At 44.3% G+C, this 142,770-nt stretch overlaps 4 protein-coding genes and 1 long non-coding RNA gene across 27 annotated transcripts; 4 read left to right on the plus strand and 1 right to left on the minus strand.

The window, feature by feature from the left end:
* Positions 1–7,067: 7,067 nt before the first annotated feature.
* Positions 7,068–29,139, plus strand: LOC117659654 (cytochrome P450 2J6-like). Of its 7 annotated transcripts, XM_087872054.1 has the most exons (11): positions 7,068–7,207; positions 12,520–12,633; positions 12,960–13,089; positions 13,882–14,044; positions 15,720–15,869; positions 16,177–16,337; positions 18,102–18,278; positions 19,034–19,175; positions 20,449–20,639; positions 22,034–22,175; positions 23,796–26,197. In XM_087872054.1, the coding sequence occupies exons 4-11, from the start codon at positions 13,993–13,995 to the stop codon at positions 23,975–23,977; spliced, it is 1,197 nt and encodes a 398-aa protein (XP_087728180.1). In that variant the 5' UTR covers positions 7,068–7,207; positions 12,520–12,633; positions 12,960–13,089; positions 13,882–13,992; the 3' UTR covers positions 23,978–26,197. The 7 variants fall into 7 exon arrangements, 6 of the variants coding, with proteins under 6 accessions (XP_087728180.1, XP_087728176.1, XP_087728177.1 ...); XM_087872050.1 differs by lacking the exon at positions 12,960–13,089; XM_087872051.1 differs by lacking the exons at positions 7,068–7,207; positions 12,960–13,089 and adding an exon at positions 12,291–12,391.
* Positions 29,109–82,935, plus strand: LOC148112987 (cytochrome P450 2J2-like). 13 transcript variants are annotated; one of them, XR_015728416.1, is made up of 12 exons: positions 29,144–29,314; positions 31,428–31,590; positions 35,045–35,194; positions 38,139–38,299; positions 42,844–43,020; positions 49,647–49,788; positions 50,790–50,974; positions 55,773–55,914; positions 57,543–57,667; positions 73,500–73,690; positions 75,140–75,281; positions 82,797–82,935. XR_015728416.1 is itself a non-coding variant. In XM_087872048.1 (10 exons), the coding sequence occupies exons 2-10, from the start codon at positions 31,575–31,577 to the stop codon at positions 63,502–63,504; spliced, it is 1,212 nt and encodes a 403-aa protein (XP_087728174.1). In that variant the 5' UTR covers positions 29,109–29,309; positions 31,428–31,574; the 3' UTR covers positions 63,505–65,257. The 13 variants fall into 13 exon arrangements, 7 of the variants coding, with proteins under 7 accessions (XP_087728174.1, XP_087728168.1, XP_087728169.1 ...); XR_015728415.1 differs by lacking the exon at positions 82,797–82,935 and adding an exon at positions 78,481–80,715; XM_087872048.1 differs by lacking the exons at positions 73,500–73,690; positions 75,140–75,281; positions 82,797–82,935 and adding an exon at positions 63,391–65,257 and having other exon boundaries at positions 29,109–29,309.
* On the minus strand, positions 63,674–69,081 carry LOC148112988 (uncharacterized). The gene is made up of 2 exons (XR_015728422.1): positions 68,798–69,081; positions 63,674–65,527 (listed from the first exon to the last, which is right to left on the minus strand). It is a non-coding gene; the product is annotated as an uncharacterized LOC148112988 (long non-coding RNA).
* Positions 82,936–82,939: 4 nt separating the features above from the next.
* Positions 82,940–112,995, plus strand: LOC148112989 (cytochrome P450 2C29-like). 3 transcript variants are annotated; one of them, XM_087872039.1, is made up of 10 exons: positions 82,940–83,110; positions 84,067–84,229; positions 87,896–88,045; positions 90,118–90,278; positions 102,515–102,691; positions 106,259–106,400; positions 107,399–107,583; positions 109,363–109,504; positions 110,377–110,501; positions 112,167–112,995. In XM_087872039.1, exons 1-10 carry the CDS (start codon positions 82,940–82,942, stop codon positions 112,326–112,328), a joined length of 1,578 nt encoding a protein of 525 aa, XP_087728165.1. In that variant the 3' UTR covers positions 112,329–112,995. The 3 variants fall into 3 exon arrangements, with proteins under 3 accessions (XP_087728165.1, XP_087728166.1, XP_087728167.1); XM_087872040.1 differs by having other exon boundaries at positions 112,197–112,995; XM_087872041.1 differs by lacking the exon at positions 112,167–112,995 and having other exon boundaries at positions 110,377–110,705.
* A 7,649-nt stretch (positions 112,996–120,644) lies between these two features.
* Positions 120,645–141,168, plus strand: LOC148112990 (cytochrome P450 2J2-like). 3 transcript variants are annotated; one of them, XM_087872036.1, is made up of 10 exons: positions 120,736–121,010; positions 122,323–122,485; positions 122,646–122,792; positions 126,376–126,525; positions 127,989–128,149; positions 130,759–130,935; positions 133,753–133,894; positions 134,582–134,760; positions 137,504–137,645; positions 139,366–141,168. In XM_087872036.1, exons 1-10 carry the CDS (start codon positions 120,840–120,842, stop codon positions 139,554–139,556), a joined length of 1,623 nt encoding a protein of 540 aa, XP_087728162.1. In that variant the 5' UTR covers positions 120,736–120,839; the 3' UTR covers positions 139,557–141,168. The 3 variants fall into 3 exon arrangements, with proteins under 3 accessions (XP_087728163.1, XP_087728162.1, XP_087728164.1); XM_087872037.1 differs by lacking the exon at positions 122,646–122,792 and having other exon boundaries at positions 120,645–121,010; XM_087872038.1 differs by lacking the exons at positions 134,582–134,760; positions 137,504–137,645.
* The last annotated feature ends 1,602 nt before the right edge of the window (positions 141,169–142,770 follow it).

The following is a 142,770-nucleotide window of genomic DNA, read 5'->3' on the forward strand; positions in this document are numbered from 1 at the left end:
AAACACCCAATTTAAAATTATGTTGATAGCCCGGCCTGGCGGAACAACAGGGTCTTGAGTGCACAGCGAAATGCCCGGAGGTCGGAGATCTTACGCACTTCCGGGGGCAGTTCGTTCCACAGGACTGGGGCTCCCACAGAGAAGGCCCTCCCCCTGGGTGTCGCCAGCCGGAATAACTTGGCCGATGGCACCCTGAGGAGACCCTCTCTGTGGGAGCGAACTGGCCGGTGGGAGGCTATTGGTGGCAGAAGTCGGTCTCGAAGGTACCCGGGTCCTATGCCATGGAGCACTTTAAAGGTGATGACCAACACCTTGAATCGCACCCGGAAGACCACTGGGAGCCAGTGCTGCTCACGCAGGAGGGGTGTCACGTGGGCACAATGAGTTGCGCCCATAACCACCCGCGCGGCCGCATTCTGGACCAGTTGGAGCCTCCGAGTGCTTTTCAAGGGGAGCCCCATGTAGAGAGCATTACAATAGTCCAGCCGGGAGGTGACAAGGGCGTGAGTGACTGTGCGCAAGTCATCCCGGTCCAGAAAGGGCTGCAACTGGCGAATCAGGCGAACCTGATAAAAGGCCCCCCTGGCCACGGCCGTCATATGCTCTTCAAAAGACAGCCATGCGTCCAGGACACCCAGATTGCGAGCCCTCTCTGTGGGGGGCAAAGATTCACCCCTAATAGTCAGCGATGGCACCTGCTGACTATATCATTCATGTGGGGATTGCCGTTCTTCTGCTGCACACTTTCGCTGACGACCCTTCCTGTGTGCCTGCTCTGCTGGGTCGTCAGCCCCGAGGCATGCCTCTCCCTTTGACTTCCCAGCCCATGCTAGATGACATCAGGGTCATGCACTGAAGCAGTTTATCACCATCTGTCACTTTAAGGAAAGATGGAGCAGCGTGGAACAACTGAAGCGGCTTGTGATGGATTGGGGAGGGAGAGGGGGGATACGGGGTAATTGGATAATTGAGTGATTGCACTGGGGTGGAGCTGTATGCTGCTGAAAAGGTGATGGGGAGCACGGAGTGTCAGCTCCAACGAAGATTCCTTCCTGTAACACTTTCAGGTGGTCAGTTAGTACCAATATCAGGATAAACAAACTTGGTTACTGCTTTTGTGTGCTGAGTTTTTTCCTAGACTTTTGGAACCTGACAATGGGCTTTTGAATACAGCCAGGCTGGCAACATTAGTATTGGGTCGTTCTCTATGTTCTTGTCATTTATCTAGTTCCACTTGCTCCCATCTAACTGAGCCTCTAATCCAGGGGTGTCAAATTCAATTTCATTGAGGGCCGTATCAGGGTTGTGTTTGACCTCAGAGGGCCGGAGTGTGTGTGGCCATGATGGGCATGTCAGGGGCGCCTGTAGTGGCCAACTGCTAAGGCAGGACTCCCCTCAGACCTGCCCTCACTCTCATTATAATCTCCTTCCTTCCTTCCTTTTCCTCTTTTTCCTTCCCTCTTCAATTCTCCTTTCTTCTTCCTTCCCCTCTTTCCTTATTTTTCCTTCCTTGCACTCTTCCCATCTTCCCTTCTTTTTCTTTGTCTTTCCTCTTTCCCTTTCTCCTTTCCTGTCCCTTCTTGTATCCTCAAATGCCAAAGGGGAAACATTTCTCCTTTTGTTTTGTTTTTAGTTTGTTTTACTGGCCCTCTGCCAGCAAAAATGGAGCGGGGGGGCGTGCAGAACCCTCCTGTGCCCTCTTTTCATCCGCGACGGCCTCCTGCAGCCTTCTGTCATGGAAAATGGAGCCTGGTGGGGGCACAAGCGATCCCTCCGAGCTCCGTTTTCACTGGCAGAGGCACCGTGGGCTGGTCCTTTTCTGTTTCCAGTACGGCCCTGCAGGCCAGAGCTAAGCACCCTACAGGCCGGATTTGGCCCTGGGCATTGAGTTTGACACCCTCACTTTAATCTGATCACATTTAAAGTCAACTTTTAATGATTTGCAAAAAGGAAGAGAAGCAAGGGGAAAAAACACAAAACACCTGTGCCTGCATGCCAAAAACCGGAAGAGAAGCCAGTTTCTGGCACTGGCCACTTGGTCTTCAAGTTTCTGGCACGCATTTGCGCACAAAGGCCAGCGGGCCAGAGTGCATGCACATGCCAGAAACCGGAAGAGTGTCAATGAAGCGCCCACCCCAGGCTGCCATCAAAAACAAGCCAGCGCAGTCCCCCCTCCTACCCCTTCTGCCAAGGGAGTGCACCCACTTCCTGGACAGCGTGCCTCTTATCCTAGTACCGGACAGACATTCCTCCAACGTGAACTTAGCTCCTGTGCAGCCCCACCGCCCCAGGAGAGTAGCAGTGGCAGTGGAGAGCAAGGGGCAGAAGCTACCAGCCGGCCACAGGTGTGAGCAGTTCTCACGCTGCCACTTGCGGCCAGGATGCTGGAGAGCGGCCGCCGCCCTCTCGCCTGCCAAGGGAGCACGACTGCTTCCCACCCAGCGCGTGCCTTACCCTGGTGCCAGACAGAGGTTTCTCTGGTGCGGACTCAGCTCCTATTCAGTCCCACTGCCCCAGGAGAGCAGCAGTAGGAGGGCGAGGGGCAGGAGCTACCGGCCAGCTGTGGGCGAGGGCAATTCTCACGCTGCCGCTTGCAGCCAGGATACTGGAGAACCACCGCTGCCCCCTTGCCCCTGGATGGCCGGTCGCTTTAAGTTTCTTAATTTACTCAAACTTCCTCCCTTTGCACTCCCTCCAAAAAGAGCTTTGAGTTTCCTGTGGCAAAGGGGTGGAAGAAAAGAAAATCAATCCCCACTCTCGCTGGGCCCAGAAAGAGCAAGAAAAGGCAGGGAAATTCATCAGTTCCAGGCTGGCTTTTGTGCTTTCGCTTTGGCCTCAATACACAAAACAAATCCCCGCCTCTGTCCTTGCAAGGGAGTTCCTGCGGTCGAAGAACCAACCCGACTGCGACTCCTACTCCACGCGAGGCAGAAGGAACCCGACGAGCCTCTTTCTCTCCCAACCCCACTGAAAAACCCCTCTCCATGTTCTGCTTGGGACTTGCACCCAGCACTTAAACTAAACAGGTGCCTCCGTTGGAGTGACCCAAAGCGAAAGTAGGCCGGCTGCTTCGCTTCCCCATGGGCACAAAGGTGGCGGAATGAAGCCCGCCTGAACTCCTGGAGTGGCCAGAGCCCTTGCAAGCTGGAGAGGAAGTGCCTTTATCCACTTAATCCTCCAGGAAGGGAACCCGCCTTTCTCTTCAGCTTCTTGGGCTCGAGGCATCCAAGGAGCAAATGGTCTGCAGGTAGGTCGTGGAGAAGAGGAGCGAGAGCAGGTAGGCCTGCAAGGGGCGGTGGGGTGAACTTGCCCAGCGCAGCATTCCTGAATGGGAAGGGCCAGCTGGCCATCTCGAATGGAGAGATTGCTTCCCTCAACCCTAACTCACCAGCAGGCCTTTCCTCCATTTAAAAAGAAGCAAAACCCGGAGAACATGTCCTGATCACCATTGAGGATCACAATGCACAATGTTATCAATGCATGGAAGGGAGGGTGGATGTGGGAGGCAGGAGACGAAGCCTTTCCTTGTCACGATTTCTGGAAGAAAAGTAAAGGCGACGAAAGGAACCCCCGGAAACCTTAAGAGAGGAAGAGCGGCAAGGCAAGAGAGAGATCCTTCCTGGGCTCCTCAATATTTTCCCGGAGCCTTGCTTTAAAGGCACCCAGGCGGTTAAGGCTTTCAGGAAGTATTGGGCAGATGTGTGGGACAGAAAGCAGAACAACAAGGGAGAGAGGGAAGGCGGCCTTCGGATCATCAGACCAACACAGAGCCGCAGCAGCGGCAGGGCGAGGGGCAGGAGCTACCGGCCAGTCGGTGACGAGGACGGTTCTCACACTGCCGCTTCCGGCTGGAATGCCGGAAGAGAACCACTGCCATCACCTTGCCCCCGGCTGGCCGGCTGCTCCTGCCCCTTTCCCTCCTGCTGCTGCTGCTCTTCTGGGGTGCCCGAGCTGGCCAGGCGCTACGGATCATGGACGTGCATTAGTGCCGCAGGCTGGAGCCACGCAAGAAGCCCGCTTGGGTGGGGAGGGAAGCCATTTGTTTTTGGTAATCCATTGCTCTGGGGAATTTGTTTCTTCCTGTTAGAATCCCTTCCGCGTTTGTAAAGACAGTGTGTGTAAGAGGTCTCAGAAAGCTGCTCCTTAAAGAAACATTGCTTGATTCTTAGCAGATGGTCTTCTGAGTATGAAATCCGTAGTGAATTGCAGAGAATAATAAAAAATAAAGAAACCATTACAGAGCATTTCACCGAGGCAGCCATCGGCAGCGGAAATCTTGGAAATTCTGGCATATCTTGGAAAGGTATGCCTACCCATAATAGTGCCTACCCATAATAGTGCCAGGTTTTAAAAACTACACAGAACTTGAGAAGTAGAAGACATGGAAATGTTCTAAAGAGAAATTAGGAACCAATATTAAATATCATTTTTTTTAAAAAAAAAAGTCATTTAAGATTTGGAATATGTGGTGTTTTATTACTATTGTTCCAACTTTTTACAAAATGCTGATATTCTGTGTGTTGGGGATTTGGTATCAACTACAGTTCTGGAACATTCCATTCTTCTCACATTTGGGGGGGTGTCTCGAGATTTTCTTTTCCTATACCAATTTCCTAAACTGTGAATCAACTTCAATTTCTGTGGGAAGAAATATCCATCTGGTTCAGTTCCAAGCCGAGAGAAAGACCCTGGAAATATGGAGTCTGATTGGAAAGATGGTTTAATGGTGAAGCAGAACCACATGTGATTCTGTGCAGCTGACCACATGGAGTTGGGGGGGGGTTATACCTTCTCTTGAGCTTTGCACTTGAGCTTCCTGTTCCTGTGGTAGAACATGTATTCTATTGGCTGTTGTAGGGGTTATGTAGGGGTCATAGTGGGCTCCATAGGTTGCCTGAGCTCCCAGATTTGGTTGAAGCTTGATGGGGGTGATGCAATGAAGGGGCCTGTGTTCTGAAGGAGTGTTAGACAATTCCTATTGTGACTTAATGGCTTTGCCCCTATGTTGGATCTCTAGTGAAGGCTAATCCTACCTGCCTTTGTTTCAAAATATCCTGTCTTGAATGGATTACCAAATCTGCATTTCTAAAAGGTGGCCTCCTCAGTTTGGCCCAATCTTTCTTAATGGGCACCTAAATGTCTGCTGGGGTTATTAAGAAAGACTTGGGGGCTGCTCTCTGTCTCCAAGAGCAGTGGTGAAATCTGTCTGGCTTGCATGAGCTGGTAGCGGCGGCAGCGTGAGGCTCCGCCCACCCGCCCGGACGCCGGTACTTCCTGATTTTTAATCCTCTGTGCATGCACAAAGCCTTCTGCACATGCGCAGAGGGTAAAAAATCAGACATGACGATGGTGTACGCAATTCTGAACCGGTAGGGAAGGTAAGTAGATTTCACCCCTGTCCAAGAGCATGTTTCCCCATTCCTCCTTTAGGGAAATATAATATTCTGCCTCTTTAATATTTTCTAAAACATTTCATTCTTCTAGGAGAGGGGTGGGTGCTAACTTTCTACATTTCCTTTTTGTAAATTTCTTGTCTGGGCAAGTGACCCCACCATGCAGGCTAATGACAGCTGAGTTCAGATATAGATGAAAAGGTGGAATTACAGAATATGTTAGTTTCTTGATTGTAGAGTATTAAATCATTATAGGTAGTCCTTGATTTACAACAGTTCATTTAGTGATCCGTTCAAAGTCACAATGGCACTGGAAAAAAATGACCTAGGACCGTTTTTCACACATATGACGGTTGCAGCATCCCCATGGTCACATGATAAAATTCAGACACTTGGCAACTGGTTCATGTTTATGACGATTGCAGTGTCCCAGGGTCATGTGATCCCCCTTTTGCGACCTTCTCACAAGCAAAGTCAACGGGGAAGCCAGATTCACTTAACAACTGTGTGACTAACTTAACAACTGCAGTCATTCGCTTAACAGTTGTGGATCTTGGACGAGGAGCTGCTTTCTAATCCTACCATTCTGCCAAGGAGTTTCGAAATATCCTGTCTTGCATGGATTTCTGCCTGCAGTATTTGCTTTGCTTATCTTCTTTCAATAAGCTCTTTATCTCCTTAACTGATAGCATCTGCTGTGGGCTATTAAGAAAAACTGGGGGCTGCTTTCTGTCTTTAAGAGCATGTTCCTCCATTTCTCCCGTTAGTGGAATATAATATTCTGCCTTTTTAATATTTCTCAAAATATTTCATTCTTCTGGGGTGAATGGCTTCCCACACAAGGAACTACCAAACTCAAGCAAACATGCCAGCAGTAAGCAACAGCCTAATTAAGGAATTGCCAAAAAGAAAACAACACTCTCACCAACCCTGACAGAACAGGCCACTGTATGTAAAGGGAGAACATATTCCCTTCCAGCACTGAAGATGTTACCTAGTTGGGTAATGAAATGTCTGCATGAAAACAAGGGGGAGCCCATCTTCTCTTCCCGGCAAGGCTGCTGGTAGTAGAAACCCACCTCCAAAGAAGACTTCTGCCTCTCTGGAAAGACCCTCCGAGACCCACGCCGGGCCCCGTTCAGCTGAAGAGACAGGATGGACCCACCTTTTGAAGTCGAAGGGGCTGTTCAGTCCCTGGGAATCTCCCCGGGAGACCGACAGGGCCTCTTTAGCCTTACCCACGGCCGTTCCGGGGATCTCATAGGTCAGAGTTTGGGGTGCCTCTAGGCGAGTACGTGTGTTTGCGTGTGTGTGTGTGTTAACCGATAAATCTGGCGGGAAGAAAGAGAATCCTGTCAGATTCACCTGTTTATCCACCACAGGCTCCGACTTTTCCCGCCCAAACCTGACAGACCCTCTTTTTTTCTTCTATTGGCTGTTAGGGAGTCAGGTGGCTCTCTCTGGCCACGCCCCCAAGCAGCCTCCTTCAGACGAAAGGAGGGGCTGTTCTCGGCGAAGCTGGCGGAGGGAGAAGAGCCCCACCTCTCGTCTGAAGAAGGCTGCTGGGGGCGTGGCCAGAGAGCGAGAGAGAGACACCTGACCCCCTGGCAGCCAATAGAAGAAAAGAAGCGAGTCTGTCAGGTTTGGGCGGGAAAAGTCGGAGCCTCCGTCTGTCGTCTTCTGCCTGAGGGAATCGCCTCAGAGCAGGGAGGAAGCAATGGGGGGGCGGTGGGGGGGGGAGTTAGGATGCCATCAAATGCAGAATAGAGCTGGAAGGGACTTTGGAGGTCTTCTAGTCCACCCCTCTGATCGAGGTGATCAGGTTTTCTTGGCGGTGGAACGGAATCTTTTTTGGGTACCTTTTATTGGAAGGGAAGGGAATGGAAGAATGGAATGGAATGACAGAATTGGAAGGGACCTTGGAGGTCTCTAGTCCAACCCCCATGTAGTAAAAATACAGAATGTAGCTACACAAACATGCCAAGCTTGGTTAACATTCATCCTGTTTTTTATTAGCGGAGGAGTTAGCATGATTCACTTTTTATTGCAGTAGGAGATAAATGTAATAACCATATTGTGCAAACCCAGATTAATTTAGTAACTAGGTTAAGTACATTGTAGGAATGCAGAAAATGTGCATTTCAAGACCTCAAACAGCCCATTAAATTGGTATACGTATAAAATCCATAACCTTGAAGCAAAAAAGTTTTTCTTTAAAAGGTATATCTTCTAGAAGCATCTTAACACATACTCCTGTTTAATTTGTGAAATGGGGTGTTCCAATTGCTATATAGAAAATAGAATAGAATAGAATTTTATTGTTTTAATGTACACTAATCATACTAATTTTAGTATTTTAGCAGATTAAAATGAAATTTTGTTACATAGAGCTCTCAAAAGATAACCATTATGCATATATACCCCCCCCCACACACACACATGCATATGCCCTTGAAAATTTTGAAGTTCCAATTGGTTCAAAATGCAGCAGCCCACATGGTTTCATGCAGACTCAGATGTGCACAGGTGTAATCTCTCCTGTGGGAGCAGTGGATTTTCTTCCAGGTCCAATTCAAGGTGCTGGTTATCTTTAAAGCACTACAAGGCTTGCAACCAGGTTATTTGAAGTAGGGGTGTCCAACTCCGGGGCCTCAAACCGGTACTGGTTTGCCACTTGTTAGTAACCAGCCCACGCAAGCAAATGAAGTTTCATCTGCATATGCACAGGATCTAGGTAGCATGCAAAACCATTCCCCCACTGCCCCGGTCTGTGGAAAAATTGTTTTCCACGAAACTGGTTTCAAAAAGGTGGGCGGACTGCTGATTTGAAGGACTGTCTCTTCCTGGAAATATTTACCTAACCCAGCAGAGTGGGGAGGCAGGGAACATTATGGCTCCCTCTCCTAATGAGGTACATCTGGTGGGACCCAGAAGAAGGGCCCTCTCCATGGTGGTTCCCTCCCTTTGGACATTAACCCCCCCCCCCCCGTGGAGATTAGATTGGCCCCTACTTTGACACTCTTTCATAAGGTCCTGAAATCCTGGTTTTGCCAATGAGCCTGGAGAACCCAGAGTGGGATGGAGCCTATCAAATGGCTTTATCTGATTTATTGTTGTCACCAGCAGTGTGTGTGTGTGTGGGGGGGTTATTGTTTATATATTGGGTTTTAATTTTTGTAAACCACCCGAAGTCACTGAGAGTGAGTGGGCAGCCATATATTTTTAAAGAGAGAGAGAGAGAGAGAGAGAGACAGACAGACAGACAGACAGACAGACAGATAGATATGCAGCTATTTGTTCTTCACCTGTTGAGGTGTGTTGGAGTAACACTGATGCTGTGAAGAGGAATCAATGAATCCTAATTCCTGGCAGGAGCCCTCCCCCTCTCTTTTCCCTTCCCGGTTGCATGCCTTCCTGTAACCCATTCAATATTTCCAATTCTATCAATATTCTGTTCCAAAGCTCAGCACCTCCTCTAATGATTAACATTCATATGGACTTGGAGTTATAAGTTTTTGGAAAAATTCTTGAGAGAAAGTGGCATTGTTTATTCTCCTTCGCTAGTCAAAACAAAATAATGGGACTGTTGGATGTTAGAGTTGGACACTAGAGGGAACTAGAAGATAACAAAAGAATGGAAGGAAATATTTTAACAATGAACTGTTTGATGAAATACCATGAAAAAATTATGAAAATTTTTGACAAATGGTCATTGAAACTGTAGGAAGTTAGCACCCACCCCTTTCCTAGAAGAATGAAATATTTTGGGAAATATTAAAAAGGCAGAATATTATGTTTCCCTGGATGAGAAATGGAGAAGCATGTTATAAAGACAAAGCAGCTCCCACCTTCCTGCCCCCACCCTTTTGTTAATGGGCCAGAGGCAGAAACTCAATCTTTGTCAAAAGACCATCATCTGCAACACAATAGGACCCATCTAGGACAGAAACTCACCACATGGCACCTGGGAAGATTACATCAGCCAGCAAGGCTAGCTAAGACCCCCACCCCCTGGGAGTCTGACAACCAATCAGGATACTCTTGGGGCCCCAGGAAGTTCAAAGCCAGAGAGAGCATAAAACCTGGGGACTCACTGTATCTTGACCCCTTTTCTGTTCAGGAACTCAAACCATGTGATCCTGTCCACCATTAAGCCATCTTTCCAAGCAGTCTCCATGTTTCCACTGTCTTTTTCCCCATTTGGAGCTGAACCCAGAAGGATATTTCTTCCTACAAAACTCTCAGGAATGATTGAGAAATGGACAGTTATGATGGAAGAAGAACAAGATATTCTGGATAATGTTGAAATTAACCCAAACTTGTTTATAAATGTAGAAAGAGAAGGATGTATTGAATTATTAAAACAGGATGGTATTTCATTTATTTATTTATTTAATAAATTTCTACATCGCCAATCTCACCAAAGTGACTCAATACCTAAAAGAGATATACAACTACTAAACCAAAAATGTGGAAGTTTTTTTTCCCTACAGTATGTGTGAAAGAAATCTATTAAAAGTCTTGAAGGCCTTTCTGAGAAGTGGTAAAAAATAAAGATGAATTTCTCTTAGTGAATTTACAAAAGAGACTTAAAGTTTTGAAATATCTTTGGGAGAATGATGAAAAAGCAAGCTGTGGGATTTTATTTGAAAAAATTAAGAATTAAGATTATTAAAGTATAGGGAAGAAATAGAAAGTTGGCTTATTCAATCAATATTGAGATAGATAATTAGTGTATCTGACATCCTGTGTTTGACTTTTGCTGATAAGGAATGAAAGACAAGAATTTCAGATTATACTTTTAATTAAGTATATTAATTATTCATATTAATTCAGAGGTGGGATTCACTTACCCTCCCTACCGGTTTGCAAATGTGAGCGTGCACGTATGCGTGCTATGCTCATGCGCATCACCTCTACACATGCACACAGCCTGCGCATGTGCAGTAGTCGCACATTACATTCGGGTGAGTGGGCGTAACATCCCGCAGTTGCCACTACTGGTTCGCACAATCCGGACAGAACCAGCTGAATCCCACCACTGTATTAATAGGTTCTCCTGCTTGAAAAGAATGCTGGACTAGAACACTTCCAAGGTCCCTTCCAACTCTATTCCTATTCCTGTCCTGTCCTGTCCTGTCCTGTCCTGTCCTGTCCTGTCCTGTTCTGGTCTAGTCTAGTCTAGTCTAGTCTAGTCTAGTCTAGTCTAGTCTAGTCTATTGAGTTAGGAGGAGAGGAGAGTTTATTTATTTATAGTTCATGCTTCTTGACTGTCTTTCTCTTTCAAGGAGTTTAGATTGCAACTTAAGAGATGGTGATAAATTTACTTAAATTGTGTGTTCAGATGAAGGGGAAGTTTCTTTTTTTTATTTTTTCACGCTTTTATATATTTTACTGGTTTGTATAGTTTTTATTATGTCTACTGTAATCTAATAAAGGAGAATATTTATAGCTCAGGGTTGAAATGAGGGGTCCTTGGTGATCTTTGAGCTTGCTTGTTTTATGAAACATCTGCAAGAAAACAAGCTCAGAGAGCACCAAGGATCTCCCCCATTGTAATCTTTAATAAAATCATTTGGAAAAAAAGAGAAGGGATACCTTACTGATGCAATAAGTGGAAGTGGAAAAAAGGGTCAAGCACAAGACAGTGATGCTGACTGACTGCAATGTTGAACTCCTGAGATTGTAAATGTGGTCATCGGCTGCAGTTACTTTTCACTGTTGTACTGGAATGACCACTGTCAGAGACAGTTGCTGAACAAGGACAGCCTTTTATTAGGGCAGGTGTGTCAAACTCGATTTCATTGAGGGCCGCATCAGGATTGTGTTTGATCTCAGGGGGCGGGGTAGGCGTGGCTGGGGTGGGCATGGCCAGCGTGTCGGGAGCGCTTGTGGTGGCCCGAGCGCTCTGCCAGGAAAAACGGGCTCTGCTTTTGGCTGCAGCGGCCTCCTGCAACCCTCTGCCAGTGAAAACGGAGCATGCAACCCTCCTGAGCTTTTTTTTGCTGGCAGAGGGTTGCAGGAGCCCGTTGCAGCCAAAAACTGAGATCGGGAGCCCGTTTTTGCTGGCAGAGGCACTGTGGGCCAGTCCTTCACTGTTTCCAGGGTGGCACTGCGTGCCAGATATAAGCACACCGTGGGATAACTCTGGCCCCTGGGCCTTGAATTTGACACCCCTGTATTAGGGCAACTAGGCATAATATAGAGTGGCAGTTTGGTTTAGTGGTTAAGGCATCAGGCTAGAAACGGAGACTATGAATTCCAGTTCCTCCCTAGGCATGAAGCAGCTGGGTGACCTTGGTTGAATCCTCCTCTCTCAGCAGGAGGCAATGGCAAACCACTTCCCAAAAATTTGCCAAGCAAAGTGCAGGAATTTGTTCAGGCAATTGCCAGGTGCCATCACCACAGCTCATGCAAATATCAGAGTGTAGCATTGATACACTGGATTTGGGGCTATAACTATAACAGTAACAGAGTTGGAAGGGACCTTGGAGGTCATCTAGTCCAACCCCCTGCTCACGCAGGAGACCTGTACTAGGGATTCAAACCTTTCTGATCGACAAGCTCAGGGTCTTAGCCACTGAGCCACCTAGTTAGGTTAATATATTTAGTCATATATAATATATATATAATACATAATATAATATATAATATGTAATATGTAATATATAATATTATTTATATATATATGTGTGTGTGTGTGTGTGTGTGTGTGTGTGTGTATTCCTAACATATTTGATAAAACACATTCCACTTGAACAGGCAGCATGTCTGTTATCATCATCATCAACTCATAGTTGGTGGAACTGCCAAGACTTGAGGCAACCTTGGTTTCCTAATACAAAGAGAGGGGTAAGGTGTACTCAGAATCTGTGACAAAGTTCCGAAGTTCCAATAGTTTTAGATTTTAATCTGCATGGAGAGGAGGATCTTAAACTGGTTAAGCAGCATAAGCAAAATCACTTGACTCTTGACAAGATTGAGCAGAACAGAAAGAGGTATTCCCTAAGGGTGAAGTTTGGAAAGTTTGGAAAGAGACGTGGAAGGAAAAAGGAGAAAACATACAAAGATGTCAGCCTTGCCTGGTCTGCTAATCGCTCTTGTGCTTGTGCTTGTGATTTCACAGTACCTGAAAATACTATGGATGGCCCGAAGACTTCCTCCTGGACCGATGCCTTTCCCAGTTATTGGAACACTGTGGCAGATGAGATTTGACTTTTCTTATGAGACTCTTATTACGGTATTTATAAACTGTGCTCAACTTGGCTTAGGAAAGCTGAGATACTCCTTAGAATTAAGGTGAAGTTATTAGTAAGGATGATCTGGAGAGTTGAGGGTCTCAGCATCTGAGTTCCACGTTGGGGTGCTTCAGTCAGAAAAAGAGTTAAGTCTTTGCTTGTTCCATGAAGAAGGGAAGGAAGAGATGATGGGTGGGAAGGTGGGTGCAGGACAGGTCCTACCAATCCATCTGAGGGCTGGAAGATGATCAATTTCTGCTGGATGTCTGATGCTTAAAATAGGGCCCTATGCTGTGCTCAGCTGTCTTCATTTTCCTTCTTTCTGAAGTAAGGAAGATATTTAACTGAAGCTGGACAATGCCCCACTTGCTGCTCCATCCATCTCACCAGCAGCCTCTTGCAAGGCACACTTGGCAGCAGTTTTCTTACCTTTCAACATCAAAAAATAGAAATATAAGGTGAGAGGGTCTTTCCACCTTTGCAAGCAATCTATGCCACAAACCCACGCTGGCCACATTTTTTTTCCTGCTCTTGTTCTTATTCATCTCATTCCTAGATATGACTGAGAGAACCTTAAATTGTCCTTCCAAGGAATGGTTCGTGGTTGCTTCCAAGCATTTCCAAGCCACAGTTAGCTACGTACATGAAGGAAGGAAGAATTTCCAAAAGGCTTCTTGGAAGAAATCCTGTTTATCCTAGTTCTGGCATAAGATTTTCATAATATTTCTTGCAACTCTTTTAAAAATAGTTTTGAACTAATCTATATCATAATTAATGAAATAGTTCTTACTATTGGCAAGAATCACAAGGAAAGGCCTCAGAGAAGATTGTGTTAATATTTATAGATTTAAAAAAAGTTGTCTTAATGATTAAATTAGATAAAATCTGTTGCTAAATCATGTTGAAGGCTTGTCTAGTTGAAAATCTTTTTATTTATTTATTTATTTATTTATTTTGTATAAACTAAGAATGACTACAAGTAAATGGGGACAGTAGGACAGGGACGGTAGGCACGATGATCTTTGAAACTTCTAATATTTCTTAGTATTACACTTCTAATCTCATTATAGTTTAAAAATAATTTAGATAATATTATAGTCTTCCTAATGGCATGCTTGCTTTAACAAAAGATTTTGTGTAAAATGCAAATGATTCCAAATGATTTCTGAAGGGTGAATAGTGCTTACATATTAGCAACGGCTTCAACTGAGCTAAGCTAAGATTTATTTTTACTCTCCACGTATCTGCAGCTAGCAAAGAGTCATGGGAATGTCTTCACCTTGTGGTTGGGATCATTACCAATAATTATACTCAACGGATTTGAGGCAGTGAAGGAAGGTCTGACAGCCCATCCAGAAGACATGAGCGGACGACCAACAAGTCCTTTTTTTGAAAAACTTGGCAAGAGAAAAGGTGAGTTTAATGAACTTCCTCTGGAATCAGGTCACCAGAAGAGCATGTGAAGAAGGCTTTGCCAGTAGAACTCTAAGAAAGTAAAATGTTATATTTACAAAGAAGCAAGAGAACAGTGCAGTCAGAAAGATGAAATCCTAAGAATTTGAGCAACACTTTTTCCCTGGGATTTAGTTCTAATCTGTGTTGAGACCTCAGTGGCCAGTCAGGTGCCAATAAGCAACAGGCTTAAACCAGAATGGAATGCCTAATAGGATATTATTGAATAAGTGTTAGGGAGTTGATAGAATGATATACCAGTCCATCTCCCTTCATCATCCCAGGAAGTCCAAGAATGGTGCCAAACAGATGCCTTAAAGCCTACAGTCATGCAAGACTCTTCTGGGGCTTTGAGTCTACATCAAGGTTCAAACTTTCTAGGGGCTTCTCCCTCCTTTTAATATTTGTTTTTAATATAAGTTATGTAATTTATGTAAACAACATCTGGACCTGGTTCAATGGTGCTTCTTATCTTAACTTTAAATAGTGGAATCTTTTTAGGAAAGATTCTAAGCCAGTGTTTCTCAACCTTAGCAATTTGAAGACATGTGGACTTCAACTCCCAGAATTCCCCAGACAGAATGGGGGACAGAATGGCAGGGGTTAGAAAATAGGCAGGCAAGAGCAATTAACAATACAATGATGCAGTCCACAAAGTCTGCTAAATAATGACAAAGTGCATGAGTGGAAGATGTTGCAATGCAACCGCCACTGAATTACATACAAAGTGCCTCAGCTGGCTAAATAACTCTTTCTGTGGAGGTATTTCTTGTAAGTGCAAAAGGGAAAAGGGCTTCACACCACTAACTCTTTGCCAATCTTCTACAATGCAAACTTTTGGTTTTGTTTCAGTCCTGGTTTTTGGTTTGCTTCTTAATTCTGGCCTCAATGGGAAAACTGAGATAAATACCAGATTTATTAATGACTTAAAATCCCTGGCTGGCTGGCTCTGGCTGGCTGATAGACAGACAGACAGACAGACAGACAGACATGACTGCTAACTAAAGGCAAAAAGAAAACCCTATTTTAATATACCCACTGGTGAAGTAGAGGGAAATTACAGATATCCAGTTTCCAAGGTTGTCTAGCCCAACCCCTTTTCTTCCAATAAATCTGACTAATGAGACTTGTGCAACTCCATCTTTCCAGGCTGCCAACAGCTGCTGGTAACTTAACACTCCTTATAAAATCTACCTGAAATACAACAGGATTAATGCCATCTAGGGAGCTCAGATTTCTGCTATTTCTAACTCCCCCCCCAACCCCCAAGTTTTGTCCTTCTCTATCATAGCCACAGTAAGATGGGCAGCATTTAAGTTTAATAATAAATAAATAAAAATAGCCCGCGGACATACTTTTTTCAATCAAATCTCAAAATCAGTACATCTTGAAACTGCAAACTCCAGGCATGCTCTGTTCCAGTATGGAATTGCTAGTTACATCAGTTCATGGTTGCCTTGGGCAGATACTTAATAAACATAACTATTCACAAGAAGATCTCAATACAAGCCAATTTCCTAACCTGCCCGATCAAGATCAGACGTTGGGACTTCAGACTTCAGATCAGACACTGAGGTGTTTTGATTATGAAACATCAAATAACAGAACAGAAAATAATCACCCACTGATTTTTCAGGCATCATTTTTGCCAGTGGAAATGTATGGAAGCAACATCGGCGAATTGGGGCGATGGGTCTCAAGTTTCTGAGCCAAGGAAAGTCAGGCCTGGAGCATCAGATCCAAGAAGAGACTTTGCATTTGATTGAGGTCTTTGACAGCTCTAAAGGTACGGTTGAAAAGCCATTTTGAAAATAGAATAATGGAGGAATTTGGAGAAGGCAGCCCAGAGTCTGTTTCATTTGCCACTAAACCAGGCTATCCTAATTTTAGGAGCAGAGTTGCTGTAATTTGATACTGCATATAAACCAAGCAAAATAATTACTTCTAGTTCTATTGTACATGAACATACTATAATTTGATGGGTTGAAAGCAAAGCAAGATATATGAGTTGGAATTATAAGGAAATATCTTTTTTAAAAAAAAAAATTGCATAATATTTATAGCTGATGAATGAACTTTCAATAAAAATACAGGGCAGCCCATGGAACCTTCTTTCCACATCATTCTTGCTGTTTCCAATGTGATCTGTGCTCTCCTGTTTGGCTATCGATTCTCCAAAGATGATGAAACTTTCCGCCAGCTAATCAAAAGTACCGAATTTATACTTCAAATTGGAGGAAGCATCTGGCAGACTGTAAGTACGGTAATGTGAATGCATGGGGCACTCACATTGCAGCTTTGGTCAAAAGGGCCCAGTAGAGATTATACTACCTGAGACTTCTCAGGAAACAACAACTGAATAAAAAAATGCTGGTGACCTTCTACCGCTGCACCATAGAGAGTATTTTAACATCTGTGTATGGTTTGCCAATTGCACAGTGGCAGGTAGGACAGCGCTCCAGAGGGTTAATGTCATTGCCCAAAGGATCAGTGGTTACCCCCTCCCCTCTTTGGAAGAGCTTTATAGCTTCTGCTGCCTTAAGAAAGTTCAAAATATTCTTAAAGAACCATCTCATCCTGGGCACCCTTTTTTTTTGTTTGAACTATTACCATCTGGAAGATGGTACAGGACAATAAAAACAAGGACAAATAGGCTGAAAAACAGCTTTTATCCCAGAGCAGTAACTATATTGAATTCTACCGTATAGTGCAATATTAATGCAATATCAGGTTTTCAGTTCAATTGTATAGAATGTGAAGGATGTGTGTTTGTGTTTTATTTTTTTAGTTATAATGTACACTGAAGATGGCATTTAATTTTGTTGTATGAAGTGCAATGACAATAAACTAAACTAAACTGAAACTCTATCTAGAAATTTCCCCAATGCCCCAGTTGTCAAATCAGAATGTCCAAGAAATGATACAAGAGTCAAGGATAGTTATAAGGAAGATATGAAGCTTTCTGTTCTGACCCGGCTCCCAAACACGACAAGCCCTTTGTATTTAATAAAACATTCCCTTGATTAGGAGCACCAGCAGCCGCTCTCTCACAGCAGGCTACAAAGTCTCTAAGTCTGTGGAAAGTGACGCTCACTCCCTTTCCCCCTGAACTGGCTCCAACACACCAGGAATCTCTCTCTCTCACTTCCCACACTTGCAAAGGAAGTCCTGGAGGGTGCGCTTGCTTTCTTCCAGCAGCAGAGATAATCACAGACACACTCAGAAGGCACTGCAGATTCCAAGAATTCTGATAATTTCCAGACAGGATTCGCAAGCGCAGGCTATCAGCGGCTGACCGGCAGGGAGATGGATAGTTGTCTGCCACATCTATTCATCTCTGCCCCTTGCCTTTTATCCCCACAGCTAGGGTGGGGCTTCGCTAGCAGCGGTGGCTCTTCCATCCCAAGGACCCACTGGTTTCCTCTCCTCTGCCTTCTGCATATTCATGTGTCAGGCACTGGACCCAGCTGTTCCTCTTCTTCCTCATCAGCCACCTCCAGACCTGGGAGCTGTTGACTCTTCATCTGAGGGCTGATGGATGGCCCAGGCTCTGCCTCTCTCTCTCTGCCAGCTCCATTCCCTCTTTCCCCTCGGAGCTCTCAGGTTGCCTTGACGCTGGGCCTGACTCCCATATTGCCGCCTCATCTGATTTGGCTGCCGGAGGGGCTGGTGGCTGTCAGGTCACAACACTTTATCTCTTTCTAATCTCCTTGGATAACTAAAAGAAAGAAATGGGCACAGAATGCTGAGATGGTAATATAACTCCTTTAATTTGGAATATTAGCAAAATAGTGGTAATATATGTTGAGGGCAGGCGTAGCTAACAGCAGATCAGCCACAGAGGTTAATGCAGAAGTGGGTGCATGAAATAAAAAATGGGAAGTATTTACGATAGGTTGATCAGAGAAACACACATTACATCACATCTTAGATTGGCTATTGTCATCAATGGCCCACAGAAAATATGTTTTCTTACTGCCAAATATTGTGTTTTTAATGGGTTTTCTGTCTTATGCAGGTCTATGATACATTCCCATGGATTATGAATCATCTCCCAGGCCGTCATCAGAGGGCCTTTGCTTGTTATGACTTTTCAATATCTTTTGCAATGAAGGAGATCAGAAGTCATGAGAAGAGTGGGATGCTGGATGATCCACAGAATTTCATTGATTTCTACTTGGCACAGATGACAAAAGTAAGAGATGAATACCATTAGTATAGCACTCTCCAAATTCAAACTTGTCTCAGATCAATAAGTATTTGTAAGTGCTCACAAAAAGTTCAGAATAATAGAGTTGGAAGGGACCTTGGAGGTCTTCTAGTCCAAACCTTTGCTCAAGTAGGAAACCCTATCCCATTTCAGATAAATGTCCTCCAATCTCTTCTTAAAATCCTCCAGTGATGGAGTACCCATAACTTCTGAAGGCAAGCCATTCCACTGATTAATTGTTCTCACTCTCAGGAAATTTCTCCTTATTTTTATTTTGTTTCTCTCCCTGATTAGTTTTCATCCATTGTTTCTTGACCTGCGTTCAGATGCTTTGGAGAATAGGTTCACCCCCTAAAACCACCCTGGGTTGAGAGAGAATAACTGGCCCAAAGTCACCCAGCAATTTTTATGACTAAGAAGGGCCTAGAATTCAGTCTCTTGATTTCTAGGCCAGCACCTTCACCACTAGACCAAATTGATTCTCATCATGCCAAGCTCTTTTGCATTATTCCTGTCCTTTCACCTGAGCTTTATTATTCTGTGTTCACAGAATAAAGATAACAGAGGTCTTTTTAATTAAGAAATCCAGATTTCCTCTAGTCTGTTGACGAATCAATGTTCTATTGAAGGGACTTGATTCTTAAGCATGTTCCTTATTAAGTAGTTTCCTTTTCATGTCTCTCAAGACCTCTTCTACTTTTTCTATCTCCTTACCTAAGTTTCTTGGTATGCATTCACAGAGTAAAGATGACCCCACATCTACTTTGGATGAAAACAACCTGGCCTACAGTATCTTCGATTTTTTCATAGCAGGGTCAGAGACCACATCTACCACATTGCATTGGGCACTACTCTACATGGTGGCCTACCCAGATATCCAAGGTGAGAAAGGGAGGAAGGTAGAAAGGCAGGGGGGAAATCACAGACCTGTAAACAGATGCATGTAACATTTACTTGAAAAATGAACTTGAATACTTGTTACATTTAATATCTTCACTCTGACTTCTTCCAAATTGCTCAAACTTCTCCGCCTCTATTTACAAAAACCTTTGACTTGTAGGAATGAAACTAGTCCTAGCTTACCCACTGAGCTGCGCAGCTGATTTGGGACAAATTGTACTCCCAACTAGAATTTATCTAAGCCACAAGGTGGTTAATTTGAACTGAGATTTTATAATGATCATCCAAGATGGGTGAAAAAGTGAGCCTTTTCTTAGAGTCTATTCCTCTATGTATAAAACTGAATTTGTCTACATATTGTATATTTATTTGTTCATCTGTGCAATCTCTATTTAATTTCTAAGGCATTTCCATTCACAGAGATGCAATTGTTAAACTGTGGAATTAGTATGAGGAAGGTGTATCAGCTTTGGGTTTGAAGCTTCCATCTCAGTTTGCATCATTTCATGGGTATTTTTAATTAGGGTCTCCTAGTTGATACTTGTGTTTGCTACTGTCTACTGTGTATTTTCTAGTTGCTGATTGTTGCCATTTACAGTCTGTACTTTGCCTTATTTTTCTGTCATATATTTTCATCTTTGTACATAGGTTGAAACACTGAGAAACAAATCTAAAAATTAATAAACGATATTCATCTCTTAAAAAAAAGAAAGAAAAAGTGAGGGCAGCTGAGAACAGGGACAACAATTACACAGGAGGCAGGAGGACAAGGAAAGTAAAAAAGGAATTGATAAAATTTATTTTGTGTGAATTGCGATTAGAGATGTGTTCATCTCCTAACGTAACATGCATTAAGATATGTAGACAGTGTGACCACTCTGTTTAGATAAGTGGGATGCAATTTTAGAAATGAATAAATTTTATTCTCTTCACCTTTTAAACAAAGTAATCACCTCTGAGCTTAATATGCAGATTGGAGCCCAAAGTTTTGTCCAGATCATCAATGTCTCTCAAAATGGAGTTCTGAATGCATTTGAAGTGAAACACTAAGACAAGGCAGCACAGTTCTGAATGCCATTGTTCTCAGGTCCTTCTGGAGACCTGAGTTGTCTGTCCTGGAGACCAAAAATCACCCTGTGCTGTTTTAGCAGAGTGCTTCTCATGTTTCTGGGAACACAAAAACAATAGATGTGGAGGAAGAGAGAGATGGTTGGAGATGTTATGTATATTCTCTGAAACTGATCTATTTTTTCAGCCAAAGTCCAAAAAGAACTTGACAGTATCCTGGGTTCTTCCTCCCGGCTGATCTCCTGCAGTGATCAGAGGAACCTGCCCTACACCAATGCTGTTATTCATGAGATCCAGCGCTATGCCAACATTATTTTAATTGGTGGCCCCAGACAATCTGTGAAAGACACAACAGTCCTTGGTTTTCCTATTCAAAAGGTAAACATCCCTCATTGCCTTATATATTTCACTGAGATGGAGGTTCTTCTAGAATTGCAGCAATCCATCAAAAAATGCCAAACACATTTGATAATAATGATAATATATTATGAGTGATCTCAAGTGTTTGTAAGCATTTCTCAAGCCCAGAGATCTGACTCTGAGGTTTTTCTCCCCCAGTTGTTTGAGCATCTGGTAGTACATGACACCTTCTGTTTTGACCCAACATCTGGAGTATTTTCTAAGGAAGCACCTATTAGACTCAATCACAAAATCACACAGGGAATAGAATAGAGAATGGAGTGGAGTGGAGGGGTAGAGTAAAGTAGAGCAGAGCAGAGCAGAGCAGAGTAGAATTCTTTATTTGCTGAGTGTGATTGGACACACACAAGGAATTAGTCTCCAGTATACAAGCTCTCAGTGCACATACAAGCAACAAAGTGATAGGTCATAGATCAGGGGTGTTAAACTCCTGTTAAACTCGTGGGCCGAATGAGGCCCGTGAGGTGCTGAGATCTGGCCCGTGGGGCCACCCTGGAAACAGTGAAGGACTGGCCCGTGGTGCCTCTGCCAGCAAAAATGCAGCCCTCCCGAGCTCCGTTTTCGCTGGCAGAGGGTTGCAGGAGGCCGTCACAGCTGGAAATGGCACTCGGGAGCCTGTTTTCACTGGCAGAGCCATAGGCACCAGTGGTAGGTTGCCCACAGTTTGTACCGGTTCTATAGAACCAGTAGTAAAACCAGCGGGAGGTTCCGCCCACTGACCCTGATGTCATCAGAAGTGATCCGCGCATATGCAGAAGCAAGGCAAGCGAGCAAAGTGAGCGAGCGCGATCCCGTTGCGAACCAGTAGTAAAGGTAAGTAGAACCCACCCCGATAGGCGCCCCTGACATGAGTAACATCAAGCAGGCCACGCCCACTCTGGCCACCACCACCCCCGAGGTCAAACACAACCCTGATGCGGCCCTCAATGAAATTGAATTTGACACCCCTGTCATAGATCAGAAATCATAGTTGCAATCATTAATCATAAGATACAAACAGCAAATGATAAATCATAAGATACAAATAGGAGAAGACAGTAGGAAAGATGAGAAATTGAGAAGGATAATAGCAATACAGGCTACTACATCTTTATGCTGTTTATGTAGGCTTCCTGGAGTGCCATTACATTTTTAAAAAAGTTGTCTGATTATTAATGTTTGACTTGAGAGCATGCTGATTTAATTTAATTACATTACTGTAGAATTATCCTGCTTGTATAGTTTATTATGGTGTATGGATAGGCAGAAATTTCATATGGAACAAGCATTTTTTGACACGGAAATCTGATGTTTTCTAAAACTGATCTTTAGGTTGATGCAACTGAACAATTTAAACTTTTATGGCTTTCTAGGGGATTATAGTTATACCAAATATATCCTCAGCCCTCATGGATCCTAAGGAGTGGGAGACCCCTGAATGTTTCAATCCTGGTCATTTTTTGGATCAGAAAGGAAACTTTATCAACAGAGAAGCCTTCATACCATTTTCCATGGGTAGGTTCTAGGGGGAATCTTCCCCCCAACAATTAAAAAAATATATACTTAGCAGTTATGTAGAGTTCTCCAGTGTTCAGTTTTCTCATGCACATGGACATGAGTCCAGTATGTTTTTATAATTCAGAAATTCAATCTGATTCACATATTGCAGATAAAGAGACCAAAGCTAACCTTTTCATATCCTATTAATTGCAATATGAAGTTGTTTCTTTTCAGCCCCTAATAGACTATGGAGAGGATTCTGGAAATCTTGGTTGTTTTCTTGAGCTTGGTTGTTGTCGTGTTGATGTTTCATTACCCAATTAGGTAACATAATTAGAGCTAGAAGGGAGTGGGGTTTGTTCTCTTTATATATAATGGCTTGCCCTTTCAGCATTGATGCAAGCAAGTAGTCCCATGATTAAGCTATTGTTTGTTGGTTTGGTATTAATCCTGATGTTACAGGAAGTCCTTGACCTGCGACCACAATTGAGAGACCAAAATTTCTGTTGCTAAGCAATGCAGTTGTTAAGAGAATTTTGCCCTATTTTATTACCTTTTTGCCGCAGTTATTAAGTGACTCACTGCAATTGTTAAATGAATTGTGCAGTCACTAAGCAAATCTGGCTTCCCCTATTCTGTCTTATTGTCGGAAGCCTGTTAGGAAAGTTGCAGGTGATTATGTGACCCTGGGACTGTCATAAATGCATTCTAGTTGCTAAGTGCCCAAATTTTGATCATGTGGCCATGGGTATGCTGCAACAGTCATATGTGTGAAAAATGGTCGTAAGCCATTCTTTTCAGTGCTGTTGTAATTTTAAATAGTCACTAAATGAATGGTTATAAACCGAGAACCACCTGTAATCCCTGCTTATCTAGGGCTTGATTGCTGGGGTAGAGGTGTTTTGGTCCTTTTGTTTCCTTTTTAGTTTTTTGGTTGTCTCTTTTGAATGGTGTGTAAATGTTGTTCATCTCTATGTGCCTGTTGATGGCTGACTTGTCTGAGTGCCAGGCTTCAGGTATTCTCTAGAATATTTGGATTTAGATTGGCAAACATACGCTGTATGTTTTAGATAACTCCTGTGGGTTTTTTTTTCTTTTTGGGCTATTGGGTCTTTTGTTTTATTTAAGATGTTTTGGAGGGTGACTGAAATGGTTTGTGGGTGGTTTCTGATATTTTTTTATAAATGGGGGTGTTCTTTTTTCATAGCTTAGTGATCGATCACTTTTTGATAGTGGAATATACTTTGCACATCTGCTTGGGCAGATCTGGAATATTCCCTTTAACAGCTTTTATTTCAGAGGTCTGAATTCTAAAATCTTGTTTCTCCCATTGTCAGCTTGCACTAAAAATGGCATTTGGAAACTAGACAAATATTAATATCTGTCCATTAAAATACTTTAAGAAACCCCTAAGAGGCCTAACCTTATTATATACTTTCCCAATCAGGTTGCTTTTAGACCCTTTGGGCTTCAACTCCCAGAAATCCCTGGGCATGGGAGTCGAAGTCCTCTCCATCTGTAGGACTCCAGTGTGAAGAATGATTTACGTTGAGAGACAAAGCAAATTGGAGATGAATCCGCCCTTAAATGCTCACGACTCTTCCTGTTGCCTTTCTTCCTGCCGCTCTGGTGTAGGTCAACGAGCCTGTTTGGGAGAAAACCTGGCTAGAATGGAACTTTTTCTCCTCTTTGCCAACCTGCTGAGAAGGTTCCATTTCCAGCTCCCAGAAGGAGTGACTGAAGTGAACACAAAATACATTAAAGGCATGACGTTGCAACCACCTCCACAACTGCTCCGTGCTCTCCCTCGCTACTGAACCTTGCCTTGCGGGTGACTGAAACGCCCACTGCAGTGGTCACTTATTCATCGGTATGTCACGTGGTGGCTTGCACATGTAGAGCTGCATGCACACACCAGCCATTTGCGCGGCCCATTTCCGAACTGGCCACAGCCCAATAGTGGGCCACCGCTCTGGTGTTGGGAACCCCTGATCTAGATGTTTTGGAAGACAGTTCCACTGCTAAGGAATGAATGCTCTGGGTAATAGGAAGATACATGACTTTGAAACCGAAACTAATAAGTATTATCTTTCTTTATTCTAAAATGTTTGCTTCTTTTTAAAGATTTGTGTAGTAAGTAACAAAGCTCTAGTAATACGACTTTGGCATGCTGAAATATGTTCACCTCTCTTGCAGACAAAGTTCATTCTTAAAATAATATCTGTTAATGGGTCTTTAAAAGAGGAAATATCATGCAGACAGAACACCTGCCCATCATCACGGCTAAAGCAGAAGAAGCTGAAATCTACAAATTTCTTAAACTACCTTTGTTTCCAGCAGGCTTATGCCCAGAAGTCCAGCAGCTCAGGCCTGCAGTGCCGAAAAACCCCTAATCTCATCCTGAATAAGCATACACTACATAACCTGTTTTATAATAGGATGATAAATCAACTGTTAAAAAAACTGGACACAGGCCAATTCCAGTTGCAAAATGGGTTGTCATTTCTAGTCAAGTAACTTTCTCAATACTGCAAACAGTCTGTCAAAACCCACCCAGAAAAATTTAGAATCCAACGAGTGTTTGCTTTTCCAAACTGTCTTCTAAAACAAATGTTCGTTATTGTGTAACTTTGCAATATTGCGGACTTTGTTCAGCACCATTTTTCATGGACTCTATTTTGCCAGACAGCCACCGCTTGCTCTACAAGATTTCCATCACTTTTATTTTTTTCTTTTACATATAGCTGAGATTGGAAATACTCAACAATACCCAGTAGGAAAAAAAAATAGGCTAACATTGACAATGGAATCTCTGTGGAGACTTCTCCCAAGAAATTTTATCATCTTTCCTTGGAGGAGGGAGGGAGAAGGGAGGGAGGAAGAGGATGGTAAAAAGACAGGAGAAACTGCCAATCAAGATGTGAAATCTGTGACTTCCGGTTTGACGTCGCGGCGAGACAGTCGGGGAAATAGTGGGCTCTGACGAGCCCCGCGAAAACCCCGACTGCCGAACCACCACTGATGGGTTTTTGGACCAGAACCGTCCTGCAGGGACGGGGATGAAAGAGAAACGCCTTGGACGACCAAGAGGAACAGGCAAGTTCCTCGGAGGTCGGAGGGAACTCTCTCCAAGTCGGCGGTGGGGGGCGGCAGCCATGGCCGCTGCCACGAAGCTGGGACAAACCAGGCAAGTGATGTGCAGGAGAAAAGCGGAAAAGAGCAATGCCTTTTGAAGCTGGGTGAGTGACAACCAACCCAGGCTCGAAACAATGTTTGGAGTATTTTTTTTTATTTGTAAGACCCCTAGCCTATGGGGCATAGAAGATTTTAAGATGAAGCTTTTAACAGAAAAGAAAAAGACCCGACTGAAAATTGATATTTGAATAGACTAAATTGGAAAAATAAACATTGAGACTTGGTTTAAAACTTTAAATTTGAATTGGATTTTTAAAGAAAAGAAGATAAAGAAGAATTATTATCTTTAAAATACAGTAGAAGGAGTGAATTAAGCTGGAATGTTACATAATTGAAACAAAATGGCGATTTGCATGACTAAAGGAAATTGTGGATTGCAGAGGGACAAATTCTGGTTTAAAAAGAAACATTGTAACTTGCTTCTTGTTTTGGAACATTGTGAATGCTACAGATAATAACCATGGGATTTTGGCGGTGGAGCTGTTTTTTCTTTGTCTGCAGGCGATTTGACTTTGGTGAGGAAAAAAAAGGGAAAGTATGATGGAACTTTTATAATTGGACTAATTGGCACAGGAACAAAAGAAGTCAAATGGTGCAGGAACAAAAGAAGAAAATTGATGTGATTTGCTTGAAATAGAAGTAAGAAAAAGAACTAAATCGATATATGGAGAATTGAATTGTGAACATTGAAATTGAAATGAAATATATGCTAACAGACAAGGAAATGAGAAACGACATACACACAGCTGGAAAAAAGAAGATAGAAACAATGTGATTAAAAATAAAGCAATGTATAGATGGACAGTAATAATAAAAAGGAGGTTTCTATAGATGAACAAAAATGAATATGAATATGAGAAGAATTTGATATAATATATAAAAAATTGAAATAAAGAAGAAAGTTAAAATATAAGAGGAATAGAATGTATTAACAAAATTTTATTAATTTACATAAGGATGTGTTTGGAGTAAGAACTAAGCCTCAATGTTAAATTGTTATAAAGATGATAATGACAATGTGATTGAACATTAATAAGCAATGTATAGATGGATGGTAAAATTAAAAAAAATATGCTGGGATAAGCAGCAAATTAAGGTGATTATGTTGGGATAGACAGCAAAACATAGATGATTATACTGGGTATAACAGTAAAAATAAAGACAATTATGCTGGGTTTGACAGCAAAATAAGAGGATTATACTGGGCGTAACAGTAAAACTTAAGAAGATTGTGCTGTGATTAACAGCCAAAAGAGGATGACTAAAATGAAGATTATATACTGGGATAAACTTTTAAAAATAAAGGTGACCATACTGAAATTAATACTAACAATGAAATGATTATGTTGTGACTGCGTAAATACTTTGATGATTTATACTTTCAAGATAATATCCATCCATATTAAAAGGAAAAGAAATTGAAATGATATTGAATTAAGGATTTTAAGATTAGTGTAATGGGCTTTAAGAATTTTTTTCTTTTATCAGATAGAATTTATGGCAACAATGTTAGAGAATATTAAGTTGTGTTATTTGAAAACTAAGATTTGTGGTGAAATAATAAAGGGTAATTGATTTGTGTAAAATGATATAAGTTAGATAATTTCTTTTTTTTGCTTTTTTTTTTAAAAAAAAAGGTAATTAGTGGAGATTTGGGAAAAGCTTTTGTTAAAGAGGAATTAATAATTGTACCTACTTATGACTGGATCAATGGCTCATTCTGAAAAGATTTTTGTATGTTTGTGTTTTTAAAAAATAAAAAAAATTGTTCAAATAAAAAAAAAAGATGTGAAATCTGTGAAGCCATTTTGTGTTGTAGAGTTAATTCTATTGCATTAAATTCTAATCATTACGTGAAGGGACCTCCTCTTGGTAGCACTCCCTTCGGTGTTTTCCACAGAAACAACTGTTTGATGTAGAATGAACTAAGAGGGGCCCAGAGTCAGGGCTTAGTTTCAGTGGCTAAGGATGGTTGTCCAGTCAGAGCTGAAGAAGCTTCTGGATGAGAAGTGGAACATCTTCAAAGAAAAACAAGAAAGTCCAGCTGCTTCCTGAAAAAAAATATGTCTGTGGGACAACCATGACTTGGATGGCTGAGAATCTCTTCAGACATCTTGTCCAGTTATAACCTTGTTTTGGCTTCATATGATTACATAAAGTATGTCAATACAATTTGAAAGAAAAAAGTCGGGGGATCTTAATGTGATGTTGAACTATATTCCTAAAATATGGCATTTGTTATTTCATGAACAGTGTGGGCTTTCTAAAGAGTAATTGTATGTAAAAGGGGGGAAAAACCTTATTCAAAAAATGGATTTAAGGTATCACTCTGTTATATATTTTTGGAAAGCCGTTGTGTTCTAAAATGGAAGAAAATATATACGGTCTAGATTTAATGATCTGTTTAAGAGTTGAATTTATTTTCTGTCAGTCTCAATAGATAAAGAGTCATCATCATAATATATCTAGGTATTTTCCTCTCTTCTCTATTTAACCACTATTTTATATATTGAGAGACATCCTTATTGTAAATTTCTCTCTTCTAAATCACTCTTGGTACATGTCAAAAAGCGAAAAAATATTGGACAAAAATGCATACATGGCTGGTAAAATGATAAAACAACATATAGATTTGAAAACAGAGACTTTTATTGGGCATTTTGCCAGACAAGTATAACAAAGGCAATGTATATTTGATTTTACATGTATTGACTGCAGAGAGCATAGAATTTGCACAACAATGGAAAAGTGAAGAGATCCCAACAGATGATGATGTGATTAGAAAAATATTAGAATGTGCAGAAATGAATAAGCTAACACAATTAAGGAAAAGAAAGAAACTGAATACTTTTCGACTTGGGACTTATTTTATCAATGACTAGCTGACAAAAAAAGGAGCTAGAAACAGAGAAATATGGAAGGATTAATGATATAAGGAAGATATGTTAACTTGGTTACACAAACATTAAGATTATTATTAATATTAATACTAATACAATTGATATTAATTCAAGGAATATTGTTGTGAATACCATGATTATTATTTCCTAGAATTCTACCCAGACAAGACAGTGTTCAATTGAAATGGGAATTTTTGTATGTAATAAAATAAAATAAAAACTTTTTTTTAAAAAAAAACCACACTTGGTGTTTTTGTCCTGCGTTAGATGAAACCATAATAATCAATGATCATAGCACAGAGCAACCCCCATCATTCAGGATCCCTGAGGGAGCACTATTTCAGATCAGAGTCCATTTATTTCTGCACCACAAGATGGTACGAAAGATCTGGACAGTGCAAATCCAGAAGGTCCCCAGAGGTTAGCAAAGGATTAATATTCAATATCTCTTGTTCGTTAGGTGCCTATGGACAAAATATGAGAGATTGCCTCATATTTCACCTTTTTAAAAATTGTATTATGACTTTAATTCCAGGGACCTCAGAAAAACTTGAGATTTCTAGAAAAATCAGTGTTCCAAATCAGCTCCATGACACTACAGAGAATATTCTTGTGCACTATAGACAAAATGTCTAGTTTTCACTATTGTTTTACTTTTCATACTTTTAAGATAAAGGTTTGCTATTGTTTTAGTTGAAATGTTCTCAGTTTATATGCATAACTCGATTTTCTGTCTCTGAAATAGAAAGATTTGGATCAGACCAATTCCAGGATCCAGACCAGGATTTGGAAATGCTCAAAAACACAACTTGGCACCAAATGAACAATTAGCAGCCGAATCAAGGACAGATTCAGATTGCAGCAGAAAACAGATGAAAAGGCTGGGGAATGGCTGAGATCTGGGAAGTTCTCACTACTGTGCTGGTGGGATTTCTGATCCTGGATTTTCTAAAACTGCTCTGGTCCAGCAGACATTACCCTCCTGGTCCTCTTCCTCTTCCTCTCATTGGTGGACTCTGGCGGATTGGGACCAAGCTTTCCAAGGATACTTTCAGTAAGGTATTTGTCTGTCGGTCGGTCTTTCTATCTATCTATCTAAGCCATGGTGGCACAGTGGTTAGAGCAGTGGTGGGTTGCTCCCGGTGGTTGGCGGCGGGGTTGCTTCGGGAGGTTGCTTCGGGCAGGCGGATGTCTGCAGTCAGGCGGGGAGGGAGAATGGCGAGAGGCAGCGGTGGCGGCCCCTTCCATGCGCAGCACATGGAGGTGGCGAAGGCAGGCAAGGCAGCCCCTGCGAGCCTGTTGCTGTGGAGGTGCGGCAATTGCTCGACCAGGGTGGCCTCAGCGGGGGTTGCATATGCCTCTCCGCCTGCACCATGTTCTGCTCCGGCCGGCTGCGTGACTACAAGTGCGGCGACTTGCTCTTCGGGAAGATGAAGGGCTACCTGGCCAGGACGGACCTCGGAAGGCAAGCGGGGGTGGGAGACCGCTGGGAAGGCAGCGTGGAAAGCAGGCAAGCATGGCAGGCTCCCTTCCTCGCAGCTCCCTTCCCCGCAGCCTTGCCATGCTTGCCTGCCTTCTACATGGCTTTCCGCTTGCCTGCTTTTGCAAGCTGGCCACAGGAATGCCGGGAAGGCTGTGTGGAAGGCAGGGAAGCATGGCAGGACTGCGGGCTGCAGACTGGTTCGGGAGCGGGGCCAGCCAGCGATTGCTACCGGTTTGACAAACCAGCCCCAATCTCTGCTACCGGTTCTCCCGAACCGGTCCAAACTGGTAGCATTTCACCCCTGTATTTTATGCACCGTTCTTTGGGCTTCTAAGATTGCCCGCACAGCTCCATTCTGCATCAGATATTTTCAAAACAGTAGCACCATGTAGATTGTGTTGCAATATCCAAATGGGAAATGGCCAGAGCATGGGTGATTGAGTGTTCTTCAAGAATCACTAAGCTACAGAAGCTAAGCATGAGAACTTATTTGCTTAATGAGGACAAGAACTAGTTTTGGCCTGCAGTGCCTGAAAACCTTCTGCTTTGTTGCATACCTTAGAAACGTTTGAATATTTATTATGTTTGAAGTAATGCCAGTGCCATGCTTACCTGGGGCTCATGGGTGTTTCTCTTTTATGCAATCCAGGACCCAAATGATTTCGGAAAATAGAGACGGGAACTGGTCGGAAAGGAAATTCCAATTTCTATGGAACTATTCCTTCCCATTTTTATTTATTTATAATTAAATTTATATACCGCCCTACTCCCAAAGGACTCAGGGCGGTGAACAGCCAGAAAGTAAAATATACATAATACAAACGTTAAAAACCCTTTAAAATACATTAAATACATAGGCCAGATTTAAAACCAATTTAAAAACAATTAAAAAGGGAGGTTAGGCCAGACCAGCTCCAGAAATAGATGGGGTGGGGGGTCAGGGTGGGGATCACATAGGCTTGCCAGGTGTCCACTATTTGAGCGGACAGTCCGCTTTTTTCACATTACGTTCACTATTTTTTTTCACAAAATAGTGGACATTTTTTTTATTCAAAAGCTTTATGATGAAATGGTACGTAATCTAAAGCTGTACAGTCTAAGAGAATAAGGATAGGAGAATCGCGTTTTGTCTTTTTTTCCATAAGTTAGAATGAGACAAAGATCGAATATCCCTTGAACTCGATTCTCCGAAAAAATTAATGATGAGATTAAAATAAAAATATATTATAAAATTATGTACAGTTCACATTTTTAAAATGTATTGTAGCTTGTGTCGACTGACCTAAAATGGCGTCGAGTGATGAGAGTGACAGCGGCGAGATTTCAAATTCTTTAAAATACACACGACAGCAAAGTAAAATGTAATTTAATATTTTACATATTATTATAATATATTTGATGTTTTGAATTTTAAGTAAAGTTTTGAAGTGATTATTTTAATACGTGTTAAAATGTTTGTAAGAAAATATATAATTTAATTGTAATTTTTTTTTCTTTTTTTACTACTTAACCCCCACCCCCACCCCCACCCCCACTTGTCTGCTATTTTTTGGAAGCAGACCTGGCAACCCTAGGATCACATGGGAAATGGGATACTAATTCTAGTTCCTGTCATATAAAGGTGATGAAGGTTCATCTTCCTGCTATAAAGTCCCAGCTATTTTCTCTTTTTTCTGTCCCAAATGTCAGCTGAGCAAGCAATATGGAGACATTTACACTGTGTGGCTGTGGCATCAACCTGTGGTAGTAATTTCTGGATTTCATGCAGTGAAGGAAAGCCTGATCAACCGTTCGCAAGATTTTGTTGATCGGCCCCTTTCATCTTTTCTTTTAAAAATGTGTAAAGGTAAAGGTAAGTTCTTCTGAAGACCAAGGTATTTTATCGTCATTTCACTGAAGAAACGTAAAACAAGAAGAATATTATTTGTTCCCCTTATTAACTTCAAGCATGGTGAGGCTCAAGGAAGTGTTTGCGAGTTCCAGAGTTGGGGAAGGCCATTTTTGCTCTCCCCAGGCTCCTAGAAAGCCTCTGGAGCCTGGGGAGGGAAAAAAACAGGCCTACCGTGCCTACCGTGCCATCGCGTGCCAAAAGCAGGGGGAGCCGGGGGGGATTGCACGTGTGTGCCCACACCCATAATTCTATGTGCCCCGCCACCCCCATGCTCCCCCTGCTTTTGGCATGTGATGGGACAGTAGGCACGGTAGGCCTGTTTTTTTCCCTCCCCAGGCTCCAGAGGCTTTCTAGGAGCCTGGGGAGAGCAAAAACAGCCTTCCCCAACTCTGGAACTCGCAAACAGACCGTTTCCGTCCTCCGGAGGCCCTCCAGAGGCCAGAAACGGCCAGTTTACTGACTTCCGGTGGGAACGGAAGGCCCGTTTTTCACTCTCCCCAGGTTCCAGAGTCTTTCTTGGAGCCTAGGGAGGGCAAAAACGGCCTCCCCCACTCCGGAGGTACTCCGGAGGCCAGAAACAGTCTGTCTGCCGAGTTCCAGAGTTGGGGAAGGCCATTTTCGCCCTCCCCAGGATCCTAGAAAGGCCCAAAAGGCCCGAAAATCAGCTGCACACACCGGAGCTGAGCTCACGTGCCCACCGATGTGACTCCACGTGCCACTTGTGGCACGCATGCCATAGGTTTGCCATCACAGGTATAGGGGTTCCTGTCTGAGCAGGTGGTTGGACTAGAACAGGGATCTCCAACCTTGGCAACTTTAAGACTTCAACTCCCAGAGTTCCTTAGCCAGCAAAGCTTCCAACTCTGTTCTGTTAAATAGACCATAGATATAGGAATTTATAGATTACAGCTATTTCTATTTTTATTTAAACTTGTAGTAATATGAAGATAGTAGAATAAGACAGGAGTTTGTTTTGTGTAGAATAAAGAAATACAATCCTAGTGTTTATTTTCTATACACGTCCTTGGGTTAGACCATAATATAGCCTGTCTGTTATTTTTGTAAATTATAATGTTTATAAAAACACCACCGAGCCAATATTATGATGATTTTTGCAGTGGTCATTATGCAAACATCATGGTCGTAGTTTTGCCAAAAAACAGAAGTAAGTTCTGGTTTTCAGCAAAACCATCATAAAAGGCAGTCACATGACCACAGGACTCTGCAAATGGCTAGAAATGAACCATTGTTGCCACGTGCCCAAAGTAGAGTCATGTGACCACAAGAGGGGGAGGGGGACTAACCTAGGGATAGGTTCTACTTACCTTTACTACTGGTTCACAATGGGATCGTGTGCATGCATTTGCTTCGCTTGTGCATGCACCTTGCTTCTCTGCATGTGCAGAAGCTTCTGTGCATGTGCAGATTGCCAATGATGACATCCGGGGCAGTGGGCGGGGCCTCCTGCCGGTTTTACTACCGGTTCTTGCAAACCGGTCCGAACTGGGGGCAACCCACCACTGGACTGACCATAATAGCTTTGGCTCCAGATCATAAATCCCCATTTTTAGGTAGTTTGTTACTTTGAATGATCACTGAGTGACCAGTCGTAAGTTGGGGACTACCTGTACCATATTTTAAAAAACTCGTAAAACATTGAAACTATAGACATTCATTTGCAGAACGTATAGAAGTTAAGTTGTTGTCATGTATTGTACAATCTACCTGTTGTTTCCTTGTGCTTCTCTTTTGGCCATAACAGAAAGGACCCTTCAGTACGGAATGGGACAACTCGTTACAGCCAACTTGCGGGAGAATTCAACAATTCAATTTAATGGTTTAAAACAGGGGTGTCAAACTTGATTTCATTGAGGGCCACATCAGGGTTGTGTTTGACCTCAGGGGTGTGTGGTAGGCATGGTCAGGGTGGGTGGGGCCAGCTCAAAGTCACCCATGTTGGGGGCATCTGTGGTGGCCCAAGAACTCTGCCAGCGAAGATGGGCTCCCGGGTTCCGTTTTTGGCTGCAACAGCCTCCTGCAACCCACTGCCAGTGAAAAGGGACCTCCCGCAGCCCTCCTGAGCTCTGTTTTTGCTCGCAGAGGCACGGTGGGCTGGTTCTTCGCTGTTTCCAGGGTGGCCCCATAGGCCAGATCTAAGCACCCCATGGGCCAGATCCGGCCCTGAGGCCTTGAGTTTGACACCCCTGATTTAAAATAATTTAAAAAATATTTTAATTTTTTTCATTTGCATTTCACTTTGTCCCTCCTTTGGCATCCTTTCTTTAATGATTCTATTCCACCATTTCTTTGATATTAATGTAACACTTGTCCCGCGATCAGTGGTGGGTTTCAAAATTTTTTACTACTGGTTCTGTGGGCGTGGCTTAGTGGGCATGGCATGGCTTGATGGGCGTGGCTTGGTGGGCGTGATAGGGGAAGGATACTGTAATATCTCCACTCCCACCCCACTCCGGGGGAAGGATACTGCAAAATCCCCATTTCTTCCCGATCAACTGGGACTCGGGAGGCGGAGAATAGATGGGGGCAGGGCCAGTCAGAATTTTTACTACCGGTTCTCTGAACTACTCAAAATTTCAGCTACCAGTTTTCCAGAACTGGTCAGAACCTGCTGAAACCCACCTCTGCCCACAATCAGTTGGCCGTGGCAAGTTGTCCCATAGCGAGTTTGTCATGGCGAGTTGTCCTAGTTCAGTGATAGCTAACCTTTTTGCCATCGCTTGCCAGGAGGGGGGAGCGGGGGAGATTTGCATGGCCACACCCATAATTCTATGCGCCCCACCCCACGCATGTGCACGCGACTCCCTCTCCCCCCCCACTTCTAGCACGCGATGGCCCGGTAGGCCTCTCTAGGGGTCTCTGGAGGCTTGGGACAGCAAAAAACATTACTTCCTGTCCAACCAGAAGTTGGGAAACGGGCCGTTTCAGGTCTCTGGAGGGCCTCCAAGGGGGTGGGGAAGGCTGTTTTTGGCCTCCCCAGCTGCATAGAGAGGATCTGGAGCCAGGTGAGAAAGAAAAACGGGCCTCCTCCTGCCAGACCCTCCGGAGGCAGGAAACAGCCTGTTTCCCTACTTCTGGTGGGCCCAGAAGGCCTGAAAATCAGCTGGCCGGCATGCGTGCCAGAGCTGAGCTGGCATGCCCACTGATATGGCTATGTGTGCCACCTGTGGCACATGTGCCATAGGTTCGCCATCACGGTCCTAGACCCTTTTTGGGAAAGAGCAGACAAGGCGTACAAGTGAATGTGGGAAAGAGTTCAAGGGAAACTTAGAACAAAAAGGTTGCAAGAAGCTTCGGATAGCCATCCAGCTGCCTGGCATGCTGCAATTATTTGTGGAACTTGTAAGTCATGCTTATGGGGCTTTTTTAAAATGTGAATCTCGCATTGATTCCTCAGGCATTTCATTTTCAAATGGACACAATTGGAAAGAGCAGAGGCGTTTTACCATAAATGCTCTACGCATTTTGGGACTGGGGAAGACAGTCATGGAGAGTAAACTAGAAGAGGTGGCACATCGGTTGGTGGAGACTTTTGCACGTGCAAAGGGTAGGAATACTTTGAGGATATGGGAGATTGGGGAGAAATTGCATGACTCCGTTTTTCTGTTTTTTTTTTTTTTTTTTCCAATGCTAAATTCATTCATTAATTCATTCAATGGTAGGCATCACGCGTCCCCATATCAGCTTTGGGTAGCTCACAAAGTGAAATAAAACGGCAAAATTGTAATCACACTAAAAATATGAAACATGAATCCAGCTCACATCAACAAATCATGTCTTGGTCATTCAGTAAAGAATTCCAACCAACTTAGCCCAGAGCTGGATAGATCTTGAAAGCCTTCTGGAACACCAAAAGAACAGGACCTACCCAGATTTTACGGGGAACCTCATTCTAGAAGGCAGGGGCAAAGAAGGAACATTTCCAGGGTCCTAGTAGATGGTGCTGCTTAACACAAAAACCCAATGCCAACCTGCTGGATAGAAGTGGTTTGGCAGACAAACCCAGTGTCAGGTTTCGGTGCTATCTTAAATAAGTTTCATTTTCAAGCGCAGAGTCTCTAATGAATCATTTTTATTTAAAAAGCCGACATTATAAAAAGCCGACATTCCTGATTCTAATTGCAGCCAAACTGGCCCCTCCTTCCAAACACCTCCTCTTCCGCTCTCCAACCCCAATGTCCCATTGGCCATCATGCAGATCCATCTCTACCTCCCGGCATGTTCTTTTCACAGGAATGTAGCCCCCACCCTCGTCTCCCAGGAAACACTATCTGTACATACAAAACTAGGTAAAAGTTCATCTTGTTATGTCAGCGCTGGAAGAGAGCCTAATTTGGAACGCTGACATCCGGCCCCTCTCCCTTCACTTCTGTGACATCACCTATCCCATAGGGAAAACACAACAAGATTAGTCTCATCAGCCCCTCCCCGGCTGTGCACCCCCCCCGGCTTTCCCGGGTGGTCTGCATGGAATTTTGCTATAAGGCAATCAGCTTGGATGTTTGCGCTCTTCACCCAGGAAGCCTCTGACAATGGGTAACCCTTCCATTTAATTAAGTACTGAAGGCGCCCCCTGTGCCATCTTGAATCAAGAATCCGCTGCACCTCGTAGTGCGTTTGGCCCCCAACAACCAGGGGCCCAGGGGGTTCACGTGGAGTTGGCCTTAAAGTAGACCCCACTACAGGTCTACTTTAAAAAGCTGACATTCCTGATTCTAATTGCAGCCAAACTGGCCCCTCCTTCCAACCCCCTCCTCTTCCGCTCTCCAACCCCAATGTCCCATTGGCCATCATGCAGATCCATCTCAAACCTCCCGGCACATTCTTTTCACAGGAATGTAGCCCCCACCCTCGTCTCCCAGGAAACACTATCTGTACATACAAAACTAGGTAAAAGTTCATCTTGTTATGTCAGCGCTGGAAGAGAGCCTAATTTGGAACGCTGACACCCAGGAGGTATGCATTCCCTCACCTAACCAATCCCTATGCCATGTAAGGCTTTATAGCGGGTGAAATCTAAAATTTGTTACTACCGGTTCTGTGGGTGTGGCTTGGGGGGGTAATGTGACTGGGTGGGCATGGCCAACTTTTTTTTTTTAACTTTTCAAAGCATTTTTTCTAATGCTTTGAAAAGCCTCTCTGCCGATCAGGCAACTCAGCTGGGATCGTCAGAGACTTTTCAAAACATTTTTTTTACCACCTCTTCAGCCAAGAAGTTGCAGAAAAATATGCTTTGAAAAGCCTCTGAGGATCCCAGCTGAGTCACGCGATCATCAGAGGCTTTTTTAAAAAAGCATTTTGTCGTCGGAAGAAGTTGTAGAAAAATGCTTTTAAAAGTAAAAAAAAAAAAAGCCTCTGATGATCGTGCGACTCAGCTGAGCAGGCGATCCGGTCCGAACTGGAATCATTTCACCCCTGCTTTATAGGTTATATCCAGCACCCTGAATCATACCTGGAAGCAAATGGATAGTTCAGTTTGCCAACAGAGGTGTTTATGGGCGTACCGAGGTATGTCCATAACTGACAGCTAAATTGTGGACCAACTGAAGCTTCTGGGTGGGGTTCAAGTGCAGCCCCACATAGAATATCTTGCAGTAATCAAGGTGTGAGATGACTAGAGTATAGATGACTATTAGAAGGACCTCCTGTTCTAAGAAAAGTTGCAACCAGAACACCAGTTGAAGCTTTGCAATGACCTTTCAGGAGACAGTTGCTACCTGTTCCTTGGGTGTCCTGGATGTCCAGGAAGAGCCCCCATTTACACCCTATTCTTGCCCAGGGAAGTGCTACTCCACCCAAGGTAAAGACAGTGTATCTCTAGATCTAAGTGGCCCTAACATCCGCAGCCAGTCAGACTTGATGTGATTGAGTTGGAAATAGTTCCTCCCCATCCAAACCTGCAAACCCTCCCCAAATAGGACAAATCTCAACAACCTCATTTGGCCAGTATTGTGATAAAGGTAAAGGTTCCCCTCGCACATATGTGCTAGTCATTCCTGTCTCTAGGGGGCGGTGCTCATCTCTGTTTCAAAGCCGAAGAGCCAGTGCTGTCTGAAGACATTGCTGTAGTCACGTGGTCGGCATGACTAAATGCCAAAGGCGCATGGAACGCTGTTACCTTCCCACCAAAAGTGGTCCCTATTTTTCTACTTGCATTTTTTACCTGCTTTTGAACTGCTAGATTGGCAGAAGCTGGGACAAGTAAACGGGAGCTCAACCCGTTATGCGGCACTAGGGATTTGAACTATGTCGAAAATGGGACATGGTGGCTCAGTGGCTAAGATGCTGAGCTTGTCGGTCGAAAGGTCGGCAGTTCAGCAGTTCGAATCAGTACTGTGATACCAAGCCCCAAACTCACAAAAAGAACCAGCTTTATTCCCATCCCTTAACAATTAAATCCTATTTCTAACTCTCTCTCTCAGTTCATCATGAAGTCTTGCTCCTCCAAGCTGGCGTGTTGTTAACATGATAATGTATAATTTCATTTACAGGGCAGCCAATTGATCCTTTACCATCCATCAATAATTCAGTCTGTAATATGATTTGCCTTTTGAGTTTTGGATTCCGGTTACCCCCTGAAGACGCAAAGTTCCAGATGATATTAGAATACGTTAGTAATTATAGCAAATTTGGAGGTTCCACTTTCTTATTGGTGAGTAATCAGTTTCTTATTGAGTCCCTTAGAACTTTCTAAGTCTCTTATTAGTATTCCGAAGACCACTGTACGAAAGTGGTCTTACATCTAGGCAAATAGACCAAAGTTTTAATTTACGCAGATACACGAACTAATTCCAGTTTTAAAGCTAATACTATCATCTGCTCTCGGAGGCAAAATGCCCAATGTTAGCTCCACATTGCCTTCCAAAGTTAAATTGTTCCTAAACGATTAAATTGTTTATTTTATGAATTGGTTATTTTTCATCTGTAATGTAAGGAGAGTTCACGGTCGTAGATCACTTAACGTGTCAGCCAGAGATTTGGAACAGCTTTTCAGAGGCCTCTCCTCCTTTCCACTGAACATTTGATATAGTAAAAGAATATTTAGAAACCACATAGGAAATGTTCTGTTTTGTGACTGGGCAAATGTGATGATGATGATGATGATGACGATGATGATGATGATGATGATGATGATGGTGATGATAATAATAATAATAATAATAATAATAATAATAATAATAATAATAATAATAATAATAATTTTATTTCTATACTGCCCTTCTCCCGAAGGACTCAGGGCGGTGTACAGCCTATTTAAAAACACAAGACATACATCAATTTAAAATTTAAAATTATTAAATAAATTTGGCTCCATTTAAAACCCCAGAAATTTAAAATACCCCAATTATCTATCAGAGTCTGTATAATCCAGAGGAAAAAATTGATTTACAAAGAAATATTAGATACGAATGGGAAGTTAAAAACTAAATTGTTACTTCAGGAACAAGGAGTGAACCTAGATTGGTGGATGTACATGCAAATTAGTAGTAAGTATATGAGAGATAGACAGAGATTTGGGATTAGCCGAGAGGTGCAGATTTTGGATAGAATACTATTGGGGGTGGATGAAAAGGTGTTATCTAAATGTTATAAATTCTTTATGGCTATGGAGGTAGGTGAGAAAGGTGCGAAGAATTCGGTTCATGCCTGGGAGAAGAATCTAGGTTATTCAATAGAGCCTGAGAGGTGGAGCAAAATTTGGACTAAGAATATGAAATTAACCCGGTCAATAGGATATAAAGAAAATATATATAAAATGGCATACCGATGGCATTTACCGCTGGCCAGACTAGCAAAAATGTTCCCTGGAACACCCTCAGTCTGTTGGAAATGTGGCGTTAAAGAAGGCACATATTTCCACCAATGGTGGACCTGCCGGGAGGCAATGAAATTTTGGAAGAATAGTCTGAAGTGGCTCAATGAAATGTTGGGGTAGCATCAGGGCCGGATTTAGATTGAAAGAGGCCCTAGGCTATTCCACTTATGAGGTCCTTTCACCAGTGGTGGGATTCAATTTTTTAACAACAGGTTCTGTGGGCGTGGCTTAGTTGGGGGTGTGGCTTGGCAATCGTGACTGGGTGGGCATGGCTAGCTGGTCACGTGACTGTGTAGGCGTGGCTAGCTCGTCATGTGACCGGGTGGGCGTGGCTATGTGCATAGACTTTTTTCAGAGGGCTGAGAAAAGTCATTTCTGACTGGGCCTCGCACTTTTGACCGGTCCTCACACTTATGACCATGCTCACATTTATGCCCGTGCAGCTTTCTTAACAACCATGTCACTCATTTCACAACTGCTTCTCTTCACCATGGTGACAAGATAGGGCAAAAACGTAAAATGTGAGGACAGTCGTAAGTTCGAGGACTGGTCAAAAGTGCGAGGACCAGTCAGAAATAACTTTTTCAGCCCTCTGAGTAGTCCATATGCATAAAAGGATACAGCAATAGAGAGGGATGAAGGAAGGGAAGGGAAATTAGAGTAGGAGAGAGAGGGAGGAAGAGAGGAGGAGAAGGAGAAAGGAAGAGGAAGTAGGGAGGAGAAGAGGGGGAGGAAGAGAAAGTAAGAAGGAAAGAAAAGAGAGGTGGTAGGTTTGAGGAGAAAGATTGCTGTACAATAAAAAAGATGAAAGGGAAGAAAGCCAACCCCAAACAAATATAAAGATATTAAGATAAAGAATGAATTGTTAAACTTTAAAGAATAAAAGAGAACAAATATGAATAAATAACAATAATTAGAAACACACATACAAACATACAATGTATTTTCTTTGAACAGAGTATTTGGCCGGTTCACAAATTTAAACAGTGTTTAGTCATTTCAATTAAATTTACAATTTCTATATTTCCTTTTTGCCATATTTATTCCTCATCTATTTTTGTAAAAAACCAATATTACGCTCATCCTCATCTCTAATCTTAATCAAATTCAATTTTTCCCTTCTATTCTATATTATACCCCTTCCCATTGTCATCTATTTTTATATCCATCCTCACATTGGTTAATTATGTAATATTAGTTGTTTAATATAAATTCAACATTTTAATATAAATCAATTAGTTATATAACTACCTTTTTTGTATATTAATCAATATGAATATGAATATTCCAATTATTTCCATGCAATCCAATTTCTTACAAATCCATTAATTATATTTACCAATAATAATAAACCAAATAATTTCCCCCATATATTCCTCCAAACCACAACTTAACCATTTCTGCTTTCAGAAATATACAATTAATAGTATCTCAATTATTACAATTCCCTAGTTAAATAGAGCTTTTTTTTCTTTTGTGTTTTAAAATCCTGAACTCTTCTCTTTTTCCCTAAATTTCCCATTGTTTGCACCTACCTTTTTTGGTGAGGAAAAAGAAAAGAATTCTGCCTGCCTAATTTTCCAACCTTGCAGCAACAGCAAAGCAGTTTCACTTTCGTTTCTCAGTATAGCTAGGGGAAAAAAAATCAGCACTCTTTGGAAGGAAGCAAAACAGGGGAGACAAATCAGCTGAGAGCCGGGAGGCCAATTAGCCTATGCTCAAGCTCCGGGGGCCAATAAAATTACAAAAAAAACACTGAACCCTTTGTTAAATTGCTGGCTCCCCCGCCCCTCGCCCACCACTATTTATTGGCAATAAATAGTGGTGCGGAGGGGCGGGGCAAGCCAGCAATTTAACAAAGGGTTCGGCTGCACCACTGGCTCTAGGGCGGCCCTTTGAAGCCCCGAGGCAAGAATTTGAAGTTTTTTTTTCCTCTAGCCATCGGAGGCAGCAATAGATTGGGAGTGGGCGGGGTAAGCGAACGGCCGGCGATCCAACAGAGCAGAGAGAGTGAGGGTGAGTGAAGGCATGGAAGCTGCTTTCTCCATCCTGCTTTCTCCATCCGGAGCCGGTGGGGAACCACGTGGCAGCCCACGTGGATCCCAGGCAGCGGAACTCAGGCTAGGGAAGGGGTGGGCAATTGTGGCTCTTTTACAACCTGTGGCCTTCAACTCCCAGAATTCCTGAGACAGCCAAGCTGTCTCAGGAATTCTGGAAGTTGAAGTCCACAGGTTGTAAAAGAGCCACAATTGCCTACCCCTGGCTACGGTAGGCTGGTGCCGCGCGGGTGGGAGGCGAGGGGCGGGCGAGCCAGCAATTTAACAAAGGGTTCGGCCGAGCCACCTAGAACCCCCAGAATCCCACCACTGTGTAGGCCCCTCTTGATCTTGAGGCCCTAGGCTGAAGCCTAGTTAGCCTATAGGAAAATCCGGCCCTGGGTAGCATATACAATTGTGTCCTGAGGTATTTTTATTAGGGATAAGACCCGAAAATGTTAATAGAGCGGCATGGTACTTGCTGCTGCATATAACAACAGCTGCAAGATTGGCATGGGCTCAATACTGGAAGATGGATGTTAGCCCACCCGAACAAGTAGTAATTCAGAAAATAATGAATTGTGCGGAATCAGATCGGCTTACTATGTTACTGAAAGGACGGGGGGACATAGATTACTATATATCTTGGAGTCAATGGTATAATTGGATGTCAAATCGAGCTATAAATAGAGATATTGGATAAGCATGTCAATTGGTATATGTAATAGACTTTTGTACGTTACCCTATATATGTAATGGGACAAGTTTATTTCCTTTTCGCTTTGGGATGTAGACCGCTATAGATTTAATGTTTGTTGGATGTGTAAGATAAAATAATTAAAAAAAAAGAATGTTTTACTGACCTCTAGTAGTTGTCTTTGTTATGCAGCCCAGGTAGCCCTTGACTTACGACCACCATTGAGTCCAAAATTTCTGTTGCTAAGTGAAACAGTTGTTAAGCGAATTTTGCCCCATGTTGCTGCCTTTCTTGCCAAAGTTGTTAAGTGAGTTGCTGCAGTTGTTAAGTTGGTAACACGGTTATTAAGTGAATCTGGCTTCCCCAAGCATTAACTTTGCTTGTCGGAAGGTCGCAAAAGGGGATCACGTGACTCCGGGATACTGCAACCGTCATAAGTATGAGTCAGTTGCCAAGAGTCTGAATTTTGATCACGAGACCATGGGCGATGCTGCAATGGTTGTACGTGTGGAAAATGATCATGCCACTTTTTTCAGTGCCATTCTACCTTTGAATGGTCACTAAATGAATTGTTGTAATTCGAGGACTACCTGCATTACCTAACTCATCAGGGAGCTGATAGGATTTTGTTTTTACTTCTCTTGTAGTTCTATGAATTGTTTCCATGGCTAGTGAAACATCTCCCAGGGCCTCATCAGAAGATACAAGCATCGGTCCAGACAGGGATGTCACTTCTAAAGGAAGAGTCAGAGAAACACAGCCAAGATTTGGCCCTGCGTCAGCCAGAGGATTTCCTGGATCTTTATCTTCTCCAGATAGAAAAGGTAAGGATCTTCTGGGAATTTTAATCATGCCTGCTGGGATCCACAGATATGTCAAGAGGATTTTTTGAGCCTTTGAGAACATGGGCTATTCAGAGCTATTCAAGTTCTTAGCCTGTGTTAAAAACTGCCTGCTTGTATGTATGTTTGTTTGTTTGTTTGTTTATGCACACAGACACACCTTTTAAGTTCAATTAACTTTAATACTATCATTAGAATTTACGTCTCTTGGCTTCTTGTAAATTAATTAAAAGATAAGAAGCTGTTAGAAATTCTGTATATAGCCCTTCAGAACAGATAATGCACACTCCCCATGTGCTTTTCTGCTTAACTGCAACAAGGAAGCAGGAAACTTTATTCAGAGAAAACACATAGACTAGTATACCATAGATGGAGCTACAAATTTATAAGCACTGCCATCTATTGTCTCTAATTAATATTGCTGTAGTTCAGTAACGGTTAACCTTTTTGGCATTGAGTGCCGAAACTGGAGCACACGCACGCCAGAGCGCTGGAACCTGGAAGAGAGTAGTTGGCCGGTGCGCATGCGTGCGGCAGCCAGCTGCACTTCCGGGTTACATCACACAGGTGTGCGCCAACCAGCTGCTCTCTTCCAGGTTCCGTCGTGTGCTGGCTAGCTGGTCTCTTTCGGATTCCGGCACGCGCATGCATGAAGACCAGCTAGGCAGTGCGAATGCATGCAATGGAACCCGGAAGAGCAGCTGGCGACGGCATGCGTGCCCACTGAGAGGGCTTTGTGTGCTACCTCTGCCATGCGTGCCACAGGTTCGCCATCACGGCTGAAGTTCTTGCACAAAATACATGAGCACTGTATATTCCAACACCCCCACTTAACAACTACTCCTTATATTAGTCCCATTTTGGATCTCCGTTCTATAAGGGGTTTAGTATTCAAAACACAGAAAAGTGACTGTTTAATATCATGTCATGAGAATAGCACAATGATCAGACAATCTTCAGTGTGGCATGTATATGTTAAATAGGGATACACATTCTGTTTGAGAATGGAACGTTCCAGAAAACTGCAACACATTCTATTACTTCTCCATTCCATGCCAACCTGGATCAGTGATTTCCTGAAGCTAATCTTTGATTTGGAAGCAATTCATGATATCTCACATGGATTCCACTGCTGAAACAATTCCGTGTTTCATCAACTACTTCTAGTGTATAGGTTTCTGGGAAATTAGCCTTTATTTTGGATCAGAATAGCTGGATTGGCAAGGTCTAGAGAAAAGGTAGAAAGTTTCAGGTTTCTCTACAATGTTCCATTCCCAGAAAAAATAGATTTTGCACATACTTAATTCTAATTAAAAGAGCTAGTTCAGTACAGGGGTTAAAACAAGGTTAGAAACCAGGAGATTGAGTTCTAGTCCCGCTTTAGACACTGTGGGAAGCCCCCTCCCCCTCATAGAAGAATGGAATATTTTGGGAAATATTAAAAAGGCAGAATATTATATTTCCCTAACAGAGAAAGCCAGAATATTATATTTCCCTAAAGGAGAAATGGAGAAACATACTCTTAAGGACGGGAAGCAAACTCAGTCTTTCTTAATAGCATCCAGCAGATATTTTGCACCAATTAAGAAAGATAGACCTTCACCTCCAGCGATGGGATTAAAAATTTACATTCTCCTCCACCCAAATTCTAAGAACAGGATATGACCATTTAGGACATACAGTAGAACCTCTGGTCACAACCGTAACTTGGATCGCAACCTGATTTGGTCGAGATCAGAAGCACATGCGCTTACAAAAAAAAAAAAAAATGGCACAGAAGGGGAATCAGCACAGAAGGGGAAATCGGCTGTGGCCGCATTTGATTGCCACCCGAATATGTGTTTGCGACCAGATTCAAAAATTTTGTGAATTTTTTGGTGGGAACCCAATTTGGTCATGGTCAGAAGCGTTCGTGACCAGAGGTCCTACTGTAATAAGATTAACCCACTACCATTTAGCAGAAGACACAGAGCTCACTACATTGCACAATCTCCCAAGGGCATTTCAGACGTTGCACAACCCCTCCCCCAGCAGCATCTCTGAACCTGATAAAAATCCATGTACTCATCAAACCAATTGGTCAGCTGCCCCAGGACCAGGGATGAAATGCTACCGGTTCACTCCAGTTCGGGCGAACTGGTAGTAAAAAAAGCTACGGGTTTGGTTGAACTGGTAGTTTAATAATAATAATAATAATAATAATAATAATAATAATAATAATAATGATGATGATGATGATGATGATGATGATGATGATGATGATGATGATGATAATAATGATAATAATAATAATTGACTGGACCCAGATGGAGTTAGACAATTTGGACAGAAAAACAAGGAAGCTTATGACAATGAATCATGCCTTGCACCCTAAAAGTGATGTTGACAGATTATATTTACCAAGAGCAGAGGGTGGTCGAGGACTCCTACAAGTAAAGCAGACTGTGGAAGAAGAAAAATGCAGCTTGAATGATTACATCCAGAAAAGTGAAGAACCAATGATTAAGGAAGTAAATAAAGGAGGCCTTTTAAAGACAACTAAAACAAAAGCAGAATATAAGAAAGAAGTAATTGAGCAGCGAGCTGAAAATTGGAAACACAAAGCTCTGCATGGCCAATACTTGAAAAGTACTGAAGGCAAAGCTGACCAGAAACTAACTTGGAACTGGTTAAGATCAGGAGTACTGAAAAAAGAAACAGAAAGCTTTATTTTGGCAGCTCAAGAACAAGCCCTAGCCACAAACTGCATGAAGGCAAAAATTCAACATGTTACCAGCAACAGCAAATGCCGCCTATGCAATGAGAAAGATGAGACAGTTGACCACCTGATCAGTGGGTGTAGCAAAATTTCACAAACTGACTACCTACAATGCCATGACCGTGTTGCTAAGATCATTCACTGGAAATTGTGCCAGAAGTTTGGATTTGAGTACAGCAAAAACCACTGGGAACATTAGGTTGAGAAAGTTTTAGAGAATGAGAAACTCAAGATCTTGTGGGACTTTAGGATTCAGACTGACAGGCACTTGGTCCACAACACACCTGACATAACAATAGTTGAAAAGAAAAAAGTATGGTTCATTGACATTGCAATACCTGGTGATGCACGAATTGAAGATAAGCAGCAAGAAAAAATCACAAAGTACCGAGACTTACAAATTGAAGTTGAGCGACTGTGGAAAAAGAAATCGTGTGTTGTCCCGATTGTAATTGGAGCCCTCGGAGCAATACCCAAAGGGCTACCCCGCTATTTAGAAATTCTAAATTTGCCAGACTTGAACATTTTGACTCTACAAAAAACCACCTTACTCGGAACAGCTTACATCCTCCGACGATACCTTAACAGTTCCTAGGTCCTTGGTTAGGACTCGAGCTGCTGAGCTATTAACCAGCCTCAAAGGCTGTGAATCTCACTAAAGGTTAACTACTACTACTACTACTACTACTACTACTACTACTACTAATAATAATAATAATAATAATAATAATAATAATAATAATAATAATAATAATTTTATTTATATACCGCCCTCCTCCCGAAGGGCTCGGGGCAGTGTACAGCCAAAATTAAAAACATAAATATACAATATCATAGTTAAAATTAATTAAAATCATTAAATAGTTTTGGCTGAATTTTAAAACCCAAAGTTAAAACCCAATTTAAAATCATTCGATTAGATAGCCCCGCCTGTCGGAACAGTAGGGTCTTGAGTTTAAAAATCTACCGATTTGGTTGGACCGGTATTTCCGATGATCAGCTGTGCCGCAGGGTTCAGCTTTGCTAGAAAGCAGGAAATCCTGCTTTCTAGCAAAGCTAAATCGCGCGGCACAGCTGATCCCCCCCTTGCTGTTCTACTTACCTTTCCAAGCCTCCTTTTGGCACGTACTGTGCATGCGCAAGTGCAGCGTGGGTTTCGCTGTTCGCTGGCATGCACGGCCAGCGAACCGGTAGCAAACTGGTTCAGTTTCACCACTGCCCAGAACCCTGCTTCATCAATAAACCTTTCTTTCCAATCAGCCTCCATGTTGTTTCTAGGGTCTTTCTCCCAGCTTGGAACTGAACCAGATGGATTTTCCTTCTAACAACACAAAGCCAGTTGGGTGATTTTGGGGGCAGCCATTCTGTTTCAGATCTAGGAAGCAGGCAATGGCAAATCACTTCTGGCATCTTGCCAAGAAAACTGCAGGGACTTGTCAAGCAATCACCAAAAGCAATGGTGAGTTCCTCCTGGTTCCGCCCGGTTCCGCCAAGCCGGTAGCGGTGACGATATGACATCACCAAACCGGTTCTGGGGCCCCCGCCCCCCCCCCACGTTATTCTTACCTTTTATTTGGCCCCACCCCCAATCTATTGCTGCCTCCTGAGTCCCAGCTGATGGGCTATAAGGAAAAAAACTGTTTAAACACTTGCCGCGGGGCTTCAAAGGGCCGCCCTACAGCTGATCAGTGGTAAAAGGCAGTTTGGTGGTAGACCGGTGCCTCCAAAAACAAATTTTATTTTTTTTTATTTTATTTATTCAATTTATATCTGCTCTTCTCCTAGTGGACTCAGGGCGGTGCACAGCCAGAACTAAAACACATATCAATACAAAATTTAAAATTATTAAAAGAATTATATAACTGTGGCCCAAGAATTTAAAACATTGAAAACTAAAACCCATTTGACAATTTAAAAAGCTAAAAAAGACTTAAAAGGGGGGGGGAGGTTTCACGCCAGCCCTGCTTGATGGAAAAGAAAAGTTTTCAGGGCACGGCAAAAAACCCGGAGATCCGATATCCTTCGTATCTCCGGGGGCAAATCGTTCCAGAGGACAGGAGCTGCCACAGAGAAGGCCCTCCCCCTGGGGGTTGTCAGCCGACATTGCCTGGCTGACGGCACCCTGAGGAGTCCCTCTCTGTGGGAGCATACTGGTCAGTGGGAGGCTATCGGCGGCAGAAGGCGGTCCCGCAAATACCCAGGTCCCATGCCATAGAGCGCTTTAAAGGTGGTGACCAACACCTTGAAGTGCACCTGGAAGACCACTGGAAACCAATGCAACTCATGCAGGAGAGGTGTCACATGGGAGCGCCCCCTCACTCCCATAATCCCCTGCGCAGCCTCATCTGCACCAGTTGGAGCCTCCAGGTGCTCCTCAAGGGGAGCCCCATGTAGAGAGCATTGCAGTAGTCCAGGCGGGAAGTGACGAGCGCCTGAGTGACTGTGCGTAAGGAGTCCCGATCCAGAAAGGGACGCAACTGGCGAATCAGGCGGACCTGATAAAAAGCCCCCCTGGCCACGGCTGTCATATGCTCTTCTAAAGACAGCCGTGCATCCAGGAGGACACCCAAGTTGTGAGCCCTATCTGTGGGGGCCAATAGCCAGTGATGGCACCAGCTGGCTATATCGGGACGCCGGAAGCCACAGCCACTCGGTCTTGGAAGGGTTGAGTCGAAGCCTGTTAATCCCCATCCAGGTCCGCATGGCCTCCAGGCACTGGGACATCACTTCAAGGGCATTGTTGGGATGGCCTGGGGTGGAGATGTACAGCTGAGTATCATCAGTGTACTGATGGAACTCCACCCCAAAGCCACAGATGATCTCGCCCAGCGGCTTCACATAAATGTTGAACAGAAGGGGAGAGAGGACCGACCCCTGCAGCACCCACAAACGAGGCACCTTGGGGTCGACCTCTGCCCCCCTGCCAACACCGACTGTGACTGGTCAGAGAGATAGGAGGAGAACCACTGCAAAACGGTGCCCCCCACTCCCAACCCCTCCAACCGGCACAGCAGGATACCATGGTTGATGGTATCAAAAGCCGCTGAGAGATCTAACAGGACCAGGATAGAGGAACAACCCCTATCCCGAGCCCTCCAGAGATCATCCACCAATGCGACCAATGCCGTTTCCGTGCTGTGCCCAGGCCTGAAGCCAGACTGGAGTGGATCCAGATAGATTGCTTCATCCAGGTATCCAGGAAGCTGTTGTGCCACCACACTCTCAACAACCTTCGCCAAGAAGGGAAGGTTGGAGACCGGACGATAGTTAGCCAAAACAGCCGGATCCAGAGCCAGATTCTTGAGGAGGGGCCTCACCACCGCCTCTTTCAAGGCGGGTGGCAAGACAGCCTCACTCAAGGAAGCGTTGATAATCCCCTGGAGCCAGCCTCGCGTAACCTCCTGGGAAGCCAGCACCAACCAGGAGGGACACGGGTCCAATAAACATGTGGTCGCATTCAGCTGCCTCAGTATCCTGTCCAAATGAGTAGACCGGTGTCTGCAAAAATAAATGGGTAGGCCAGTGCCTGCAAAAATACATGAGTAGACCGGTGCCTGCAAAAATAAATGGGTAGGCCAGTGCCTGCAAAAATACATGAGTAGACCAGTGCCTGAAAAAATAAATGGGTAGACCGGTACAGCTCTGCAAGCAGTTAAAAGCCTGGTAGACCAGTACCTCTGCTAAATCCTAAAGAATTGTCACATGACCATCAAGCCACACCCACAAAATAAGCCACGCCCACAGAACCGGTAGTAAAAAAATTTAGAACCCACCCCTGACCAAAAGTCAAGACTGACTCCAAGGCACCAAAGTAATAAATAATTCTAACTAAAATCTCTCCTTTTGTTAGAAACAGAGTGAGCCCAACTCAACCTTTGATCATGAAAACATGGCTCTTTGCATTATGGAATTTTTTGTTGCTGGGACAGAAACCACAGGAAGCTTTCTGCAATGGGCTCTTTTGCTCATGGTGACATATCCAGATATCCAAGGTAAGAAAAACGGTAGTTCTGGCTCATCTGGGAAATGAGACTGAATACAGGTAGTCCTCGACTTACAACAGTTCATTTAGTGATCATTCAAAGTTACAATAGCACTGAAAAAAGTGACTTAAGACGGTTTTTCAGTTGCAACCATTGGTGGGTTTCACGTACCTTTGCTACCGGTTCGCTCGTGCGCATATTTATGACCGTTGCTGTGTCCCAAAGTCATGTGATCACCTTCTGGCAAGCAAAATCAATGGGGATGCCAGATTCACTTAACAACCGGGTTACTAACTTATCGACTACAGCGACTCACTTAACAAGAAAGGTCATAAAATGGGGCAAAACTCCATTAACAAATGTCTCACTTAACAACAGAAATTTTGGGCTCCATTGTGGTTGAAAGTCAAGGACTACATGTAAACCATCATAGAGATAAATTTATTTATTTATTTATTTATTACATGTATTTATATGCCGCCCTTCTCCCGAAGGACTCAGGGCGGTGAACACAAGTTAAGAAACATGTACAATAAAATCCCATTTTAAGCCAAATAACTAATTAATAATAAATAATAAAACCCGAAATCAGAGTCAGCCTATTTGCTTGAACAGCCAAGTCTTCAGGTCCCGACGGAAGGAGCGGAAATCAGTAGGTAACTCGGTAGGTAACTCATTCCAGAAGGTGGGAGCACCCACAGAGAACACCCTACCCCTGGGCACCGCTAGATGACATTGGCTCGCCGTCGGAACCCTGATGTCCCCTGTGCCCAGACTCACCTTGAAGGATGCAACATAATATCTGTCAAGGAAGTTCCCAATTCCAGGACTCCCCTTCCATTTCTCTGAAGATCTTGGTGAGGTGATGGGAGTGAGGATCTTATGCGCCTTGTTTTTTCGGTACTATTTCAGAAGGTCGTGCACAGTGACATTATACAGTCGTAAAGGATCTCCCCTATCACCCTCTACAATACTGTGGTTTATTTACCTTTTTCTAACATTTCACCCAGATAAAGTCTACAAAGAAATGGAAACTGTTTTGGGTTCCTCTGATTCCATTTGTTATGAAGACCGGTGGAAATTGCCTTACACTCAGGCTGTGCTTCATGAAATTCTGCGTTCAAAATACATTTTAATTGGTATTCCCAGGAGAACAATGAAAAATGTAAACGTCTGCGGCCTTTCTATTCCAAAGGTAAGAGAACAGATAACAGAGTTGGAAGGGACCTTGTTGGTCATCTAGTCCAACCCTCCCACCCCACTCAAGCAGGAGACCTACATCATTTTTGACAGAGGGTAGTCCAGTCTCTTCTTGAAAGCCTCCAGTGAAGAAGCTCCCACAACTTCTGAAGGCAACTTCTGATCCATGGGTTGATTGTTCTCACTGTCAGAAAAAAATTCCCCTTATTTCTAGATTGAATCTCTCCTGGATCAGTTTCCATCCATTATTCCATGTCTGGCCTTCAGGATCAAGCGGACTTCTTTCCATCAAATGAAACAAGCATCAAACATTCCCACTTTATGACATAAATCCTGAGAGCAACTTCTTGTATTATGCAGGGTCTTAGAGGCACACTCCCTTTCACACACGCAAAAATATCTAAGAAACGAGGAACTTTATAATTTACGTATATACGTAATCACACATGCATTCTTCTCAATTAACCAGTGGAACTGCTTGCCTTCAAAAATTGTGGGTGCTCCATCACTGGAGGCTTTTCAGAAAAGATTGGACAGCCACTTGTCTGAAATGGTATAGGGTCTCCTGCTTGAGCAAGGGGTTGCTTCAGTCGGCGTTCCTCCTTAAATAAGCTAAGGGAGTGGCCAATTAGCCCCAAGCCTTACTCTCGAGGAGACCTCCTCCTGAGGAGCCACTCCTGCTTTTTGGCAGCTCTGTGCGCCCGTGCATTGAGAAGAGACTCCTCCTCTTCGTCCTCTTCACTTAAGGGAGCTTCTGGAGGTTCTGAAGGCCCTGGCTGAATCCCCGCCTCTGGCACCACATCTTCTCCAGCCTCCTCATTGTCCGACTCGAGTGCCAATGTCAGGCTTGCTTCCTTCAAAGTCCAGGAAAGAATGAGCCAAACTCCATATTTTATAGAGTAATGTACTTTTACTGGAAAATGGGGATGAAATGTACTTGTTTGGAAAACAAATCTGTTACTGCCCAAATGACTGTGCACCCTTCACTTTCTGGTAAGTCCACAATAAAATCCATGGATATTTCCTTCCAAGGGACATCCGGTCTTGCCACACTCTGCAGCAACCCAGGTGGCTTCCCCAGAGGTCTTTTAGCTGAGGCACACACCGGACCACTAGCCACGTATGCTTCTATGTCCTTTTTGAGGGCAGGCCACCAAAACTGTCTTTTAACAAGATGTAGAGTTTTAACAAATCCAAAGTGTCCGGCTGCCTTGGCATCATGAGCGTATTGTAATACTGTTAGTCTTAAACTCTTGGGAACATACAATTTAGCCCCAGTCCAAGCTAGACCATCACGAAGAGTGCATTCATTTGAATGGGTTTTAAACCATTAGTCAGTTTTTAAGGCTTCTTGTAATTTCTGTAGTAGGTCGTCTGAAAAAGCTGGATCGGCCCTCGCCTGAGCTCTGGTAGTCACGGGCGCTGCCAGTTGTGTGGAAGGGATGATGGGTTGAACCACTTCTTTTTTGGTCCTGTTGTATTGAGGCATTCTGGAGAGAGCATCTGCCATGAAATTCTTTCCACCAGGAATGTAACGTAGGGTAAAATTAAAACGGTTGAAATGCTGGGCCCAACGAGCTTGCTTAGGTGACAGTTTACGTGGTGTTTTCAACGCCTCCAGATTTTTGTGATCAGTCCAAATTTCAAACGGGTGCTTTGCTCCTTCTAGAAATTGTCTCCACATTAACAATGCCCATCGCACCACAAAAGCTTCCTTTTCCCATATGGCCCATCTCCTCTCGGTTTCTGATAATTTACGGGACGTGTAAGCACAGGGTTGTAATTCCCCTTCTGTGTTCTTTTGCAAAAGTACTGCTCCCACAGCCATGTCGCTCGTGTCTGCTTGTACTACAAAAGGCTCTTCCATGTCTGGATGTTTGAGGACCGGCTCAGCAGCAAACAGTCGTTTCAATTTTTCGAAAGCTGCTTGACAGTCCATAGTCCATTCAAGAGGTCATGAGGGCCTTGGTTTTGCCTCACCCTTAGTTTTCAGAAGATTTGTTATAGGAAGAGCTATTTTGGCAAATGAGGGAATAAACTGTCTATAAAAATTCGCAAACCCCAGGAAACTTTGTAACTTTGGATTCCCATCATATTTCCCGGTTAGGGGGGGAATTTTTGGTTTTTTACGTCTGCGGGGAGGAGCCTGCAAGGCTGGGGGTCCCTGACCTGTTGCATCCCTCATTCGAGCCTCCGAAGTCTGAGATGTTCTTTCCTCAGCTTCCTCTCTTCTCCCCCACAAGCTGTTCCTTCTGACTTCCCTCTGGGGCCGTCTCCTCCCTTCTCCACAGGGAACCCATAAAACTCACGGTTTTTCCAGCTTTCTTCAAGATCATGGAGGAGTTGCGCTGCCTGTGCCAGCATGAGTTTCTCCTTTTCTTCCTGCGGCCACACTGCCTCCCCCTTACATGGTCTGGAGCTGGTTACACACTGGGGGGTCCCTCCCCAGTCCGGCAGCCTTCCTACTCCTTTCGACCATCTGGTTTCCTCAGTCTCCTCTGGGAGTCGGAGTCTTCTCAACCATTCGGCAGTTTCTTCCTCTGTTTGAAATGGAGGCATCGCTGACCCCGATGCTCCCATTTGCATTTCCTCAGTTCCCTGATCTAACATGGACTGGATCACAATCCCCTCGGTGGTTTTCCGGGATGACTGAAGTGTGTTTCAGCTTAATGTCAGGCTTGCTTCCTTCAAAATCCAGGAAAGAATGAGCCAAACTCCATATTTTATAGAGTAATGTACTTTTACTGGAAAATGAAATGAACACAATCAAGGAAAGCTGAAACTAAAGCAATAGGCGCGAAAGTTGCATATAGAAAGCATCCCCTCCCACTATTCATCATCAATCACCCAATCCAAAGGTCGCCCAGAGATCAGGTGGACACACGTCTGGCATCGTCATCAATCAGGAACATGATGACGGTTGACCCGATAGCCACTTCGGTGCTTAGGTTTCGTTTCTTCAATCCAGCAGCTTGTTTCCCTCCCCCCTCTGCTCTTCCCTCCCCCGTTTCTTATGGCAGCCAAAGCAAAAAGTCAGAGGCTGACAGCCAGCTGCACAGGCTGCTGGCGCAGCACCACACTAGCCTCCTCGCTGTCAGAATCAGCTACAATCTGCACAGGCCGCAAACAGGCCACAACAGGTATAGGGCAGTGTTGGCGAACCTTGTTGGCACCGAGTGCTGAAACGGGAAGGTGCATGCGTGCTGGAAACCGGAAGAGCAGAAGCCTGGTGCACATGTACGCACCGGGAAGATAATATTCTGCTTTCTGGCACGTGCATGCGCACCGAACACCTGGTTTTACGGTTTTTGGTGCACATGCGCATGCAAAGACCAGGTACCCAGTGCACATGCAAACATGGGAAACCGGAAGATCATCTTCCCCACATGTGCATGCAGTTATTCTTCCGGTTTCGGTGCTTCCGTGTGCATGAAGACCAGCTAGCAGGCGCGCTGGAACCCGGAAGTGCAATGGCCGATGGCTCACGTGTCCAGAGAAAAGGCTCTGCATGCCACTTCTGGCACACCTGCCATAGGTTCGCCATCACGGGTATAGGGTCTCCTGCTTGAGCAGGGGACTGGACCAGAAGACCTCCAAGGTCACTATTCTGATTGATTGATTGATTGATTGATTGCAGAAATATCTGTTGGAAGAAATATCCAGGTCCAGTTCCACGCTGGAGAAAGGCACTGGAAATAAAATGGAGGCTGGAGGCTGATTGTGTTCTGAAAGGATGTTGGGCAATTCCTATGAGGTTAATGGCTTTGGTCCTGTGTTGGATCTTGGGTGAGGAGGGGCTGCTTGTTCTAAACCATTCTGCCTTTGTTAGCTGTCAAACTTTGCTGCAAGGAGTTTTGATGTATCCTGTCTAGAATGGATTACCAAATCTGCATTTGTAAAAATTGACCTCCTCAGTTTCTGCTTGGCAGCAGGGCGAGTGTTGCTGGTTTCTGCCTCCCTTACGATTTTTTTCCTATTTTTCCTTTAGGGGAAATATTCTAACCTTCCTTTTTTTAATATTTCCCAAAATATTTCATTCTTCTGGGGTGGGGAAGGGGGCCTTCCTACATACCTAAAATCATATTAACGGTGTAGTTGTTTTGATGACCATTGAGAAGGAACTAGCCCCACCAAATTTAGAGAAGCAATGTTGAGTTGTCGCCTAAGACAGGGGTCTGCAATCTTTAACACTCAAAGAGCCATTTGGACCCATTTCACACAGAAAAGAAAACACTGGGAGCCTCTATCTTCAAAGAGTTTTGTCATGTGGCTTATTAACTCCGGACCGTCTGTGGGAGTGCGTGTGTGGTACGGGGACAGAACGAGCAGCAGCTTTGACTGCAGCTGTGTCGGGCCAGTGTCTCAGGGCAGAGAGCAGGTTGCATGTCTCCCCAAGCAACCGAGGTGCGCCTAGCACTAACTAGGGCCAGAAGAAGTACCTGTGAGACCCAGCAAGAGATGGGGTGCTGGAGAATCAGCCCTGTCCCCTTCTCTCTGCCGTAGTGCTTCCTGCACATGGCTTACAGCTCCGAGCCCGAAGCGGTGAGAGGTGAGGGCTGCCTTGAGTGTAAATGTATCAGAGCGAGTCTCCATCCCCTGCAGTCGCCCTTATCTTCTCAGGCCAGGCAAGGAGTCACTACTACCGGTTCTGTCTGGAGCCACAGCAGAGTGATGAAAGAGCCACATGCCACTCCAGGGCCACGGGTTGCCTATTCCTGGCTTCAGAGGAGTGTAACGGTAGTCAAAGGCTAAAACTGAGTTGGCTCAAACCTTGTGAATTGTCTTCCCTTCAGGAAACTTTAATTTTTGTAGATTTCCGTTCGGTTCTTCTGGATCCTAAGCAATGGGAGAGTCCCGAAGAATTCAATCCAAATCATTTTTTGGACAAAGAGGGAAATTTTATGAAGAGAGAAGAATTTCTGGCATTTGGAGCAGGTAAACTCTGAATCATTTTCCTGGTTGTTAGAAAGAGGATTGAGAAGAAAGCGGTGGGACATCCTTGATTGGGCCTCCCGCAGTCTTTTTTCTTTTTTTTTCTCAAAGTATTTTTTTTATTTTTTCCAACATAACACATAAAATACATCTCTTTCGAGAGCGAAGTCTCGATCCGGTCATGAATAGGTACAATTGCTCACATTTTAAAAAGGCTCCATTCACAATTTCCCATTATATCTTTTAAAATTCAAAATCAAAACATAGAAAAATTTTTAGTCAAAACTCTACAGTAAAAGTTCAAAATCTATAAGAACAAGTTTTAACAGAAATTCTAATATCGTCATCTAAACAAATCTATTGTATCAATACAATTTTAATTTCAAATTAACTCACTCATTTTTATTTCTATATATCAATCTTAATCATATCTTGTTTTTCTTCATCTTATATCTTTTTGCATCAGTATCAAAAAAGATTTTTTAAACAATATTCTAACCTCTTTTTCTAATTATTTACCTTACAATTTTATCACCACAAATCTTAAGTTCAAATTCTATACCACTCCATTATTACACTTTATAAAGCAAAGTTCTATCTAATTCTCTTGACCCTTTCCTCGATTCTTAATATCTTAAACTCTATCAATTTATCTTTGATTTTATCTCCCTTGTCATCTATTACTCTTTTCATGTTACACAGATTTATCACAAAAATATGTTTTATTTAATCTAATTTCGGGAATATTTTCTTCCATACCTCCCTCTGTTATTTGGCTATTATCCAACATATTCTGTTTGGCTAGTTCCCGCAGTCTTGAAAAGGAAAATCTGGGACCGGGTTTGGATCACTTCCTTTGGTGCTCTTTTGAAATCCAGTTTCTGACCTCTCTGTTAGAGCCGATGGGATCTCTGGCAATGCCCGTCTCCTGGAGAAACTGAATCTTCCAGGATAACGGTCTAGAGCAGGCGTGTCTAACTCGTGACCCATGGGCCACCTAAGGCCCTGGACAACTATGGCCCCACAATATTGTAATAAAAAATATAAAAAATAAAGTTTACTCTTCATATATATTAACTACAGGTAGTCCTCAACTTACAAGAGTTCATTTAGTGACTGTTCAAAGTTATGACGGCACTGAAAAAAGGGACTTAGGAGCAACTGTCATATCTGTGAAAAACGGTCCTAGGTCACTTTTTCCAGTGCCGTTGTAACTTCAAACGGGTCACTAAATGAACCGTTGTAAGTCAAGGACTACCTACAATGATTTAATACTCTACAATCAAGAAACGAACATATTCTGTAATTCCATCTTTTCATCTATATCTGAACTCAGCTGTCATTAGCCTGCATGGTGGGATCACTTGCCCAGACAAGAAATTTACAAATTGTTAGCAAAATTAAAATTACACTTTCACTATAGATGAAAGGGCCTTATAAGTGGAATAGCCTAGGGCCTCTTTTCATCTAAATCCGGCCCTGCTTGACTCCCTCCCTCCAGGCCCATCTTGGATTTATTATTTATTTATTTAGTCTTTGGTATGTTTGCCTTTGATCGATGTCAAGACTGTTCTCTCAGGGATGAATTTAATTCTTCCCTTTCTTGTTTTTTTCTAATATTTCCTTTGCAGGAGCTCGTGTCTGTGTGGCGGAAAACTTAGTAAGAATGGAGTCTTTCCTTTTGTTTACCAACCTGCTGAGAAGCTTCAAATGGCAGCTACCCGAAGGAGTGAAAGAACTCAGTCAGGAACCGCTAGTAGGAATCACCTTACATCCTCAACCTTTTAAACTCTGTGCCGTTCCTCGTTGCCGGAAATCCTAAATTAGATTTAAATGAATATAGGGCAGTGATGGCTAACCTTTTTGCCGTCGTGTGCCAAAAGCGGTGTCTGTGTGTGTGGGGGGGTCGCGCGCGTGCATGCCCACATCCATAATTCAATGCCCCACCCATGCCCAACCCCCCGTGCATGCATGAGCGACCTCCCCCGTGCTCCCCCTGCTTTTGGCATGCGACGGCAAAAAGATTACCAGTGTGCCCAGTAGGCCTGTTTTTTGCCCTCCCCAGGCTCCAGAGGCTTTCTTGGAGCCTGGAGAGGGTGAAAACAGCCTTCCCCACCCCCTCGGAGGCCCTCCAGACGCCAGAAACAGCCCGTTTCCCAACTTCCAATGGGCCCTGAAGGCCCATTGTTCACCCTCCCAAGACTCCAGATGCTTTTTTGGAGCCTGGGGAGGGCAAAAACTGCCTCCCCCCGCCCGGAGGCTCCCCGGAGGTCAGAAATGGCCAGTTTCCCGACTTCTGGTGGGCCCAGAAGGCCCAAAAATCTACTGGCCGGCACACATACATGCACTGGAGCTGAGCTAGGGCAATGCTCGCGTGCCCACAGATACGGCTTTGTGTGCCACCTGTGGCACGCGTGCCATAGGTTCGCCATCATGGATATAGGGTGAAGATATCACTGATGTGGCTTTTAGAATGATTTCTTGGTCATTCCCTTTCTTTTCGCGGGACCTTCTGTGTTGCGATCATCTTGGCGGGCTTCCCATGAGAGGTCCAGATTAGAGAAGACACAGGACAAGTGTTTCTCGGGATGAGAGAGCGTAGAACAAAGCCCCGCAATTTCTTTTATTAGTAATCAAAGTACAGCGTCATCAAAAGGCATTATTATGGCTCCACATCTCATATTACATACATGATACAAAGGACTTTCTCCATATCTGGACATTTATTTTTCATTTTATTTTTATTATTGAATTTCTATACCGCCCTACTCCCGAAGGACTCAGGGCGGTGAACAGCCATGGAATAAAACACATACATATACAAAATTTAAAATTGAATAAAATGAATTAAATAAATGTGGCTGAATTAATACCCATAATTTAAAATACCCATATTTTAAAACACATTAAAATTTAAAAATTTGCACTTAAAAGGGAGAAGATTTAGGCGAGGCCAGCTTGATGAAATAAAAGAGTCTTCAACTCGTGGTGGAAGGTGCGCAGATCCAGAATCCTCCGTATCTCTGGGGGGAGCTCGTTCCAGATCGTCGGTGCCCCCACAGAGAAGGCTCTCCCCCTAGGGGCTGACAGTCGACATTGTTTGGCCGACGGCACCTGGAGGAGCCCCTCTCTGTGGGAGCGTACTGGACGGTGGGAGGCTATTGATGGTAGTAGGCTGTCCCGTAAGTAACCAGGTCCTAAGCCATGGAGCGCTTTAAAGGTGGTAACCAGAACCTTGAAGCGCACCCGGAAGACCACCGGGAGCCAGTGCAGCTCGTGCAGGAGAGGTGTTACATGGGAGCTCCACGCCGCTCCCATAACCACCCGCGCGGCCGCACTCTGCGCCAGTTGGAGCCTCCGGATGCACCTCAAGGGGAGCCCCATGTAGAGAGCGTTACAATAGTCCAGACGAGAGGTGACGAGGGCATGAGTGACTGTGCGTAGCGAGTCCCGATCTAGAAAGGGACGCAACTAGCGAATCAGGCGAACCTGATGAAAAATCCTCCCGGTCACGGCCGTCAAGTGCTCTTCTAAAGACAGCCGCGAATCCAGGAGGATGCCCAAGTTACGAACCCTTTCCGTGGGGGCCAATGATTCGCCCCCAATAGCCAGCGATGGCACCAGCTGACTATATCGGGACGTTGGAAACCACAGCCACTCGGTCTTGGATGGGTTGAGCCTGAGTCTGTTCCTCCCCATCCAGATCTGTACGGCCTCCAGGCACTGGGACATCACTTCAAGGGCATCGTTTTGGTGGTCCGGGGTGGAGATGTACAGCTGGGTGTCATCAGCATACAGATGGTACTTCACCCCGAAACCACGGATGATCTCGCCCAGCGGCTTCACATAAATGTTGAACAAAAGGGGCGAGAGAACCGATCCCTGCGGCACCCCACATATAAGGGGCCTCGGGGTCGATCTCTGCCCCCCTGTCAACACAGACTGCGACCGGCCAGAGAGAAAGGAGGAGAACCACCGTAAAACGGTGCCTCCCACCACCAACCCTTCCAGCCGGTGCAGCATGATACCATGGTCGATGGTATCAAAAGCCGCTGAGAGATCTAACAGGACCAGGACAGAGGAACAACCCCTGTCCCGAGCCCTCCAGAGATCATCAACCAACGCGATCAATGCCGTTTCTGTGCTGTACCCAGGCCTGAAGCCCGACTGGAACGGATCCAGATACGATGCTTCATCCAGGTACTGGGGAAGCTGTCGCGCAACCACACTCTCAACAACCTTCGCAACGAAGCAAAGGTTGGAGACTGGACGATAATTAGCCTATACTGCCGGGTCCAGGGAAGGCTTCTTGAGGAGGGGCTTTACCACCGCCTCTTTCAGGGTGGCGGGGAAGACACCCTCACCCAGTGAAGCATTTATAATCCCCTGGAGCCAGCCTCGCGTCACCTCCCGGGAAGCCAGCACTAACCAGGAGGGGCACGGGTCCAACAAACATGTGGTCGCGTTCAATCTACCCAGAATCCTGTCCACGTCATCTGAGGTCACAGGATCAAACTCATCCCAGATAACAGTCTCAAGACCTGCCTCCGTCACCCTCGCTGGATCTATCCAGTCAGAGTCCAGACTTGCCCGAATCTGAGTGATTTTGTCATGCAGATATTGAACAAAGTCCTTGGCTCTTCCCTCCAAGGGGTCCTCCCGCGCTTCCTGCTGGAGCAGGGAGCGGGTCACCCTAAACAGGGCGGCCGGGCGATTATCTGATGACGCAATAAGAGCAGTAAAATGAGTGCATTTTGCTGCTTTTATCGCCACTAGGTAACTCCTAATATGAGATCTTACCAGTGTTCGGTCGGATTCAGAAAGACTAGCCCTCCAACAGCTCTTTAGGCGTCTTTTCTGGCGCTTCATCTCCCTCAGCTCCTCGGTAAACCAAGGAGCCAGGCGAGATCGGCGCCGGGTCAGAGGCCGCAAAGGCATGACTCGGTCCAGGGCTCCAGCAGCCGCCCTATCCCAGGCGGCCACTAGGTCTCCAGACGAGGCGTGAGCCAGAACCTCCGGGATTGGCCCAAGCTCCATCTGGAACCTATCAGGTTCCATCAGGCGCCTGGGGCGGTACCATCTTATCGGGTCCGCCTCCCTGCAGCGGAGTGCTGCGGTTCAAAGGTCAAGGCGAAGGAGCGAGTGATCTGACCATGACAAGGGCTCGATGACTATATCCCCTATCTCGAGATCACTCAACCACTGTCCAGAGACAAAAACCAAGTCCAGTGTGTTTCCCCCAGTGTGCGTAGGGCCATGAATTAGTTGGGTCAGGTCCATGGCCGTCATGGAAGCCATGAACTCCCGAGCCACCTCAGACGCCTCATCCACGGATGGCAGGTTGAAATCCCCCATGACCATAAATCTGGGGGTATCAACCGCCACCGCAGCAATAACGTTGAGTAGCTCGGGCAGGGCTGCCACCACGTGGCAGGGAGCCAGGTACGTGATCAGCAAACCCATCTGAACCCCGTGGCCCCACTTCACAAGGAGGGACTCACAACCGGCCGTCTGAGGCACAGTGGTCTCCCTCGGCCTAAGGCCTTCTCTAATAATAACCGCTACTCCCCCGCCCCTCCCCTGTGACCTTGACTGATGGAATGCGTGGAAACCTGGTGGGCACATTTCTAGCAGAGGGACCCCTCCCTCCGGGCCCAACCAGGTCTCCGTAATACCTGCCAGGTCCGCTCCCCCCTCATAAACAAGATCACAGATGAGGGGGGCTTTATTTACTATGGACCTGGCGTTGCACAGCATCAGATGAAGGCCCGGGCCCTGAAGGTCTGTACTACCTGGAAAACGAGTGGAGCCTTGGGGGCCGGAGCACCCTACCGCTTGAAGACAGCGGGTGCGTGCTCCCTTAACATGATATGGCCCCCTGCTCCCGCCATATCTACCTCTCCCACACACAGTACCGATGGTAAAAACACAGTCTGGACCAGCTCGACCCCCTCCGGATCCCCCACCCCCCCGCCGAACGTCCTGGCCAAGCCCGACCCCCCCCTTAGTGGGTTATCCCCCAAACCCACAGCCCTAATTCCAATCCCACCCCCCTCCCCCCTCCCCAGACCCCTTAAAAGTTTAGACAAGGACAATTTTAAAAACCCCCGCAGCCCCCTCTTTGCGGCATGCCACCTCTCGGGGTTCCAAAGCCCATCATCGAGGTAGGCCCTCGATAGAATGGAGGGCCAAGCCTGCGAGAGGGGGGAGTCTCGCAGACCAAGAAGCTCCTCTGCTGAGTACATTGACCATAGTGGGTAACACGACCATATCCTGAGGGTCTATATAAAAAGGACCAAGGAGAAGACAAAGGAATGGGGGATCTCAGAGACATATTTCGCAGGACCAAGTCCACTGTCCCCTCACAACAGAGGACATAGTCCAGTCCAGAGCCAAGACGACCACATTCCAAGGGGGAAATAGATCCAACCACCCTCTCATGGTGGTTAGGTCATCTGGACAGCCCCCTCTTGTGGTGAGATGGTAGCGATGAACCAATGCATATAGACAGCGTCCGGGGGTCAGGTCCAAAAATTGCCCTCTCACGGCGGTTGGTCCGATGATGAAGTCCCCCCGCTGGCAAAGTGCATATATGTAGAAAACCTCCCGGTTCAGCCCCCAGGGGCTCCGACACCCGGCCACCCTCTCACAGTGGTCGGACAAATGTCTAGCCCCCTCAGCCGACGGGATGCAGCCATGTACCAGCTTCAGGTGAAAATAGCCCTCTCCAGAGTCAGGGGGGTTCAGAATAGTGATAGAACATAGTGCCAATGAGTCCCACAGGCTTGATAGTTGGTCCAAGTGGGCCCAGTCCTAAAAGGGAACGCTGGAGGAGAGAGAAATGGGGCAGTTATCTCAAGCCCCCAGCCCCCGCACAACCACAAGTTGAGGCCTCCCAAGGCCTGGAAAGTCACTCCGGGTCTTTTCCGCCCCAACCGTAGTTGCAGGTCTCCCAGTCCTGATGATTCATTGCCCCCCCAACTCCTATTCCAAGGGGGGGGGTCACCAGCGCCGTCTGACCGCCAGCTAGCCTTCACTGCAACTGTCATCGCTGCTGCCACCACGCCATTGTCGCCAACCCCCGAAAGAGCCTGGCGACGTCCCAGAGATCTTCAGGGGGTGCCCGACACATCTTGCAGCTCTTTGGGCAACCCCCCCGGGCTTGAAAACTCGCCGCTCAGCGGGCGCCCCCGGCTCCAATTAGCCGATGGCCTCCGGCTGTGAAAAAACACTGCCGACGCTGCCGATGCCCAGCTGATCAGCCTGACGCTCCTAGCATCGCGCCTTCCTCTCTGCTGAGTCACGGAGGGAAAGAAGACCCTCTCCGTGCTGGCAAGGAGCTCCCCTGACTGGTCCTGGGGTCATAACTTTCACATCCTACCATATTACAGTAAATCACATGAATTCTAGGAAAGCGATACCTAAGGCAAAAACAAAACTTAACTCTTGCTATGTTATCATATTTGGCTTTGTTCCCAGCATATTCTTCTGCTAGCCGAGAGGTCCATCTCCCCATTATCAGAGGTTACCTCAGTCCTCAGGAATGTTCTACAAGGAGATGTCTATGCCTTGCAAACACAGCCTCCATTCTAAATAGAGCCCCTCCAGTGGTCATCCAGCTGAACCCGCTTTTCATACTCAGATTATTTCGGTGCCAAGCTCCATACACGTGTCCAACCAGCTAGGCCGATCTACACATATACTGTGGCCACCTGATTCCCACATCTCCTCTGTTGGTTTTTTTTGCAACAGGGTTCAGCTGTGTTGTTATTATGATGTTCTCTTTACGTTTGGGAAACATGCCTGTCATCATAGCAAACAAAGCAGGAATACATTGGATACTACAACATACAGAAATAAGCAAAGCAATGATCATGAGTACAGTAGACAATATGTTCTTCAGCCATCCAGTTTCTGCAAATGTTTGTAGCTCACCCATCCTTTTATTACGGTGAACAAAGTTAGTGGAAAAGTGGCCAGGAGATGTCAAGCGAGGTAGGCCATCAAGTTTCTGAGTTGTATTCCAGTTATACATTTCCACAAATCGCTCGCACAAATTGTAAATCCATCCGGATCCAGGCACCCAAGAAAACCACATGTCAGGAGTTTGTAACCTCTGAGTTATTCTGGAAGCCCTATCTTGCAAGTCCCGAGCACCTTCTCTGACCACACCTGATTTGTTCCTCCAGTTCCAGAAGGGCTTTGGTTTCACTTTTCAGGACGTCCTTCCTATTGGAGGGAATAAAACCTTTGCACATTTGCAGAAGGGAGGGGAGACATTGGATACAGCAACAAAGCAAAACAAGCAGTACAATTATAGATACAATAGTTGGCATAATTGATTTCAACCAAGAACCATCCGGGAGCCATGACCAAAGGGCAGCCCAGATGTCAATGGCGCCAGATCCATCGGATGATAAGGGATTGTTTTTGATCAAGTTTTCCATATGTTCTATGGTGTGAGTGATGTTATACTGATAATCAGATACATAAGTACAACAATGTGAGTGTATGAGGGCACAAACGCCTCCTTTAGCTACTAGCATAATATCTAAGGCATATCGATTTTGTAAGACCACCTCCCTGATTTCAGCCAGTTCTTTGTTCATCAGCTTCAGCACCTTGATAGTCTCGTTGAACATATGTACTGTCCAGTTATTTAATAAATGAAGATCCAGATAGTTCATTGCCACCCGAGATTGGGCAAGATGCCTCTGGATATCTGAGTTTTTAATGAGCCACCCAGTGTCAGTGGTGGGTGTGGTTTGGGAAATAGGAGTAGTGGAATTTGTCCGATTAGCAGCTATTTGAATGTCTTTTATTACTGTCCCATCATAATTGAATGTAGAGGCTGCTGACATGAAGGATCATGAGATGTAGGGGCAATAGATGCAAGATCGTGACTTAATTCCAGAATCCGTGATATATAGTCTCCTCTATGCAATTGTTGCAGAGGCCCATGGTCCTTATTCAGAGGCCCATTGTCCTTATTTCCAGCTGAGGGGGCAGCTGGAAATGTCAATATGGGAACCTTAGGTGGTGGAGTAGACTTAGGTAGAAAGTAAGGACCTTGTGCATAGACAATGTGTTTGTAGCGGGAGTGTACTTGACTTAAAGTGTATGTATGTGGGGATTTGATGTTCCTTACATGGTCACTTGAGAGTCCCAAAGCTAACAATGTCCAAGGCCATAAACAAATCATAGTCACTTATACGTGTGAAACAAAATTACTAGCAAAATCAGAAAAACAATTACCTACAAAACCCACTCCCAAACTTCTACTAACATTAGTATGTGTAAGAAAGTGTTATATTAAAGCTAATAAAATGTATATGTACAATGTGAAGGTAGTTTCCTCCTGATGAATCTTCTGCTGTGCGTTGAGAGTTGGTTGCCGGTAGAACTCAGCAGGGTGTTTTCTTCTTAAATCTCAGCACGAGGGGTTTCTCCTTCTTTTTGTTGTAAATGATATGGTCTTACATGTCTTCTGGGGATTCAAATGATGCGATCATTGTCCTGGACAGCAGCATATCCACAACCCCAGGTAATAAGGTCAGCGGGCCCTCTCCATGCAGGATCAGGTAGTTGGTGGAAATAGACCTATGGTTTGGGGTAGCTGATGGAGAAGCAGAAAAATGACGGGTCACAGCCGATGTGGGAGGCTGTCCAGTCAGGTTAAGAAAGTTCAAAGTATATAAGCAAAGATTGAGTTTGTTTTGCATGGCTGGGAGGCCGAGGCATTTTTCCTCTTTCAATTTATAAGCCAAATTTGTGTGTGATGGACCACTTGTTACAAAAGTCTGCAAAGGCAGTACTGGTGTACGCAGGTCCATTGTCAGTTTTAAGTTCAATTGGGCGTCCCATCGATGCAGAAGTCCGAATACAATGATTTATTACATGTTTGGTTGCTTCTCCCCTTTGTGGGGATGCTATAATAAATCCTGAATAAGTATCCACGGAAACATGCAAATATTTCCATGGGGCAAAGGAAAGGTATTGAGTCACATCCATTTGCCAGATTTCACAAGCTTTGAGACCTCTAGGGTTTACACCCATAGGGATAGAATGAGCTTGTTGACTACAGGTAGGGCATTGTTGTATGATGGCAGTCGCTTTGGCTGCCATGAGACCAAATTGTTTCGCTAATGCTTTTTTATTTTGATGGAAATCTTTGTCTCCGCCACCCATAACATCTATAACCTTCCAATAAACAAATCTCCTTATAACACTAAACATTCAAGTCCTTCTCCCATTGCCATTCTGACTTCCAAGCCAGCTCAAGTCTGTGCAAACCAATTTACCTAAATATCTTCTCTTACCTAAATGTCTTCTCTTACGATCTATAAACAATTCAACCCCTTCTCAGCACCAATATCTGATAGTCCTTTTAAATCTCCTTGTAAACTGAGCTTGATTCAAACAAAAACAAGAATACTTCCAAAAGTCAACTTTCTGCTTTCCTTCACTAACTCTCTCTTCCCTCCCCACTTCTGGGTTAAAACCCTCAAAGCCATTCCCTTACATTCCCTGTAACACTGGGTTCTTTGCATACCAGTCTTTATTCAAAATAGCACAATTATCTATTCACAGCCTACAATATCCAGTCAATCCTAGAAATTTCCTCAACTCTTCAGGTGTTATTTTTGTTACTTCTTTCATTAATTAAATGTCCTAAGTATTTTATCTCTCTGTCTACATATTGTAATTTCTAACTCATCTCTGTGACAATTCCTAAAAAGGCAGCAACTTATGCTGCTGACAAACAAACAAACAAATAAACAAACATGCCATCTGTTAAGTATGCAGAATGCATGCAGACATAAAAACATTAAGGAGTAAGAAAAATAGCTTCAAAAATAAAACAAACAATCTAAATGAGATATTTTGAGTCAATACTCTGAAATATAATTGGGTATGAAAGTATTTGAAACGTCAAAAATTTCCAGAAGGCAAAATTGCATTCTGAGCCAAAACAGAGCTGTGCAAAGGCAGGTATCAGATATCACCCTTTACCCCGCCTTTCTCAGGCTGGTTCTCTGAGAGAAAAAAAATGGTGAAGAGAACAAAAAAACCCGTAGCCCCCCTCTTCGTGCCTCTCACCTCCCAGGGGAAAAAAAGGAGGGGGTGAGAGAAAGGAAAAAACTTTTTAAAACGGACAAGCCTCCCTCCTTCTGGGAAGACAAGAAGAGAAAGGAAAAAAAAATGCTTATACACAAAATTACATTTCAGGCAATCCAATAAATGACTACATACACACCCATTCACATCTGTACTGCAATCAGACCTTTTGTATATTGCGTCCTCCATGCAAATCAGTCATTAAATTTATTTCAATGAACTAGCCTATTCCCGAAGCAGTGAAAAAATTCAGGCAGCAGTTTTAATCACAATGGTGATTTTTGGGCCCATAACCATTGCCTGCCTTTCCACAGCTTCAAGCAGAAGCCCATCCATTTTGCTGGTCAGCCAAAAAAAATCATAATTAATTCAACCACATTCAATTCCACACACTATCATTATAGATGCACATCAACAAAATATTTGTAACAGAAATCACTTCAAGTTGATCAGTTAAACAATTTCTTCTTTCAGCCTGACAAACATATTGAGAGTCGGAGATCAGATTAAAAGGTTGTTGAGAAAAAGTGTGGAAAGCTAAGATAGCTACAGACAATTAGTCAGTTAGAGCACACTGAAGAGATCTGAAGATAAAAGTGAAAGTCAGATTTTGAGATAGATTTATTAAATCAGTTCCATTTCTTCAAAACTGAGTACTCAAGATGTTTTTAATTTTCTTCACTGTAGCAAACACTGCAGATGGAACTATAATTAAATCTCCTGGCTTTTTACCTTTAGTCAATAACTCAAATAATGGGCTAAGTAAATGCATAGGTAAAGAAAAATATGAGCGGACCCAATTAATAGTACCCAGTAATTGTTGCAAATTTACTAAGGAAATAACTTTGGGTAACTTTAAACAAGGAATAGCCGAAGCAGAAAGAAATTGCAATAGTTTATGCCCTAAATGCAGATAAGAAGCGTACAGCTGTATTTTTTCTGGGGCAATGTGCAATTCATTTACACATAAATCATTTTGTATTTCAAAAAGCCAATTAGGTTGTATTTTTTGCACTCCAATTAAAATGTCATCTATACGATGATAACCAGGGTTTTGAGGGTGAGATGTTACAGACATGCCCCCACTTTTTGGATTTTTACACTTTTCCTTGAGGTTTGCTGCCTGTGATAAAGCAGTTGCTAACAAATTGGTTTTATACAATGTTCCTATATCCTGACACACTTTAATCATAACTGCCAAATCAAGATCTTTTCCCAGCCCAACAATTGCTTTTAAGTGGTGTTCTCTTTAGCACATTCAGAAGAAGCTTGCAAAATTGCAGCCGGTAGACAGACAGAAAGCATTTCAGGAATTTCTTCTATATTCCACCCCCCTCTTTTTTTTTTTTCTAACTGTTTCTTTAAATTCTGCTTAATGGGGGTGTAACTAGCTCCTTCAGAAGGAGCTGATGATTAATTTCATGCCGTGCGTCTGCGTGGGTGATTTAACGCGAGAGCGCAACTTGCAGTCTCTCAACAAAGTCTGAAAAGGAACCATTATCAGTGTCCTGAAGGCTTTTTTTTTTTCCATGCATCATTAAACACTCTATAATCAATCTCCAGAGTGCCAGAATTTTTCCAGGGGCTTGAGGTTCGTGGAGGCAGGATCCTATCTGCTTCCACATTTTCACTTTTAAAGAGCCCTTTTCCGGATAAGCCGGATAAGATTGCCAAATGTATTTTAGAAGGTAAATCAAATTCTTTTTTATCACGGGCAGGACTTTCCCGTTATCTTTTAAAATAGTAATATTAGTCTTGGATATCTCACCAAGCTCTTCAGATGCTCCATCTGCTGCTTGGAAAGACCTCCCCCCATACTCACGAAAGATTGTCGTCGTGTTTCAGGCGAAATCGGGTGCGCAGCCTCATTCCAGGCAGTGAGAACAGGAGTTCCAAGAGACGTATAGCCTCAGAGGGTTATCACGTCGGGACGTATCCGTTTCACGAGATCACGTCGGGGTCACCAGATGTTGCAATCATCCTGGCGGGCTTCCCATGAGAGGTCCAGATTAGAGATGACACAGGACAAGTGTTTCTCGGGATGAGAGAGCCTCGAGCTGACTCCAGACCTCTCTTTTATTAGTAATCAAAGTACAGCGTCATCAAAAGGCATTATTATGGCTACACATCTCATATTACATGCATGAAAAGAGGAAAGCATCCATATAGGTTTCACATTCTACAATATTACAGTAAATCACGTGAATTCTAGGAAAGCGATACCTAACTCAGAAACAAAACTTAACTCTTCTATGTTATCATATTTGGCTTCGTTCCCAGCATCCCATCACCTGCCAACTGAGAGGCCCCGTTACCAGAGATCTACTTCAGTTGTCAGGAATGTTAGTTCAAAGGGATTGCTACACAGTTTCTGTTCTACAATATTATGAACAAAGAGAGAACGAATAGGGCCCTTCAGTGATCATCCAGCTAAACCCGCTTTTACCAAGCTCCGTATATGTGTCCAACTAGCTAGACTGGTCTACACATATACTATGGCCACCTGATTCCCACAGTGCTGTACCGCTAAGAACTCATCTATTCTAGCCTGCCAGTCCCCTGCATCAAGCCGGGAGAGAGCTTCTTTGGCCGTTCTTACAAATCTCTCTGCAAGGCCATTAGAAGCCGGATGAAAAGGAGCGGATAATGCATGTCTTATGCCTAATTCGGCTAGGTAGCCTTCAAATTGAGTTGCCGTGAATTGAGGCCCATTGTCAGATACCAGGGTGTCCGGCAACCCGTGTGTCGCGAATAGTTTTCTGAGTACTTTGATTACGGCCTCAGAAGTGGTAGATGGCATTAGGGCAATTTCGAGCCACTTAGAATATGCATCTACAATAATAAGAAAGTTCTGGCTGTGGAACGGGCCAGCGAAATCAATGTGAATCCTCCCCCATGGCCCTTTTGGTTTTTCCCATTCACGAACAGAAGCTATGGGCGGATCTGGGCGGGACTCCTGGCAGGGCCTCACCCTGGCACTTCCCCACCCACTCAGTGACATCTTGATCGAGATGTGGCCATAACTACGAGCTAGGCCTTTCATGCGAACAATACCAGGGTGTCCCTCATGCAACATTTCTAGAACTCTGTGCCTTAACTGCGAAGGAATGACCACCCTGTCTCCCCACAACAAGCAACCCCCCAACATTGACAGTTCATTTTTTTTGTTAAAGTACAATTGGAAGTCACCACCGTCCACCTTGGTAGGCCAAACCCTCGTAACCCAGCCCATTACAGTGCGCAAAACAGAGTCTCTGGCAGAAACCCTCGCCACCTCGTTTGAAGAAATGGGGCCCGGGGAAACAATGTCAAGCAGTAAAACTGGGGCTTCCGGGGTCGGATTGTCCAATAATTTGGGCAAAGGGCATCGGCTGAGGGCGTCAGCATGGCCCAAGGTTTTGCCCGGCCGGTGGAGCAGTCTGTATGAGTACGCGGCTAAGAAAATGGACCATCTGGTCATCCGGGGGGAAAGAGCAGCTGGGGTCGGTTTATCTCCAGCCAAAAGTCCCAAAATAGGCTGGTGGTCCGTAATAAGTTCAAAAGTGCGGCCAAACAAATACTCGTGAAACTTCTTGACCCCAGCTACAGCCGCTAGTGCCTCTCTATCTAGTTGGCTATAGTTTCTTTCAGCACTAGACAAAGTGCAAGAGTAATAGGCGATGGGCGCCTCTAACCCGTTCGGCAGTCTATGGCTTAAAACTGCCCCTACACCAAAGGGGGAAGCGTCACAGACCAAGACTAGAGGTAGTTCGGAATTGTATTGGATGAGGAAACTGTCCTCAGACAAAAGTCTTTTTACAGCGCTGAATGCGGCCGCTTCTCGCTTGCCCCAAACCCACGGAACGTTTTTCCCAAGGAGCCTGTGCAGAAGCTCCGCAACGGTGGCTTTGTGTTTCAGAAACATCGTATAGAAATTGAGAAGGCCCAGGAAAGCCTGCAGTTCGGATTTCGACTTGGGGGTGGGCGCGCCTTGGATGGCCCTAACTTTGCTTTCTGTGGGGTGAATGCCCGTGCCGTCGATTCTGTAGCCTAAGAATTCCACTGATGGAACTGCTATCTTGCATTTTGTTCACTTGAGTTTAAGTCCTGCTTCTCTGAACCTCGTTAGGACTTGTCTAACCCTCTGACCTAACTGAATCTCGTCTTGGCCACTAATCAAAACGTCGTCGAAATACGGGATGACACCTGGGAGGCCCTGTAGAAGGCGCTCCATTGTGCTTTGAAAGAGTCCTGGGGCGATGCTGACCCCAAACTGAAGCCTGGTGCATTTAAAGGCACCTCTGTGAGTTACTATTGTCTGTGATTCTGCCGTAGCATCATCTACTGGCAGTTGCTGGTACGCCTGCGCAAGGTCTAGTTTTGCGAATAGCTTGCCAGGCCCCAGGGAATGTAGTAGATGGTGGACTATCGGAACCGGATAGGCACTCTGCTGCAATGCCTTGTTAATCGAACATTTATAGTCGGCGCAAATTCTAATTGAGCCATCAGATTTTATGGGCGTGACTATTGGGGTTTCCCACTTAGCGTGATCTACGGGAACTAGCACCCCTTGCTTAATGAGCTTGTCGAGCTCCGCATCAATTTTTGGCTTTAAAGCAAATGGAACTCGTCTTGCTTTCAGTCTGATTGACGCTACGTTGGGGTCTAAATTAAAGGATATCGGGGTCCCCACGTACTTGCCTAGAGTCTCTTTGAAAACATCCCGAAACTCGTGGAGCAGGGTTTCTTTAAGTGATGATCCGCTGATGCTGTGAATGCCCGTGAAGCCCATGCTGAGGGCCCGGAACCATTTCATGCCCAGTAGACTTGGTAGGGGCTTGCTAACGATGGTCAGGGGCAGCTCTTTCTGGAACTCGCCGTAGGTGACCCGGAATGTGCCCACCCATTCAACGGGAACTCGGTTTCCCTGGTAGTCGAGTAGGCGGATTTTCTGACGGGACAGCTGGTTCTTCTGAAGCTTGGGCAGGAGTGCCTTGAGTGTTGACCAGGACATGATCGATAACGTAGACCCGTGTCGATTTCCATTTCGCACGATTTGCCATCGATTTCTACTTTCATGTAGACTTTTTCCTCGTCGGTTGTGCTGGCTTGGCCGATTCTTGTGCTGTAGGTCTCCCGCTTTTGAGGTTCACGCCGTTTTCTCACGCCGTCATCTTTGATTGGCTGTTTTGAATGAGTCGGTTCTGGTTGGTCGCAGTAGTCACGTGGCTTTCGACTACGCGGAAATTGAGCTCTGCAAACTCGTGCTAGGTGGCCTTTTCTGTCGCAATGCCTGCAAATGGCTTCTCTGTGTTTACACGAATGTCTCTCATGATCCCCACCACAGGTAGGGCAGTTCTCGTGGCGGCGGGTTTGTTCGCTCGATTTCTTTTCTGTATGGAAGACGTCCTCGTCCGACTCTTCCTCTGTGCTGGTTCGCATCTCTTCTCTGTGGACGGGGGCTGTTTTCGGCCGGTCTTTGCTTGAACTGTGTCGCTGCAGCGCTTCCGACGCTTTCGTTGATGCCTCGTGTGCTCGGGCTTCGTCTAGCGGGCCGGCTAGCGTTAGGTCTGGCTTGGCTAGAAGACGCCTTTGTAACCGGGTATCTCGAACCCCGCAAATCAGTTGTTCAAGCAATGCATCGTCTAAGTCTCTGTAGTCACAATGCGTTGCGGCTTTTCGAAGCGCAGCCACATAAGCACTGACCGGTTCTCCTTCTTTTTGAACTCGTTGCCGGAGTTCATAGCGCTGAACGAATTTAGACGGAACTGGAGCATAGTGGGCTCTCAGGTTGGCCTGAAGGACGTCCCAGGGAACCGTCTGGACTGGGGTTGGCTCGCAGAGGGATTCAACCATCTCGAATACGTCTGGCTCGCAGTGGCTTAAGAACAGAGCCCTTTTTCTGTTTGCAGAGAGCCCTTGCATTTTGCTCGCTTCCAGGGAGCACTTGAACCTGGTCAGATACGATCCCCACTTCTCTCGGGTCGGATCGAAGGGGTTTGGCGGAATGTAGGCAGACATGCTGTGTCTCCGTGTTCGCTAATCACCCTGGCTGAAACTCCAAGCTCTTTTTGATTTGCCTCTTATGGCCTCTATCCCACCTTCGTCGCCAAAGTTGTAGCGCGGGAATAATGAGAGGCACAAGCAGGCTAGTAACAACAGCTCTTTAATTCAGGGTGAGACTTCAGCAAAGGAACACAGGCAACAGCCTTCTTTATATACTTTTCAGGGGCAACCAAGAACCAATGAGAAATCACTGTACCTTTGAATTTCCCGCACAAAATGGATACATACACAACAGTTCTGAATGCCATTGTTCTCAGGTCCTTCTGGAGACCTGAGTTGTCTGTCCTGGAGACCAAAAATCACCCTGTGCTGTTTTAGCGGAGTGCTTCTCTTGTTTCTGGGAACACAAAAACAATAGATGTGGAGGAAGAGAGAGATGGTTGGAGATGTTATGTATATTCTCTGAAACTGATTTATTTTTTCAGCCAAAGTCCAAAAAGAACTTGACAGTATCCTGGGTTCTTCCTCCCGGCTGATCTCCTCCAGCGATCAGAGGAACCTGCCCTACACCAATGCTGTTATTCATGAGATCCAGCGCTATGCCAACATTATTTTAATTGGTGGCCCCAGACAATCTGTGAAAGACACAACAGTCCTTGGTTTTCCTATTCAAAAGGTAAACATCCCTCATTGCCTTATATATTTCACTGAGATGGAGGTTCTTCTAGAATTGCAGCAATCCATCAAAAAATGCCAAATACATTTGATAATAATGATAATATATTATGAGTGATCTCAAGTGTTTGTAAGCATTTCTCAAGCCCAGAGATCTGACTCTGAGGTTTTTCTCCCCCAGTTGTTTGAGCATCTGGTAGTACATGACACCTTCTGTTTTGACCCAACATCTGGAGTATTTTCTAAGGAAGCACCTATTAGACTCAATCACAAAATCACACAGGGAATAGAATAGAGAATGGAGTGGAGTGGAGTGGAGTGGAGGGGTAGAGCAGAGCAGAGCAGAGCAGAGCAGAACAGAGTAGAGTAGAGTAGAGTAGAGTAGAGTAGAGTAGAGTAGAGTAGAGTAGAGTAGAGTAGAATTCTTTATTTGCTGAGTGTGATTGGACACACACAAGGAATTAGTCTCCAGTATACAAGCTCTCAGTGCACATACAAGCAACAAAGTGATAGGTCATAGATCAGGGGTGTTAAACTCCTGTTAAACTCGTGGGCCGAATGAGGCCCGTGAGGTGCTGAGATCTGGCCCGTGGGGCCACCCTGGAAACAGTGAAGGACTGGCCCGTGGTGCCTCTGCCAGCAAAAATGCAGCCCTCCCGAGCTCCGTTTTCGCTGGCAGAGGGTTGCAGGAGGCCGTCACAGCTGGAAACGGTGCTCGGGAGCCTGTTTTCGCTGGCAGAGCCATAGGCGCAAGTGGTAGGTTGCCCACAGTTTGTACCGGTTCTATAGAACCAGTAGTAAAACCAGCGGGAGGTTCCGCCCACTGACCCTGATGTCATCAGAAGTGATCCGCGCATATGCAGAAGCAAGGCAAGCGAGCAAAGTGAGCGAGCGCGATCCCGTTGCAAACCAGTAGTAAAGGTAAGTAGAACCCACCCCGATAGGCGCCCCTGACATGAGTAACATCAAGCAGGCCACGCCCACTCTGGCCACCGAGGTCAAACACAACCCTGATGCGGCCCTCAATGAAATTGAATTTGACACCCCTGTCATAGATCAGAAATCATAGTTGCAATCATTAATCATAAGATACAAACAGCAAATGATAATTCATAAGATACAAATAGGAGAAGACAGTAGGAAAGATGAGAAATTGAGAAGGATAATAGCAATACAGGCTACTACATCTTTATGCTGTTGTGTAGGCTTCCTGGAGTGCCATTACATTTTTAAAAAAGTTGTCTGATTATTAATGTTTGACTTGAGAGCATGCTGATTTAATTTAATTACATTACTGTAGAATTATCCTGCTTGTATAGTTTATTATGGTGTATGGATAGGCAGAAATTTCATATGGAACAAGCATTTTTTGACACGGAAATCTGATGTTTTCTAAAACTGGTCTTTAGGTTGATGCAACTGAACAATTTAAACTTTTATGGCTTTCTAGGGGATTATAGTTATACCAAATATATCCTCAGCCCTCTTGGATCCTAAGGAATGAGAGACCCCTAAATGTTTCAATCCTGGTCATTTTTTGGATCAAAAAGGGAACTTTATCAACAGAGAAGCCTTCATACCATTTTCCATGGGTAGGTTCTAGGGGGAATCTTCCCCCCAACAATTAAAAAAAAATATACTTAGCAGTTATGTAGAGTTCTCCAGTGTTTAGTTTTCTCATGCACATGGACATGAGTCCAGTATGTTTTTATAATTCAGAAATTCAATCTGATTCACATATTGCAGATAAAGAGACCAAAGCTAACCTTTTCATATCCTATTAATTGCAATGTGAAGTTGTTTCTTTTCAGCCCCTAATAGACTATGGAAAGGATTCTGGAAATCTTGGTTGTTTTCTTGAGCTTGGTTGTTGTCATGCCGATGTTTATTTTTTTTAATTATTATTATTATTTATTTTTAAGCAGATTTATTAGAATAAGAGAAACTTGGTGGACATTACTTTGTGTTAGACATTTCAAATGGAAACTTCCCCCCCCCCCTCCAAACTCATGACTCCAGATCACAATATATGAAGCTGGGGAATAGTAGTCCTTGGTGTTTGGTGGTTACAATGGGAAAAGATAAACTGACAATTGATGACATAAAGTGGGACTCCCAGGTCTGTATCTGAGGACATTTGGAGAGTGAGAAGTGTTATATTTTCAAGTAAAGAAATTGTAAGGAATTATTTAAAATCAGAGAAATTAGAGATTGTTTCAGAACCACAGATGAAAGGAAATACTTCTCTTTTTTTTTTAATTTTAAAAACAAACTTTATTCGTATTTAAAAAACATTTAAAACAAATATAAGAAAAACAAATAAGTTTCTCTTAATCAGAAACACAAATTACATATACATATATAGTACATATACAGTACTCGACTTCATCTATTGACTACTTTCTATTATTATATATACATATATACATACTCACAGTGGCTTATTTCCTTTTCTATCTATCTGACAGTGCAGTTGTTAATTGTATTGATTTCTTCTAAATTTCATCTTTAACCATTCCCCCTCCTCTGATTTATCCACTGGTACCATCTATTCCATATTATGCAGTATGTTTCATTACCCAATTAGTAACATAATTAGAGCTAGAAGGGAGTGGGGTTTGTTCTCTTTATATATAATGGCTTGCCCTTTCAGCATTGATGCAAGCAAGTAGTCCCATGATTGAGCTATTGTTTACCAATTGATTGTTGGTTTGGTATTAATCCTGATGTTACAGGTTTGGTATTAATCCTGACCTGCGACCAGAATTAAGAGACCAAAATTTCTGTTGCTAAGCAATGCAGTTGTTAAGAGAATTTTGCCCTATTTTATTACCTTTTTTGTCACTGCGTTCTTTTATTTAGTTTATTTGATTTGTATACCGCCCTACTCCCGAAGGACTGAGCTCTCATTTCTGGACTATCAGACTTTCCGTAGCTTGCCAAGAATTGTTATCAGTAAGCTAAACTGCGCATGTCTCTCCACCCACATTCCTCCACACTTTTCTTTCTTCTCTTGCCAGAAAGGTCCGGCTGAGAAATAGCCAGCACAAACTTTTGCAAAAATGTAACTATTAGATTAGTGAGATGTTTTATTTTCTTTATAACAAATAAATGAGTTTTCTTAGAAGATATATTTTCGGGTTTTGTTTTCTTAAAGTATGCTGGCAAGGAAAAGTCTCGATCCACTCCTCTTAATCAAGGTGTGATTATTCCAAAGCAGAATGGGATTAATCAGCGCCCTGACATTTTTGCCACAGTTATTAAGTGAATCACTGCAATTGTTAAATGAATTTTGCAGTCACTAAGCAAATCTGGCTTCCCCTATTCCGGCTTATTGTCAGAAGCCTGTTAGGAAAGTTGCAGGTGATTATGTGACCCTGGGACTGTCATAAATGCGTTCTAGTTGCTAAGTGCCCACATTTTGATCATGTGGCCATGGGTATGCTGCAACAGTCATATGTGTGAAAAATGGTTGTAAGCCATTCTTTTCAGTGCTGTTGTAACTTTAAATAGTCACTAAATGAATGGTTATCAATCGAGAACCACCTGTAATCCATGCTTATCTGGGGCTTGATTGCTGGGGTAGAGGTGTTTTGGTCCTTTTGTTTCCTTTTTAGCTTTTTGGTTGTCTCTTTTGAATGGCGTGTAAATGTTGTTCATCTCTATGTGCCGGTTGATGGCTGACTTGTCTGAGTGCCAGGCTTCAGGTATTCTCTAGAATATTTGGATTTAGATTGGCTAACATACGCTGTATGTTTTAGATAACTCCTGTGGGTTTTTTTTTTCTTTTTGGGCTATTGGGTCTTTTGTTTTATTTAAGATGTTTTGGAGGGCTTTAGTTGTTTGTGTGCTACGGTGATGTCATGTGACTGAAATGGTTTGTGGGTGGTTTCTGATATTTTTTTATAAATGGGGGTGTTCTTTTTTCATAGCTTAGTGATCGATCACTTTTTGATAGTGGAATATACTTTGCACATCTGCTTGGGCAGATCTGGAATATTCCTTTAACAGCTTTTATTTCAGAGGTCTGAATTCTAAAATCTTGTTTCTCCCATTGTCAGCTTGCACTAAAAATGGCATCTGGAAACTAGACAAATATTAATATCTGTCCATTAAAATACTTTAAGAAACCCCTAAGAGGCCTAACCTTATTATATACTTTCCCAATCAGGTTGCTTTTAGACCCTTTGGGCTTCAACTCCCAGAAATCCCTGGGCATGGGAGTCGAAGTCCTCTCCATCTGTAAAACTCCAGTGTGAAGAATGATTTACGTTGAGAGCAGGGGTGGGTTCTAATTTTTTTTTACTACCGGTTCTGTGGGCGTGGCTTATTTTGTGGGTGTGGCTTTATGGTCATGTGACAATTATTTAGGATTTAGCAGAGGTACTGGTCTACTAGGCTTTTAACTGCTTGCAGAGCTGTATCGATCTACCCATTTATTTTTTGCAGGCACTGGTCTACCCATTTATTTTTGCAGGCACTGATCTACTCATGTATTTTTGCAGGCACCGGTCTACTCATTTGTTTTCTTTTAACACTGATCAGCTGTAGGGCGGCCCTTTGAAGCCCCGGGGCAAGAGTTTAAAGTTTTTTTCCCTTTAGCCAACAGCTGGGACTCAGGAGGCAGCAATAGATTAGGGGTGGGGCCAAATAAAAGGTAAGAATAACGCGGGTGGTGGTGGGGGAGTGGGGGGTGGGGGGGCCAAACCAGGAGGTTTAAACTGGGGATGAATCCGCCCTTAAATGCTCACGACTCTTCCTGTTGCCTTTCTTCCTGCCACTCTGGTATAGGTCAGTGAGCCTGTTTGGGAGAAAACCTGGCCAGAATGGAACTTTTTCTCCTCTTCACCAACCTGCTGAGAAGGTTCCACTTTCAGCTCCCACAAGGAGTGACCGAAGTGAACACAAAATACATTAAAGGCATGACGTTGCAACCACCTTCACAACTGCTCCGTGCTCTCCTTCGCTAGCTGAACCTTGCCTTGCGGGTGACTGAAACGCCCACTGCAGTGGTCACTTACTCATCGGTACATTAAGTGGTGGCTTGCACACGTAGAGCTGCACGCACATGTGTGCATGCACGCACCAGCCATTTGTGCGGCCCATTTCCGAACTGGCCACAGCCCAATAGTGGGCCACCACCCTGGTGTTGGGAACCCCTGATCTAGATGCTTTGGAAGAGAGTTCCACTGCTAAGGAATGAATGCTCTGAATGCTCTGGGTAATAGGAAGATACATGACTTTGAAACCGAAACTAATAAATATTATCTTTCTTTATTCTAAAATGTTTGCTTCTTTTTAAAGATTTGTGTAGTAAGTAACAAAGCTCTAGTAATACGACTTTGGCATGCTGAAATATGTTCACCTCTCTTGCAGACAAAGTTCATTCTTAAAATAACATTTGTTAATGGGTCTTTAAAGGAGGAAATATCATGCAGACAGAACACCTGCCCATCATCACGGCTAAAGCAGAAGAAGCTGAAAACTACAAAGAATTTTCTTAAACTATCTTTGTTTCCAGCAGGCTTATGCCCAGAAGTCCAGCAGCTCAGGCCTGCAGTGCCGAAAAACCCCTAATCTCATCCTGAGTAAGCATACACTACATAACCTGTTTTATAATAGGATGATAAATCAACTGTTAAAAAAACTGGACACAGGCCAATTCCAGTTGCAAAATGGGTTGTCATTTCTAGTCAAGTAACTTTCTCAATACTGCAAACAGTCTGTCGAAACCCACCCAGAAAAATTTAGAATCCGACAACTATTTGCTTTTCCAAACTGTCTTCTAAAACAAATGTTTGTTATTGTGTAACTTTGCAACATTGCAGACTTTGTTCAGCACAATTTTTTATGGACTTTATTTTGCCAGACAGCCACTGCTTGCCCTACAAGATTTCCATCACTTTTATTTTTTTTCTTTTACGGATGGCTGAGATTGGAAATACTCAACAATGCCCAGTAGGAAAAAAAAATAGGCTAACATTGACAATGGAATCTCTGTGGAGACTTCTCCCAAGAAATTTTATCATCTTTCCTTGGAGGAGGGAGGGAGAAGGGAGGGAGGAAGAGGATGGTAAAAAGACAGGAGAAACTGCCAATCAAGATGTGAAATCTGTGACTTCCGGTTTGACGTCGCGGCGAGACAGTCAGGGAAATAGCGGGCTCTTTCGAGCCCTGCAAAAACCCCGACTGCCGAACCGCCGCCGATGGGTCTTTGGACTGGAACCGTCCTGCAGGGACGGGATGGAAGAGAGGCACCTCGGACGAGCAAGAGGAACAGGCAAGTTCCTCGGAGGTCGGAGGGAACTCTCTGCAAGTCGGCGGTGGGGGGCGGCAGCCATGGCGGCTGCCACGAAGCTGGGACAAACCAGGCAAGTGATGTGCAGGAGGAAAGCGGAAAAGAGCAATGCCTTTTGAAGCTGGGTGAGTGACAACCAACCCAGGCTCGAAACAACATTTGGAGTATTTTTTTATTTGTAAGACCCCTAGCCTTAAAACAACAGAGCTATGGGGCATAGAAGATTTTAAGATGAAACTTTTAAAAGAAAAGAAAAAGACCCAACTGAAAATTGATATTTGAATAGACTAAATTGGAAAAATAAACATTGAGACTTGGTTTAAAATTGAACAACTTTAAATTTGAATTGGATTTTTAAAGAAAAGAAGATAAAGAAGAATTATTATCTTTAAAATACAGTAGAAGGAGTGAATTAAGCTGGAATGTTACATAAGTGAAACAAAATGGCAATTGGCATGACTAAAGGAAATTGTGGATTGCCGAGGGACACCTGGTTTAAAAAGAAACATTGTAACTTGCTTCTTGTTTTGGAACATTGTGAATGCTACAGATAATAACCGTGGGATTTTGGCAGTGGAGCTGTTTTTTCTTTGTCTGCAGGCGATTTGACTTTGGTGAGGAAAAAAAGGGAAAGTATGATGGAACTTTTATAATTGGACTAATTGGCGCAGGATCAAAAGAAGTCAAATGGCACAGGAATAAAAAAAAAGAAAATTGATGTGATTTGCTTGAAATAGAAATAAGAAAAAGAACTAAATTGATATATGGAGGCTTTTTTTTTTTTTTAAAAAGGTAATTAGTGGAGATTTGGGAAAAGCTTTTGTTAAAGAGGAATTAATAATTGTACCTACTTATGACTGGATCAATGGCTCATTCTGAAAAGATTTTTGTATGTTTGTGTTTTTAAAAAATAAAAAAAAATGTTCAAAGAAAAAAAAAAGATGTGAAATCTGTGAAGCCAGTTTATGCTGTAGAGTTAATTCTGTTGCATTAAATTCTAATCATTAGGTGAAGGGACCTCCTCTTGGTAGCACTCCCTTCGGTGTTTTCCACAGAAACAACCGTTTGATGTAGAATGAACTAAGAGGGGCCCAGAATCAGGGCTTAGTTTCAGTGGCTAAGGATGGTTGTCCAGTCAGAGCTGAAGAAGCTTCTGGATGAGAAGTGGAACATCTTCAAAGAAAAACAAGAAAGTCCAGCTGCTTCCTGAAAAAAAAAAATGTCTGTGGGACAACCATGACTTGGATGGCTGAGAATCTCTTCAGACATCTTGTCCAGTTATAACCTTGTTTTGGCTTCATATGATTACATAAAGTATGTCAGTACAATTTGAAAGAAAAAAGTCGTGGGACCTTAATGTGATGTTGAACTGTATTCCTAAAACATGGCATTTGTTATCTCATGAACAGTGTGGGCTTTCTAAAGAGTAATTGTATGTAAAAGGGGGGGAAACCTTATTAAAAAAATGGATTTAAGGTATCACTCTGTTATATATTTTTGGAAAGCCGTTGTGTTCTAAAATGGAAGAAAATATATACGGTCTAGATTTAATGATCTGTTTAAGAGTTGAATTTATTTTCTGTCAGTCTTAATAGATAAAGAGTCATCATCATAATATATCTAGGTATTTTTCTCTCTTCTCTATTTAACCACTATTTTATATATTGAGAGACATCCTTATTGTAAATTTCTCTCTTCTAAATCACTCTTGGTACATGTCAAAAAGCGAAAAAATATTGGACAAAAATGCATACATGGCTGGAAAAAAATGATAAAACAACATATAGATTTGAAAACAGAGACTTTTGTTGGGCATTTTGCCAGACAAGTATAACAAAGGCAATGTATATTTGATTTTACATGTATTGACTGCAAAGAGCACAACAATGGAAAAGTGAAGAGATCCCAACAGATGATGATGTGATTAGAAAAATATTAGAATGTGCGGAAATGAATAAGCTAACACTTACAATTAAGGAAAAGAAAGAAACTGAATACTTTTCGACTTGGGACTTATTTTATCAATGACTAGCTGACAAAAAAAGGAGCTAGAAACAGAAATATGGAAGGATTAATGATATAAGGAAGATATGTCAACTTGGTTACACAAACATTAAGATTATTATTAATATTAATATTAATACTAATACAATTGATATTAATTCAAGGAATATTTTTGTGAATACCATGATTATTATTTCCTAGAATTCTACCCAGACAAGACAGCGTTCAATTGAAATGGGAATTTTTGTATGTAATAAAATAAAATAAAAACTTTAAAAAAAACAAAAACAAAACAAAACCACACTTGGTGTTTTTGTCCTGCGTTAGATGAAATCATAATAATCAATGATCATAGCACAGAGCAACCCCCATCATTCAGGATCCCTGAGGGAGCACTATTTCAGATCAGAGACCATTTATTTCTGCACCACAAGATGGTACGAAAGATCTGGACAGTGCAAATCCAGAAGGTCCCCAGAGGTTAGCAAAGGATTAATATTCAATATCTCTTGTTCTTTAGGTGCCTATGGACAAAATATGAGAGATCGCCTCATATTTCACCTTTTTAAAAATTGTATTATGACTTTAATTCCAGGGACCTCAGAAAAACTTGAGATTTCTAGAGAAATCAGGGTTCCAAATCAGCTCCATGACACTACAGAGAATATTCTTGTGCACTATGGACAAAATGTCTAGTTTTCACTATTGTTTTACTTTTCATACTTTTAAGATAAAGGTTTGCTATTGCTTTAGTTGAAATGCTATTAGTTTATTTGCATAACTCGATTTTCTGTCTCTGAAATAGAAAGATTTGGATCAGACCAATTCCAGGATCCAGACCAGGATTTGGAAATGCTCAAAAACACAACTTGGCACCAAATGAACAATTAGCAGCTGAATCAAGGATAGATTCAGATTGCAGCAGAAAACGGAAGAAAAAGCTGGGGAATGGCTGAGATCTGGGAAGTTCTCACTACTGTGCTGGTGGGATTTCTGATCCTGGATTTTCTAAAACTGCTCTGGTCCAGCAGACATTACCCTCCTGGTCCTCTTCCTCTTCCTCTCATTGGTGGACTCTGGCGGATTGGGACCAAGCTTTCCAAGGATACTTTCAGTAAGGTATTTGTCTGTCGGTCGGTCTTTCTATCTATTTAAGCCACGGTGGCACAGTGGTTAGAGCAGTGGTGGGTTGCTCCTGGTGGTTGGCGGCGGGGTTGCTTCGGGAGGTTGCTTCGGGCAGGCAGATGTCTGCAGTCAGGCGGGGAGGGAGACTGGCGAGAGGCAGCGGTGGTGGCCCCTTCCACGCGCAGCACATGGAGGTGGCGAAGGCAGGCAAGGCAGCCCCGGCGAGCCTGTTGCTGTGGAGGTGCGTTAATTGCTCGACCAGGGTGGCCTCAGCGGGGGTTGCATATGCCTCTCCGCCTGCACCATGTTCTGCTCCGGCCGGCTGCGTGACTACAAGTGCGGCGACCTGCTCTTCGGGAAGATGAAGGGCTACCTGGCCACGACGGACCTCGGAAGGCAAGCGGGGGTGGGAGACCACCAGGAAGGCAGCATGGAAGGCAGGCAAGCATGGCAGGTTACCTTCCCCGCATGCTTACCTGGGGCTCATGGGTGTTTATCTTTTATGCAATCCAGGACCCAAATGATTTTGGAAAATAGAGACGGGAACTGGTCGGAAAGGAAATTCCAATTTCTATGGAACGATTCCTTGCCATTTTTATTTATTTATTTATTTATAATTAAATTTATATACTGTCCTACTCCCGAAGGACTCAGGGCGGGGAACAGCCAGAAAGTAAAATATACATAATACAAACGTTAAAAACCCTTTAAAATACATTAAATACATTGGCCAGATTTAAAACACCCCAATTATAAAACCAATTTAAAAACAATTAAAAAGGGAGGTTAGGCCAGACCAGCTCCAGAAATAGATGGGGTGGGGGGTCGGGGTGGGGGTCACATGGGAAATGGGATACTAATTCTAGTTCCTGTCATATAAAAGTGATGAAGGTTCATCTTCCTGCTATAAAGTCCCAACTGTTTTCTCTTTTTTCTGTCCCAAATGGCAGCTGAGCAAGCAATATGGAGACATTTTCACTGTGTGGTTGTGGCATCAACCTGTGGTAGTAATTTCTGGATTTCATGCAGTGAAGGAAAGCCTGATCAACCGTTCGCAAGATTTTGTTGATCGGCCCCTTTCATCTTTTCTTTTAAAAATATGTAAAGGTAAAGGTAAGTTCTTCTGAAGACCAAGGTATTTTATCGTCATTTCACTGAAGAAACGTAAGACAAGAAGAATATTATTTGTTCCCCATATTAACTTCAAGCATGGTGAGGCTCAAGGAAGTGTTTGCGAGTTCCAGAGTTGGGGAAGGCTGTTTTTGCTCTCCCCAGGCTCCTAGAAAGCCCCTGGAGCCTGGGGAGAGAAAAAAACAGGCCTACCGTGCCTACCATGCCATCGCGTGCCAAAAGCAGGGGGAGCCGGGGGGGATTGCACGTGTGTGCCCACACCCATAATTCTATGTGCCCCGCCACCCCCATGCTCCCCCTGCTTTTGGCATGTGATGGGACAGTAGGCACAGTAGGCCTGTTTTTTTCCTCCCCAGGCTCCAGAGGCTTTCTAGGAGCCTGGGGAGAGCAAAAACAGCCTTCCCCAACTCTGGAACTCGCAAACAGACCGTTTCCGTCCTCCGGAGGCCCTCCAGAGGCCAGAAACGGCCAGTTTACTGACTTCCGGTGGGAACGGAAGGCCCGTTTTTCCCTCTCCCCAGGTTCCAGAGTCTTTCTTGGAGCCTAGGGAGGGCAAAAACGGCCTCCCCCACTCCGGAGGCACTCCGGAGGCCAGAAACAGTCTGTCTGCCGAGTTCCAGAGTTGGGGAAGGCCATTTTCGCCCTCCCCAAGATCCTAGAAAGGCCCGAAAATCAGCTGCACACACCGGAGCTGAGCTCACGTGCCCACTGATGTGACTCCATGTGCCACTTGTGGCATGCGTGCCATAGGTTTGCCATCACAGGTATAGGGGTTCCTGTCTGAGCAGGTGGTTGGACTAGAATAGGGATCTCCAACCTTGGCAACTTTAAGACTTCAACTCCCAGAGTTCCTCAGCCAGCAAAGCTTCCAACTCTGTTCTGTTAAATAGACCATAGATATAGGAATTTATAGATTACAGCTATTTCTATTTTTATTTAAACTTGTAGTAATATGAAGATAGTAGAATAAGACAGGAGTTTGTTTTGTGTAGAATAAAGAAATGCAATCCTAGTGTCTATTTTCTATACACGTCCTCGGGTTAGACCATAATATAGCCTGTCTGTTATTTTTGTAAATTATAATGTTTATAAAAACACCACCGAGCCAATATTATGATGATTTTTGCAGTGGTCATTATTTATTTATTTAATTTATTTTATTTTGAATTTATATACCGCACCTTCTCCCGAGGGACTTAGAGCGGTGTACAGCCAGATAAAAACATACAATCCAAACATTAAAAAACAATTAAAAGGATATATATTAATTTGGCCCCAATTTAAGATAACAAACCAATTAAAAATTAAAAATGTGTTTAAAAAAAATGTTAAGCCAACCCGGCTTGCTGAAAAAAGAAAGTTTTAAGGGCACGGCGGAAGGCACCATTATGCAAACATCATGGTCGTAGTTTTGCCAAAAAGCAGAAGTAAGTTCTGGTTTTCAGCAAAACCATCATAAAAGGCAGTCACATGACCACAGGACTCTGCAAATGGCTAGAAATGAACCATTGTTGCCAAGTGCCCAAAGTAGAGTCATGTGACCACAAGAGGGGGAGGGGGACTAACCTAGAGATAGGTTCTACTTACCTTTACTACTGGTTCACAATGGGATCGTGTGCATGCATTTGCTTCGCTTGTGCATGCACCTTGCTTCTGAGCAGATTGCCAATGATGACATCCGGGGCAGTGGGCGGGGCCTCCTGCCGGTTTTACTACCGGTTCTTGCGAACCGGTCCGAACTGGGGGCAACCCACCACTGGACATAATAGCTTTGGCTCCAGATCATAAATCCCCATTTTTAGGTAGTTTGTTACTTTGAATGATCACTGAGTGACCAGTCGTAAGTTGGGGACTACCTGTACCATATTTTAAAAAACTCGTAAAACATTGAAACTATAGACATTCATTTGCAGAACGTATAGAAGTTAAGTTATTGTCATGTATTTATACAATCTACCTGTTGTTTCCTTGTGCTTCTCTTTTGGCCATAACAGAAAGGACACTTCAGTACAGAATGGGACAACTCGCTACAGCCAACTTGCTGCGGGAGAATTCAACAATTCAATTTAATGGTTTAAAACAGGGTGTCAAACTTGATTTCATTGAGGGCCACATCAGGGTTGTGTTTGACCTCAGGGGTGTGTGGTAGGCATGGTCAGGGTGGGTGGAGCCAGCTCAAAGTCACCCGTGTCGGGGGCATCTGTGGTGGCCCAAGAACTCTGCCAGCGATGGGCTCCTGAGCTCCGTTTTTGGCTGCAACAGCCTCCCGCAACTTACTGCCAGTGAAAATGGACCTCCCGCAGCCCTCCTGAGCTCTGTTTTTGCTCGCAGAGGCACGGTGGGCTGGTCCTTCGTTGTTTTCAGGGTGACCCCATGGGCCAGATCTAAGCACCCCACGGGCCAGATCCGGCCCAGAGGCCTTGAGTTTGACACCCCTGATTTAAAATAATTTTAAAAATATTTTAATTTTTGTCATTTGCATTTCACTTTGTCCCTCCTTTGGCATCCTTTCTTTAATGATTCTATTCCACCATTTCTTTGATATTAATGTAACACTTGTCCCGCGATCAGTGGTGGGTTTCAAAAATTTTTACTACTGGTTCTGTGGGTGTGGCTTGGTGGATGTGGCATGGCTTGGTGGGCGTGGCTTGGTGGGCGTGGTAGGGGAAGGATACTGTAAAATCTCCATTCCCACCCCACTCCGGGGGAAGGATACTGCAAAATCCCCATTTCTTCCCGAACAACTGGGACTCGAGAGGCGGAGAATAGATGGGGGTGGGGCCAGTCAGAATTTTTACTACCGGTTCTCTGAACTACTCAAAATTTCAGCTACCGGTTTTCCAGAACTGGTCAGAACCTGCTGAAACCCACCTCTGCCCACAATCAGTTGGCCATGGCGAGTTGTCCCATAGTGAGTTGGTCATGGCGAGTTGTCCTAGATCAGTGATAGCTAACCTTTTTGCCATCGCATGCCAGGAGGGGGGAGCGGGGGAGATTTGCATGGCCACACCCATAATTCTATGTGCCCCACCCCACGCATGTGCACGCGACTCCCTCTCCCCCCCCCACTTCTAGCACGCGATGGCCCGGTAGGCTTCTCTAGGGGTCTCTGGAGGCTGGGGACAGCAAAAAACATTACTTCCTGTCCAACCGGAAGTTGGGAAACGGGCCGTTTCAGGTCTCTGGAGGGCCCCCAAGGGGGTGGGGAAGGCTGTTTTCTGCCTCCCCAGGTGCATAGAGAGGATCTGGAGCCAGGTGAGAAAGAAAAAAGGGCCTCCTCCCTCCCAGGCCCTCCAGAGACAGGAAACAGCCTGTTTCCCTACTTCTGGTGGGCCCAGAAGGCCCGAAAATCAGCTGGCCAGCATGCGTGCCAGAACTGAGCTGGTGTGTCCATTGACATGGCTATGTGTGCCACCTGTGGCACGTGTGCCATAGGTTCGCCATCACGGTCCTAGACCCTTTTTGGGAAAGAGCAGACAAGGCGTACAAGTGAATGTGGGAAAGAGTTCAAGGGAAACTTAGAACAAAAAGGTTGCAAGAAGCTTCGGATAGCCATCCAGCTGCCTCGCATGCTGCAATTATTTGTGGAACTTGTAAGTCATGCTTATGGGGCTTTTTTAAAATGTGAATCTTGCATTGATTCCTCAGGCATTTCATTTTCAAATGGACACAACTGGAAAGAGCAGAGGCGTTTTACCATAAATGCTCTACGCATGTTGGGACTGGGGAAGACAGGCACGGAGAGTAAACTAGAACAGGTGGCACATCAGTTGGTGGAGACTTTTGCACGTGCAAAGGGTAGGAATACTTTGAGGATATGGGAGATTGGGGAGAAATTGCATGACTCCGTTTTTCTGTTTTTTTGTGTTTTCCAATGCTAAATTCATTCATTGATTCATTCAATGGTAGGCATCACCCGTCCCCATATCAGCTTTGGGTAGCTCACAAAGTGAAATAAAACGGCAAAATTGTAATCACACTAAAAATATGAAACATGAATCCAGCTCACATCAACAAATCATGTCTTGGTCATTCAGTAAAGAATTCCAACCAACTTAGTCCAGAGCTGGATAGATCTTGAAAGCCTTCTGGAACACCAAAAGAACAGGACCTACCCGGATTTTACGGGGAACCTCATTCTAGAAGGCAGGTGCAAAGAAGGAACATTTCCAGGGTCCTAGTAGATGGTGCTGCTTAACACAAAAACCCAATGCCAACCTGCTGGATAGAAGTGGCTTGGCAGACAAACCCAGGAGGTATGCATTCCCTCACCTAACCAATCCCTATGCCATGTAAGGCTTTATAGCGGGATGAAATCTAAAATTTGTTACTACCGGTTCTGTGGGTGTGGCTTGGGGGGGTAATGTGACTGGGTGGGCATGGCCAACTTTTTTTTTTTTTTAACTTTTCAAAGCATTTTTTCTAATGCTTTGAAAAGCCTCTCTGCCGATCAGGCAACTCAGCTGGGATCGTCAGAGACTTTTCAAAACATTTTTTTTACCACCTCTTCAGCCAAGAAGTTGCAGAAAAATATGCTTTGAAAAGCCTCTGAGGATCCCAGCTGAGTCACGCGATCATCAGAGGCTTTTTTAAAAAAGCATTTTGTCGTCGGAAGAGGTTGTAGAAAAAATGCTTTTAAAAGTAAAAAAAAAAAAAAGCCTCTGATGATCGTGCGACTCAGCTGAGCATGGGGGGGGGGCACAGGGATTTTTGCTACTGGTTCTTCAAACCACCTGCCGCCATCGCTACTGGATCAGGCGATCCGGTCCGAACTGGAATCATTTCACCCCTGCTTTATAGGTTATATCCAGCACCCTGAATCATACCTGGAAGCAAATGGATAGTTCAGTTTGCCAACAGAGGTGTTTATGGGCGTACTGAGGTATGTTCATAACTGACTGTGTAGCTAAATTGTGGACCAACTGAAGCTTCTGGGTGGGGTTCAAGGGCAGCCCCACACAGAATACCTTGCAGTAATCAAGGTGTGAGATGACTAGAGTATAGATGACTATTAGAAGGACCTCCTGTTCTAAGAAAAGTTGCAACCAGAACACCAGTTGAAGCTTTGCAATGACCTTTCAGGAGACAGTTGCTACCTGTTCCTTGGGTGTCCTGGATGTCCAGGAAGAGCCCCCATTTACACCCTATTCTTGCCCAGGGAAGTGCTACTCCACCCAAGGTAAAGACAGTGTATCTCTAGATCTAAGTGGCCCTAACATCCGCAGCCAGTCAGACTTGATGTGATTGAGTTGGAAATAGTTCCTCCCCATCCAAACCTGCAAACCCTCCCCAAAGAGGACAAATCTCAACAACCTCATTTGGCCAGTATTGTGATAAAGGTAAAGGTTCCCCTCGCACATATGTGCTAGTCATTCCTGACTCTAGGGGGCGGTGCTCATCTCCGTTTCAAAGCCGAAGAGCCAGTGCTGTCTGAAGACATTGCTGTAGTCACGTGGTCGGCATGACTAAATGCCAAAGGCGCATGGAACGCTGTTACCTTCCCACCAAAAGTGGTCCCTATTTTTCTACTTGCATTTTTTACCTGCTTTCGAACTGCTAGATTGGCAGAAGCTGGGACAAGTAAACGGGAGCTCAACCCGTTATGCGGCACTAGGGATTTGAACTATGTCGAAAATGGGACATGGTGGCTCAGTGGCTAAGATGCTGAGCTTGTCGGTCAAAAGGTCGACAGTTCAGCAGTTCGAATCAGTACTGTGATGCCAAGCCCCAAACTGACAAAAAGAACCAGCTTTATTCCCATCCCTTAACAATTAAATCCTATTTCTAACTCTCTCTCTCAGTTCATCATGAAGTCTTGCTCCTCCAAGCTGGCGTGTTGTTAACATGATAATGTATAATTTCATTTACAGGGCAGCCAATTGATCCTATACCATCCATCAATAATTCAGTCTGTAATATGATTTGTCTTTTGAGTTTTGGATTCCGGTTACCCCCTGAAGACGCAAAGTTCCAGATGATATTAGAATACGTTAATAATTATAGCAAATTTGGAGGTTCCACTTTCTTATTGGTGAGTAATCAGTTTCTTATTGAGTCCCTTAGAACTTTCTAAGTCTCTTATTAGTATTCCGAAGACCACTGTACAAAAGTGGTCTTACATCTAGGCAAATAGACCAAAGTTTTAATTTACGCAGATACACGAACTAATTCCAGTTTTAAAGCTAACACTATCATCTGCTCTTGGAGGCAAAATGCCCAATGTTAGCTCCACATTGCCTTCCAAAGTTAAATTGTTCCTAAACAATTAAATTGTTTATTTTATGAATTGGTTATTTTTCATCTGTAATATAAGGAGAGTTCACGGTCGTAGATCACTTAACGTGTCAGCCAGAGATTTGGAACAGCTTTTCAGAGGCCTCTCCTCCTTTCCACTGAACATTTGATATAGTAAAAGAATATTTAGAAACCACATAGGAAATGTTCTGTTTTGTGACTGGGCAAATGTGATAGAAGGTTAAGGCATTGTACTAGGGTTGAACCTCAAGGAGAGCAAGTTGAAATTCACCTTCTGATACTCTATGGAAGTAAAACTGGAAGATTTGAGGTCCACCTCTGGTTGGTTGGTTGGTTGGTTGGTTGGTTGGTTGGTTGGTTGGTTGGATGGGTGGCTGGGTGGGTGGGTAGGTGGGTGGTTGGATGGATGGATTGATGGATGGGTGGGTGGGTGGGTGGGTGGGTGGTTAGTTGCTTGGTTTTTTTGGTTCTTTGGATGGATGGTTGGATGGATAGATGGTTGGTTGGTTGGTTGGTTGGTTGGTTGGTTGGTTGGATGGGTGGCTGGGTGGGTGGGTAGGTGGGTGGTTGGATGGATGGATTGATGGATGGGTGGGTGGGTGGGTGGGTGGTTAGTTGCTTGGTTTTTTTGGTTCTTTGGATGGATGGTTGGATGGTTGGGTGGATGGATGGATGGATGGATAGATGGTTGGTTGGTTGGTTGGTTGGTTGGTTGGTTGGTTGGTTGGTTGGTTGATTGGATGGCTGGATGGTGAGAAAAATGAGAGGAGGGACTGCTACGGATGTCCACTTACACTCCTGGAAGAAAAGAGCATAGAAAGAGCAGCGTCAACTCACGAAGCTTTCCTCACCTGCTTCCAGAAATCTAACAAACAAAGAAACAGTTCTAACAAGACATAAAGCAGAGTTTCAGAAGGGAGTGTTGGAAGAAAAATCCAGTCTGGTTCCAAGCCAGGAGAAAGGCGCTGGAAATAAATTGGTTTGATGAGTACATGGATTTTTATAGGGTTCTGAGAGGTGCTAGGGGGTTGTGCAATGTCTGAAATGCTCCTAGGGGGTTGTGCAATGTAGTGAGATTTGTGTCCTTTGCTATTCTAATGGTGGTGGGTTAATCCTGTTATAGCAATAGCATTTAGACTTATATACCGTTTCACAGTGCTTTACAGACCTCCATAAGCGGTTCACAGAGTCAGCCTCTTGCCCCCAACAATCTGGATCCTCATTTTACCCACCTCAGAAAGGATGGAAGGCTGAGTCAACCTTGAGCCTGGTGAGATTTGAACTGCCATATTGCAGGCAGCCAGCAGTCAACAGAAGGAGCCTGCAGTAATAATAATAATAATAATAATAATAATAATAATAATAATAATAATAATAATAATTTTATTTCTATACCGCCCTTCTCCCGAAGGACTCAGGGCGGTGTACAGCCAATTTAAAAACACAAGACACAAAAACACAAATACTGCAGTCTACTTCCAAATCACCGGAGTTAGACTAATAAGACGTAGATGTAACTACAACAGGAGTTAGTGTGACATTACTTTCAAAACGCCTTGCCTTCCCAGAAATGTTCTTTTGTTACTTATACCATTCAATATCCAATGCAGTACTGGATTAAAAAGTTAGGACCACTACAAGAATGTTTTGACGTTTTGCTGACCTGGTCTTTTTTCTGGAAGAGCCATTAACCTCTGGAGGGCGACTTATTGACATAATACAGAAATTTGGTGAGTGGCTGGATTACAAATAAATAGGAAAAAAACAAATATTATAGTTAAAAACATGACGGAAATACAAAAATTAGAATTACAAAACACTTTGGGCCTCCAGGTAGTTTGTAAAGTCAAATATTTAGGGATTTGGCTGTCTGATAGATGCTCCTCAATAAAGGCGGATAACTGTCTAAAATTAACTGAGCAACTAGACCAAGATTTGGAGAAATGGGGCAAGATACAATTGTCATTAACGGGACGGATAGCCTTAATTAAGACCCACGTAGTGCCCAGAATGGTATTTCTCTTTCAAACAGCCCCAGTTAGACTAGATAAAACCTTTTTTAGGAACCTGGACAGGGCTATAAATAGATTTATTTGGCAGGGCAAGAAGCCTTGAATTAAGTTGAAAACGATGCAGAAACCGAAAGAACAAGGCGGGTTGGGGGTCCCAAATTGGAAGTATTACTATAACTCGGCGGTTTTGGTTTGGATCCGTGAGTGGATTACACTACAAAGGAGACGTCTGTTAGCAATCGAAGGTCATGATCTCCAACAGGGGTGGCATGCCCACCTATGGTGGGAGAGGGGCAAACCGCCAGCATATTTTACGAAACATCAAGTGGGCGGAGTATATGGTGTACATTCGTCAGGCTTGTAGGTATGGTATACCAGGGTATTGGAGATTAAGGTGCCCTGGATTGTAGTTTTTATGCAAGGGCTACATTGTTCCCTATCTATGGTCTTTGTTGTACCCCGTGGTTTTACTACCGGTGATGCTATTACTGAAACCCCTGCAGCCGTACTAAGTGAGGCTGGTCGTGTGCGCAATGCGGGTGTTAAGGTGGTGGTTGTCCTCTTACCTCAGTTTTTGAGCACTTCCTCTAATGACATACCTCTCCGTCTTGGGTCATAACAGAGTACCCCTTCTGTCCCATTACAACGGTACACAACCATTGGGCGATCGGAGCCAAAAATACACGTGGTTAGGTCAAACCATTCACAGGAGTTTGGTATCCCTGATGTCATTCGGATAGCTGTGCCATCTTCACTGAGACACGGCACACATGGTCCTCTCCCTAACCGTTCCTCTAGTCCCCTGGTTTTCCTCGTTTTCCCCTTTACCTGCCTTGACCTCGTTGCTCCGAATTCAAAAGGTTCTATTTTCAGTATACATGTTCCTTGCCATCCAGGTTTTAATTGAATAGGGATAGGACACGTTCCCAGCCCCAATATCTAGGGGGTCCACAGTCTAGGGTTAAGGAGGAAGCCCCCCCTTTGAAAGGGGCGGAAGCACAAATTCCTTTCCGCAAGATATAACCCACATACTGACATACTTTTGGATTTGAGTAACCTCGAGCTTGACAAGTAATCATCGCTATCTTATCAAATATCCTAGGAGTCGTACAGGGATGCGGTAGAACACCATTCCAGCAATCAGGGGTGAATGCAATGGGTGGTGTTCCATCGCAAGCCCCGCTGCCAATATCATATGATTTGATTATGCGTGGTTGTTCTTCCGGATTACTCCACAAACCCGAGTTACTAACACATACCGAATTGCTCTGAACTCCTATTAGCAATAGGCTCATCCATACCCATTCAACCCCAAACCTTCCAACCATACTTAGTCCAACTCCATATTTTATAAGCATACTTATCTGCTTCCTGATGTTCTAATTCCACCCTTCTGGCGTCCCTCAATACAGCCTGTATTGTAGGGCTAGATTTAAGAGTGTAATAAGAAGGTTTCCCTACACAAATTACTAAATAGTGCAAGAGCACGTCTTCTATGACCACTATATCACACTTGTCATTACAATGTATACAAATAACACAATCAATACAATGTGCACAGCAACAGCATCCGCACTTACAATGGCAGAACCAACACATATAATCATCAAAAGAAAGTGAATACACAGTAAAGAAAGGAATAAAAATTTCTTCATCCAATCTTCCCCCGTGCGTAGAAAGTCAGCTTCCGGTGTGACTTAGCAAGGGTTTCTTCCTTCCTTGAGAAATTCCTGCCACGTGATCAGCTCTGGCGGAGAAATAGACTGGGCGAAGAGAACAGAGTGAGGCAAACGGACCGGCGGATTAAGGGTTTCTCCACACAAGCGCAGTCTATATTGATAGAATATAAAAGGAACAAATAATAAAACAGCAACGATCCACAATCCCCACATCCAAGTCTCCCACATGAAGTGCTGCCAATCTTCGGCCGTGCGCTGGGAAGCAGCTTCCGGTGTGCTTCGGCAGGGCAAGACGTTCTGTCTTCTTTCAGCCACTCAGATATACCTGGATACAATATTCGAATAACCTATATACATATGCAAAACATCATACATCATTTAGTAGCGTCTAAAAGTAAGCTTGGTTGGATTCTTTGAGTCGATGGACACTCTCCAACTTTTGTCTGCTGCCGCTTTGACTCGTGTCCAATGGATCCATGATTTGGACTCTGCAATCTTAACAGCAAGTGGGGAAGACATGACAACGGTAAAAGGTCCCTTCCATCTCCCTTCTAGCTGTTCTTTCTTCCAATGTTTAACCCACACTCGATCTCCGGGTTTAAAGGGATGACAGTGAGTTACCAGTCTAGGGGGTACCTGTTCCATCACATATTGTTGTAATTTTTCAACCTGTTTGCTTAGTTCTTGCACCATTTCCATATTCCAAACACCCCCCTTATGACCCAAATCCGGCCATCCCGCTAGGTGTCGCCTCAAAAGGTTGGGAGGTCGCCCAAACATCAATTCATAGGGAGACAACTTGTGTTGTCCCCTTGGAGAGCTTCGAATTGCATACAAAGCTAGCGGTAAAGCATCAGGCCATTTCAAATGACTTTCAGTACAAATCTTAGTAATTCTTTCTTTCAGGGTTCTGTTCAATCTCTCTATAGCGCCTCCTGATTGTGGATGAAAAGAACTGTGAAACCGCCACCGAATCCCCACAGCTTGAGTTACTGCCTGATTAACATGATGAACAAACTCAGGACCATTATCAGAGGAAATATTGGTAGGCATCCCGAACCTGGGTATAATCTCTTTAAGTAATAGCCTTGCCACTTCCCTCGCCTGTTTAGTTTTAGTAGGAAATGCCTCCGGCCATCCAGTATACATATCCACAATAACCAACATAGCTTTAAACAGTCCACATCTCGGCATATCAGTGAAATCAATCATGATGTAATCCATAGGAATGTATGCACATGGTATTGCTCCGGGGGGCAATAAGGGTCCTTGTCTAGGATTAACTTTTGCACAAGTGATGCACCTGGCCACCACCCCCGCAGCAATGCCTGCTAGGCCATCAATGTAATAATCTCTTTTTAAAGCTGCTTCCAAAGCTGTTTTTCCCATATGAGCAGTTCCATGGGCTAATTGCGCCAGAGTCCAGGATACAGACGACGGCACATACACTCTCTGGTCTGGCAGCACATACCATCCACTCTCCACTGTAGCCTGTAAATCCGTTACTGCTTTTACACTCTCTTGCTGGGTATAGGTAGGTTTTATTTCAGGTGGTATCACTCCCATGTCCATAGCCACACATATTGATAAGTCGGGGGTTGGCCCATGGCGCTTGGCAGCTTCCCTTGCTTCTAAGTCAGCCGCCCTATTTCCCATAGTTATTCTATCATCTCCTCTTTGGTGTCCTCTACAATGCATCACTGCCACTTTCTTTGGTCTCTGTACAGCATCAAGTAAACGACTTATCAAATGCCCATGCAAAATGTATTTTCCAGCTGAATCTCTAAATCCTCTCTCTTTATACACTGCTCCGTGAGCATGCAAAGTTAGAAAAGCATACTTGCTGTCAGTCCACACATTTAATGTTTCATCCGATGCCCGTTCCAATGCTCTTATTAGTGCCCACAGCTCAGCTACTTGCGCACTATGTCCTTTTCCTAAAGGGCCACTTTCTACTACTCTTTCATCATCCACTATTGCATATCCAGACACCCTATTTCCTTCTACTATGTAGCTAGATCCATCCATATACCAGTTAAGCTGGGCGTCCGGCAAAGGGATATCAGTTAAATCAGCTCGACTAGCGTACACTTTCTCAAGCACCTGCAAGCAATCATGCACTGGTTCTGACTCTGTAGGTAATAGAGTAGCCGGATTCAATCTATTTGAAACAACTAGTTGCACCTGAGGGTTCTCAATCATTATAGCTTGATACTTTGCTAAACGTTGTCCACTTATCCACAGATGTCCTTTTGCATCTAACACTGATTGCACTGCATGAGGAGTGTGCACATTTATGGGACAAGAAAAAGTAAGCTTATTGCAATCTTGTATTAATTCCGCAATAGCAGCTAACACTTTGAGACAATGAGGCCAGCCCTTTGCAACTCCATCTAGTTGTTTAGAAAGATAAGCCACTGGTTGCTGCCAGCTCCCAAGCGGCTGGGTCAATACCCCCAAAGCGATATTCTTGTTAGTATCTACATATAAATTGAAAGGCTTTTGCAAATTTGGCAAAGCTAATGCAGGAGCTTGTGTCAAAGCTTCCTTAATGTCTTGGAATGCTTTCTTTTGTTCCCCTCCCCATTCCAACGGCTCAATGTTCGCCCCCCTTGTTGCAACATACAAAGGGGCGGCCATTAAAGCAAAATTTGGAATCCAAATCCGACAAAAGCTTGCTAATCCCAGGAAGCTTCGCAGCTGTCTCTTTGTTTTTGGCTCTGCTAGAGCCAAAATTGCTTGTTTTCTTTCTGGCCCCAGCGCTCTTTGTCCTCGTTCAATATCGTACCTTAAATACCTCACATGCCGTTGCACCAGCTGGGCCTTTTTCCGGGAAACTCTGTATCCACATTCCAACAGCAGATCTAGTAATGCCTTGGTGTTTTCCCAACAAGTATCTTCATCCTGACCTGTTACAAGCACATCATCTACATACTGCAAGATAGTATCTCCCTGTTGGCATGGCACATAGTATTGCAAATCTTTGGCTAAAGCTGTTCCAAACAAGGTAGGAGAGTTTTTAAATCCTTGAGGAAGCCTAGTCCATGTATATTGAGATTTAGTTCCATTTCTTGGGTGTTCCCACTCAAATGCAAACAGAGGCTGACTAACCGGATGAATAGGTATCGTAAAGAAAGCATCTTTCAAGTCTATGACGGAAAACCAAGCAGCTCGGGGCGGAATTAAACTAAGTAGGGTATAGGGGTTTGACACAGCGGGGTGCAAGGTCACTGTCAGGCGGTTTACAGGGCGCAAATCTTGTACCGGCCTAAAGGAGCCGTCAGCCTTCTTGATTGGAATTATTGGGGTGTTCCATGGGGATTGAATAGGCACCAACACTCCTGCCTCAAGATATCTCTGAATGCTGTCATATACAGCGCAAACTGCCTCCCTAGACACAAGTCGCTGACCTATACGTATGGGAACAGCACCCGATTTCAATTCCACCACTACCGGAAGATGATGAGCTGTAAATCCGGGAGGATTATCTTCAGCCCACAATCCTGGTACATCAAACTCTTGCCATGCATCATCTTTAATCTCTTCCTTGATTTGTCTCACTACCATCAATCTCCACATCTCCTCCGGAGGGTGCCTGACTGTCACTCTCTGTTTCCCTGCATCGAAAGAAATGGTTGCTCCTAATTTACTAAGCAGATCCCTGCCCAGTAACGGGAGCGGACACTCAGGAATATAGAGGAACTCATGCTCTATTTTGGTTCCTTTAAAATCACACGATACAGGTCTCAAAACTGGATGCCCCAAAACAGTTCCCGACACTCCCTGAACCTGAACTGTATAAGGTCCAGGCGCTGCTATTGGTCTATTTACAACTGACCTTCCTGCTCCTGTATCTATCAAAAAGGTTGTCTGTTGGCCCCCAACATCCACTGTAACCAATGGCTCGGATGGGGCCTCCTCCAAGCCTGGTCCCCGTCAGTCCATCCAATCTGTGTCGGCCAACCCCACAGTCTCTGGTATTTCTCAAAGCCTATTGGGATTTCCGAAACCTCTATTCATTCCCCTATTACCCCGCCGTCCACGAAATCCACCTCTTCCCATTAACTGACCATCTCCTTGACTTCCTCGGTTCCTTTCAGGTGACTGTACCCTTCCACCTCCTCTCCAGAAGGTCCTGGCTTCACCCCTACCTCTCATCATATGCCTTGGACATTCTCTCTGCCAGTGTCCCTCACCTTTACAATAGGCACACTGGTTTGGTCCCAAGGACACTCCTCCTTGCAAAGCCACCGCTAACAACTCGGCCTTCTTCTGCATTTTAACTCTAGCCTGCTCCTCCTTTTCCTTTTTCTCCACCTTGTCTCTATTAACATACACTTTCCTTGCTATCTCCAACAACTCACTCGTATTCTTCCCTAAAGCTCCTTCCTGTTTCTGCAATTTCCTTCTAATATCATCATAACTCTGGGCTATAAATCTTTCATTCAAAATCCTTACATTCTCTGGCAACCTAGGGTCCACCTGTGTATACAGCTCATAGGCCTCGACCAACCTCTGCAAGAAGCTCTCAGGACTCTCATCAGCCCCCTGTGTTATTAACGAGGGGGTCTTCCTGCCACTCTCAAAGCCCTTACTACCGCATTCCTGTACTCCGTCAAACGAGTCAAATCATCGGGCACCCGAGGGTTCCACCCTGGATCCACCTCTGGCACTCGTAATGGTAACTCCCTAGCAAAGTCGGCATCATCTCGGAACGCTTCCCTGACTCCCTTCCTCATGGCCAACTTCCACTTTTCCTTTTCCTCAGGGGTTAGTAAGACATTCAATAATTGTTGTATATCATTCCACGTAGGATTATGGGTTTGCATAATGGTTTGAAAAAGATCCGCCATCTCAGTAGGTTTAGCAGAGAGGGGTCCATAATGTTGTTTCCAATTTAACAAATCAGTAGTGGAGAATGGTACATATTGAAACATAGGATGTATCGCCACCTCACCTTGGGCATTCGCAACCGGCTGATCGATCTGCCTCAAGGGAGCCACCAATTCTGCCTCAGCAACTCTAGCCCTTGCCTCTGCCTCCGCTAAAGCAGCAGCCTTTGCTGCGCGGGTCTGTACTCCTTCTACCACACCCCCAACAGCTCCCCGAGCCACTTCTCCTTCCGCCTGATCACTTTCCTCCACCGACGGGCTTGTTTTTACCTTCGGGCGTACAACATCCTGCATGTCTCCCCCTGCACCAGCCCCTCCGGCGGCGGGTGGCTGATAAGCAGCCCCCTGAGCGGGCGGCTGATATGGCGGTAACGGCGGCACAGTGGGAAAACATTCTTCCTCATCCCCAACTAAAATCTTTCGCATCCGACGCGGTGTGTTCATGTATTTACTTTTCCCTTCCTTCATAACACTCTTCCTGCAACATTTCATCTTTGGTCTAGCAACACAGAGTCTCACCATTTCTGCCTGGCATTGTAACAAATCCTCTGCCTGTTCTGTCAACGCATTTACCCACTGGTCAATATATGGAAACTGATCTGGGTATTTTTCTTGATCTTTTGCTATGATACCCCACAGGTCATCTGCTACCTCTTCCTTAAACGAACCCTCTGGGGGCCACCCTGTTCCCATGTTAGGCCACACAGTGGTGCACAAATACTTCAGACGTTCTTTTTTCATTTTGGGATATGAGGGGTTCTTAAAATAGCTGTCAAAACCTTTCAACATGCATGCCAACGGTGTGTTGGGCACGCTCTGGGTATTCCCCCCCATCCTAACACATTGTCACCGACTCTCAGCCCCGGAACTCACGGCCACTGAAGAGAAATGCGATGACTTAACCAACCCACACAATTACCTCACAAGGACTTCCTTAGGACAGCCGTCCTGAGTCCAGGGGAGTGATCAGGTCCCCTCTTCTGTCTTCAAATGAGACAGGTAACAAACTCTTACATATACTCGCCTGAGGTGTCTTCATTTCACACGTCCTGGCCAGGAACCACTCACACCTCCTTTCCTACACCGCAGGGTTCTTGGACTCGCTCACAGCACCGTCAGCCTCACAGGGAAGTCGCTGCCGCCTCCCGGAAGTCTGGAACTCCCGTGGGCCCTGGAGGATTTTCGGGAGCGGCTGCCCCGAGGGCCTGAAGGGTTGAACGGCCCTCAGCAAAATATTGCCTCAGTCTATTGTCCCGGCGGAGTCGCCATCTGTTGTAGGAAAATCACGGGACCAGACCAAGCACTTCAATGCAGGAAAGGTTTATTATGCATAAGGTTCAAACAGCAGTTAACACAGCAAATTGTCTGAACCCCAAAGGGTGTACAGAGGTGTTGCTTATATACTGTTAGACTACGTAGATATTTGTCGAGGGTGCATTAAGACATATTTGGTCTTAGAGGAAACGAAAGATGTCTAGTCCAGACATTTAGCAATAGATAACAGGAAAGAGGAAATAACACAAATATATTGGGGTATAATTATACATAACACATGTTATATATGACATTTGGGGTTAAATGCAGAAGTCAGCAACAGGATGCATCTGTCTGGGTCAGTCTGCTCTTTTCAGATAAAAATACTCTCTGTCATCTCAGCAACTCCTTACTGGCGTAAAGCAAATATTTAACCTTGACCAAAGTTTCAGGCCTATATATTGAGGCTTTGGGATTTGACCAAAGAATTCTCATTTACCTGAACCAAAGAATTCTCATTTACCTGAAGTTTAACCTCTTCACGAGGAGTCCTGATTGAGAGTTGGATGGAAATTAGGAAAACATATTATAATAAGCTACCACTCTGGGTTTCACCTGTGGAAGCTGTGATCTATCAGAGTCTGTATAATCCAGAGAAAAAATTGATTTACAAAGAAATATTAGATACGAATGGGAAGTTAAAAACTAAATTGTTACTTCAGGAACAAGGAGTGAACCTAGATTGGTGGATGTACATGCAAATTAGTAGTAAGTATATGAGAGATAGACAGAGATTTGGGATTAGCCGAGAGGTGCAGATTTTGGATAGAATACTATTGGGGGTGGATGAAAAGGTGTTATCTAAATGTTATAAATTCTTTATGGCTATGGAGGTAGGTGAGAAAGGTGCGAAGAATTCGGTTCATGCCTGGGAGAAGAATCTAGGTTATTCAATAGAGCCTGAGAGGTGGAGCAAAATTTGGACTAAGAATATGAAATTAATCCGGTCAATAGGATATAAAGAATATATATATAAAATGGCATACCGATGGCATTTACCGCTGGCCAGACTCGCAAAAATGTTCCCTGGAACACCCTCAGTCTGTTGGAAATGTGGCGTTAAAGAAGGCACATATTTCCACCAATGGTGGACCTGCCGGGAGGCAATGAAATTTTGGAAGAATAGTCTGAAGTGGCTCAATGAAATGTTGGGGCAGCATATACAATTGCGTCCTGAGGTATTTTTATTAGGGATAAGACCCGAAAATGTTAATAGAACGGCATGGTACCTGCTGCTGCATATAACAACAGCTGCAAGATTGGCATGGGCTCAATACTGGAAGATGGATGTTAGCCCACCCGAACAAGTAGTAATTCAGAAAATAATGAATTGTGCGGAATCAGATCGGCTTACTATGTTACTGAAAGGACGGGGGGACATAGATTACTATATATCTTGGAGTCAATGGTATAATTGGATGTCAAATCGAGCTATGAATAGAGATATTGGATAAGCATGTCAATTGGTATATGTAATAGACTTTTGTACGTTACCCTATATATGTAATGGGACAAGTTTATTTCCTTTTCGCGTTGGGATGTAGACCGCTATAGATTTAATGTTTGTTGGATGTGTAAGATAAAATAATTAAAAAAAAAGAATGTTTTGCTGACCTCTAGTAGTTGTCTTTGTTATGCAGCCCAGGTCTGGAAGCCCTCATACAGGTAGCCCTTGACTTACGACCACCATTGAGTCCAAAATTTCTGTTGCTAAGTGAAACAGTTGTTAAGCGAATTTTGCCCCATGTTGCTGCCTTTCTTGCCAAAGTTGTTAAGTGAGTCGCTGCAGTTGTTAAGTTGGTAACACAGTTATTCAGTGAATCTGGCTTCCCCAAGCATTAACTTTGCTTGTCGGAAGGTCGCAAAAGGGGATCACATGACTCCAGGATACTGCAACAGTCATAAGTATGAGTCAGTTGCCAAGCGTCTGAATTTTGATCACGAGACCATGGGCGATGCTGCAATGGTTGTACGTGTGGAAAATGATCATGCCACTTTTTTCAGTGCCATTCTAGCTTTGAATGGTCACTAAATGAACTGTTGTAATTCGAGGACTACCTGCATTACCTAATTCATCAGGGAGCTGATAGGATTTTGTTTTTACTTCTCTTGTAGTTCTATGAATTGTTTCCATGGCTAGTGAAACATCTCCCAGGGCCTCATCAGAAGATACAAGCATCGGTCCAGACAGGGATGTCACTTATAAAGGAAGAGTCAGAGAAACACAGCCAAGATTTGGCCCTGCGTCAGCCAGAGGATTTCCTGGATCTTTATCTTCTCCAGATAGAAAAGGTAAGGATCTTCTGGGAATTTTAATCATGCCTGCTGGGATCCACAGATATGTCAAGAGGATTTTTTGAGCCTTTGAGAACATAGGCTATTCAGAGCTATTCAAGTTCTTAGCCTGTGTTAAAAACTGCCTGCTTGTATGTATGTATGTTTGTTTGTTTATGCACACAGACACACCTTTTAAGTTCAATTAACTTTAATACTATCATTAGAATTTAGGTCTCTTGGCTTCTTGTAAATTAATTAAAAGATAAGAAGCTGTTAGAAATTCTGTATATAGCCCTTCAGAACAGATAATGCACACTCCCCATGTGCTTTTCTGCTTAACTGCAACAAGGAAGCAGGAAACTTTATTCAGAGAAAACACATAGACTAGTATACCATAGATGGAGCTATAAATTTATAAGCACTGCCATCTATTGTCTCTAATTAATATTGCTGTAGTTCAGTAACGGTTAACCTTTTTGGCATTGAGTGCCGAAACTGGAGCACACGCACGCCAGAACGCCGGAACCTAGAAGAGAGTAGTTGGCCGGTGTGCATGCGTGCGGCAGCCAGCTGCACTTCCGGGTTACATCACACAGGTGTGCGCCAACCAGCTGCTCTCTTCCAGGTTCTGTCGTGTGCTGGCTAGCTGGTCTCTTTCGGATTCTGGCACGCGCATGCATGAAAACCAGCTGGCCAGTGCGAATGCATGCAACGGAACCCGGAAGAGCAGCTGGCGATGGCATGCGTGCCCACTGAGAGGGCTTTGTGTGCCACCTCTGCCATGCGTGCCACAGGTTTGCCATCACGGCTGAAGTTGTTGCACAAAATACATGAGCACTGTATATTCCAACACCCCCACTTAACAACTACTCCTTATATTAGTCCCATTTTGGATCTCAGTTCTATAAGGGGTTTAGTATTCAAAACACAGAAAAGTGACTGTTTAATATCATGTCATGAGAATAGCACAATGATCAGACAATCTTCAGTGCGGCATGTATATGTTAAATAGGGATACACATTCTGTTTGAGAATGGAACGTTCCAGAGAATTGCAACACATTCTATTACTTCTCCATTCCATGCCAACCTGGATCAGTGATTTCCTGAAGCTAATCTTTGATTTGGAAGCAATTCATGATATCTCACATGGATTCCACTGCTGAAACAATCCCGTGTTTCATCAACTACTTCTAGTGTATAGGTTTCTGGGAAATTAGCCTTTATTTTGGATCAGAATAGCTGGATTGGCAAGGTCTAGAGAAAAGGTAGAAAGTTTCAGGTTTTTCTACAATGTTCCATTCCCAGAAAAAATAGATTTTGCACATACTTAATTCTAATTAAAAGAGCTAGTTCAGTACAGGGGTTAAAACAAGGTTAGAAACCAGGAGATTGAGTTCTAGTCCCGCTTTAGACACTGTGGGAAGCCCCCTCCCCCTCATAGAAGAATGGAATATTTTGGGAAATATTAAATATTTTGGGAAATATTAAAAAGGCAGAATATTATATTTTCCTAACAGAGAAAGCCAGAATATTATATTTCCCTAAAGGAGAAATGGAGAAACATACTCTTAAAGACGGGAAGCAAACTCAGTCTTTCTTAATAGCACCCAGCAGATATTTTGCACCAATTAAGAAAGATTGAAACAAAAGACCTTCACCTCCAGCGATGGGATTAAAAATTTACATTCTCCTCCACCCAAATTCTAAGAACAGGATATGACCATTTAGGACATACAGTAGAACCTCTGGTCACAACCGTAACTTCGATTGCAACCTGATTTGGTCGAGACCAGAAGCACATGCGCTTACAAAAAAAAAATGGCATGGAAGGGGAATCGGCACAGAAGGGGAAATCGGCTGTGGCCGTATTTGATTGCCACCCGAATATGTGTTTGCGACCAGATTCAAAAATTTTGTGAATTTTTTGGTGGGAACCCAATTTGGTCATGGTCAGAAGCGTTCGTGACCAGAGGTCCTACTGTAATAAGATTAACCCACTACCATTTAGCAGAAGACACAGAGCTCACTACATTGCACAATCTCCCAAGGGCATTTCAGACGTTGCACAACCCCTCCCCCAGCAGCATCTCTGAACCTGATAAAAATCCATGTACTCATCAAACCAATTGGTCAGCTGCCCCAGAACCAGGGATGAAATGCTACCGGTTCACTCCAGTTCGGGCGAACCGGTAGTAAAAAAAGCTACGGGTTTGGTTGAACTGGTAGTTCAATATTATTATTATTATTATTATTATTATTATTATTATTATTATTATTAGTATTAGTATTATTAGTATTATTATTAGTATTATTAGTATTATTATTTATATACCGCCCTCCTCCCGAAGGGCTCGGGGCAGTGTACAGCCAAAATTAAAAACATAAATATACAATATCATAGTTAAAATTAATTAAAATCATTAAATAGTTTTGGCTGAATTTTAAAACCCAAAGTTAAAACCCAATTTAAAATCATTCGATTAGATAGCCCCGCCTGTCGGAACAGTAGGGTCTTGAGTTTAAAAATCTACCGATTTGGTCGGACTGGTATTTCCGATGATCAGCTGTGCCGCGGGGTTCAGCTTTGCTAGAAAGCAGGAAATCCTGCTTTCTAGCAAAGCTAAATCGCGCGGCACAGCTGATCCCCCCCTTGCTGTTCTACTTACCTTTCCAAGCCTCCTTTTGGCACGTACTGTGCATGCGCAAGTGCAGCGTGGGTTTCGCTGTTCGCTGGCATGCACGGCCAGCCAACCGGTAGCAAACTGGTTCAGATTTCACCACTGCCCAGAACCCTGCTTCATCAATAAACCTTTCTTTCCAATCAGCCTGCATGTTGTTTCTAGGGTCTTTCTCCCAGCTTGGAACTGAACCAGATGGATTTTCCTTCTAACAACACAAAGCCAGTTGGGTGATTTTGGGGGCAGCCATTCTGTTTCAGATCTAGGAAGCAGGCAATGGCAAATCACTTCTGGCATCTTGCCAAGAAAACTGCAGGGACTTGTCAAGCAATCACCAAAAGCAATGGTGAGTTCCTCCTGGTTCCGCCCGGTTCCGCCAAGCCGGTAGCGGTGACGATATGACATCACCAAACCGGTTCTGGGGCCCCCGCCCCCCCCACGTTATTCTTACCTTTTATTTGGCCCCACCCCCAATCTATTGCTGCCTCCTGAGTCCCAGCTGATGGGCTATAAGGAAAAAAACTGTTTAAACTCTTGCCGCGGGGCTTCAAAGGGCCGCCCTACAGCTGATCAGTGGTAAAAGGCAGTTTGGTGGTAGACCGGTGCCTCCAAAAACAAATGAGTAGACCGGTGCCTGCAAAAATAAATGGGTAGGCCAGTGCCTGCAAAAATAAATGGGTAGATGGGTACAGCTCTGCAAGCAGTTAAAAGCCTGGTAGACCAGTACCTCTGCTAAATCCTAAAGAATTGTCACATGACCATCAAGCCACACCCACAAAATAAGCCACGCCCACAGAACCGGTAGTAAAAAAATTTAGAACCCACCCCTGACCAAAAGTCAAGACTGACTCCAAGGCACCAAAGTAATAAATAATTCTAACTAAAATCTCTCCTTTTGTTAGAAACAGAGCGATCCCAACTCAACCTTTGATCATGAAAACATGGCTCATTGCATTATGGAATTTTTTGTTGCTGGGACAGAAACCACAGGAAGCTTTCTGCAATGGGCTCTTTTGCTCATGGTGACATATCCAGATATCCAAGGTAAGAAAAAGGGTAGTTCTGGCTCATCTGGGAAATGAGACTGAATACAGGTAGTCCTCGACTTACAACGGTTCATTTAGTGATCATTCAATGTTACAACAGCACTGAAAAAAGTGACTTAAGACCGTTTTTCAGTTGCAACCATTGGTGGGTTTCACGTACCTTTGCTACCGGTTCGCTCGTGCGCATATTTATGACCGTTGCTGTGTCCCAAAGTCATGTGATCACCTTCTGGCAAGCAAAATCAATGGGGAAGCCAGATTCACTTAACAACCGGTTTACTAACTTATCAACTACAGCGATTCACTTAACAAGAAAGGTCATAAAATGGGGCAAAACTCCATTAACAAATGTCTCACTTAACAACAGAAATTTTGGGCTCCATTGTGGTCGTAAGTCAAGGACTACATGTAAACCATCATAGAGATAAATTTATTTATTTATTTATTTATTACATGTATTTATATGCCGCCCTTTTCCAGAAGGACTCAGGGCGGTGAACACAAGTTAAGAAACATGTACAATAAAATCCCATTTTAAACCAAATAACTAATTAATAATAAATAATAAAACCCGAAATCAGAGTCAGCCTATTTGCTTGAACAGCCAAGTCTTCAGGTCCCGACGGAAGGAGCGGAAATCAGTAGGTAACTCGGTAGGTAACTCATTCCAGAAGGTGGGAGCACCCACAGAGAACACCCTACCCCTGGTCACCGCTAGACATTGGCTCGCCGTCGGAACCCTGATGTCCCCTGTGCCCAGACTCACCTTGAAGGATGCAACATAATATCTGTCAAGGAAGTTCCCAATTCCAGGACTCCCCTTCCATTTTTCTGAAGATCTTGATGAGGTGATGGGAGTGAGGATCTTATGCGCCTTGTTTTTTCGGTACTATTTCAGAAGGTCGTGCACAGTGACATTATGCAGTTGTAAAGGATCTCCCCTATCACCCTCTACAATACTGTGGTTTATTTACCTTTTTCTAACATTTCACCCAGATAAAGTCTACAAAGAAATGGAAACTGTTTTGGGTTCCTCTGACTCCATTTGTTATGAAGACCGGTGGAAATTGCCTTACACTCAGGCTGTGCTTCATGAAATTCTGCGTTCAAAATACGTTTTAATTGGTACTCCCAGGAGAACAGTGAAAAATGTAAACGTCTGCGGACTTTCTATTCCAAAGGTAAGAGAACAGATAACAGAATAACGGAGTTGGAAGGGACTTTGTTGGTCATCTAGTCCAACCCTCCCACCCCGCTCAATACCATTTCTGACAGAGGGTAGTCCAGTCTCTTCTTGAAAGCCTCCAGGTATGAAGCTCCCACAACTTCTGAAGGCAACTTCTGTTCCATGGGTTGATTGTTCTCACCGTCAGAAAAAAATTCTCCTTATTTCTAGGTTGAATCTCTCCTGGATCAGTTTCCATCCATTATTCCATGTCTGGCCTTCAGGATCAAGCGGACTTCGTTCCATCAAATGAAACGAGCATCAAACATTCCCACTTTATGACATAAATCCTGAGAGCAACTTCTTGTATTATGCAGGGTCTTAGAGGCACACTCCCTTTCACACACGCAAAAAAATCTAAGAAACAAGGAACTTTATAATTTACGTATATGCGTATACGTAATCACACATGCATTCTTTCTTCTCAATTAACCAATGGAACAGCTTGCCTTCAGAAATCGTCGGCGCTCCATCACTGGAGGCTTTTAAGAAGAGACTAGACAGTCACTTATCTGAAATGGAATAGAGCAGTGTTGGCGAACCTTGTCGGCACCGAGTGCTGAAACGGGAGCGTGCGTGTGTGCCAGAAACCGGAAGAGCAGAAGCCCGGTGCGCATGCACGTGCCGGGAAGATAATATTCTGCTTTCCGGCATGCGATGCGCACCAACCACCTGGTTTTACGGTTTCTGGTGCACATGCGCACGCAAAGACCAGGTACCCAGTGCACATGCGAACACAGGAAACCGGAAGATCATCTTTCCCACATGCGCATGCAGCTATTCTTCCGGTTTCGGTGCTCCCGTGTGCGTGAAGACCAGCTAGCCGGCGCGCTGGAACCCAGAAGAGCAGTGGCCGATGGCTCACGTGCCCAGAGAAAAGACTCTGCGTGCCACTTCCGTCAAATGTGCCATAGGTTCGCCATCACGGGTATAGGGTCTCCTGCTTGAGCAGGGGACTGGACCAGAAGATCTCCAAGAGAGGTCTGTCTGTCTCTCTCTGTGTCTCTGTGTGTCTGTCTGTCTCTCTTTCTTTCTCTGTGTGTCTCTGTCTCCCTGTATCTCTCTTGTTCTCTCTCTGTCTCTCTCCATCTCCACTGCTGTTGTCAGGGGTGAGTGGGGCAGTGTCGCATTGCGGCTTCATGTCGTAAGGGGCTCCAGGAGGAGGAGGAAACTAAATTTCACTGTGCTGTACAAGGTGCTGCGAGAGCAGCGGGCAGGCCACAGACGCAGCAACAGCAGTGGCTTTGACTGCAGCTGTGTCGGGCCAGTGTCTCGGGGCAGAGAGCAGGTTGCGTGTCTCCCCGAGCAACCGAGGTGCGCCCAGCACTAACTAGGGCCAGAAGAAGTACCTGTGAGACCCAGCAAGAGATGAGAATCAGCCCTGTCCCCTTCTCTCTGCCGTAGTGCTTCCTGCACATGGCTTACAGCTCCGAGCCCGAAGCAGTGAGAAGTGAGGGCTGCCTTGAGTGCAAATGTACCAGAGCGAGTCTCCATCCCTTGCAGTCGCCCTTATCTTCTCAGGCCAAGCAAGGAGTGACTGGGAGGGGAGGGGTAAGGAATGGGGCCAACCATTGTTGGATCAGTCGATTCGGTCTGGAGCCACAGCAGAGGGATGAAAGAGCCGCATGCCACTCCAGGGCCACGGGTTGCCCACCCCTGGCTTCAGATGAGTGTAATGGGTAGTCAAAGGCTAAAACTGAGTTGGCTCAAACCTTGTCAATTGTCTTCCCTTCAGGGAACTTTAATTTTTGTAGATTTCCGTTCGGTTCTTCTGGATCCTAAGCAATGGGAGAATCCCGAAGAATTCAATCCAAATCATTTTTTGGACAAAGAGGGAAATTTTATGAAGAGAGAAGGATTTCTGCCATTTGGAGCAGGTAAACTCTGAATCATTTTCCTGGTGGTTAGAAAGAGGATTGAGAAGAAAGGAGTGGGACATCCTTGATTGGGCCTCCCACAGTCTTGAAAAGGAAAATCTGGGACCGGGTTTGGATCGATTTCTTTGGTGCTCTTTTGAAATCCAGTTTGTGACCTCTCTGTTAGAGCCGATGGGATCTCTGGCAATGCCCGTCTCCTGGAGAAACTGAATCTTCCAGGATAACGGTCTAGAGCAGGCGTGTCCAACCCATGGCCCATGGGCCACCTAAGGCCCTGGACAACTATGGCCCCACAATATTGTAATAAAAAATATAAAAAATAAAGTTTACTCTTCATATATATTAACTACAGGTAGTCCTCGACTTACAAGAGTTCATTTAGTGACCATTCAAAGTTATGACGGCACTGAAAAAAGAGACTTATGAACAACTGTCATATCTGTGAAAAACGGTCCTAGGTCACTTTTTCCAGTGCCGTTGTAACTTCAAACAGGTCACTAAATGAACCATTGTAAGTCAAGGACCACCTACAATGATTTAATACTCTACAATCAAGAAACGAACATATTCTGTAATTCCACCTTTTCATCTATATCTGAACTCAGCTGTCATTAGCCTGCACGGTGGGGTCACTTGCCCAGACAAGAAATTTACAAAAAGGAAATTTAGGAAATTGGCACAGAATCTCCGAGATGCCCAAAATGTGAAATGCACAAAGCAATTCTTGACTCCCTCCCTCCAAGCCCAGCTTGGATTTATTATTTATTTATTTAGTCTTTGGTATGTTTGCCTTTGATCGATGTCAAGACTGTTCTCTCAGGGATGAATTTAATTCTTCCCTTTCTTGTTTTTTTCTAATATTTCCTTTGCAGGAGCCCGTGTCTGTGTGGCGGAAAACTTAGCGAGAATGGAGTCTTTCCTTTTGTTTACCAACCTGCTGAGAAGCTTCAAATTGCAGCTACCCGAAGGAGTGAAAGAACTCAATCAGGAACCATTAGTAGGACTCGCCTTACATCCTAAACCTTTTAAACTCTGTGCCGTTCCTCGTTGCCAGTCATCCTAAATTAGATTTAAATGAATATAGGGCAGTGATGGCTAACCTTTTTGCCATCGTGTGCCAAAAGCGGTGTCTGTGGGGGGGGGGAGGTCGCGCGCATGCATGCCCACACCCATAATTCAATGCCTCACCCATGCCCAACCCCCCGTGCATGCATGAGTGATCTCCCCCGTGCTCCCCCTGCTTTTGGCACGCGACGGCAAAAAGGTTACCACTGTGCCCAGTAGGCCCGTTTTTTGCCCTCCCCAGGCTCCAGAGGCTTTCTTGGAGTCTGGGGAGGGTGAAAACTGCCTTCCCCACCCCCCTCGGAGGCCCTCCAGAGGCCAGAAGCAGCCCGTTTCCCAACTTCCAATGGGCCCTGAAGGCCCGTTGTTCACCCTCCCAAGACTCCAGATGCTTTTTTGGAGCCTGGGGAGGGCAAAAACGGCCTCCCCCCTCCGGAGGCTCCCTGGAGGTCAGAAATGGCCAGTTTCCCGACTTCTGGTGAGCCCAGAAGGCCCAAAAATCAACTGGCCAGCACACATACGCGCACTGGAGCTGAGCTAGGGCAATGCTCGCCTGCCCACAGATACGGCTTTGTGTGCCACCTGTGGCACGCGTGCCATAGGTTCGCCATCATGGATATAGGGTGAAGATATCACTGATGTGGCTTTTAGAATGATTTCTTGGTCATTCCCTTTCTTTTCGCGGGACCTTCTGCCTTAACTTGCTCTCCACTCAAGCTTTCTCTGCCCTAAAGGAGTGTTTCTCAACCTTCGTCGTTTTTAAGATGGGTGGACTTCAGTTCCCAGAATTCCCCATTACTGGCTGGGGTATTCTGGGCATTGAAGTCTATACATTTTAAAATGGTTGAAAAAACACTGTTTTAAATGATTTTCTTGTCTGTCTGGAATCAGATCTATCACACAACTCTTGCTTGCTTTTGGTCCCTGGGGGTGAATTTGGACAGAAGAAGGACGTGGGGAAGTTTTGATAGGAGATATCAAAGATGGAAGGGTTATATCCCATGGGATAGCAAAGGGTCAACACAGTGATTGCTCCATGTGATTGTTGGAAGAAATATCCATCTGGTTCAATTGCAAGCCGGGAGAAAGGCACTGGATACAAAATGGAGGCTGGAGGCTGATTGGAAAGAGGGTTTTAATGGTGAAACAGAATCACCAAACACATGGTTCTGGGTAGCTGACCACATGGAGTTGAGAGAGGCATTTATACCCTCTCTTGGACTTTGCACTTGAACTTCCTGTTCTTGTGCAAGAACATGTATTCTATTGGCTGTTGTAGGGGTCATAACTAACTTTGTATGTTGTCTGAGTCAAGCTTGGTTGAAGCTTGGCCCGCTGATGCAATGAATGGGCTTGTTGGACAATTCCTATTGTGGCTGAATGGCTTTGCCCTGAATGATAATCCCATCATCCTGGAGCTGAAGGTCTTTTGTTTTGTAGATAGGCTGGTCCAGTCTTTCCCAATGGGCACAAAATATCTGCTGGGGCTATTAAGAAAGTGGATGTTGCTTTCAAAAAAACGTTTCTCCATTTCTCCCATTGGGAAATATAATATTCTCCCTTTTTTAAATATTTCCTAAAATATTTCACTCTTTTACAGTATCCAATTTTCTATGCCAATTATTTTCAGAAGATTGATGTCACTTTCTGTGAGCTTCCAATCAGGTTTGAAGCAAGCACAAGTCCCAAAATTCTTCACAGCCATGGTGAGAGGTGGGAGTTGGAACAGAAAATAATCGGGATTTGTAGACCCGAAATGTGATGCAACTAATATATGTAAATATAAATGAGTATATTGGGAGAATAATTGTAGATAATCAATAATGTATGACGGGGTGAAATGTAAAATTTGTTACTACCAGTTCTGTGGGCATGGCTTGGTGGGTGGTGGGGGGTGTTATGTGACTGGGTAGGCATGGCCAACTTAATTTTTTTAACTTTTCAAAGCATTTCTTCTAATGCTTTGAAAAGCCTCTGCTGTATTAAATAATATAATACATGTAATACATTACATGTATTATAAATACTTAACAAATAAATGCTTAAATGGAAAATACGTTTGTATCAGAATAACATATTGCAAAATGGAATAATAAGTTTCTATTCATTTATTACTATTCCCTTAATTACTATTTTATTTTTGAATACCCTTATATCCTACAACTGTGAGGCAGGTTGAGGAAGCAGGTACCTGTACTACTGCAGGGGAGCAGAGGTCCTCCCAGACCCCTTTTGGTCTGAAAACTGGAGCTGGGTGTTCCCTAGGACAGAGGTCTGCAACCTTAAACACTCAAAGAGCCATTTGGACCCATTTCCCACAGAAAAGAAAACACCGGGAGCCACAAAACCCTTCCCATGCCTGACTATTTCTTGAATGGCCACAAAACTAGCATATGTAGTTGAATTAAACATTCTGTTTTCTTCTGAAACTTTTCTTTTCTTGGATTTATCCATGGCTGGCCTACCGGGGGTTGAAAAGCTCAAAAAATTGGTGGTTGTGACACATATTTTGAGTGACAGAGAGCTGCAGCAGAGGGGTGAAAGAGCCACATGCGGCTCCAGAGCCTCAGATTGCTGACTCCTGCCCTAGGAGGAGGGGCCAGTACTCTGAGAAGGGAACCAGAGTCCTCCGAGACCCTTTGCTTATTTTTGGTCTAAAAAGTTCAGGCGGGACAGAAGCTCGTAAAGAGACTTAGTCACCAAGGGACCTGGCAGGGCCGATTGGATCTCTCCATAGGAAATAAAGAGACATGGGAAACTCTAGCTCGAGGATCAAACCAGGCTCCCCACAGAGATTTGCTTGAGGCATGGGATGAGTGGCAGATGGCAGATGCCCATCCTGTGAGCAAGGAAATTATGTAAAGAATGGGCTTTGCTCATGGACAAAGCTGGAAAACCAATTTGGCTAAATAGAGGTACTTAAAAGAAAAAGTAAATATATGAATAGGAATATTGGGGTTTTTTTTCTGTTGTTGTTTATTTCTCTCTCTTCCTCTCTGTCTTCCATGCAACCTTGTGATATGTTTAAGATTTGTGCCTTCCCTAATTTAACTGAGATTTATGGTGGGAATGACCAGTGTGTGTAAACAGGAGGGTTCTGTTTTCCTCTCCTTTTCTCCTTGTTTTGTTGTGTCTGTGTATGTCAGTCTTTGTGTGCCCTTGAGATAATTATAACTGTAGAATGTCTTCAATCCAAAAGGCAAACATTTTAAATTGCTAGAAAAAGTTAAAGAAATGAAAAGAAAGAAAATGCCTTCACCCTGTTTTGTCTGGCCCACAAAACAGGATGAAGAGAAAACTGTGTTCAATTTTTTTTTCCTTCCCTCTCTGTGCCTTTGAGAACAGCCCAAGGTTATGAGGGAATTTTTAAAGTGCATTTATAGGAAAAGTTTCAATCCTGCATTTACTGTCTGTGTTTAAGTGATTTTATCTTCCCTTTTCCTAAAGCATGTGAATCCAGCTTTTTTTTTTTCCCATCTGTGATGTCCCATTTTGTTGAGACTGGCTTATCTGTTTAATAACTGCAGTACTGATGTGTTGTTGTTTTTTCAAAGTCTGCCTGCAAGCTATCTATCCACCTCCCCGTCTCTTATCCTCCAAAAATGCCTTTCCTGGGAGGATTACCCACAAAGCAGGGAGGTGGTCTTGTTCTCATGTCTTTCAGCCCTGCACAGATGACTCTGCAACATGTAGAAACAGAGCACACTGATCCAGACGCTGCCTCCAGAGGATAACTTCCATGCATTAAGCCAAAGAATTCATTTGAATCCTGCCATCCACTAGAAAGTTATCACAGCAACCAGAGCGGTGCAGATCTTCCCAAGCCAAGCCACCCAGCAGACGTGAAAGAAAGGATCCTGAAATGGATTAAAGATTCTTTTCTTGTTTTTAAAAACGAAATTTTATTCATTTCATATTAAAATATTGGACACAGTGCAACCATCCTGGCATTATCTCCGCCATGCACACTAAAATATAAAACAAATATCATATATACTCATCATACATCAGGGGTGAAATGCTCCCGGTTCAGACCGGATCACCCGATCTGGTAGCGATGGTGGCAGGTGGTTCGGAGAACCGGTAGCAAAAATCCCTCCTCCCCCCAATGCCCAGCTGAGCCACACGATCATCAAAGACTTTTTTTTTTTTTACTTTTAAAAGCATTTTTTCTACAACCTCTTTCGATGAAAAAATGCTTTTAAAAGTAAAAAAAAAAAAAAGCCTCTGATGATCGCACAGCCCAGGTGGGATCATCAGAGGCTTTTCAAAGCATTTTTTTCTGCAACCTCTTGGCCGAAGAGGTGGTAAATACAATGCTTTGAAAAGTCTCTGACAATCCCAGCTGAGTTGCTTGATCGGCAGAGAGGTATTTTTTAAAAAATACCACTAATTGGCCAATTAGTGGCCAGTTAGGAAGACAAAAGGAAGGAATCTGTCTGTTGCAGGGGGATGTACATCTAGGTTAGGGTATATTACTGAGTTTTACAATGTAGTTAAATTATACTGGTAAGATCTCACATTAAGAATTACCTAGTGGCGATAAAAGCAATAAAAATGTACTTATTTTGCTGCTCTTATTGCGTCATCAGATAATTGCCTGGCTGCCCTGTTTAGGGTGATCCACTCCCTGCTCCACCAGGGAGCGCAGGAGGACCCCTTGGAGGGAAGAGCCGAGGATTTTGTTCAGTATCTGTATGACAAAATCACCCAGATTCGGGAAGATCTGGACTCCGACTGGTAGATCCAGGGGGGATGACTGAGGCAAGTCTTGAGAATGTTATCTGGGATGAGTTTGATCCTGTGACTCCTGATGACGTGGACAGGATACTGGGCAGACTGAGTGCAGCCACATGTTTGTTGGACCCGTGTCCCTCCTGGTTAGTGCTGACTTCCCGGGAGGTGATGCGAGGCTGGCTCCAGGGGATTATAAATGCTTGATTGGGTGAGGGTGTCTTTCCTGCCACCCTGAAAGAGGCGGTGGTGAGGCCTCTCCTCAAGAAGCCTTCCCTGGATCCGGCTAATTATCGTCCGGTCTCCAACCTTCGCTTCGTGGCGAAGGTTGTTGAGAGTGTGGTTGCGCGACAGCTCCCCCAGCACCTGGATGAAATGACATATCTGGATCCTTTCCAGTCGGGCTTCAGGCCTGGGTACAGCACGGAAACGGCATTGGTCGTGTTGGTTGATGATCTCTGGAGGGCTCGGGACAGGGGGTGCTCCTCTGTCCTGGTCCTATTAGATCTCTCAGCGGCTTTTGATCCCATCGACCATGGTATCATGCTGCACTGGTTGGAAGAGTTGGGGGTGAAAGGCATCATACTACGGTGGTTCTCCTCCTTTCTCTCCGACCGGTCGTAGTCTGTGTTGGCAGGGGGGCAGAAGTCGACCCCGAGGCCCCTCATATGTGGGGTGCCGCAGGGGTCGGTCCTCTCGCCTCTCCTGTTCAACATTTATGTGAAGCCGCTGGGCAAGATCATCCGTGGTTTCGGGGTGAAGTACCACCAGTACGCTGACGACACTCAGCTGTACATCTCCACCCTGGACCATCCCAACAATGCCCTTGAAGTGATGTCCCAGTGCCTGGAGGCTGTGCGGATCTGGATGGGGAGAAACAGGCTCAGGCTCAACCCATCCAAGACCGAGTGGCTGTGGTTTCTGATGTCCCGATATAGTCAGTTGGCGCCATCACTGACTATTGGGGGTGAATCGCTGGCCCCCACAGAGAGGGCTTGCAACTTGGGCATCCTCCTGGATTCATGGCTGTCTTTAGAAGAGCATTTGATGGCTGTGATCGGGAGGATTTTTCATCAGGTCCGCTTGATTCACCAGTTGTGTCCCTTTCTAGATCGGTACTCCTTACACACAGTCACTCATGCCCTCGTCACCTCCCGCCTGGACTATTGCAATGGTCTCTACATGGGGCTCCCTTTGAGGAGCACTCGGAGGCTCCAACTGGCGCAGAGTGTGGCCGCGTGGGTGGTAATGGGAGCAACATGGCGTTCCCATGTAACACCTCTCCTGCGCGAGCTGCACTGGCTCCCGGTGGTCTTCCGGGTGCACTTCAAGGTTTTGGTTATCACCTTTAGAGTGCTCCATGGTTTAGGACCTGGTTATTTACGGGACCACCTGCTGCCACCAGTAGCCTCCCACCAGCCGGTACACTCTCATAGAGAGGGGCTCCTCCGGGTGCCGTCGGCCAAACAATGTCAACTGGCGGCCCCAAGGGGGAGAGCCTTCTCTGTGGGGGCACCTACGATCTGGAATGAGCTCCCCCCGGAGATACAGAGGATTCTGGATCTTCGCACCTTCCGTCACGCTCTCAAGACTTTTTTATTCCATCAAGCCGGTCTGGCCTAAATCTTTCCCCTTTAAAATGTAAATTTTAATTTGTTTTTAAAATTATTGGGTATTTTAAATTTGTCTCGGCCAAATTGTTTAATTCGGTTTTATTCTGTTTTTAAGTTTTGTATTTATGTGTTTTATTCTGTGGCTGTTCACCGCCCTGAGTCCTTCAGGAGTAGGGCAGTATATAAATCCAATAAATGAAATGAAATGAAATGAAATGAAATATGCTTTGTGGAAATGTCTTTCCATGCCTATGGTGCATATGCTTGGAGAAGGACATGTGGGCATGATCTTGTTCTTTGGCATAGGAGAGGGGCCTGCTGAGGGTGCATGGAGACATTCCTTAAAACTGAGAGATGCTATGTAGATGTGTAATGGACAGGTACAGAGAGGTATGGGAGGTGCTGAAGAGAAAGTAATCTGAGAAAACAAAGAGAGAGATAATGTATTCCTTTGAGGCATCTTGGATTAGCTGAACCCTCTCCCCTCTACCGAGGGCCTGTCCAATAAGTCCAAAGGAGGAAGGAATGGGCCATTGGGATAGAACTGTATATAATGAATGTTTTTGAAAATTAAGTGTAGGCTTCCTGGCTCAAACTCCTTGTTGAGGTCTATGCTGGAATACCCACCCTATTTTGCAAAATTGCTTTCTTGCTTATTTTTAAATAAAATCTCTGTGTTTTCACTGACCCAAGTTTGTTTGTTGAAGTCATTTCCAACACAGTTTTCAGTTCCAGGAGAGTCTGGGAGGGCCTCTGCTCTTCTTAGCGGTAGTATGTGTCAGATTCCGGATTTCCACAGTGAAATAAGACTCCAAACCAGAAGTTATCTGTGTTTTAGCAATTTTTATCCTCAGCTCTGGCACGAACCAACAAACACCCATGGAGAATGGTTTATTGTCAGCGCTACACGCAGTGCTTCCCATCACCTTTTAAAGCTACCCGCTAATCCCATGACTCCACCCCATACTCCCTCCCCAATGCTAGTTACATTTCGTCATCATGGGTATGATACACAAAGCTCCGGCCCTCCAGCTTGTCAAAACACTAAGGAATAGGCTTTAATATTAGAAGCCCTGTAGTTACTTCCAGGTTCGACTCTCAGCAGAAATGGCGAGCAGGGTGGAATCAGCAACGGTACGCACTCTGTACATGACAACTGGTAAGCGGGGTTTTCTCTCCCCCCGCTCACCTGAATGACAACCACGACGCGTTGAGGTTGACACGCGGCCCCTCTACCACTACGGGGACATCTGGAAAGTAAAACAAACAGTCAGGTATTTCAGGGGAGTGGTACATTCTTCCCCTTTGGTTCCTTTGGATGTTTACGGTGGAACCTGGTACACAGCTGTCCAGCGTTCATGTCATGGTCCCCAACCCATGATGCTTCAGCTAGTGGGTACCCCTTCCATAGAACCAGGTACTGTAGACGTTCTTGATGCCACCGAGAATCTAGGATCTCTTCCATCACATAACGATTTTCCCTCTAACCTGGATGGGTGGAGGTGGAGAGGGAGGGGTACCCCGTAACGAGGACTTCCTGAGTTGACATAGGAGACTGCTATGACATACCGGGTGGGTTTTCCCTAACAAAGGAGGTAGCCGTAAGCGTACCGTTACAGGATTTATCACCTGTACTATGGGAAATGGTCCAATATACTTGGGTGCTAGTTTTTTGCTAGGGGTTCGAAGATTGAGATGTTTGGTCGCCAAGTACACCTGTTGACCCACATGGAAGGGAGTTTGTGGCCTCCTCTTTTTATTAGCTTGAGTTTTATACCTTTGAGCTGTCACTCGCAAAGCCTCCCTTACTCTTTCCCATACCGGTTGCATCTGGGCTATCCACTCCTGTACTCCCAGTTCCTTAGTCTCATGTTGGGGACACTCAGGTATGGGGATGAATTCCATTCCCATGGTCACCTGGAATGGAGTATATCCGGTGCTACTATGGACGGCATTGTTATAATCAACTTCCACAAAAGGAAGCAAATCCACTCAGTTCGTCTGCTGGTGGGTAACATAGCACCGGATATATTGTTCCATCATTGCATTTGCTCATTTGACGGCTCCGTTGGTAGCCGGGTGAGATGCTAAACTGAGTCCTTGTGTTGATCCGATTGTGGCTAGAAATTCACGCCAAAATTTGGCGGTGAATTGAACCCTGTATCAGACACAATTCTTTTTGGAACACCGTGTAACCGATATATATGTGTAATGAATTGCTTAGCCAGTGTTTTAGCTGAGGGTAGCCCTTTACAGGCAAGGAAATGTGCCTGTTTTGAAAACAGGTCAATGACCGTCCAAATCACTGACTTTCCCCTGCTATTTGATAAATCCACAATGAAATCCATGGCTATCTCCTCCCACGGTTTGAATGGAGATGCCATGGATTGAAGGAGACCAGTAGATTTCCCCGGTTGCTTCTTCATTGTGGTACAGGTAACACAACTACGTACATATTGTTCAATGTCTTTCTTTATCTGTGGCCACCAAAATTTGCAATTTACCAAATGCATTTTCTTTAGGAATCCGAAGTGACTGGCCACCCAGACATCCCCAAACTCTGTTGGTAGAACAGATCTTTCTGCGGTTAGGAAGGCACAGTGGGGAAGATCCAGCTGTGATTGGGAGAAGGATCCTCTCACTCTCACACACAGGGATACACACATTTTCCCCATTTTCTGGGCTTTAAATTTAAAGTTTAAAGGTACTCACCTTTCCAAGCAGCCTTTGAGCTCAATACTTAGAACTCCCTTTACTACCCTGTTCCAAATGGCCAAGGTCTGGGAAAAATCCACCCACAGACTCAATGGGTCTATGCCAGCAAAGGAGGCTTACGCAGGCCAGGTCCGTTGGTCGGGTTAGCTTGGAGTTGCATCTTGGGGTGCCAAATTGTTGGAAGAAATATCCGTCTAGTTCAGTTCCAAGCCAGGAAAAAGACACTGGAAGTAGATTCATCTTTTAACCCAACTGAATCAGTCTAATTTAGAAAAAACACCTGTTGTCTGATGAAAATAAATATGTAACAAAACAAGCTGCAGTTTTTGCAATGGCCACACAAGGGAGAGCCAAATACGCATACTGACAAATAGGGCTTTTTAATATTAGAGGGGAAATATTGTACTGATATGGACTGCTCTCATTTTAGATGAATTTGCTAAAATTTATACTCACAAATAAACGGGTCAAAGATAACTCCTTTATGCTTCTGTAAATTCTTTTTCTTCAAGAGGCACGAAAAGCTAATTAAAAAATATCAGTTCCCCTTCATTTTTTCATTTTTATGTGATTCTGCAAAAATGAGCTGATGTAGATAGCAATAGTACTTAGACTTATATACCGTTTCATAATGCGTCACAGCCCTCTCTAAGCAGTTTACAGAGTCAGCTTCTTGTCCCCAAGATTATACCACAAGATGGTACGAAAGATCTGGACAGTGCAAATCCAGAAGCTCCCCAGAGGTTAGCAAAGGATTAGTATTCAATACCTCTTGTTCTTTAGGTGCCTATGGACAAAATATGAGAGATCGCCTCATATTTCACCTTTTTTAAAATTGTATTATGACTTTAATTCCAGGGATCTCAGAAAAACTTGAGATTTCTAGAGAAATCAGGGTTCCAAATCAGCTCCATGACACTACAGAGAATATTCTTGTGCACTATGGACAAAATGTCTAGTTTTCACTATTGTTTTACTTTTCATACTTTTAAGATTAAGGTTTGCTATTGCTTTAGTTGAAATGTTCTGAGTTTATATGCATAACTCGATTTTCTGTCTCTGAAATAGAAAGATTTGGATCAGACCAATTCCAAGATCCAGACCAGGATTTTGAAATGCTCAAAAACACAACTTGGCACAAAATGAACAATTAGCAGCTGAATCAAGGATAGATTCAGATTGCAGCAGAAAACGGAAGAAAAAGCTGGGGAATGGCTGAGATCTGGGAAGTTCTCACTACTGTGCTGGTGGGATTTCTGATCCTGGATTTTCTAAAACTGCTCTGGTCCAGCAGACATTACCCTCCTGGTCCTCTTCCTCTTCCTCTCATTGGTGGACTCTGGCGGATTGGGACCAAGCTTTCCGAGGATGCTTTCACTAAGGTATTTGTCAGTCTGTCTGTCTTCTTTCTATCCATCTATCTATCTAAGCCACGGTGGCACAGTGGTTAGAGCAGTGGTGGGTTGCTCCCGGTGGTTGGTGGCGGGGTTGCTTTGGGAGGTTGCAGGCGGATGTCTGCAGTCAGGCGGGGAGGAAGGATGGCGAGAGGCGGCAGCCCCTTCCATGTGCAGTGCATGGAGGCGGCAAAGGCATGTAAGGCAGCCCCGGTGAGCCTGTTGCTGTGGAGGTGCGGCGATTGCTCGACCAGGGTGGCCTCGGCAGGAGTTGCATATGCCTCTCCACCCGCACCATGTTCTGCTCCAGCCGGCTGCGTGACTACAAGTGCGGCGACCTGCTCTTCGGGAAGATGAAGGGCTACCTGGCCGGGACGGACCTCGGTAGGCAAGCGGGGGTGGGAGACCACCAGGAAGGCAGTGTGGAAGGCAGGCAAGCATGGCAGGCTCCCTTCCCCGCAGCTCCCTTCCCCGCAGCCTTGCCATGCTTGCCTGCCTTCCACATGGCTTTCCGCTTGCCTGCTTTTGCAAGCTGGCCACAGGAATGCCAGGAAGGCTGTGTGGAAGGCAGGGAATCATGGCAGGACTGCGGGCTGCAGACCGGTTCGGGAGCGGGGCCAGCTAGCGACTGCTACCGGTTCGACAAACCAGCCCCAATCTCCGCTACCGGTTCTCCCAAACCGGTCCAAACTGGTAGCTTTCACCCCTGTATTATATGCACCATTCTTTGGGCTTCTAAGATTGCCCGCACAGCCCCATTCTGCATCAGATATTTTCAAAACAGTAGCACCATGTAGATTGTGTTGCAATAGCCAAACGGGAAATGGCCAGAGCATGGGTGACTGAGTCTTCTTCAAGAATCACTAAGCTACTAAAGCTACAGAAGCTAAGCATGAGAACTTATTTGCTTAATGAGGGCAAGAACTAATTTTGGCCTGCAGTGCCTGAAAACCTTTATTGCATACCTTAGAAAGGTTTGAATATTTATTATGTTTGAAGTAATGCCAGTGCCATGCTTACCTGGAGCTCATGGGTGTTTCTCTTTTATGCACTCCGGGACCTAAATGGCTTAGGAAAATAGAGAAGGGACCCAAACTGATCAGAAAGGAAATCCTAATTTCTACGGAACTGTTCCTTGCCATTTAATCCAAACCGCTCCAGAAATAGATCAGGGGGATTTTTTTGGGTCACATGGGAAATGGGATACTAATTCTAGTTCCTGTCATATAAAGGTGATGAAGGTTCATCTGCCTGCTATAAAGTCCCAGCTGTTTTCTCTTTTTTCTGTCCCAAATGTCAGCTGAGCAAGCAATATGGAGACATTTATACTGTGTGGTTGTGGCATCAACCTGTGGTAGTAATTTCTGGATTTCATGCAGTGAAGGAAAGCCTGATCAACCGTTCGCAAGATTTTGCTGATCGGCCCCTTTCATCTTTTCTTTTAAAAATATGTAAAGGTAAAGGTAAGTTCTTCTGAAGACCAAGGTATTTTATCGTCATTTCACTGAAGAAACGTAAGACAAGAAGAATATTATTTGTTCCCCATATTAACTTCAAGCATGGTGAGGCTCAAGGAAGTATTTGACTGGGAGATGCCTTTGGATGGTTTTTTTTTTTTTTCAGGATGTGAAATTTTGCTTGGTAGCCATCAGTGGTGGGTTGCCCCCGGTTCATACCAGTTCGCAAGAACCGGTAGTAAAACTGGCGGGAGGCCCCGCCCATCGCCCCGGATGTTGTCATCGGTGACCTGTGCAATGCCGTTGCGAACCGGTAAATCAAATAAATAAATAAATAAAATAAAATAAATCAAATAAATTAACTAAACTAGTAATGGTAGGTAGAACTCACCCCTGGTAGCATGTCATTTGGTTGTGAAATGCTTCTGTTCAGATAGCAAGTTTGTGTAAATCAATTGCTGTTCTCTTTGCCTACTTCAAGCCTAAAGGACTGCCCCAAATTTATTAATCTTGTTTTATTTATGAAACTTCAATTGAACTTTACTAAACCTCAAATGAAACTTTCCTTCTTGAAATCTGTCAAAGCGCACCATCAGCATAAAACTCAGTATGGCTGGAAGATTTATTCCAGTCTTACAAGGAAACTCTTGAAACACACAAAGCAATGAATCAGTAAACACCTAGAGGCAAACAAAGTCATAACAAACATGGGTTTGTCAAAAACAGATCATGTTAGACAAATGTCCAGATAGCATCGAAGCCTGACAATTATATTCTTTGACAATGTGAGAAAATTAGTGGACCAGAGAAATGGTGTGGTTATAATTTACATGGACTTCAGTAAGGCATTTGATAAAGTAGACCACAATCTACTACTTGATAAGAGAGAGAAATGTGAGTTGGACAGCATCACCACCAGATGGATTCATAACTGGCTGACCAACCACACTCACCATGTAATCCTAAATGGAACTACATCTTCATGGAGGGAAGCATGGAGTACCCCAAGGCTCTGTATTAGGTCTAGCACTGTTCAATATCTTCAAAAATGATCTAGATGAGGGGATAGAAGGGGAACTCGTCAAACTTGCAGACAACACCAAGATGGCAGGAATAGCCAAGACTCCAGAAGATAGGCTCAAGATACAGAAGGAGTTTGACAGACTTGAACACTGGGCCCTATCTAACAAAATGAAATTGAATGGTGAGAAAAGTAAGGTTCTAGCGTATAGAATAGGTGGTACCTGACTCAATAACAGTAACTGTGAGAGGGATTTTGGCATCCTAGTGGACAATCCCAGAAGGTTACGCGAGGCTGGCTCCAGGGGATTATCAACGCTTCCTTGAATGAGGGTGTCTTGCCATCCGCCTTGAAAGAGGCGGTGGTGAGGCCCCTCCTCAAGAAGCCTGCTCTGGATCCGGCTGTTTTGGCTAACTATCATCTGGTCTCCAACCTTCTCTTCTTGGCGAAGGTTGTTGAGAGTGTGGTGGCGTGACAGCTTCCTGGGTACCTGAATGAAGCTGTCTATCTGGATCCGCTCCAGTCCGGCTTCAGGCCTGGGCACAGCACAGAAACGGCATTGGTCACATTGGTGGATGATCTCTGGAGGGCTCGGGATAGGGGTTGTTCCTCTATCCTGGTCCTGTTAGATCTCTCAGCGGCTTTTGATACCATCGACCATGGTATCCTGCTGTGCCAGTTGGAGAGGTTGGGAGTGGGGGGCACCGTTCTGCGGTGGTTCTCCTCCTATCTCTCCAACCAGTCGCAGTCGGTGTTGGCAGGGGGGCAGAGGTCGACCCCGAGGCGCCTTGTTTGTGGGGTGCCTCAGGGGTCGGTCCTCTAGCCCCTTCTGTTCAACATTTATGTGAAGCCGCTGGGTGAGATCATCCGTGGCTTTGGGGTGGAGTTCCATCAGTACGCTGAAGATACGCAGCTGTACATCTCCACCCCAGGCCATCCCAACGATGCCCTTGAAGTGATGTCCCAGTGCCTGGAGGCCGTGCGGATCTGGATGGGGAGTAACAGGCTTCGACTCAACCCTTCCAAGACCGAGTGGCTGTGGCTTCTGGCATCCCGATATAGCCAGCTGGCTATTGAGGGTGAGTTATTGGCCCCCATGGATGGGGCTCGCAACTTGGGTGTCCTCCTGGATGCACAGCTGTCTTTAGAAGAGCATATGACAGCTGTGGCCAGGGGGGCTTTTTATCAGGTCCGCCTGATTTGCCAGTTGCGTCCCTTTCTGGATTGGGACTCCTTATGCACAGTCACTCAGGCACTCGTCACTTCCCGCCTGGACTACTGCAATGCTCTCTACATGGGGCTCCCCTTGAGGAGTACCTGGAGGCTCCAACTGGTGCAGAATGCGGCCGTGCGGGGGATTATGGGAGCGAGGGGGCGCTCCCATGTGACGCCTCTCCTGCGTGAGCTGCATTGGCTTCCAGTGGTCTTCCAGGTGCACGTCAAGGTGTTGGTCACCACCTTTAAAGCGCTCCATGGCATAGGACCTGGGTATTTGCGGGACCGCCTTCTGCCACCGATAGCCTCCCACCGACCAGTACGCTCCCACGGAGAGGGACTCCTCAGGGTGCCATCAGCCAGGCAATGTTGGCTGGTGACCCCCAGGGGGAGGGCCTTCTCTGTGGCAGCTCCTGCCCTCTGGAACGATTTGCCCCCAGAGATAAGAAGGATATCGGATCTCCGGGTCTTTCGCCGTGCCCTGAGAACTTTTCTTTTCCATCAAGCAGGGCTGGCGTGAAAAAACCCCCCCCCCACTTTTTTAGGTTTTTAGTTTTTTTTAGTTTTTAATCTGTCAATGGGTTTTAACTCGAATTGTTTTAAATTTGGGCCAAAGTATGTAATTCTGGAGGGCCTCCGAGCGGGTGGGGAAGGCTGTTTTCTGCTTCCCCAGGTGCATAGAGAGGATCTGGAGCCAGGTGAGAAAGAAAAAAGGGCCTCCTCCCTCCCAGGCCCTCCAGAGACAGGAAACAGCCTGTTTCCCTACTTCTGATGGGCCCAGAAGGCCCGAAAATCAGCTGGCCAGCATGCGTGCCAGAGCTGAGCTGGTGTGCCCATTGACATGGCTATGTGTGCCACCTGTGGCATGTGTGCCATAGGTACGCCATCACGGTCCTAGACCCTTTTTGGGAAAGAGCAGACAAGGCGTGCGAGTGAATGTGGGAAAGCGTTCATGGGAAACTAAGAACAAAAAGGTTGCAAGAAGCTTCGGATAGCCATCCAGCTGCCTCGCACGCTGCAATTATTTGTGGAACTTGTAAGTCATGCTTATGGGGCTTTTTTAAAATGTGAATCTTGCATTGATTCCTCAGGCATTTCATTTTCTTTTTTCTTTTGAATTTTTTTATTTTTTAACCAAATATTAAAAAAAAAACAAATAAAAAGCCATCTTCAATTACAAATACAAACAGTGTGTCAGTTGGTTACAAGCCTTTGTGTGTCTTCACCTTATTCATATATATCCATACATTTATTATCCTGATTAATCATATATTTAACTATATCTGTTTCTTCCCTCGTTTCATACCAGATATTCTATAATTGAATTAATTTCTATTATACCATTCATATCATCCACTTAAATCGCTCCAATAATAGTGCATCTTTATATTATATTTTTATATAATTCTACATTACTTGAATTAAAAAGATCATATTTCATTTCCATATTTTTTTTTATCTAACTGTTGGTAAAATAAGTCCCATATCTTATAATATTGTTTATCTTCTTGTTCTTTAATTTCAAATGTCAATTTACACATTTCAGCACATTCCATTATTTTCTTAATAACTTCTTCTTGCATTGGGATTTTCTCATTTTTCTAATTTTTAGCAAACACACACACACAAAACTCCAGTGACTCTCACATTGATTCCTCAGGGATTGCATTTTCAAATGGACACAACTGGAAAGAGCAGAGGCGTTTTACCATAAATGCTCTACGCATGTTGGGACTGGGGAAGACAGGCACGGAGAGTAAACTAGAACAGGTGGCACATCGGTTGGTGGAGACTTTTGCACGCGCAAAGGGTAGGAGCACTTTGAGGATATGGGAGATTGGGGAGAAATTGCATGACTCCGTTTTTCTGCATGACTCTGTTTTTTTGTTTTCCAATGCTAAATTCATTCATTGATTCATTCAATGGTAGGCATCACCCGTCCCCATATCAGCTTTGGATAGCTCACAAAGTGAAATAAAATGGCAAAATTGTAATCACACTAACATATCTCCCTTAAGCTTCTGACAGCAGTTAAAACAACTTTTACCCTGGAAAAATATTTACACCTAGAAATGCCATCAGTGGAGAGAGAATTATTTGTCAAGTTTAGATATGAACTTTTAACCAACGTTAAATTCGGCCGGTACCGGAAAATCCCGTATGACAAAAGAACATGTATATGTGGGGCAAACGTCGTAGAGGATACGGCGCATATAATATTTGAATGTAGGCTGTATGAGGAAGTAAGAAAACAATATCTCTCCTCAATTATAAATAAATTTGCCCACTGGAATGTAAGGCATAAATTAACATTTCTATTGAAGGCAGACTCTCCTCCCCTGGTAAGGGCTATCACTCGTTATCTTAACAGGATGACAGCAATACGAGCCAGTTATATTGAAAAGAATTTCATTGATTGTAAGAAAGACGAGCTGAGTTAGAGAGGAGCTATCTTATTTGGGTTATCTAGTTTTGGAAATTTAGTTATTGAACTTCGATATTGTTAAATTTTAATGTCATATACCATATATTTTTACACTGTTATTTCTGTAACTGTTTGTTTTATCTCCCCCCCCCCTTTTTTTTTTTGAAAAGGCCTTCGGGCTATTCAATAAAACACACAAAAAAAATACACTAAAAATATGAAACTTATTTATTTATTTATTTATTTATTTATTTATTTATTTATTTATTTTTCATATTTCTATGCCACCTACTCTCCGAGGACTCTGGGCGGCTTACAACAAAGACAGTATACTAAACAGCATATTGCCCCCCAACAATCTGGGTCCTCATTTTACCCACCTCGGAAGAATGGAAGGCTGAGTCAACCTTGAGCCAGTGAGATTTGATCCGCTGATCTGCTGAACTAGCAGTCAGCTGAAGTAGCTGCAGTACTGCACTCTAACCACTGCGCCACCTCGGCTTTTAAATCTTGAATCCAGCTCACATCAACAAATCATGTCTGGATCATTCAGTAAAGAATTCCAACCAACTTAGCCCAGAGCTGGATAGATCTTTAAAGCCTTCTGGAACACCAAAAGAATGGGACCTACCTGGATTTTATGGGGAGCCTCATTCTAGAAGGCAGGGGCAAAGAAGGAACATTTCCAGGGTCCTGGTAGATGGTGTCTCTTAACTCAAAAACCCGGCTTTATTCCCATCCCTTAACAATTAAATCCTATTTCAAACCCTCTCTCTCAGTTCATCATGAGGTCTTGCTCCTCCAAGCTGGCGCGTTGTTAACATGATAATGTATAATTTCATTTACAGGGCAGCCAATTGATCCTTTACCGTCCATCAATAATTCAGTCTCTAATATGATTCGCCTCTTGAGTTTTGGATGCCAGTTTCCCCTTGAAGACACAAAGTTCCAGATGATATTAGAATATGTTAGTAATTATAACAAATATGGAGGTTCCACTTTCTTATTGGTGAGTAATCAGTTTCTTATTGAGTCCCTTAGAACTTTCTAAGTCTCTTATTAGTATTCCGAAGACCACTGTACGAAAGTGGTCTTACATCTAGGCAAATAGACCAAAGTTTTAATTTACGCAGATACACAAACTAATTCCAGTTTTAAAGCTAATACTATCATCTGCTCTTGGAGGCAAAATGCCCAATGTTAGCTCCACATTGCCTTCCAAAGTTAAATTGTTCCTATTTTATGAATTGGTTATTTTTCATCTATAATGTAAGGAGAGTTCATGGTCGTAGGTCACTTAACGTGTCAGCCAGAGATTTGGAAAGTTTTTCAGAGGCCTCTCCTCCTTTGCCACTGAACATTTGATATAGTAAAAGAATGTTTAGAAACCACATAGGAAATGTTCTGTTTTGTGACTGGGCAAATGTGATAGGAACTTAAGGCATTGAACCTCAAGGAGAGCAAGTTGAAATTCACCTTCTGATACTGTATGGAAGTTCAACTGGAAGATTTGAGGTCCACCTCTGGTTGTTTGGTTGTTTGGATGGATGGATGGATGGATGGATGGATGGATGGATGGATGGATGGATGGTTAGTTGTTTGGTTGTTTGGTTGTTTGGTTGTTTGAATGGATGGTGAGAAAAATGAGAGGAGGGACTGCTACGGATGTCCACTTACACTCCTGGAAGAAAAGAGCATAGAAAGAGCAGCGTCAACTCACAAAGCTTTCCTTACTTGCTTCCAGAAATCTAACAAACAAAGAAACAGTTCTAACAAGACATAAAGCAGAGTTTCAGAAGGGAGTGTTGGAAGAAAAATCCAGTCTTGTTCTAAGCCAGGAGAAAATGGAGTCTGGCTGCAAGGGAAGGAGGTCTCTGTTTATTGATGAGCAAAACCAACAACAGCATGTAGTTCTGGGGCAGTTGATGAATTGATTTGATGAGTATATGGATTCTTATAGGGTTCTGAGAGCTGCTAGGGGATTGTGCAATGTAGTGAGACTTGTGTCCTTTGCTATTCTAATGGTGGTGGGTTAATCCTGTTATAGCAATAGCACTTAGACTTATATACCACTTCACAGTGCTTTTACAGCCCTCTCTAAGTGGTTTACAGAGTCAGCCTCTTGCCCCCAATAATCTGGGTCCTCAGATTATTTTTTTGCTGACCTCTAGTAGTTGTCTTTGTTATGCAGCCCAGATCTGGAAGCCCTGATACAGGTAGTCCTTGACGTACGACCACCATTGAGCCCAAAATTTCTGTTGCTAAGCGAAACAGTTGTTAAGCGAGTTTTGCCTTTCTTTCAAAGTTGTTAAGTGAATCGCTGCAGTTGTTAAGTTGGTAACATGGTTGTTAAGTGAATTTGGCTTCCCCATTAACTTTGCTTGTCGGAAGGTCACAAAAGGGGATCACATGACTCCGGGATACTGCAACCGTCATAAGTATGAGTCAGTTGCCAAGCATCTGAATTTTTTATTTTTTTATTATTATTTCTTTTCCCAACATAAACATAAAAAAGACATTTTTTTCAAGAACGAAGTCTTGGTCCGGTCACAAATGGGTACAGTAATTTAACAAATGAAAGCAAACAATTTTAACATAAAATCCAACATCTTAATAAATCTTTCTATTATCTCATCATACATCTTAATCTCCTACTAAAGCAGAGCTCCTTTTTATATTTAATTATAAATTCAATTATAAGTCAAAATTCAATACCGCTTTATCTAAATTTTTTATCCCTTGCTCTTTTTAGCATCAACATTAAACACAAAGACAATCTATTCTATTAATCTATATATTTACCTTACAATTTTATCACCACAAATCTTAATTTTTTTAAAAAAAATATTATTATTCATATTTCTATGCTGCCCACTCTCCGAGGACTCTGGGCGGCTTACACCAAAGACAGTATACTAAATAGCATCTTGCCCCCAACAATCTGGGTCCTCATTTTACCCATCTTGAAAGGATGGAAGGCTGAGTCAACCTTGAGCCGGTGAGATTTGATCCGCTGATCTGCTGAACTAGCAGTCAGCTGAAGTAGCTGCAGTACTGCACCTTAACCACTGCGCCACCTCGGCTCTTATACCAATTTCCAAATGTATACAACTCAATTTTTATTTCAATTTATTAATCAAAATTTCTTTCTTTTCTTCTTGTTTTCTAAACTCAATCTATCCTATCATGTTCTTAAACTTTTACACAGAGGTCGCTGATTTAGAGGATTGCCTCCAGCCTCCGAGGAACTTGCCCGTTCCTCTCGGCTGCCCAAGGGGTCCCTCTCTTTTCCCCTGTCCCTTCAGTACAGGGTAGGTCCGCAGACCTGTCAGCGGCGGTTAGCCAGTCGGGGTTTTGGCGGGGCTCATCAGAGCCCCACCATTTCCCCGACTGCATCGCCATGAGGCCAAACCGAAAGTCCCCAAGGATCCGGAATTTTGATCACGAGACCATGGGAGATGCTGCAATGGTTGGACGCGTGGGAAATGATCATGTCACTTTTTTCAGTGCCATTCTGGCTTTGAATGGTCACTAAATGAACTGTTGTAAATCAAGGATTACCTGCATTACCTAACTCATCAGGGAACTGATAGAATTTTGTTTTTACTTCTCCTGTAGTTCGGTGAATTATTTCCATGGCTAATGAAACATCTCCCAGGGCCTCATCAGAAGATACAAGCATCTATCCACACAGCAGTATCAATTGTAAAGGAAGAGTCAGAGAAACACAGCCAAGATTTGGCCCTGCGTCAGCCAAAGGATTTCCTGGATCTTTATCTTCTCCAGATAGAAAAGGTAAGGATCTTCTGGGAATTTTAGTCATGCCTGCTGGGATCCACAGATATGTCAAGAGGATTTTTTGATCCTTTGAGAACATGGGCTTTTCAGAGCTATTCAAGTTCTTAGCCTGTGTTAAAAACTGCCTGTTTGTTTGTTTGTTTGTTTGTTTGGCCCTTCAGAACAGATAATGCACACTCCCCATGTGCTTTTCTGCTTAACTGCAACAAGGAAGCAGGAAACTTTATTAAGAGAAAACACATAGATTAGTATACCATAGATGGAGCTCCAAATTTATAAGCACTGCCATCTATTGTCTCTAATGAATATTGCTGTAGTTCAGTGATGGTTAATCTTTTTGGCACTGAGTGCCGAAACTGGAGCACATGCACAGCAGAGCACCAGAACGTGGAAGAGAGCAGCTGGCCGGTTCGCATGTGCGCGGCAGCCAGCTGCACTTCTGGGTTACATCACGCAGATGTGCGCCAGCCAGCTGCTTTCTACCAGGTCCTGTCGCGTGCATGTGTGCTGGCTAGCTGGCCTCTTTCGGATTCCGGCACGCGCATGCATGAAGATCTGGTAGCCGGCACGCATGCATGCGACGGAACCCAGAAGAGCAGCTGGCGACAGCATGTGTGCCCACCGAGAGGGCTTTGTGTGCCACCTCTGGCATGTGTGCCATAGATTTGCCATCACAGCTGTAGTTGTTGCACAAAATACATGAGCACTATATATTCCAACACCCCACTTAACAACTACTCCTTATATTAGTCCCATTTTGGATCTCAGTTCTATAAGGGGTTTAGTATTCAAAACACTGAAAAGTGACTGTTTAATGTTATGTCATGAGAGTAGCACAATAATCAGACAATCTTCAGTGTGGCATGTAGAAGAATGGAATATTTTGGGAAATATTAAAAAGGCAGAATATTATATTTCCCTAAAGGAGAAATGGAGAAACATGCTCTTAAAGATAGGAAGCAAACTCAGACTTTCTTAATAGCCTCCAGCAGATATTTTGTGCCAATTAAGAAAGATTAAGAAAGATTGAAACAAAAGACCTTCACCTCCAGCGACGGGATTAAAAATTTACATTCTCCTCCACCCAAATTCTAAGAAGAGGACATGACCATTTAGGACATACAGTAGAACCTCTGGTCACGACCGTAACTTGGATCGCAACCTGATTTGGTCGAGACCAGAAGCACATGCGCTTACAAAAAAAAAAAAAATGGCGCGGAAGGGGAAATCGGCCGAATTTGATCGCCACCCCAGTATGTGTTTCTGTCCAGATTCAAAAATTTTGTGAATTTTTGGTCGGAACCCAATTTGGTTGTGTTGTTCTGCCCCAGCTACGGACCCCAAAGAACACAGCACACACAAAGTTTGTACAAAACTTAAATTTACTAAAATAACTCAGTCTTTTCCAAACAAAGGTTGTTAATAAACTTCCTTAACAGCCTACAAGAAAACAAAGATAAAGTAATCACAATCTTACTAAGGTTGGCAGAATGCCCAGAAGCAATTTGTAGGAAGCTGATAAGATAAGCAAGACAAGACACAAAGGTATGTGAACGAAGTTGTTCCCTGCAAATTGCTTCAGTTGGCGTTCCTCCTTAAATAGGCTAAGGGAGTGGCCAATTAGCCCCAAGCCTTACTCTCGAGGAGACCTCCTCCTGAGGGGCCACTCCTGCCTTTTGGCAGCTCTGCACGCCCGTGCATCGAGAAGAGGCTCCTCCTCTTCGTCCTCTTCATTTATGGGAGCTTTTGGAGGTTCTGAAGGCCCTGGCTGAATCCCTGCCTTTGGCACCACATCTTCTACAGCCTCCACATTGTCTGACTCAGGTGCCAGCGGCACAGGCCGCTGGCACAACACCACACCAGCCTCCTCGCTGTCAGAATCAGCTACAAATCCGCACAGGGCCATAACATGTGGTCCGAAGCGTTCGTGACCAGAGGTCCTACTGTAATAAGATTAACCCACTACCATTTAGCAAAAGACACAGAGCTCACTACATTGCACAATCTCCCAAGGGCATTTCAGACGTTGCACAACCCCTCCCCCAGCAGCATCTCTGAAAATCCATGTACTCATCAAACCAATTGGTCAGTTGCCCCAGAATCAGGGGTGAAATGCTACTGGTTCACTCCCCTTCGGGCAAACCGGTAGTGATAAAAACTATCGGTTCGGGCAAACCAGTAGTAAAAAAAGCTACCAGTTCGGTTGAACTGGTAGTTTAAAAATCTACTGGTTTGGTCGGTATTTCCGACGATCAGCTGTGCCGCGTGGTTTAGCTTTGCTAGAAAGCAGGAAATCCTGCTTTCTAGCGAAGCTAAATCGCGTGGCACAGCTGATCCCCCACTTGCTATTCTACTTACCTTTTCAAGTCTCCTTTTGGCATGTACTGTGCATGCACACATGCAGTGTGCATTTGGTGTGCACTGCACATGCACACAGAGCGCAGGTTTGGTGTGGACTGCGCATGCACAGAACGTGTATGCACGTCCAGCAAACCGGTAGCAAACCGGTTCAGATTTCACCACTGCCCAGAACCCTGCTTCATCAATAAACTTTTCTTTCCAATCAGCCTCCATGTTGTTTCCAGGATCTTTCTCCCAGCTTGGAACTGAACCAGATGGATTTTCCTTCTAACAACACAAAGCCAGCTGGGTGATTTTGGGGGCAGCCATTCTGTTTCAGATCTAGGAAGCAGGCAATGGCAAATCACTTCTGGCATCTTGCCAAGAAAACTGCAGGGAATCACCAAGAGTCAAGACTGACTCCAAGGCATCAAAGTAATAAATAATTCTAACTAAAATCTCTCCTTTTGTTAGAAACAGAGCGATCCCAACTCAACCTTCGATCATGAAAACATGGCTCATTGCATTATGGAATTTTTTGTTGCTGGGACAGAAATCACGGGAAGCTTTCTGCAATGGGCTCTGTTCCTCATGGTGACATATCCAGATATCCAAGGTAAGAAAAAGGGTAGTTCTGGCTCATCTGGGAAATGAGACTGAATACAGATAGTCCTCGACTTACAACGGTTCATTTAGTGATCATTCAAAGTTACAACAGCACTGAAAAAAGTGACTTAAGACCGTTTTTCAGTTGCAACCAGTGGTGGGTTTCAGGTACCTTTGCTACCGGTTCGCTCGTGCACATATTTATGACCGTTGCTGTGTCCCAAAGTCATGTGATCACCTTCTGGCAAGCAAAGTCAATGGGGAAGCCAGATTCACTTAACAACCGGGTTACTAACTTATCAACTACAGTGATTCACTTAACAAGAAAGGTCGTAAAATGGGGCAAAACTCCATTAACAAATGTCTCACTTAACAACAGAAATTTTGGGCTCAATTGTGGTCGTAAGTCAAGGACTACATGTAAACCATCATAGAGATGAATGTCCCCTGTGCCCAGACTCACCTTGAAGGATGCAACATAATATCTGTCAAGGAAGTTCCCAATTCCAGGACTCCCCTTCCATTTTTCTGAAGATCTTGGTGAGGTGATGGGAGTGAGGATCTTATGCGCCTTGTTTTTTCGGTACTATTTCAGAAGGTCGTGCACAGTGACATTATGCAGTCGTAAAGGATCTCCCCTATCACCCTCTACAATACTGTGGTTTATTTACCTTTTTCTAACATTTCACCCAGATAGTCTACAAAGAAATGGAAACTGTTTTGGGTTCCTCTGACTCCATTTGTTATGAAGACCGGTGGAAATTGCCTTACACTCAGGCTGTGCTTCATGAAATTCTGCGTTCAAAATACGTTTTAATTGGTACTCCCAGAAAAACAATGAAAAATGTAAACGTCTGCGGCCTTTCTATTCCAAAGGTAAGAGAACAGAATAACAGAGTTGGAAGGGACTTTGTTGGTCATCTAGTCCAACCCTCCCACCCCGCTCAATACCATTTCTGACAGAGGGTAGTCCAGTCTCTTCTTGAAAGCCTTCAGTGATGAAGCTCCCACAACTTCTGAAGGCAACTTCTGATCCATGGGTTGTGTTCTGTCCCCGTCTCACACACGCACACAAACAGATAGTCAGGGGTTAAATAAAACTGGCAGACAACAAATTCTTTCGATAAGAGGCTTGGCAGCAACCCAGTAGTTGCTTGCCAAGAACTTTAGTCATAGAGGAAGTGGGTGTTCCTCCGACAGATAAACCCAAACAAGATACACACAGTTCAAGAATTGTCAAGTCCAGTCTGTATTAAAGCCAAGGCAGATAACGTTGTTTCAAAGATACAATGTGACTCGCTAGTAGTTTGTTTTGTCCGTCACAGAGTCTGAATGGCCACCTCACCTCCTTTTATCCCCTGTGGGGTGTGGTCCAGTGACTCAGCTTAATCTCTGGCACGCCTCCTTTTCTGCTGCGTGCGCTTGTCTCTCCGACGCTGGCGTGGATCCAGCCAAGACTTATCTCCGTCACTGTCCGACTGCGAGGAGATACCTGGCTCCTGGCCAATCTCTTCTCCTACGGGAGACACCTGAGGCATTGCCAGAGAGGAGGGTCCTGGAGAGGGAGGCCTGGCCAACTCCTCTCCTTCATGTTCGGAGCCTTCTCCCTCCGATAACACAGGCTCAGGTAACGGAGCCACAACAGGTTGATTGTTCTCACTGTCAGAAAAAAAATTCTCCTGATTTCTAGGTTGAATCTCTCCTGGATCAGTTTCCATCCATTATTCCATGTCTGGCCTTCAGGATCAAGCGGGCTTTGTTCCATCAAATGAAACGAGCATCAAACATTCCCACTTTATGACATAAATCCTTAGAGCAACTTCTTGTATTATGCAGGGTCTTAGAGGCACACTCCCTTTCACACACGCAAAAAAATCTAAGAAACAAGGAACTTTATAATTTACATATATGCGTATACGTAATCACACATGCATTCTTTCTTCTCAATTAACCAATGGAACAGCTTGCCTTCAGAAATCGTGAGCACTCCATCACTGGAGGCTTTTAAGAAGAGACTAGACAGTCACTTGTCTGAAGTGGTATAGGGCAGTGTTGGCGAACCTTGTCGGCACCGAGTGCTGAAATGGGAGCGTGCGTGCATGCTGGAAACCGGAAGAGCAGAAGCCCGGTGCACATGCACATGCTGGGAAGATAATATTCTGCTTTCCAGCATGCGCATGTGCACCGACCACCTGGTTTTACGGTTTCTGGTGTCAGGTTTCGAGTTCGTCTCAAATAAATTGCATTTCAAACAAAATCTTTGAAGAAAAACTCCTATTTATTGAGCACAACATTCTAAATCCGACTCCATCGAAGCCAACACTGACTTCCAGACCCAAAACCTTCCCTTTCCGTTCCCCACTCCCCTGCACTCATTGGCCATCTTCCAAGTCATTCTACCCCTAATCTACTGCTCCAGCTCAAAGGAATTTCTCCCCTCCCATCCCATCTCCTAGGGGATATTATCTCCAGGGAAAATAAGTAGGTGAAAAGTCAAACGTCCCTATCCAGACGCTTCCGCTTCTCCTTCTTATGTCAGCACTAGAGTAAATGCAGCTTGAAGTGCTGACATCTGGTGCACATGTGCATGCAAAGACCAGGTACCCAGTGCCCATGCGAACACTGGAAACCGGAAGATCATCTTCCCCACATACGCATGCAGCTATTCTTCCGGTTTTGGCACTCCTGCATGCATGAAGACCAGATAGCCGGCGCGCTGGAACCCAGAAGAGCAGTGGCCGATGGCTCACGTGCCCAGAGAAAAGGCTCTACGTGCCACTTCCGTCAAATGTGCCATAGGTTCGCCATCACGGGTATAGGGTCTCCTGCTTGAGCAGGGGACTGGACCAGAAGATCTCCAAGAGAGGTCTGTCTGTCTCTCTCTGTGTCTCTGTGTGTCTGTCTGTCTCTCTTTCTCTCTCTGTGTGTCTCTGTCTCCCTGTATCTCTCTTGTTCTCTCTCTGTCTCTCTCCATCTCCACTGCTGTTGTCAGGGGTGAGTGGGGCAGTGTCGCATTGCGGCTTCATGTCGTAAGGGGCTCCAGGAGGAGGAGGAAACTAAATTTCACTGTGCTGTACAAGGTGCTGCGAGAGCAGCGGGCAGGCCACAGACGCAGCAACAGCAGTGGCTTTGACTGCAGCTGTGTCGGGCCAGTGTCTCGGGGCAGAGAGCAGGTTGCGTGTCTCCCCGAGCAACCGAGGTGCGCCCAGCACTAACTAGGGCCAGAAGAAGTACCTGTGAGACCCAGCAAGAGATGAGAATCAGCCCTGTCCCCTTCTCTCTGCCGTAGTGCTTCCTGCACATGGCTTACAGCTCCGAGCCCGAAGCAGTGAGAAGTGAGGGCTGCCTTGAGTGCAAATGTACCAGAGCGAGTCTCCATCCCTTGCAGTCGCCCTTATCTTCTCAGGCCAAGCAAGGAGTGACTGGGAGGGGAGGGGTAAGGAATGGGGCCAACCATTGTTGGATCAGTCGATTCGGTCTGGAACCACAGCAGAGGGATGAAAGAGCCGCATGCCACTCCAGGGCCACGGGTTGCCGACCCCTGGCTTCAGATGAGTGTAATGGTAGTTAAAGGCTAAAACTGAGTTGGCTCAAACCTTGTCAATTGTCTTCCCTTCAGGGAACTTTAATTCTCGCAGATTTCCGTTCGGTTCTTCTGGATCCCAAGCAATGGGAGAGTCCCGAAGAATTCAATCCAAATCATTTTTTGGATAAAGAGGGAAATTTTATGAAGAGAGAAGAATTTCTGCCATATGGAGCAGGTAAACTCTGAATCATTTTCCTGGTGGTTAGAAAGAGGATTGAGAAGAAAGGAGTGGGACATCCTTGATTGGGCCTCCCGCAGTCTTAAAAAGGAAAATCTGGGACCGGGTTTGGGTCGCTTCCTTTGGTGCTCTTTTGAAATCCAGTTTGTGACCTCTCTGTTAGAGCCGGTGGGATCTCTAGCAATGCCCGTCTCCTGGAGAAACTGAATCTTCCAGGATAACGGTCTAGAGCAGGCGTGACCAACCCATGGCCCATGGCCCACATAAGGCCCTGGACAGCTATGGCCCCATAATATTCTAATAAAAAATATAAAAAATACTCCTCATCCAAGAAGCTTGCGACTTTCTGACAAGCAAAGTCAACAGGGGAGCCAGATTCACTTAACAACCGTGTTTAACAAGTGCAGGGATTCACTTTCAGTTGACCCCCAAATGTCTGTTGCTAAGCAAGACAGTTGTTATGTGAATTTTGCCCCATTTTATGACCTTTCTTGCCACAATTGTCAAGCAAATCACCGCAGTTGTTAAGTTAGTCACACGGTTGTTAAGTGTATCTGTCTTCCCCGTTGAATTTGCTTGTGAGAAGGTCGCAAAAGGGGATCCCATGACCCCAGGACACTGCAATCATCATAAACATGAACCAGTTGCCAAGTGTCTGGATTCTGATCATGTGACCATGGGGATGCTGCAACCGTCATATGTGTGAAAAACGGTCCTAGATGTTCTGCCCCAGCTACGGACCCCAAAGAACGCAGCACACACAAACTCTATACAAAGCTTATTTACTCAAAATAACTTAGTCTTTATCATTCAAAGGCTGTTAATGAACTGTCTTAACAGCCTACCAGAATTCTAAGACGAGGTAATCACAGTCTTACTAGAGTTGGCAGAAAGCCCAGAAACAATTTTGCAGGCATGAAAGAGAGTGAATTCAAGTTGTTCTCTACAGCTTGTTGCAAGTGGTGTTCCTTCTTAAATAGGCTAAGGGAGTGGCCAATTAGTCCCAAGCCTTACTCTCGAGGAGACCTCCTCCTAAAGAGCCACTCCTGCTTTTTGGCAGCTCTGCACGCCCGTGCATTGAGAAGAGGCTCCTCCTCTTCGTCCTCTTCACTTAAAGGAGCTTCTGGAGGTTCTGAAGGCCCTGGCTGAATCCCTGCCTCTGGCACACATCTTCTCCAGCCTCCTCACTGTCCGACTCGAGCGCCAGCTGCACAGGCTGCTGGCGCAGCACCACACCAGCCTCCTCGCTGTCGGAGTCGGCTACAATCCGCACAGGCCGCTGATGGGCCACAATACTAGGTCACTTTTTCCAGTGCTGTTGTAACTTCGAACAGGTCACTAGATGAACCATTGTAAGTCAAGGACTACCTACAATGATTTAATACTCTATAATCAAGAAACGAACATATTCTGTAATTCCACCTTTTCATCTATATCTGAACTCAGCTGTCATTAGCCTGCATGGTGGGGTCATTTGCCCAGACAAGATATTTACAAAGAGGAAATTTAGGAAATTGGCACAGAATCTCCGAGATGCCCAAAATGTGAAATGCACAAAGCAATTCTTGACTCCCTCCCTCCAGGTCCATCTTGGATTTATTATTTATTTATTTATTTAGTCTTTGGTATGTTTGCCTTTCATCGATGTCAAGACCGTTCTCTCAGGGATGAATTTAATTCTTCCCTTTCTTGTTTTTTTCTAATATTTCCTTTGCAGGAGCTCGTGTCTGTGTGGGCGAAAACTTAGTGAGAATGGAGTCTTTCCTTTTGTTTACCAACCTGCTGAGAAGCTTCAAATTGCAGCTACCCGAAGGAGTGAAAGAACTCAGTCAGGAACCGCTAGTAGGAGTCACCTTACATACTCAACCTTTTAAACTCTGTGCCGTTCCTCGTTGCCGGTCATCCTAAATTAGATTTAAATGAATATAGGGCGAAGATATCACTGATGTGACTTTTACAATGATTTCTCAGTCATTCCCTTTTCTTTTGCGGGACCTGCCTTAATTTGCTCTCCACTCAAGCTTTCTCTGCCCTAAAGCAATGTTTCTCAGCCTTTGTCGTTTTTAAATTGGGTGGAGTTCAGTTCCCAGAATTCCCCATTGCTGGCTGGGGTATTCTGGGAATTGAAGTCTATACATTTTAAAATGGTTGAAAAAACAGTCTTAAATGATTTTCTTGTCTGTCTGGAATCAGATCTATCACGCAACTCTTGCTTGCTTTTGTTCCCTGGGGGTGAAGAAGAAGGAAGTGGGGCAGTTTTGATAGGAGGTATCAAAGATGGAAGGATTATATCCCATGGAATAGCAAAGGGTCACACAATGATTGCTCCATGTAATTGTTGGAAGAAATATCCATCTGGTTCAGTTGCAAGCCAGGAGAAAGGCACTGGAGACAAAATGGAGGCCGGAGGCTGATTGGAAAGAGGGTTTTAATGGTGAAACAGAACCACCAAGCACATGGTTCTGGGTAGCTGACCACATGGAGTTGAGAGAGGTATTTATATCCTCTCTCTCTCTCTCTCTCTCTCTTGTAATTTGATTTATATGCCGTCTTCTCCGGAGACTCAGGGCAGTTTACAATGCATTAAGCAATAGCCTTCATACTTTTGTATATTTATACAAAGTCAGCTTATTGCCCCCACAAACTGGGTCCTCAATTTACCTATCTTAGAAAGGATGGAAGGCTGAGTCAACCTTGAGCCTGGGGAGATTCGAACTAGCAGTAATTGCAGGCAGCTGAATGATAATAACAGGCTATTAGTCTGCTGCACCACCAGGCTCTCTTGGGCTTTGCACTTGAACTTCCTGTTCCTGTACAAGAACATGTATTCTATTGGCTGTTGTAGGGGTGATAACTAACTTTTTAGGTTGTCTGAGTCAAGCTTGGTTGAAGCTTGGTCCGCTGATGCAATGAACGGGCTTGTTGGACAATTCCTATTGTAGCTGAATGGCTTTGCCTTGAAGGACAATCCCATCATCCTGGAGCTGAAAGTCTTTTGTTTTGTAGATAGGCTGGCCCAGTCTTTCCCAATGGGCAGAAAATATTTGCTGGAGCTATTAAGAAAGTGGGTGTTGCTTTCAAAAAAATGTTTCTCCATTTTTCCCATTGGGAAATATAATATTCTGCCTTTTTTAAATATTTCCTAAAATATTTCACTCTTTTACAGTATCCAATTTTCTATGCCAATTATTTTCAGAGATTTGATGTCACTTTCTGTGAGCTTCCAATCAGGTTTGAAGCAAGCACAAGCCCCAAAATTCTTCACAGCCATGGTGGGAGGTGGGCGGTGGAACAGGAAATAATCAGGATTTGAAGACCCGAAATGTGATGCAAGTAATATATGTAAATATAAATGAGTATATTGGGAGAATAATTGTAGATAATCAATAATGTATGACGAGTATATATGATAATTGTTTTATATTTTAGTGTATATGGCGGAGATAATGCCAGGATGGTTGCACTGTGTCCAATATTTGAATATGAAATGAATAAAAGTTCTTTTTTTAAAACAAGAAAAGGGTCTTTAGTCCATCTCAGGATCCTTTCTTTCACGTCTGCTGGGTGGCTTGGCTTGGTAAGGGCAGTCAGGCAGGCTTGGGAAGATCTGCTCTGGTTGCTGTGATGACTTTCTAGTGCTGTGATGGCTAACCTTTTTGCCGTCGCGTGCCAAAAGCAGGGGGAGAGTGGAGGGATCGTGCGCGTGTGTGCCCACACCCATAATTCAATGCCCTGCCCTCCCGCGCATGTGTGCATGCTCCCCCCGCGCTCCCCCCGCTTTTGGCACATGATGGCACAGTGGGCCCATTTTTCACTCTCCCCAGGCTCCAGAGGCTTTCTAGGAGCCTGGGGAGGGCAAAAATGTCCTTCTTCAACACCCCTCGGAGGCCCTCCGGAGGCCGGAAACAGTCCATTTCCCAAATTCTGGTGGACCCGGAAGTCCCGAAAATCAGCTGGCCGGTGGGCACATGTGTGCTGGAGCTGAGCTAGGGCAACGCTCGTGTGCCCTCAGATATGGCTTCGCATGCCACCTGTGGCACCCGTGCCATAGGTTCGCCATCACGGTTCTAGTGGATGGCTGAATTCAAATGAATTCTTTGGCTTAATGCATGGAAGTTATCCTCTGGAGGCAGCATCTGGATCGGTGTGCTCTGTTTCCACATGTTGCAGAATCATCTGTGCAGGGCTGAAAGACATGAGAACAAGACCACCTCCCCCCTTTGTGCGTAATCCTTCCAGGATCCTTGTTGGAGGATAAGAGACGGGGAGGTGGATAGATAGCTTGCAGGCAGAGTTTGAAAAAACAACAACACATCAGTTATTGCAATTATTAAACAGATTAGCTAGTCTCAACAAAATCGGACATCACAGATGGGGAAAAAAAGCTGGATTCACATGCTTCAGGAAAAGGGAAGATAAAATCACAGACAGTAAATGCAGGAATGAAACTTTTCCTATAAATGCACTTTAAAAATTCCCTCATAACCTTGGGCTGTTCTCAAAGGCACAGAGAGGGAAGGAAAAAAAAATTGAACACAGTTTTCTCTTCATCCTGTTTTGTGGGCCAGACTGTAGGTCAATAGGTCAAGGTTCATGGTGCCTGCTAACAGCCTGCTAACACTGCCTTAGCTCATGCTCTGTGAATCTTGCCTGCTTACCTCATTTTGGCTCGGATCTGGATTATCTCATTTTACCTTCAGAGGATGGCATCTTGAGAGAGGGCTGAATAATGTATCCAATTAGAACACTGTTGCTTGCCTTCCTTTTATCTGCCTGTGTAAAACTGTGTAAAAATAAAGCTCTTTGCAAAAGCAGGAGAGACATCTTGGAACAGAGCAAAAGCCTGGACCTCTGATTTACAACATCTGGCGCCCGAACAGGGACGCAACATCCTTAACATCCTTATTATCATCTGGAATAGACCCCTGGTGCACCTTTCATCCTAAGGGATCCCTAGTGGTAAGTGATGGGTTGCAATCTATCTCAATATCAACAAACGCACGTGCAGGAACTCAGATTCCTTTTGCACAAGTTTGGCGTCACTACATGCGAGACTGACATAAGACAACGGATAGTTGAGATAGGGAAACATTGTCCCTGGTACCCAGAACGGGGGTCACTT

Source organism: Pantherophis guttatus, chromosome 6, assembly GCF_059756535.1.
Source record: "Pantherophis guttatus breed Tessera chromosome 6, ASM5975653v1, whole genome shotgun sequence".
NCBI lineage: Eukaryota > Metazoa > Chordata > Lepidosauria > Squamata > Colubridae > Pantherophis > Pantherophis guttatus.

What these genes read in the sequence shown, in the direction of transcription:
- LOC117659654 (XM_087872049.1), top strand. Translation starts at nt 12,463, where the DNA reads ATGTCAGCCTTGCCTGGTCTGCTAATCGCTCTTGTGCTTGTGCTTGTG. An exon ending in CTTATGAGACTCTTATTACG is followed by an intron (nt 12,634 to 13,881) that starts GTATTTATAAAC and finishes ACGTATCTGCAG; the next exon opens with CTAGCAAAGAGTCATGGGAA. An exon ending in AAAACTTGGCAAGAGAAAAG is followed by an intron (nt 14,045 to 15,719) that starts GTGAGTTTAATG and finishes CTGATTTTTCAG; the next exon opens with GCATCATTTTTGCCAGTGGA.
- LOC148112987 (XM_087872042.1), top strand. Translation starts at nt 29,144, where the DNA reads ATGGCTGAGATCTGGGAAGTTCTCACTACTGTGCTGGTGGGATTTCTG. An exon ending in GAGGTTCCACTTTCTTATTG is followed by an intron (nt 38,300 to 42,843) that starts GTGAGTAATCAG and finishes CTTCTCTTGTAG; the next exon opens with TTCTATGAATTGTTTCCATG. An exon ending in GCGGCCTTTCTATTCCAAAG is followed by an intron (nt 50,975 to 55,772) that starts GTAAGAGAACAG and finishes TCTTCCCTTCAG; the next exon opens with GAAACTTTAATTTTTGTAGA.
- LOC148112989 (XM_087872039.1), top strand. Translation starts at nt 82,940, where the DNA reads ATGGCTGAGATCTGGGAAGTTCTCACTACTGTGCTGGTGGGATTTCTG. An exon ending in ATCTTCTCCAGATAGAAAAG is followed by an intron (nt 102,692 to 106,258) that starts GTAAGGATCTTC and finishes TCCTTTTGTTAG; the next exon opens with AAACAGAGCGATCCCAACTC. An exon ending in AACTCAATCAGGAACCATTA is followed by an intron (nt 110,502 to 112,166) that starts GTAGGACTCGCC and finishes ACTCTTTTACAG; the next exon opens with TATCCAATTTTCTATGCCAA.
- LOC148112990 (XM_087872036.1), top strand. Translation starts at nt 120,840, where the DNA reads ATGGCTGAGATCTGGGAAGTTCTCACTACTGTGCTGGTGGGATTTCTG. An exon ending in GACTTTTGCACGCGCAAAGG is followed by an intron (nt 126,526 to 127,988) that starts GTAGGAGCACTT and finishes TTTCATTTACAG; the next exon opens with GGCAGCCAATTGATCCTTTA. An exon ending in ATTTCTGCCATATGGAGCAG is followed by an intron (nt 137,646 to 139,365) that starts GTAAACTCTGAA and finishes TTTCCTTTGCAG; the next exon opens with GAGCTCGTGTCTGTGTGGGC.